Source organism: Elaeis guineensis, chromosome 14 (assembly GCF_000442705.2).
Source record: "Elaeis guineensis isolate ETL-2024a chromosome 14, EG11, whole genome shotgun sequence".
NCBI lineage: Eukaryota > Viridiplantae > Streptophyta > Magnoliopsida > Arecales > Arecaceae > Elaeis > Elaeis guineensis.
The window spans coordinates 14,768,539-14,912,717 of record NC_026006.2 but is presented as its reverse complement, the minus strand read 5'-3'; positions in this window follow the sequence as shown (position 1 = coordinate 14,912,717).

The window sequence follows — 144,179 nt, the reverse complement described above, 5'->3', positions numbered from 1 at the left end:
TGTGAAAGAGAAAAGCAAGAGCATTCAAAGAGAGAATTTTTCAAGCCTATTGTTCAACATTGATCAAGAGATCTTTCAAAGCCTTCAAGAAGTCTTCAATCAAAGATCATCCTCTTCTCAAGCATTCATTCAAGCGTTCATCCACCTTGAGAAAATCCAAAAAGGGTTTCTTCATTTGAGTAAAGTATTTTTATTGTTATATTCGCTCATTTAAGGAGCTGTTATTGTATTAATTTGTGCTCTAAGCTATTTTACTCTTTGTGAGTATTTGTTCTTATTTTTGGAGAATTTTCAAAACAAGGAAAGGTTGATCCGAACCTGAAATCGGAGTGTTTTGGGTTAGCTTGTACCCGAAAAATAAGTAGACTAGCTTGGGATAGCTAGTGTCGGAGTTTCCGACGTTTGTATTCGGGTTGAATACAAGTATAGTGGATTGAAATTCTCAAGTAGGAGCTTGGGGAGTGGATGTAGGTGCAAGGTTGGCACCGAACCACTATAAATCCTTGTGTTTGTGGTGTGCTTTATTGGTTCTTCTTATTTCTTTATTATATCCTTGCATTCTTGCTTTAGGTAATTAATCTTGAATTAAAGTTTTTGTTCTCATTCATCATAAGTAATTAATTAAGCCTAAAATTTTTAGAAACCCAATTCACCCTCCCTCTTGGGTTGCATAGCTGGGCAACATTCAAAATTATGATTTTACAGCAAAAAATATTAATTAATCTAATTAATTAACATGAATTTACCCTACACTAAGATCTAAATATGATATATATAGCATGCATTCATTTAAATTTGAAATTCAAATTCGAACAATAAACACTTTACTGTAATGTGTTCAGAATACAATACCTTTGTGCGGGTAGTAGATTATCGCAATCTGATCACCGTTGGGAGAGTCTGATCATCGTGATACAGCCACACATTGTGTCTGACCTCTGCAGATCATCCACATAAAATTTTCGATCTGATCGACTCCTCACGAGTGCTAGCTCGTTGTAGAGCCCTTTTGATGGTCGATGCTGATCGAACTCCTTCGATCGATATCTGTCGATTCTTTGGATACTTCAGATCATCAACAGACATGCTTGAGAGGATGTTGAAGATCTCTTTAAGATTTTATGGGCTCACGATACTCGTAGCTCACTTTCTTACTTCCCGAACCTCAGGCTAAAACTCTAGGGAACTCACCAGAAACCTTGCACCCACTTTTCTTTCTTTTCTTTCTTTTACTCTTGGAAGGATATGGACTTCCTTCTCATGCACAAGACTTCCTTATGCTCCAAAATTTTTCTCCAAAAATCTTCTTGCATGCCTCACTCTTCTCCTCCTTTTATAACAACGTCAAACGTCTTATCCAAAAGAAAGGATAAGGATGAGTAATTGCATATTTGAATTCAAATCAAATTTTGAATTCAAATGGACACCAACTCATCCCTTATCCACTAAAGGTGTGAGGCATGGCTTAAATTATGCATGGAGTGATTTCATGAGAAACCTTTTCTCATGCAATAAATGGAGCGTAAAAAAAGGGATAAGGTGCAAAGATTGATTGCCCATTCAAATTCAAACTTTATTTTGAATTTGAATGGCCAACCAATCATCTTTATCCATTCAAATGGCACATTAAAGTGGGACGTAGAGAGGGCTTGGCGTGAGAAAAAAATTCATGAGAAGTTTCTTCTCATGAATTCAAATGGGTGCAATGGAAGTGAGGTGGCGCATGGAGATTGGGTCAAGGTGGTTTAATTATTTAAACCAACCTAATTGAACCAAATAAGTTAAGTCTAATTAGAATAATTTAAACCCAACTAAATTAGGCTTAATTAGGCTCAATAAAATCCTAATCAAATCAGGAATTGATTAAGCCCAACCCCTGATCAAATCAGGGACCAAACCATCTCGATGATTAGGTCAACTCTTAACCTAATCGGGTCAAACTCAACTAAATCCAATTCAATTAGACTTGATCAAAAATAATTACTCAATCAAATTGAGTTAATTAATGATCAAATCATTAATTAAACCTCTCATAAATACTGAGTCCAAATCCGATGGGCAATCGGGCATCAGAATTCATCGATATGTAACCTTGATCGAAAAGTCTCAACCAGTGGGACTCTTGACTCCGATACCCATAATGTGTGGAACTCGTGATCTGAGAATCTTGATTCTCGATCACTGAGTCTCAAACATGTAAGATTCTATATCAGCCATCAGATCAGATAGGAACCTCTAATGTGTGTGACCCCGCAGGTTCGAACCTAAGCTGATAGCACAGGAACCAATTCCTGTACTAATCGAAGTGACCATCTAGCAAATGGTACCCGACATTCGGATAGGTCGAAGAGTCACAATCGCAACACTCAGAACCTTCATGAATATGGTTACTGTATAATTCATCCTTTTGACCCCTGTGTTTAGGATGACTCAGGATTAAACTGTCAACCCTGATCAGTTCATCTGAATCATGCTCAACTCAAACAGTCCTGTGACTCTTCACAAGGACTACCCTGGTCAAGGTTTTGCTAAATTGAAATATGACTGTACACAGCTTCTAAACTGGAGTGGTCAATCCCATCTTGACACACGCACCGACAAGTCAAGTACTTGACTACCCCCAGCAGCCTTCCATCACTGAATTAAAAATTCAGGTAGTCCAGTGCCTAAGTGCAGTGAGTTGTTTGCAAGTCACCATAGCGGTCTCAGGTCGGAGGGATATTTATACCCATATTCCATCGGAGCAAATCTTGACAGCAGAAATAGCTCCGGAGTCTGTCACGTTCAGTGCAAATGTACCCTTACATCTCACCTGTATGCCATACCAGTGTCTCCACACTCATTGGTTAAGAGGACAACCAACCTATATGGCACACAACAACCTGTGCTTGATAAATATTATCATCCTTGGTAACAACGTATCATTTGGTTGCGAACAGATTTAAGGACTAAACGATAAATCCTCCTTTGTCGAGTCTAAATAGTTCTAAGGACTTCACCACAACATAGGAGTTCATTAGAAGATGAAATATTTTATGATAAAAAATATCAAAATAATTTTTATTAATTCATAATTCATGTACATATACAAAAATGAGTACAACCATCAACAGACTAATGATTGGCTTTGGGACACTATTCCCAACAATCTCCCACTTGACGTAAAGCCAATCGGTGCAGTATCTAATACCCATCTTCGACTTGTAGTTGTCGAACTCCTTCATCGTAATGGCTTTAGTGAATGGGTCAGCCAGGTTCTCCTTTCCGTCGATCTTCTGAAGATCGACGTCACCTCGATCCATAATTTTTCGGATGAGATGGTAGCGGTGCAGAATATGCTTCGTCCACTGGTGTGCCTTTGGTTCCTTTGCCTGAGCAATGGCTCCAGAGCTGTCACAGTAGAGCAGAACTGGACCAACAAGGGAGGGTGCTACTCCGAGCTCGGTGATGAATTTTCTCAGCCACACCACTTCTTTGACAGTATCTGATACAGCGACATACTCTGCCTCGTAAACTAAATCAGTCACTGTGTGTTGCTTGGAACTTTTCCAACAAATAGCCCTACCATTAAGGATAAAAATAAATCCCGACACACTTTTGCTGTCATCGTGATCAGACTGGAAACTAGAGTCTGTAAACCTAATAAGTCTCAAGTCTGATTCTTCATAAACAAGCCGCTGGTCCTTAGTATTTCTTAAATACTTCAAGATGGTTTTAACAACCTTCCAGTGATTCTCTCCTGAATCAGATTGGTATCTACTCACTACCCCTAGTGAGTATACCACATCTGGTCGTGTACATGTCATGGCGTACATGATAGATCCCACTACTGAAGCATATGGAATCCTACCCATACGCTCTCTCCCTTGAGGTATTGTCGGACAATCCCTCTTCGAGAGAGAAATTCCATGGCCTATCAGAAGATAGCCTTTCTTGAAATTCTCCATACTAAACCTCTTCAGTATAGTATCAATGTACGTGGACTGAGATAAACCAAGCAACCTTTTAGATCTATCCCTATAGATCCTCATCCCTAGGATGTAGGAAGCTTCTCCCAGATCTTTCATGGAGAACTGTGACGATAGCCAAATTTTTATTCCCTGTAATGCAGGGATATCATTCCCGATTAAGAGAATGTCATCCACATATAATACAAGAAATACTACTATTGGACCATTAGCCCACTTATAAATGCAGAGCTCATCTTCATTCTTAACGAAGCCATACGTCTTGATCATCTTATCAAAATGTATGTTCCAACTTCGTGATGCCTGCTTAAGTCCATAAATGGACCTTTGTAGTTTGCACACCTTAGACTCATCTGTGGATGTGAATCCTTCAGGTTGTATCATATACACCTCTTCATCCAGCTCTCCATTTAGGAAAGCTGTCTTCACATCCATCTGCCAGATTTCATAGTTCAGATGGGCAGCTATCGCAAGCATAATCCGAATGGATTTGAGTATTGCCACAGAAGAAAATATCTCGTCATAGTCTATACCATAACGTTGACGATATCCCTTGGCAACCAGACGGGCTTTATAGGTTTCCACCTTACTGTCTGCACCTCTCTTCCTCTTGAAGACCCATTTACACCCTATGGGTTTTACTCCTTCGGGTGGGTCAACCAATGTCCACACATCGTTGACCTTCATGGACTCCATTTCGGATTTCATGGCCTCCAGCCATTTCTCAGAGTCGGATCTCTGCATTGCATCCATGTAGGTGATCGGATCCTCATCATTTTTATCAAGTTCGATAGGATCACCATCCCGGATCAAGAAACCATAGTATCTATCCGGTTGACATGGTACTCTACCAGATCACCTTAAGGGTGCTTGAATAATGGGCTCCGGATCTGATCTAACCAAATCCAATTTAGATTCAGCAATTTGTGTTGATTTTTCCACCTGCCGAACTTTGTCAAGTTTGACCTTAGAGGCAACAGTCCCTTCACCAAGGAACTCCCTTTCCAAAAAGATTGCCTTAAGACTGACAAACACTTTTTGATCATCAGCTAGGTAGAAGTAATACCCTTTGGTCTCTTTTGGGTACCCTATAAAATTACACTTGTCAGACCTAGGTCCAAGCTTGTCCGTAATTAAACGTTTAACATAAGCCGAATACCCCCAAACCTTAAGCTGCGAGAGTGCTGGCTTACGTCCTATCCATATCTCATATGGCGTTTTGGTTACAGACTTACTTGGAACTCTATTTAAAAGGTAACAAATCGATTCGAGCGCATATCCCCAGAGAGAGATCGACAGACCAGCAAACCCCATCATGGATCGAACCATGTCCAACAAGGTCTGATTCCTCCTTTCAGATACACCATTATGTTGTGGTGTTCCTGAAGGAGTCCACTGAGAGAGAATCCCATTCTCCCCAAGATATGTCAGAAAATCATTGGAAAGATATTCACCTCCTCAATTAGATCGAAGAGTTTTAATACACTTTCCAGTTTGTTTTTCTACCTTATTTTGAAATAGTTTGAACATTTCAAACGACTCCGATTTATGCTTCATTAAATAGACATACTCATACCTCGATAGGTCATCTGTGAAGGTTATGAAGTAAAAATATCCACCTCTTATACTTGAGCTCATGGGTCCACATACATCAGAATGTACCAAACCCAAGAGTTCACTGGCTCGCTCACCTTTTCCAGTAAAAGGTGATTTGGTCATTTTATCAAGAAGATAGGACTCACAGGTTGGAAGTGATTCACAATCACCTACTTCAAGAATTTCTTCTTGAGCCAACCTGTTTATCCTGTTCTTATTGATATGACCTAGCTTACAGTGCCAAAGGTAGACTTCTGACACATTATCTATTCTAGGATGTTTACCAGAGGTTTGAACCACATTAACAGGTTGTGATAGAAAGTAAATTCCATTATTAAGTTGTCCAACAAACATTGTAACACCATTCAAAATGATATTGCAAACATTTTCTTTTATTAAAAATTGATAACCGTTCATGGTCAAAAGGCCTACAGAAATAATATTTAATAAAAAGCTTGGACAATAGTGACATTCACTCAGAATTATATTTTGAGAATTGATTACAAGGTTCATGATTCCTAATGCTAGAACTGGAACTTTGCTTCCATCTCCAATGTTCAGGAATCTATCGCCTTCATCAAATCTCCTACTGACCTGCAGACCCTGCATCGAATTGCAAATATGATAAGGGCTTTTGGTATCCAATACCCAGGCAGTAGTATCACAAATGAAAAAGTTACAAGGTGTTATCATATAAGTACCTTGCTTCTTCTTCGGCCTGTTCGGGTCCAGGGAGGCAATGTATAGAGGACAGTTCCTCTTCCAGTGCCCCTGCTTCTTGCAAAAGAAGCACTCTGCCTGGCTCTGGTCGGGCTTGCATTTTTTGGTCTGACCCTGTGCAGACGTCCCAGCATGCAGCTGCATCTTCTTATTCTTCTTCTTCCCTTTCTTAAAGGGTCGACGACCAGAAGAAGACCCTCCCACAATATTCACTGACTCCTTATGGAGCTGGTGATCCTTCTCAAAGTTCTGCAACAACCCCAACAAGCCGTGGTAGTTCATTGCAGGCTTTGTCATTCGAAAATGAGTAAGGAAGGGGAGGAAGGACTTGGGCAATGAATTAAGGATCGCATCCTTACCGAGCTGCTCGTGCAGGGGAAAGCCCAGTTTACTTAGGCACTCAATCATTTCGATCATGTACAGTACATGATCAGTGACTGAGGCTCCATCCCTCATCCGAGCATTGAAAATGGCACAACTAGTTTTGTGCCTTTCAACATCGTTAGGCGTGCCAAAGGAGTCATTCAACATTTGAAGCATCTCCTATGGCTGGGCGTTCTCGAACCTGCGGCTGACATCATCATTCATTGCCGCCAGTATAATGTGCCGAACGATAGTGCGGTCGTTGAGCCACTTCTGGTAAGTGTCTCGGACCATCCCTCTAGCATTCGGGACTGGCTCCTCAGGTGTTGGATCCGTTACTACATAAAGGATCCATTCATGCTCAAGGATGATTTTTAATTTTCGATACCAGCTATCGAAATTAGGTCCCATGAGCTTGTCATTATCTAATAATGACCGGAGCGACAGGGTAGTGGCCATAGCTGCATAAAGGAAAACCAGACCTCTATTAGTACATAAATTATAAATACTAAAGACTTGGACTTTAGTCTAAAGTTTCTCCCAGTATTTTTACGAACTGGTAGCCTCAACCTCTAATTCGAGAAATTACTTTAATTCCTTAGTGGGTACTAGAATCCACACAGACTACACATGAGCCCAACTTTGGTTGGTCAACCCATGTGCATCTATGGGTAGGTTCATAACCAGTTGTTTCTCTAAACAACTTCTAGTAATTGATTTTGCCCCAAAACCTAATAAGTAGGCTTTGACCTCCACTGAAAAGATCTGGTTAGGTCCAACCATTAACATGATTTGATTTGGTGAATCGGACCAATAAATGATCAGGCCCGACTTTGGCCGGCCAACCTGACCACCATCAGAAAGACTCAAACCAAATTATCATATTATGAATGATAATTCCATTAGTCAATAAGCACCAGGTCTTTGGGCCTCCAATGATTATTAAACTAATGGACTCATTATCACTCACTTAATAGGAGGCTATGACTTAGTTATTAATATAACTTAATCATTTTTAGGGACCTAATAATTTTTGAAGATTTTATTAAAGGATAGATAAGAAAAAAATATCCAGCCAATTTCAATCCTTCCACTGACTTCACCAAGTCAGATTAAAAAAGGATTTAATTAAAGCTGGCATTAGGAGTACCTAAATCAGTCAAACTGATTTACCTAATGACATGGGTGAGCCCTAATCACCAAGTGATCTAATCAAAATCTAATGCACCAGGTTGGCTAGGTAAGTGAGATCAGTGGTGGGGATAAGTCATTAACTCGTCAAAGATCGAATCACTGCGAGTAGCTCCCGCTTAAAAACCACTGATCAAATTGCCAAACTTACCTTAGACACCAACCGATTCATTAGTTTTAATTTGATCAACTTAGTAAATAGGGTTCCACCATGTAGCCATGAATTAAGTCCATCTTGGTCTAGTTAAAGACATGGACCCATTCAACTACAACTATTGAAGTTGAGTCTAGAGTATCCTTGACCTAATCTAATTCAACTTTTGATTAGATTTGACCAATTACTCTAATTTAGTCCATTTCTTTAAGCTGACCTTAGATCTAACCCAATTATGGACCTAATCCATCGAATCCATTGACCCACAAGTTTATGCAATTGTCTTAGGTCTTAATTCATAATTCTAGACCTACTAGACAATACTTAATTATTTTAATTAAGTATTTGGGCTGATGGATCAGGGTTTGGCATTTCGAAAATAATTTTCAAACTTGAAAGATTTTATTTTCTATTCACCAAATATGTTGACTCATTTCACAAATAGATCAGCACATTTCATAAATAGCAATCCTATTGCTAATTACATAACAGAAAATAACTCAATCAAAATAAATCATGAATATTCTTTTAGATCTAATCTAACACATTCATGATAAATTTTATAATTGAACCTTTACAATTAATTTCTTTGTAGCGGCACCCCTACCGCCATAGGAGACCCCATCGAATGGGAGGAGAGGGCCTTTAAACCCTATTTTTCTCCTATGATCGGACGGCCATGGCAACCAACCCAATTCGATTACTTACTACTTGGATCAAGTATATCTAAATATATCAATTTCAAAATTTTAAATTTTAAATTTCAAATTTTTGAATTTTGAATTTCAAATTTTAAATTTCAAAATTCAAAATTCAAATTTTTTGAATTTTGAATTTTGAACAACTTTCAAAATTTAAATTTCAAATTTTGAATTTCAAATTTTAAATTTAAACTTTTAGATTACAACTTAATCTATGCATGCAAATATATATATCATATCTAAAAACCTGCTCTGATACCATTTGTAGGGAAAAATAGTGTAGGGGTAAAATGATAATTTTAAAATTTTTTTAAAATTATGATTTTACAGTGAAAAATATTAATTAATCTAATTAATTAACATAAATTTATCCTACACTAGGATCTAAATATGATATATATAGCATGCATTCATTTAAATTTGAAATTTAAATTCGAACAGTAAACACTTTACTATAATGTGTTCAGAATACAATATCTTTGTGCGGGTAGTAGATCGCTGCAATCTAATCACCGTTAGGAGAGTCTGATCATCGCGATGCAGCCACACAGTGTGTCTGACCTCTGTGGATCATCCACATAAAATTTTTGATCTGATCGATTCCTCACAAGTGCTAGCTCATTGTAGAGCCCTTTTGACAGTCGATGTTGATCGAACTCCTTCGATCGATGTTTGTCGATTTTTCGGATGCTTCGGATTATCAACAGACATGTTTGAGAGGATGTTGAAGATCTCTCTAAGATTTTGTGGGCTCACGACACTCGTAGCTCACTTTCTCACTTTCTGAACCCCAGGCTAAAACTCTAGGAAACTCACCAGAAACCTTGCACCCACTTTTCTTTCTTTTCTTTCTTTTACTCTTGAAAGGATATGGACTTCTTTCTCACACACAAGACTTCCTCATGCCTCAAAATTTTTCTCCAAAAATCTTCTTGCACGCCCCACTCTTCTCCTCCTTTTATAACAACATCAAACGTCTTATCCAAAAGAAAGGATAAGGATGAGTAATTGCATATTTGAATTCAAATCAAATTTTGAATTCAAATGGACACCAACTCATCCCTTATCCACTAAAGGTGTGAGGCATGGCTTAAATTATGCATGGAGTGATTTCATGAGAAACCTTTTCTCATGTAACAAATGGGGCATAAAAAAAGGGATAAGGTGTAAAGATTGATTGCCCATTCAAATTCAAACTTTATTTTAAATTTGAATGGCCAATCAATCATCCTTATCCATTCAAATGACACATTAAAGTGGGGTGTGGAGAGGGCTTGGCATGAGAAAAAAATTCATGAGAAGTTCCTTCTCATGAATTCAAATGGGTGCAATGGAAGTGAGGTGGCGCATGGAGATTGGGTCAAGGTGGTTTAATTATTTAAACCAACCTAATTGAACCAAATAAGTTAAATCCAATTAGACTAATTTAAACCCAACTAAATTAGGCTTAATTAGGCTCAATAAAATCTTAATCAAATTCAGAATTGACTAAGTCCAATCCCTGATCAAATCAGGGACCAAACCATCTCGACGATTAGGTCAACTCTTAACCTAATCGGGTCAAACCCAACTGAATCCAATTCAATTGGACTTGATCAAAAATAATTACTCAATCAAATTGAGTTAATTAGTGATCAAATCACTAATTAAACCTCTCATAAATACTGAGTCCAAATTCGATGGGCAATCGGGCATCAGAATTCATCGATATGTAATCCTGATCGAAAAGTCTCAACCAGTGGGACTCTTGACCCCGGTACCCATAATGTGTGGAACTCATGATCAGAGAATCTTGATTCTCGATCACTGAGTCTCAAATATTTAGGATTCTACATCAGCCATCAGATCAGATAGGAACCTCTAATGTGTGTGACCCCACAGGTTCGAACCTAAGCTGGTAGTACAGGAATCAATTTCTGTACTAATCGAAGTGACCATCTAGCAATGGTATCAGACATTCGGATAGGTCGAAGAGTCGCAATCGCAACACTCAGAACCTACATGAATATGGTTACTGTATAATTCATCCTTTTGACCCCTATGTTTAGGATGACTTAGGGTTAAACTGTCAACCCTGATCAGTTCATCCGAATCGTGCTCAACTCAAACAGTCCTGTAACTCCTCACAAGGACTACCCTGGCCAAGGTTTTGCTAAATTGAAATACGACTGTATACAGCTCCTAAACTGGAGTGGTCAATCTCATTTTGACACACGCACCGACAAGTCAAGTACTTGACTATATCCAGCAGCCTTCCGTCACTGAATTAAAAATTCAGGTAGTCCAGTGTCTAAGTGCAGTGAGTTGCTTGCAAGTCACCGTGGCGGTCTCAGATCGGAGGGATATTTATACCCATATTCCATCGAAGCAAATCTTGACAGCAGAAATAGCTCCAGAGTTGGTCACGTTCAGTGCAGATGTACCCTTATATCTCACCTGTATGCCATACCAGTGTCTCCACACTTATTGGTTAAGAGGACAACCAACCTATGTGGCACACAATGACCTATGCTTGATAAACATTGTCGTCCTTGGTAACAACGTATCATTTGGTCGTGAACAGATTTAAGGACTAAACGACAAATCCTCCTTTGTCGAGTCTAAATAGTCCTAAGGACTTCACCACAATATAGGAGTTCATTAGAAGATGAAATATTTTGTGATGAAAAATATCAAAATAATTTTTATTAATTCATAATTCATGTACATATACAAAAATGAGCACAACTGTCAACAGGCTGATGATTGGCTTTGGGATACTATTTCTAATATCTACCAGTATCCACTCAGGTAGGATCTGGAACGTCTTCTCCTCATGATTCTATACTCTAAAAGTCAGATCAATATTTGATTTGAAAGTACTTCAGAACTCTTTCTGAAGTTGGAGCAGCAGCCTGTCGAAGATGTCCTGCAGCCTTCTGTTCCAGGCATCACCACGCCTTGTACCTTTGCCAGATGAACGTCCAACTTCTTGGATGTGAAGAGGAGAGAAAGGAGAGCAGGGAGGATGTGGAGAAGAGGGGAGGGGGTGGCAACTAATGGGTTTTTTTGCATAAAATAAGTTCTATCATGAAACCCTAGGTGCAGCAAGATTTATATAGATCCTGTATGCTGCGCAATGCCACATCATTCGACCAATCAAAAAATTCTAATAAATTTTAAAAAAATTTTGATTGATGGAGTGATGTCATCTGATCACATCAGATAAGAATCTCCATGCTCTCTCCTATGTTGGCACCAATATTGGATAAGCACAAATAAGGTGGCACCAAAGAGTCCAAGTTTATCAGGACTCTTTGGTTCTTATCCATTTGGGGCGCCCACTTAAATCTAATTGAGCTCACGCCATTAATCTGATTATGGCACCTAATTTGAAGTGGTTTAGACATGTGGACACTTCACAAAAATCCTTCAATGAATCCTCTTCAGTTTAAGACCCATATGTCAACTTTTGACAGATATCCTAAAATAAAATTGGTAGGTGCTAGAAATTAGCAGGTGTTGTCTTAAATTTATCTCATAAATTAAGACAAACCTTTTTTGAGCTAGACAAACTTTAATTAGATTGAAAGAAATCTTTTCAAGATTCTCTGGATGAGCCAGATCATATTTGGCTCAGTAGAGACAGAAAAGATTACACGAGGAGAAAGTTAGGCTCAATCGAGTACTAGCATGATTTCCTTGAACCTAATTGGATCTTATCCAAATCAATTGGGATAGCCCAATTGATGACATCCAGACCCTAATCCTTGTTTGTGTGATCCAGTTAGGTTCAATTCTGTATGGTAATGAGACATGTCGTGATCTCATCATCGACATCATCGAAACTCCTTTCGATGGACCAGAACTCTTCTGATTCAGACAATTAGAATGATCGATCATCAAAATTATTCTAATTGCTCTCAAAATCCATCAGTGACACCTAGCAGTATATGGTGGCAACCCATTAGAACTGAAGATAAATCTCTTAGTGCAGCTACCTATGTGATTGAGTTCCTCTATCATGAGTTTCGACTGAATTAGGGTTAAGGTGAACTCGTCAAACTCAACATCAGTCATATGAATCAATCGATCGATCTGAGTCCGATGTGAAATCCAATGGAAAACTCTTTTCCATTATTTTACTCTGCCATGGCCATGGGCTTAAGGGCTCGATCTTTCGATCATCATAGGACTACTCTTCTCATCTATCGAGGTTGATAGATCCCATCTTGGTGCGATCTGGTTCCTATATTGGATATGCTACAGCCAACATACACCTCAGAGTTTCAAATGGCTAGGAGACCGAGTTATGGTGTAGTCAAACTATAACATACTCAAGGTGAACCGTCGATGCACCTCAGGTCAAAGAACTAGACACACAACTGCAGCATCGAGCTAGTCATCGATGAGAAGGTAGACTTCCTTATGACTGCTCGAGGTGGTCATGCTCAGTACTCTCGTTCTCAACAAATACCTGTACTCTTACTCCGGTGTCTCCACACCATAGACTCAAGACTCATCTACCCTAAGAAAGCGATCGTACACTAACCTTTCGGATCGATCACCATCCTCGTGATGATCCTATGGTCAGGAGTAGTTTATGAGTTAGTTATGTAAATTCATGCCTTAAATTTTCAACTCTTGAAAATATGAATTTACATTCCCACTAACTCAAAAAATGTATCACAGACACAATGTACACAATGTGATAGAAGAATAACCCTTTTATTCATTTATAGTTAAAATTATAAATTTGCCCTTAGTTTTGTACAGGAATGTGTCAGCCGATCTGGCATCTAGGGCACACATTTAACAAACTCCCACTTGACCTAATGTCGATTGGCTACATATCTAAGTCCCATCTTCTCAAGGTGAGATTCGATCTTCTGTTGGCCCAATAGCTTAGTCAGCGGGTCTGCCACATTGTCTGTGGAGTCGACTCTCTTGACCTCGACATAATCTTTTTTGAGGTAATCACAGATCAGATGGAATCGCCGCTCGATGTGCTTGAATTTCTGATGAGACCTTGGCTCCTTAGCTAGGGCTATGACACCATTATTATCATTGTTGTGATCTAGGTGGTGTGCCCAAGGCCCAGGGGACCAAGGCTAAGGCCAAGGTCCATCATTTATGAGGGCTTCATGGAGGCTCTAGGGCTAGTTGGGCCCTAGGTTGAAAGGCTGTGGGCCTTTCGGGTTCTTGAGGTCTAGGTTATGTGGGCCTCAAGGGACCAACTCTTTATAGGCCAAGTCTGGATCCAGGATAGGTAAGATTAGATTGAGTCATGGGTGTACATGGGCTTGGATTAACCTAATCTCCCATAGAGTTGGTCAAGGGAGTTTTGGGTTTGGGTCACTTGACCCTGTGTTTATATATACATACATTGTATAGGTTTGATTAAGCCAAGAAATACAAAACTCTTTCTCCCAAGTTTCTCTCTCTCTACTCCTCTCTCTCCATCTATTCTCCATGCCCCAGGAGCAAGAAACCCTAGGGTTTCTTGCCGCCAGGTCCATAGAAGGAAAGAAAAGCAGGGGAGGCGCCCCTTTGTGCCGCCAACCATCTCTCCTCTCCCTCTCTTGCAGCTGCCCAAACATCAGGTTCAGGACCTAAAATCTCTTGAGAAGAGGTTAGTATAAGTTTCTCTCAGATCTGGAGTTGATCTGAGGTCGTTTGAGGCACGGGTGAGATCTCCATCAACAGATCTACAAGAAAGGCTGCAGCAGGACAGATCTGCAAGGTCTGTTTCTATCTATCTTCTTCCCTAACTAGAATATCTTAATTTAAGATCTATGAATTGGAAGACCTTGGTCCAGGTCTGATCTAGTTGGGTACCAGATCTTGAATTTTTTAGAGGTGATCTTAGAGATGTTCTTCATCTGGAACGAAAGGCTGACGAAGAAGACAGCAACCAGGCTGATTTCGTCAAGGGCCTTCAATCGAGTCTAGAAGTCTCCAGATTTATTCGTTGCTGGTTCCACTACACCCAAGGTCCATGGGAGGAGCTGGGATCATGATCCAATAGTTGATATCAGAGCCACAGTGGTGAGGAAGTGGTTCCAAGCATGAGAAGTTGAAGATCCCAGGTGCTGAAAATTTTTAATAAGGTACCATCAAGGTATATTTTATACTTCTTGATTTTATATTGCTTGTTTGGCTTGGATCTAGTCATGGGCAGCAATATGAAGGTTGATTTCGAGAAGTTTGATGGCAAGGAGAATTTTTTCAAGTAAAAAATTCGGGTGGAGGATCTTCTGGTGCAAGCAGATCTGGATCAAGCTTTGGATGAGAAGCCTGAGAGAATGACAGATAGACAGTGGGCATCGTTGGAGAAGAAAGCATGCTCGGTGATCAGAGGATGTTTGGCGGATGCGGCATTGTATTCGATGCTGGAAGAAAAGACCCCGAAGGACCTTTGGTCGAAGTTGCACACCATATATATGGGGAAGAATATGTGCAACAAGCTAATGCTGAAGAAGAGGTTGTACAGTTTTCGGATGCAAGAGGGATTTGATGTGATTGGCCACATTCAGAGGTTCGACCAGTTGTGCACGGAGTTGATGAATATCGGGGTGAAGCTGGATGAGGAGGATAACTCCCTGTTGCTTTTGTGTTCGCTGCCAGGATCATATGACTCTTTGGTGACTACACTGCTCTATGGCAAGGAGACTCTGGAATATGAGGACATGGTCTCGGTGCTGAGGTCTAATGAGCAAAGAAAAAAGTTGACCAGAGATCGGGCTCCCCAGGAGGGTTTGGCAGTAGGGGAGAGGACAGGCAGAGGTAGAAGCAAGTCCAGGGGGCGGTCCAAGTCCAGGAAGGGAAAGAAAGAGATGAAATGCTTTAAGTGCAACGAGTTCGGACACTTCAAGCGAGAATGTCCACTATGGAAGAGCAAGAAGGGAGAAAGAAGTGGCTCAGAATTAGTGAGTGCAGTTGCTAGGCAGCAGGTGGAGGATGATCTACTTGTGGTATCAGATGGTCACAGGCATTACATAGAGGAGTGGACACTAGACTCTGTGTGCTCATATCACTACACACCACACAGGTCTTGGTTTGCGACATATACCAAGACAGATGAGGGATCAGTGACTCTAGGCGACAATCATCCTTGCAAGGTGGCTGGGATAGGGACAGTCAAGGTGAGGATGTTTGATGGGATTGTGAGGACATTGATAAATGTAAAGCACATCCCGGAGCTGGAAAAGAATCTGATGTCACTAGGCTACTTGGAGCGTAGTGGATACAGCTTCAGCAGTAGGGCTAGAAGCGGAGTACTGAACATCTCCAATGGAGCTATGGCAGTGATGAGAGGCAGGAGGTTGGACAATAATCTCTATCACATGGAGGGATCTGTGGTGACCGAAGAGTCTGATGCAGCAGTTACAGCACAGGACCAGCAGGGGGCTTACAAGATGTGGCACTACCGCCTAGGCCACATGGGTGACAAGGGGCTGAGGGAGTTGAGCAGGAGAGGACTCATCTTTGATCTGGAGGATGGTGCTATAGGGGAGATCTATGAGCCTTGCCAGATGGGAAAGTAGAGGAGAGTTCAGTTCAACATCAGTACAACCCGCAGTGCAGCCCCTCTGGAGTTAGTACACATGGATGTGTGGGGACCAACCCCAATTTTAGCTAGGAATGGGGCCAGATACTTCATGACCCTGATTGATGATTTCTCAAGGAAACTCTGGATTTACTTCATGAGAGAGAAGTCAGAGGTATTCATCAAGTTCAAGATCTGGAGAGCTGAGGTGGAGAAGGAGCAGGGGAGGAGCGTGAAGTGTCTGAGGTCAGACAATGGTGGGGAGTACACCAGCAGAGAGTTCCAGGACTACTGTGAGGAGTGTGGGATCAGGAGACACTTCTCAGTTAAGGAGACTCCACAGCAGAATGGGGTGGCCGAGAGGATGAACAGAACACTTCTGGAAAAGGCACGATGCATGAGGCTGCAGGCAGGGCTTCCAAAGGCGTTCTGGGTGGACACAGTTGATGCAGCGGGTTACTTGGTAAATCGGTCACCTCACACCAGGTTGGATGGTAGGCTTCCAGAGGAGGTGTGGTCTGGGAGGACAGTTGGGCTGGGCCATCTACGGGTATTTGGGTGCACGGCCTATGTGCACATTGGAGCTGGTGAGCGGAGCAAGCTAGATGCCAGATCACGCAAGATGGTGTTTCTAGGCTATCCGTGAGGAGTTAAGGGATACAGGATGTGGGATCCCTTGGAAAAGAAGATCATCATTACTTGGGATGTGACTTTTGATGAGGAGTCAGTCCTACGGAGGCGAGCAGGCATGGAGGAGTAGCAGGAGCAGGAGGAGGTCTAGCAGGGCACTGCTGGATAGCTTACCTCTTTGATTTTGCCTCTTGTAGGTACTACTGGAGGACATGACATTCAGGTGGAGCACCTACCTAAGGTGTCTCCACAGATGGAGAGGACTCGGACAGATGATCGAGGCAGAGAGGTCCAGCAGGAGCAAGCTGGACCGAGGACTGATATTGGTGTTGCCCTACATAAGCCCAAGAGAACCATCAGGCAACCAGACCGATATGGCTTCGAGGAGATGCTGTCATATGCCCTGGTGACAGTGAATGGAGATCCATATACATATCAGGAGGCTATTAAGAGCCAGGACAGAGAGCGGTGGGTCCAGACGATGTCCGAAGAGATACAGTCTCTCCACCAGAACCAGACGTGGTGATTGGTGCAGTGACCACAAGGGAAGAGGCCCATTGGCTGCAAATGGGTCTACAGTCGCAAGGAAGGGCCTTCAGAGCAGGGAGGTATCAGATTCAAGGTGAGGTTAGTGGCCAAGGGATACTCCCAGAAGGAAGGCATCGACTTCAGTGAGGTCTTCTCTCCCGTCGTCAGACATACTTCCATCAGAGTGTTGCTGAGCATTGTAGTAGCTCAGGATTTAGAGCTGGAGAAGATGGATGTCAAGATGGCGTTCCTCCATGGGTATTTGGAGGAGAGGATTTACATGGAGCAGCCATCCAGTTTTAGGGATCCAGGATCAGAGGGAAAGGTTTGTTTGTTGCAGAAGTCACTGTACGGGCTGAAGCAGTCACTGAGGCAATGGTACAAGCGGTTCGACTCCTATGTGCGCAGCATTGGACTTTTCAGGTGCGAGTTTGATCCCTGTGTTTATGTTCAATCTCTTGAAGATGGTTCTAGGGTGTTCCTACTCTTGTATGTGGATGACATGCTTATAGCATGCAAGAGTAGGAAGGTTGTGCAGGATCTGAAGGCATCCTTATCTCGGGAGTTAAAGATGAAGGATTTGAGCCCTGCAAGGAAGATCCTAGGCATGGAGATTTTCAGAGACCGAGCCCAGAGGGTGCTGCATCTATCTCAGGGGGGCTACATACAGAAGGTCTTAGAGAGGTTCGGGATGAAGGGAGCAAAGTTGGCGGAGCTGCCACTTGCCGGTCACTTCAGACTCTCGAAGATCATGGCGCCACAGACTGAGGTGGAGGCTCAGGAGATGGAGTCGGTTCCTTATGCTTCAGGAGTTGGGAGCTTGATGTATGCGATGGTCTGTTGTAGGCCAGACATCACTCATGCAGTGAGTCAGGTTAGCAGGTTCATGGCGCAGCCTGGCAGGGAGCACTGGAGAGCTCTGAAGTGGATATTCAGATACCTGGCAGGTTCAGTTGGAGTTGGCATCTACTACGGACAGCGAGGAGGTGCAGTGGGATACTCTGACATGTCTAGGGAGGCTTAGGGGCTGATTGGCAGTTATATAGATGCAGACTTCGATGGAGATGTGGATACCCAGAGGTCTACGACAGGCTTCATCTTTAGCCTGTATGGAGGTCCTATTTCTTGGAGATCGAGTCTGCAGCCTATCACGGCCCTATCCACTATAGAGATGGAGTACATCGGGCTGATAGAAGTAGCTAAGGAGGCAATTTGGCTGAAGAGTTTGTTGACGGAGATGGACCTTACTCAGGAGGCCATTAGAGTGCACTGTGACAGCCAGAGTGCACTTCTATTAGCACAGAACTCAATCTATCATGCAAGGATAAAGCACATTGACATTCGGTATCATCGGATCAGGGAGCTTGTGGAGGATGGCGAGGTGGAGCTGTTAAAGGTACACACCAAGGAGAACCCAGCTGATGCACTTACGAAGATACTTCCATGGGACAGCTTTCAGAGATGTGTTGAGCTGATTCGACTGATGGACAGAGTGGAGCTGGTTGAGGCCTTGGGACACCAAGGTGGATATTGTTGTGATCTAGGTGGTGTGCCCAAGGCCCAGGGGACCAAGGCTAAGGCCAAGGTCCATTATTCATGAGGGCTTCATGGAGGCTCTAGGGCTAGTTGGGCCCTAGGTTGAAAGGCTGTGGGCCTTTCAGGTTCTTGAGGTCTAGGTTATGTGGGCCTCAAGGGACCAACTCTTTATGGGTCAGGTTTGGGCCCAGGATAGGTGAGATTAGATCGAGTCATGGGTGTACATGGGCTTGGATTAACCTAATCTCCCATAAAGTTGGTCAAGGGAGTTTTGGGTTTGGGTCACTTGACCCTGTGTTATATATACATACACTGTATAAATTTGATTAAGCCAAAGAATACAAAACTCTTTCTCCCAAATCTCTCTCTCTCGTCTCCCTCTCTCTCCAGCTATTCTCCATGCCCCAGGAGTGAGAAACCCTAGGGTTTCTTGCCGCCAGGTCCATAGAAGGAAAGAAAAGCAGGGGAGGCGCTAGCCCCTCCCCCTTTGTGCCGCCAACCATCTCTCCTCTCCCTCTCTTGCAGCCACCCAAACATCAGGTCCAAGACCTTGAATCTCTTGAGAAGAGGTTGGTACAAGTTCCTCTTAGATCTGGAGTTGATCTGAGGTCGTTTGAGGTGCGGGTGAGATCTCCATCAACAGATCTACAGGAAAGGCTGCAGCAGGACAGATCTGCAAGGTCTGTTTTTATCTACCTTTTTCCCTATCTAGAATGTCCTGATTTGAGATCTATGAATTGAAAGACCTCGATCCAGGTCTGGTCTAGTTGGGTACCAGATCTTGGATTTTTTAAAGGTGATCTTAGAGGTATTCTTCATCTGTAACGAAAGGCTGACGAAGAAGACAGCAACCAGGCTGATTTCGTCAAGGGCCTTCAATCGAGTCTAGAAGTCTCCAGATTTGTTCGTTGCTGGTTCCGCTGCACCCAAGATCCATGAGAGGAGCCGGGATCATGCTCCAATAGTCACAGTAAAGAGGGATGGCATCCGATGACATCACTCCAAGCTCTGCGGCAAACTTCTTGTACCAGAGTGCCTCCTTCGCAGCTTCTGATTCGGCAATATACTCTACCTCCATGGTGGAATCTGCAATTACCGTTTGCTTGGAACTCTTCCAGCTAACTGCACCACCATTGTAAATAAACAGACTCCCAGATGTCGACTTTCGATCATCTATATCAGATATAAAGTCTGAGCCTGTAAATCCCTGAATCTGGAGTTCTCCATTCCCAAAGACTAGAAACATATCCTTAGTGCTTCTCAAGTACTTAAGGATATATTTCACAGAAGTCCAATGCTCTTCGCCTGGATTCGACTGATATCTGCTTGTGACACTCACAGCATGGGCTATATCAGGTCATGTACATGGCATGGCATACATGCGGCTCCCTATTGCCGAAGCATAAGGGATCTTGCTCATGCATTCAATCTCCTCAAGTGTGCTAGGGCACATCTTCTTGGAGAGATGAATGCCATGTCTAAAAGGCAATAAACCTCTTTTAGAGTTATCCATGCTAAACCTTTTTAGCACTTCCTCTATGTACATCTTCTGTGAAAGTCCCAGCATCCTATTTGGTCTATCTCTATAGACCTTAATACCCAGTATAAAGGATGCCTCTCCTAAATCTTTCACAGAGAACTCCTTAGACAACCATACTTTGACTGAGGTCAACATGGGAATGTCATTCCTAATTAGGAGGATGTCATCCACATACAATACGAGGAAGACAACTGTGCTCCCACTGACCTTTTTGAACACACATGGTTCCTCCTCGTTCTTGATGAAACCAAATATTTTGATCACATCATTGAAACGAGTATTCCAACTCCGAGATGCTTGCTTAAGTCTATAAATGGACCTTTGCAGTTTACAGACCTTGTGATCATCATCACTGGATGTGAAATCAAGCGGCTGTTCCATATAGATATTTTCCTCAAGATATCCATTTAAGAATGCCGTTTTCATGTCCATCTGTCATATTTCATAATCGAAATAGGCTGCAATAGCAAGCAATGTGCGGATGGATTTTAGCATGACTACAGGCGAGAAGGTATTCTGATAGTCAATGCCTTCGTGCTGACTATTATCTTTCACTACGAGCCTATCTTTGAATATCTCCACATTCCCATCTGCACCTATCTTTCTCTTGAAGATCCATTTACACCTAATAGGTACAATACCTTCAGGTGGATCTACCAAGGTTCAGACTTGGGTTGAGTGTATCGAGTCAATTTCTGATCTCATTGCCTCTAACCATTTCTTAGAGTCGATATCTGATATCGCCTTGTCATAGGTCTTGGGATCATCACCATGAACCCCATTTCCCATGAGGAATATTTCCTCTACATCCTCTTGTATGGTACCTAAGTACCTTTCAGGAGGATGAGAAACCCTAATCGATCTATGAGGTGGAAGAGGTTGTGTTAGGACTGGTTCTAATTGATTAGGTTCCTCAGGTTCTTTAGCTCATTGCTCTTGGGAGATATTCTCCTCGAGCTTAATTATTCTTTCGATGCCACCATCTTGAATAAACTATTTTTCAAGAAAAATAGCATTTCGATTTACAATCATATTATGGTCTTCTAGAATATAAAAATAATATCCTAATAACTCTTTAGGATATCCTATGAACCGAGCTCTAAAAGATCTGAACTCTAATTTGTCCGTCTGCTATCTCTTGACATGAGCCGGACAATCCTAAATTCTGAGATAATTCAGACTTGGCTTCTTACCATGCCATATTTCATACGGTGTGGTAGGAACAGTTTTAGAGGGAACCCTATTCAATACATAAATTGCTGTCATGAGACAATGTCTCCAAAAAAATTCTAGGAGGTCTGTGAAGCTCATCATGGAACGAACCATATCTAATAGGGTCCGATTTCTCCGTTCTGAAACCCTGTTGAGTTGAGGCATTCCAGGTGGAGTCCATTGAGAGACTATACCATTATCCTTAAGATAGTCTAGGAATTTTCGACTAAGATATTCACCTCCTCGATTTGATCGAAGAACCTTAATGGGCTTTCCTATTTATTTTTCCACCTCATGTCTGAATTCTTTGAATCTTTCAAAGGCTTCAAACTTGTGTTTCATTAGAAACACATATCCGTACCTAGACATATCATCGGTAAAGGTAATGAAGTAGACAAAGTTGCCTCTAGCCGGCACATCAATGGGCCGCACACATCCGTATGTACTAGGGCAAGTAGGTCTGTGGCCCTTTCCCCATGTCCCACAAAAGGGAGCTTGGTCATTTTGCCTTGAAAGCATGATTCACAAATTGGATATGACTCGAAAGTCAATGGACTCAGTAGCCCGAATTTCTTCAATTTGTTAACCCTGTCTTCCGCTATATGACCTAGCCTTAGGTGCCACAGATACTTATCATTTAGACTATCTCTACACCTTTTAATTTCTATGGCATTCATATTTTGGTCAATATTAAAAACAGATACATCAACATGAAACTGATAGAGACCATTAATAACAAAATTATTTGCAACTTTATTACTTTCATAAAATATGTTACAATGGTCCTTATGAAAGCTAATCACATAGCCTTCTTGTGCTAAACATGAAATAGAAATCAAATTTCTGCTTGCTGCAGGCACATAATAACAGTCTCTTAAAACTAAATCTAATCCTAACGGTAATCGTAGAGGGTAGGTTCCTACAGCTACAGCAGCAACTCTTGCTCCATTCCCGACATGTAGGATCATCTCTCCATCCCTCAGCCTCCTACTCTCCTCAAGACCCTGCATAGAAGTGCACAAATGAGTACTAGAACCAGAGTCAAGCATCCAACTGGATGCAGAAGAAACCGTAAGATTAGATTCGATAATGAGCATATCTCCAGAAGGACCATCCTTCTTCTTCTTCAGGGTGGCCAGGTACTGAGGATAGTTCCACTTTCAATGGCCTTCTGACTGACAGTGGAAACACTTTCCCTTTTCAGAAGCCTTCTTCTTCGATCCTGTCTTCTTGTTCTTGCCATCTACTTTCTGCTTCTTCACGGACTTCTTTTTCTTTTCAAAAGACTTTCTCTTGGAAGAAGTCCGCTCCATAGTAAGAACTGAGCCTTTTGAACCTTTCATTGAAAGCTCAGCCATAACCAGTATATTCATTAACTCGGCTAAGGTACATTGCATCTTATGCATATGGAAGTTCATTATGAACTGACCATATGCATCGGACAAGGACTGAAGGATCACATCAATCTGAAAATCTTTGTCTAAGATGATACCGAGCTTCTCAAGCTCCTCAAGATCCTTGATCATTGTCAAACAATGATCTTGGACTGACTGTCCATCATGCATCTTGGCCTTAAAAAGTTTTTGACAGACTTGATACTTGGCCGCGCGACTCTATTCACCAAACAACTCTTGTAGGTGAGCCAACATTTGGTGGGTAGTCAAAATATTTTCATGTTGGCACTGCAAATCATCAGACATTGCACCCAACATGTAGTACCTGGCTTTGTTATCATCATTCGTCCACTTTTTCAGAGACGCTCTCTGTTCAGCAGTCAGACATACTGGCATGGCAGGTGGGTCCTGGTCCAAGACATGAGTCAATTTTTTGAAATCCAGAATAATTTTGTAGTTCCTCAACCAGTCCTTAAAATTTGGTTCAGTCAGTCTATGAGTGTCTAGAATTTTGGTCAGGGGGTTTGAGCAGACATATTTTCTGTAGAGAGTCAAAAGTTTCTAGTTAGTTTTGTAATCAGACTCAACCAATTTATTTAAGATTTTTATTTTTAAACAAATTAGGCTCTCACTATTTTCTCAGATCCCTACACTCCCTTAGTAGAGATGTAAAAATCTTCGTGATTAGTGATTTCTAGTGGGTGGTGCTGTCTCACCGACTGGCTCATCACCTCACCTAACAGTTATTGGTGATGAATCAACCGATGAGTGGACAACTCTTGTCCAATGATTCTTTAATCATGGTGCACCCAAAACTTGGTCTCTAATTCATGAAGCTCACCGTATCCGAGATATTGCTTCAATCCTTAGTTAAGCCAAACCCACTATTTGCACGAACTAGATTCCTGATTGGGTCCCTCACCATATTCGAAATATTGAGCCCAACCCATCCTCTAATCCATAGCATCCAATGCCTAATGGACATGGTTGCATCTTCCCGATGCAATTGAGCCACTGTAACCAGTCGAGAATAATCAACCCCGGGAAGGGCCCGCACATCCACAATGGTGGAAGATCTAGACTTAATATTTTCTTAGGGAGATTTGATTTAGGTCTCTTTAAACTTGACTTGACATAGTCATAATAATTATGACTAACCTAGTGGCATGGGTCAGCTCGAATTGTTAGCGACCTCAAATCAGAACTGGATCGACACATATGGTCAGGTAAGTGAGATCGGTGGGAGGAATATGCCATTAACTCGACAAGAATGCATTCGAGTCGAGTAGCTCTCAATTAAAAATTAGTCAATCGCATCTGCCCAACTTACCTTAGACACCAAATTGTCGAACTAGAACTAATTGAGTTAGTCTACAATCCAGGCTCTAACCACTGAGCCAAATTAGATCTTAACTTGATCGAGTCACATCTAAATGTGATTCGACCTTGATCCAGACTTAATCCTATTAGGCTGGTCAATTATTAGCTTTCATGATCCCACCTAACCAACTCTTGATTCGGTTTGATCAACCGATAGACCTAATTGAGCTACTCAAGTCTGAACATAATCTTATGAAAATATCTTAGATCTGAAATTCTCAATTTTAGATCTAACTTAATTTCATAAGCTCAATACATTAATTAAGTTTGGGTTCATAAACAAAGCATGTAAAATAAATCCTAAGGTTTCAGGATTTAGGGTTTTGCAGAAAAGTAAGTTTTGATTTCTGATTAAGGATGAATGCGCGGCACCCCTACACGTCATATGAACATCCCATTGAATGAAAAGAGAGGGTCTTAAAAACTTACTTTGTTCTTATGACTGGACAGCCATGAGGAACACCTTAATCAGAAATATAAATTTAACTATAAAACTAGTTAGATCTAAATTAACATATCACATATACAATTTAAGATCTAACTAATACATGCTTTGCATACATCTCATGTATCAAAAATTGATCTAATTAACATACTTTCAGATCTGATACATCATATGTAATATCTAAAAAATAAAATTTAAATTGAACTATTCAAAATAAAAACTATTCTAGACAAGTTACTAGAACAATTCTACAACTAGTCTAGGCATGCAACAGATCAATTTTATGAAATAATTAAAATTTTATTTTCTATTTTTTGATTTGATTATAAAAATTATAACATTAAAAAAATAGAAAATAAATTATATTTAATTCATATTTTAATCTCATTAAAATATAAAACTTAAGACTATTCATGGATTCAATTAATCCTAGTCTAGTTATGCATCTCATGCATGTTAGATCTTCTTAGATTTAATTTTAAATATTTTAATTTTAGATCCTATCATATCTGATGTGATATCTGAAATTATTTAATATTAAATAAATTAAAATTAAAATTAGATCTAAAATAGATCTGAAATAGAGCCAACAACCTGGCTCTGATACCACTTGAAGGAAAAACTGCCTTTTTCCTGTGTAGGATCTTCCAGATTTCACCAAATCTGGGGTAGAATAAATTTTATATTTTTTATCCTACACTATTTCAGATCTAATGTCTATTAGATCTAATTTTATTATCTGATATTTAAAATCTAAAATTAAATCTAAAAGTATGAGAAATATAGACATACCTCAAGGGTAATCTAATTACCCTGTAGATGATCGTAGCACTGCCTGAGGTTCTGATGTAGTCATGCAAGCATCTAATCTATAATAGTATCCACATAGGTAGGATCTAGAATGTCTTCTCCTTGCGATTCAACACTCGAAAAATCAGATCAATATCTGATTTGGAAGTACTTCAGAACTCCTTCTGAAGTTGGAGCAGCAGCCTGTCAAAGATGTCCTGCAGTCTTCTGTTCCAGGCATCACCACGCCTTGTACCTTTGCCAGATGAATGTCCAACTTCTTGGACATGAAGAGGAGAGAAAGGAGAGCAGGGAGGATGTAGAGAAGAGGGGAGGGGGCAGCAGCTAATAGGTTTTTTGCATAAAACAAATTCTATCATGAAACCCTAGGTGCAGCAGGGTTTATATAGATCCTGCATGCTGCGCAGTGCCACATCATTCGACCAATCAAAAAATTCCAATAAATTTTGGAAAAATTCTGATTGGTGGAGTGATATCATATGATTATATCAGATAAGAATCCCCATACTCTCTCCTATGTTGGCACCAACATTGGATAAGCACAAATAGGGTGGCGCCAAAGAGTCCAAGTTTATCAGGACTCTTTGGTTCTTATCCATTTGGGGTGCCCACTTAAATCTAATTGAGCTCATGCCATAATCTGATTATGGTGCCTAATTTGAAGTGGTTTGGACATGTGGACACTCCACAAAAATCCTCCAATGAATCCTCTTCAGTTTAAGACCCATATGTCAACTTTTGATAGATGTCCTAAAATGAAATTGGTAGGTGCTAGAAATTAGCAGGTGTTGTCTTAAATTCATCTCATGAATTAAGACAAGCCTTTTATGAGCTGGACAAGCTTTAATTAGACTGAGAAAAATCTTCTCAAGGTTCTCTGAATGAGCCAGATCACATTTGGCTCAGTAGAGACAGAAAAGATTACACGAGGAGAAAGTTAGGCTCAATCGAGTGCTAGCATGATTTCCTTGAACCTAATTGGATCTTATCCAAATCAATTTGGTAGCCCAATTGATGACATCCAGACCCTAACCCTTGTTTGTGTGACCCAGTTAGGTTCAATTCTGTATGGTAATGAGACATGTCGTGATCTCATTATCGACATCATCGAAACTCCTTTCGATGGACCAGAACTCTTCTGATTCAAACAATTAGAATGATCGATCATCAAAATCATTCTAATTACTCTCAAAATCTATCAGTAACACCTAACAGTATATGATGGCAACCCATCAGAACTGAAGATGAACCTCTTGGTGCAGCTACCTGTGTGATTGAGTTCCTCTATCATGAGTTCCGACTGAATTAGGGTTAAGGTGAACTCGTCAAACCCAACATCAGTCATATGAATCAATCGATCTATCTGAGTCCGATGTGAAACCCAATGAAAAATTCTTTTTCATTATTTCACTCTGCCATGGCCATGGGCTTAAGGGCTCGATCTTTCAATCATCATAGGACTACTCCTCTCATTTACTGAGGTTGATAGATCCCATCTTGGTGCGATCTGGTTCCTACAATGGATATGCTACAGCCAACATACACCTCAGGATTTTGAATGGCTAGGAGATCGAGTTATGGTGTAGTCAAATTATAACATACTCAAGGTGAACCGTCGATGCACCTCAGGTCAAAGAACTAGACACACAACTACAGCATCGAGCTAGTCATCGACGAGAAGGTAGACTTCCTTATGACTACTCAAGATGGTCACGCTCAGTACTCTTATTCTCAATGAATACCTATACTCTTGCTCTGGTGTCTCTACACCATAGACTCAAGACTCATCTACCCTAAGAAAGCGATCGTACACCAACCTTTCGGATCGATCACCATCCTCGTGATGATCCTATGGTCAGGAGCAGTTTATGAGTTAGTTATGTAAATTCATGCCTTAAATTTTCAACTCTTGAAAATATGAATTTACATTCTCACTAACTCAAAGGATGTATCACAGACACAATGTATACAATGTGATAGAAGAATAACCCTTTTATTCATTTATAGTCAAAATTATAAATTTGCTCTTAATTTTGTACAGGAATGTGTCAGCCGATTTGGCATCTAGGGCACACATCTAACAGTTCCACTGCCCAAAAATTTTTTTAAAGAAATAATTTTAGAGGAATCATCCTAAAGAGTTGGTGTCTTGATCAAAATCCTATGCGGATTACTATTGGAGGGCAAATACTTGGGCGCCTGGTGGAGGTTCTACCAAAGTTTTGGAATAAGCGTTGAAGGTATTCTTCTATACCTTAAATTTTGTTATAAAAATATTTTATATGATTGTTAATCATCAAGGAGGTTCTAGTTTAAAGATTTAATATTTAAAATTTTTTAATTTATATTTTTGAAATCTATTATGCTTTCGCTGTGTATATGCTCCTTAAAACCCTACAGTGGTATTAGAGCAGGCCTTGTTTGGTTCAATTATATATAGACAATATTCATGTGATGCATATTATGATTTATGCTATAAAATTAATTATGCTATGAATTATGCTTTTATATGATGATATGAATTGATGTATGTCTGATCTACCACTTCATTATTTTGAAATAAAATTATCCTAGCATAACGGGGTTATGCTACAAGGTTGTCCTAGTATGATGAATGTTCATATATCACATTGGCACATATAGAATGATTAATATTGATATATATATTAGTGTGCATTAGCATTATGAAATTAGAATGTGTATGAGATCAATGAAGCCCTCATTAAATTATATTAAGTGGTAGTGATAACAATTATGGATTCACCAATTCTTGATCAATTGATTAATTGGTGTCTAGAACAGTGCTAAAGGTGGTTCTTTAATTAGTTTCATTGACTGATCTGATCAATTTATTGATGTTTAGGAAAAGCAACAGAGGGACCCCCACCTACTTATTTGGCCAATTTGGTTAAGTGATCTTGAAATTAAAAAAAAAATTCTAATATTAAAATCACTACTAGAGGCCTTCCTTCATGCTAGGCTAATGTTACATCATGAATCATGGTAAGTTTATTGTGTTACCATATGGCTTGTCATAGGGACTGATATAACATAATTCTAGTGTATGAAAGATGCTTATGATAATTTTGAATATACTGCTTTGTTGTGTTACTGTTGAAAAATATGTCCCAAAAGCTAATCGTCAATTTGTTGATGGTTGAGCAATCTTGTATTGTAATTGATTTGTTAATAAATAAAATATATTTTTGATATTTTCATCACAGATTTTCATCTTCTAATGAACTCCGTTATTGTGATGAAGTCCTTAGGACTATTTAGGATTGATAAAGAGAGGATTTATCGATTAGTCCTTAGAACTGTTCATGACCAAATGATGGGCTATTAATAAGGATGACAGCTTCTATCGAGCATAGGTCATTGTAGGCCATATGGGTTGGTTGTTCTCTTAACCAAAGAGTGTGAAGACACTAGTATGGCATACAGGTGAGATGTAAGGGTACATCATCATTGAATGTGACCAACTCCAGAGTATTTTACTATCAAGAATGTCTCTGATGAGATATAGATATAAATATCCCTTAGACCTGAGATTGCCTCAGTGACTTACAAGCAACTCACCGTGCTTTGGTACTGGACTAACTAAATTTCTAATTCAGTGATGGAAGGTTTTTGGGCACAGTCAAGTACTTACGAAGTCGGAGTGTGATCAAGATGGGATTGACCACTCCAAGAGTTGGAGAAGAATGAGTTGCTATATTTCAATTTAGCAAAATCTTGGCCAGAGTAATCCATCAGATGGATTTGATATTTTGAAATATAATGTGGATAACCTGATCAGAGTTGACAGTTGAACTCTGAGGTATCCTATGAGCATTTTGGTCAAGGAGATGAATTATATGGAAACTATATCCGCATGAGTTCTAAGAATGTTGTTCTACATATTCGACCTATCCGACCGTCGGGTACCATTGCTAGATGGTCACTTCGATTGGTATAGAAATTTATTTCTATGCTACCGACTTAAGTTCGAACCTATGAAGTCATACACATTAGAGTTCATGATCCGATCGGATGGTTGATCAATGATTAAGAATCGTTCTAGGGTTAAACAATCAATACGATTGACATTTAACCTAGTGCAAGTATTGCAGGAGGATCGATTAGCAATTCAATTACTAATTGGCTTAATTTGATTAAGCCAAAAGGCTGAGATTAAGCTTAATTAAATATAATTTAATTAGATTTAGTTTGAGCTTGATTGGATCAAGTCCAATTGATTTATTAGATAATCCAATTACAAAGAAAAACTAGTCCTAGTACAAATAGGACTTGGATCAACCTAATTTCTAATTTGATTAAAAATTAAATCAGATTTAAATCTAATTTAATCTAATTAAATTAGATTTTTAATTGGGTTAAGACTTATTTTAATTGGGTTGATTTGGTTTTGTTTTGATTTGGTTTAAAAACCAAATTTGAACAAGTCATAGATTGAATCCTAGTAAGACTAGGATTCCACCTTGTGCCACCTTAGCCCCCACGCCCACTCTCTCTTATCCCATGCCCACTCTCTCTTATTTTGTATGACAAAATCCTCTCTCCTAGGTCTTCACGCATGCCTAAAATATTTCTCTCTTTCTCTCTTATATGGAATGTGGTTGTGGATCAAGTCAAAGTAGGAATTAGTTTGGATTTTAAATTCTATGAGATAGAGTTTTAGGAAATGAAAACTCTTTCCTTATGACACTGATTTTATCTAGATTTTTTTAAAGATTTTTATGACTTTTATGGAATGTAATATGCACCCTTTGCTAGTGGTCCATGGTAGAAAAAGAAGGAGGGGATGCCCAAGAGTTGGGTGCCCCTTGTCTTGCCTTGTTTGGATAATCCTTGACTAGGTATTTGATCTAGACAAGGACTCTTCATATCTCTCTATTTAAAATAATTTTTTTCATAAAATTTTTTTGAATTATAGAGCATTGAGAGATCTTTGGGGTGTCCAAAAATTAAGGAGAAAGAGTTTTGGGGCATGGAGATCTAATAGACACAAAACTAGGTGTCTGGTGGGTTAGAGCAAAAAGAAGAAGAAGAGGGTCTTCTTCTAGAGTTGCTGGGTTCATCCCTTCCCTTCCTCCATCTATAAGTTTTCTGAGAGTGTCTCATCTAAAACTCCTTGTCCTACTTCTCATCTTTGGAAGAGTCCAAATCAAGAAGAAGGAGGTATCTGATCGACCATCGAAGAAGGATCAGCGCAGTACTAGCATACTGTGCTGATTTCTTGGATCAGGATTTCTGATCATGATTCGTGGGCTCGTGAGGATGACTCCTAAAGGTCGGATGCATATGCAGCTTGCAACATCATGCTCAAGCCCGGATCAGCAATGTTAGAATGTCTAACTTGCAAGGTAATAGATCTGATCTATTATATTTTACATACATTAGATGTAGTATAGAAACATATTGATATGATCTGATCAATTGGTGTCTAGAAAAGTACTATAGGTGGTTCTTTAATTGGTTCCGTTGTCTGACTTGGCTAATTTATTGAAGTCTAAGGAAAGCAACAGGGGGACCCCCACCTTACTTACCTGGCCAATTTGATTAAGCGATCTTGATATTGAAAAATCCTAATATTGCAAACACTATTAAGGGCCTTCTTTCATGCTAGGCTAATGCTACATCATGAACTATGGCTAGTTTGTTGTGTTAACATGAGGCTTATCATAAGGATTGATATAACATAATTCTGGTGCATAGAAGATGCTTACGGTAATTTTGAATGTACTATTTTGTTGTGTTAACACAATTTCAGTTATATTAGAATTTGACTATATTGAAATGAAGGATCTAACGTAACTAAAATATTATAGCTTGTTGTGTTAACACAAGGCTAATAATATTTTAGAGGCCAAGATATAATATTGAAAATTACATGAGATACAATTAGAAAGAGTTACCTACCTATGAACTCATAAGAGTTTGTTGTGTTAACACAAGATCATTATGAGAAATTAGGGTCTCAATCCCACTAAGATAAATATTAAATATATCTCGTTCATCATAGTAGAGGGTTATGATGTTCGATAAAATAGTGGGAGGCATAATTAAATCTAAAGACCTTATTTAATTGTATGAGTTAATATGAGTTATTTGCTTATGTAATATTCTTTAATTATTGTAGATTAAATTCTACAAATGACATCTTCACTATCATTACGAGAAATTTAGATTCCAACAAGTTGATCGGTCCAATTATGTGGACTGGTTAAAAAATTTAAAAATCGTACTCACTCAGGAGAAGCTCTCCTATATTCTTGACATCCCTGAACCACAAGAGATTGGGGATGATGCCGCAGAAGAGGAGGTATCCACATATAGGATGTGGAAGAATGATAGTTTGACTGTCAAGTGCATCATACTGACCTCTATGAGCAATGAGTTGTAGAGAGCATGAGAGCATGGATACTCAATCCATACTCCTCAATCTTAAAGAGTTGTATAGAGAACAGAGTAGAACTACTAGATATGAGATATCTAAGTAGTTATTCCATACTAGAATGACTGAGGGATCATCCGTACAAGACCATATCCTGAAGGTCATTGATTTGATCACTAGATTGGGTCAACTTGGTTTTATGATGGAGGGAGAATTAAGTCAGGATTTGATCCTGCAATCTCTCCCCGAGTCATTCGCTCAGTTTGTTATGAACTATCATATGAACAAACTGAATACCTCCTTACCTGAGCTGTTAAATATGTTTAAGATGGCTGAGAGCCATATTAAGAAAGAAAAAGCTTCACTTCTTCTTGTGGGTAAAACCTCTAAGAAGAAGTCAAGTTTTAAGGGTTCAAAGAAAGTACTGAATCCTAAGGATGGCAAGATGAAGAAGAAGGGGAAGAAAATCTCCGGACAGGGTACCTGCTTTCATTGCGGCAAGGCAGGACACTAGAAAAGAAATTGCAAATTATATCTTGCAACTGTAAAGGCAGGTGCAAGCGATGCAACAAAAGGTATGTATGAGATACATACAATTTTGTCATTAAGTTTTTCCAATTTAGACTCTTGGGTATTGGATACCACCTACGGTTCTCATATCTGCAAGTCATTGTAGGGGCTGCAGAACATTAGAGTACTGAAGAAGGGTGACTTTGAGCTCTACGGCGCTGGAGGCTAGTCAATCCAAACAGAGGCTGTAGAGACATATATGTTAAAGTCACTTTTTGGAAAGATCTTAGAGTTAGAAAACTGTTATTATATGTCTAAGATTATTAGAAATATTATTTCTATATCGTTACTATTGCAATGAGATTATGAAATAAATGGAAAGAGTAATAATTGCTCAATTTTTTTTTAATAAAATTATTTGTCATGGCGTTATTAATAATGGTCTTCTAATTCTATCTAATGACAATATTTTTTATATTAATGAAAGTTAAAAGCGAAAGAGAGAAGAATTGAATAATACTTTACTTTGGCATTATCGACTTGGTCATATAAGTGAGATAAGGATTAACAAGTTATACAAATAAGAGTTCTTTGATCCTTATGATTATGAATCATTAGGTACTTGTGAATCTTGTCTTATGAGAAAAATGACTAAGACTCCATTTAGTGAACATAGAGAAAGGACAAGTGAGTTATTAGGACTTGTACATACTGATATATGTGGTCCTGTGACAACAGAAGCTAAAAGAGGATACTCTTATTTTATAATATTCACTGATGATTTATCTAGATTTGGATATGTGTATCTTATAAAACACAAATCTAAAGCCTTTGATAAATTTAAAGAGTATCAAAGTATGGTCGAGAAACAAACTGAAAAAAGTATTAAAATCCTTCGATCTGATCGAGGAGGAAAATACTTATCCAATGAATTTTTTGATCATCTTAAAGAAAATAAAATTTTCTCAAAATGGACCCCTCTCTATACACCACAGCTAAATGGTGTAGTAAAAAGAAGGAATCATACTTTATTAGATATGGTACGGTCCATGATGTGCCTTACAGATTTGTCAATTTTCTTCTAGGGATTTGTCCTAGAAACTACTATCTATATCCTGAATAGAGTACCTTCAAAATCTGTGCCAAGCACTTCATATGAGATATGGAGAGGAAAGAAGCCTAATCTTAAGTATCTTAAGATATAGGGCTGTCCAGCTTATGCTAAAAAAAATTTTGGACATAAGCTGAGTGCTAGGGCAGATAAATGCTTGTTTGTAGGTTATCTTAAAGAGAGTATAGGATACCTCTTTTACCATCCTACTGAACATAAGGTGTTTGTCAGTAAATATGCCACTTTTATAAAAAAAGAGTTTATCCTAGAAAGAGGCAGTGGGAAGAAAATTGAACTTGGAGAAGTTCAAGACCTACAAATACAAGCACAAGATGATCCTCAATCAAAAATATCCATTAATAAAATACAAACATAAAGTACACCTCCTCTTCTAAGGTCGGATAGGGTGTGAAATGCACCTATGAGGTATGGGTTTGTTATTGAAAATAATGAAGCCCACATCATTGAGAATGATGAACCTTTGACCTATACGGAAGCCATCATGAGAAGGAACTCAGACAAATAGCTAGAGGCTATGAAATTCGAAATGGACTCTATGTATTCCAACCAAGTGTGGACTTTGGTTGATACACTAGAGGGTGTGACCCCTATTGGATGCAAATGGATCTATAAGAAAAAGATTAGAGCAGATGGCCAAGTTGAAACCTATAAAGTTAGATTAGTAGCTAAAGGTTTTAGGTAAAAATAGGGTATTAATTATGATAAAATATTTTCACCTGTTGCCATGCTCAAATCTATATGGATTATGCTTGCAATAGCAGCATACCATGATTATGAGAGTTGGCAAATGGATGTGAAGACCGCCTTCCTTAATGGTTATCTTGAGGAAGAGGTTTACATATCTCAGCCAGAAGGGTTTGTCTCAAAAGGGAGAGAAAATTAGGTATGCAAGCTTAAGAAATCTATTTATGGATTAAAACAGGCCTCAAGGAGTTGAACATCCGATTTGATGTTACGGTCAAAGAGTTTGGCTTTATCAAAAATATGGATGAACCTTGTGTATACAAGAAGACTAGTGGGAGTGCCATTGTCTTCTTAGTTTTATATGTGGATGATATACTTCTTATTGAGAATGATATCCCAATGTTACAATCGGTCAAGACATGGCTATCAAGTAAGTTTTTCATGAAAGATTTGGGTGAAGCATCCTATATACTAGGTATAAAGATCTATAGGGATAGATCTAAGAGGATGTTAGGCTTGTCCCAATCTAGGTACATAGACTTAGTGCTAAAGAGGTTTAGCATGGATGGAAGTAAAAGAGGTTATTTACCCATGAGTCAAGGCATACATCTCTTTAAAAGGATGTCTCCTAAAACATCGGAAGAGAGAAATAGAATGAGTTCTATTCCCTATGCTTTGGCAGTAGGGTCAATCATGTATGCTATGCTATGTACTAGGCCTGATGTTGCCTATGCCTTAGGCATAGTTAGTAGATTTCAGACTGATCCAGGAGAGGATCATTGGAAAGCAATAAAAAATATTCTTAAGTACCTAAGAAGGACTAAAAATATTTTTTTGGTATATGGAGGATCTGATTTAAAACTAGAAAGTTATTCTGACTCTAGTTTCCAATCAGACCCTGATGATAGCAAGTCCACTTCAGGGTATGTCTTTACTCTTAATGGTGGAGCTGTTAGTTGAAAAAGTTTCAAGCAGCAGACTGTAGCTGACACAACCACAGAGGCAGAATATATAGCTGCAAGTGAAGCCGTCAAGGAAGCTGTCTGGATGAAGAAGTTCATCACTGAGTTGGGTATCGTTCCTGAGATTAAGAATCCAGTACCACTTTACTGTGATAATACTGGAGCAGTTGCTCAAGCAAAGGAACCAAGGTCTCATTATAAATCCAAGCATATTCTAAGACGCTTTCATCTTGTTCATGAAATAATCGAAAGACAAGATGTTGTCATTGAACGAGTAGAAACAAAGAATAACATAGCAGACCCATTCACTAAGGCTCTACCACAGCAGCAGTTCGATCGCCATCTCGATTGTATGGGGATAAAATATAAAGGCGATTGACTTTAGTGCAAGTGGGAGATTGAAAGGAATATGCCCTACAAGCCAATCAAAATTTGTATTTTGATGGATTTTTCTTGTAATATGCCAGACTTATGAATTGACTCTTTAAATAATAAAATATATTTTTCATCATATGCTGCATCTTACTTTAATAATGATTATGATGAACTCCATAAATCAGGAAAATGGGTTTAGAGTTATGATGAGATCATACCTATGAGACCTAAAGTCTTAAAAATCCTGATTTAGAATATTCCTAGTCATAGGAGCATTGAGTAGGGGATCAATGTTCTAATAGATTAGCACTTTCTATGTATGCTCGATGGAGAGGGTGGCAGATCTCATATGCCACTTGTGTGAGATACTAATATAAGAATGTGGGTGCTCATTAGAGAATGTGTTCATTGAATTGATTCGACTTAAGAAACATCTTATGAAATTTACTTACCTATCAAGAGATGTTTTCTTATAGTGAGAGTTGTGCATGTAATCCTTTGACTTGAGACTACCATAGAACCTTGTATATATGAATTCATATTTTTTGGTTCATACTCATTCATGACTTAGTCATGTACGGAATGTTCTAGATATGGTAGAATGTGTATTGAGATTGTGAGAAGGTCAATATGGAATCAATTACTCCTGGTAAGAGAAAATCGCATCCTACTTGCTTTGATCGATTGATGATTCAGGAAGTCTTTGATCAAAGCAGAATAAAAATTAGAAAGAGTTTTTAATATTTTATTAATTGAATCATCATATAAGATTGAGAGAAATATGAGTATGATATTGGATTTGACATCATTCAATATCCAGAGTCATATTCGGGGTGCAGGGAGATCGCAGGATCAAATTACGTAGTAACTTTCCACTGAAGGATATTTTTGATATTTTCATCAAAAATTTTATATCTTTCAGGTAGACATGATATATTGCTAGACATCAATCTTGTCTTATGGGTTTGATCGTGTTGGTGCAGAATTTCGCTGATGTCGGATGAAGCTGGAGTCGAGAAAATCACGACCGCCGTCGGGACCTACAAGGAAAGTCTAAACTGGAGTTGGGGGTACTCCGACAAGACCCTCTAATGCTCAAGTCAGTACTCTGCTTCAACAGAAATGGAGCACTCGAATGAGATTTTTGCAGAGTTTAGAGATAATGCTTAGAGCTTAGAGGAGAACGTATCTGGGGGGTCTCTTTTATAGACGGGAGAGAGTAACCGATTGACAGTGACGTCCGTAACTGCCTGGTAGTGGGCCATTCAGGGCCACGTGGAGTTTGTTTTGGAGAGTAGTGGTGTCCGTTGTCGCGACTTGCCGAAGAGTTGTGGGGCCATGTGGAGTTTGTTACAGAGAGTAGAGTGGTGTCCATTGTTGCGACTTGCCAGAGAGTTCAGGCCAGATGACTGAAGCTCGGTTGGGACGTCTGGTGGAGCAGAATAGCTCTCTGTCTCAGCAATCTAAGAGAAGCTTGGATGTTTTCGAGATTGATGACAGGTTAACTATTGTTGGGTGCCTTAGACGTTGATGCTGCAGATGAAAGTCATTTGCTGTAGAAGTCTGGATGGAAACTTTCTGTTGGAGAAATCTGGCTGGAGTCCGATTGCTAGAGAAATCTGTCTGAAATTTATCTGATGTAGAAGCTTGTCTGAAGACTATCTGCTGGAGAGGTTCGGTTGCATGAGAAATCCGACAAAAGGTCGATCGATAGCGGAATTCGAAAGGTGCTATAGAAGGTTGACTGGTAGAAGAGTCTGGAAGGTATTGTGGAAGTTCGTCCGCTGGAGGAGTCTGGAGGAAATTTGTCCATTGGAGGGGTCTGGTTGACACTATTAAAGTTCGGTTGGTGCTGTTGAAGGTTGATGGCTGGAGAGGTACAGAAGACACCGGAGATAATCAGTCACTGTAGAAATTTGGCTGCGGGAGCCCGTCCGTTGTAGAAGTTCGTCTGGAATTTAATTCTATTGTAGAAGTTTGAACGAAGTTCGGTTCTTGTAGTAGTCTGGAAGGAGGCCGCTTACTGTAGAAGCTCGGATGGAGATCAGTTGCCGTGGAAGCCTGGATGGAGATCGCTTATTGTAGAAGCTTAGACGAAGTCCACTAACCGTAGAGACTCGGATGAAGTCTCCTTGCAATAGAAGTTCGGACGGAATTCGCTTACTGTAGAAGCTCGGATGAAATTCGGAAGGTGGTCGACCACTATAGAAATTTGGATGGAGTCTGATTACTGTAGAAGTCCTACTGCTGGAGAAGTTCGGATATTGACAAAGTTCGGAAGAAGCTCGGAGTAAAGTCAATCGTGACAAAAGGAAGTCTGAAAGAGATTCGGAGAGTAGTCGATCACTGTAAAGAATCAGCTGATAGTGAAGCCCAAAGAGCATTTGGAGCAGTCCGATAGATGACTGAAGGAGCTCATTATCGAAAAAGTCTGGAGGGTACAATAGGAGTTCATCCGTTGGAGGAATCTGGAGGACACTGTGGAAGGTCGACTGCTGGAGAAGTTCGGATGGTACTGTGGAAGCTCGGACAGCCGAGGGAGTTCAGAAAGACGCTGCACAAGGTCGGAAGCCGAAAGAGTTCTGGGAGGGTTGGCCTCTTACGAACTTTGGCTGAGGTTATTTTATACCCAACACTAGTCCCCCTACTTTCGAGTTCGGATTTCGAATGAAAGAAGTACATAGAAATTTTCACAATCGAAATTGCCCCCCTTGATTTCCATACTCGATTGTTTCCAGATATTTTGGCATTTGGCACGCTGGTGCTGAAGTCTTTTCAAATCGAGGTGATCCGAAAAGATTTTTTCAAAATTTCTACTAGAGTGTTGCCCCAGATATGATGCAATAATAATTCTGTCAGTCGTCAGCCGTCTGCCACGATGAGTGGAACATGCGGCGGTTGTAGGTCGGCGAAAGGAGATTTGTAATCGTTATTGCACCAGACCCTGAGGTCTATTTAAACCCATCCCCCTCCTTCAGGGGTTTTACCTTGTCTGAGATTTTTCTTCGATCTCTTCTTCTTCCCTGAGAGCTTCATCCTTCTCCAGCATCCCTCTCGATCTTAGACATCCTTCAGTCGACCTCCACCGCCTTCGTTGCCCTCCTGCACCTCTCGGACCAGCCTAGGTTAGTTCCGGAACCCTTCTTTTTCTTGCTGTTCTTCTATTTTTCCTCCTCTGCATTCCATCCATTCGGTTTCTCCATGAGCACCTTGTTTTCTATTTTTTTTGATTTTTCTAAGATTTTTTAGAATTTTCATTTGATTCAAAATATCCTCCAACACTTCCTCCTCTAGCAGTTCTAGAAGTTCGTCAGCTCCAGCCCCCCAAAATCCTAGTACTGTAGATGAACCCATACTTAAGATCGAACCTCATCCGATCTTTGTACCAGACACCTTTCTCAGCTCTTTGACCTCGGATGAACTCTCGTTGATTAGGATTCAGAACGGGGTTCCTCTGGAGTATGAGCTTGAGCTTTTCGAGCCAACTGATCGGGCTAGCGCCCCTCCCCCTGGCTGCTTTTGTTTATACCAGAAAGCCTTCTGCACTGGGCTTCGACTTCCACTCCCACCTTTTGTTGTTGCTCTTTTTCACTTTTTAAATATTTCTCTAGTTTCTGTAGCACCGAACTCCTTTAGGTTTCTGATAGGATTTCTTTTCCTCTGTCATTTAGCTGAAGTCCGGCCAACTCTTCCCTTGTTTAGAAACTTTTATACCTTTAAGCGTCACCCTTCGGCAAAGGACTGGTGGTACTTCTTCCCTCAGTTTGGTAGAAAGGGGTTGCTGAAAGGTACCCCCTCTTCTACCCACAACTGGAAGGAGAGGTACTTCTATGTCCGATGCCTGACCATGATGCTGGGGTTGCCCCCCTAGGGCTCTTTGAGGGACTCCATCCGTCGGGCTTCTAGCCTAGGAAAGGATGACCTTGAAGCTTCTAATAAACTTAAAACTTATCCAGCTCCTCTCCTCTCCGACCTTCTAAAGGAGCAACTTTTATTCAATGTCAGTCTGAGCCCTCTCAACCCTGTCGGTATTTTTTTTTCTCAAGTCATTCGCTGCTTCCTCTTTCTCTTATTCTGTTTCTAAGCTGTGTCGATCTTTTTCATTGCAGACATGGATGCAGACGCAGCTCAGATACTAGCCAAGGGTCTCAAGGCCCACAAGAGGAAAGGCACCGCAACTTCTGGGTCGGCGAAGAAGGTGAGGGTAGAGAAGACAAGCTCGGCCGTGCTTGCCCAGGCGGCCATTGTCGTTGATTCCCCCTCCGACGTCGAGCCCGCAGTCCCTCGAGCTTCTTCAAGAAGCCCTCCAGCCGAGGTTTCCGCTCTAGAGTCTCATCCCGAGGAGGCGTCGGGGGCCGAAAGGAAGAGAAGGAAGAAGACGGTGGTCCACAAGATTAGCAGCAGCAGGGCTGCCATCGAAAGGTCCAACGGCTCTGAAGAGGATCCGGGAGAGAATCCCTTCAACAACAGAAATTTAATAAAAAGGTTGGTCGACAGGTGCGTTTTGCCCGAGATCATCTATAGGATCGTCCATGTCAATCCTGAATAGTGGGTTTGAGATCTCTGGGGTCCTTTCTTGAGGTAGGCCGATTTACTTTTTTCTTCCTTTCACTTCTTCACTTAGTTCATTCCTTAGCTTTCATATTGACTTCCTGGCCACTCTTGCAGATTGGACACCAGCTCATCGCCAACATCGAGGCGATAAAAAATATGAAGAAGGAAGCAGCCCAGGCAGAGGAAGGTCGCCAGGCTGAGGTTGCCCGTCTTAAGGAGAAGGTCACCGAAGTCACGAGTCTCCAAGAGGTGCTCTAGAAGGAGGAACAAACTTCGACAAATCTGAAGGCTGCTTTGGAGGAGGAAAGAAGGAAGGTAGAGGCCGAGGTCTCCAAACTGAAGGAGCAGATCCCGACCCTAGTCTCAGAGGCAAGGGCCCAAGCAGTGGAGGAGTTTAAGACCTCCTCCGAGATGAGGGATCTGAATATCAAGTTCGGCCAGGCCGCCTTTATCAAAGGCTTCGAGCTTTGCCAGAGGAAGGTGGTCGGAAAGTTTCTCAAACTCGACCTCAGCTTCCTGGATAAAGCATCCGACGATGAAGCCGGACCTTTCGAAGCTATTGTCGGTCTCCCTCCAGTCGGGACCTCTTCAACTGCCACAGCTGCCGTGACCGACCTTCCAGGGGTGTCGAGCTCCACCCTTCTGCTCCAGAGGTCTGAAACCTCTAATTTTGTACTTTTTTTTGTTACAACTTTTTTCTCTTTCTCTTGCACTTAAGAATTATTCAATCAATGAAATCGGATTCCTCTTTACAGAGAGCTCCTTTTTCTTCTTCTACTTTTTTTTTCTTTTTTTTTTTTTGCCTTTAAAGGCTTTTGTAATGCTCTCTTTACTAATGAAATGAAAAAAAAATTTCTCATTACCTTGTCTATTCTTGCTCTGAGTTGTCGTTTACCGAGCTTCTCTTGTCTTTTGTCTTATTCGATGTCGACGTTGTTTGAAGGTTCCTGGTCATCGCCGCATTGATTCGTCCTTTTTGTTCATAACCTTTGACCGAAGGTCTTTTCGAGGCCATTCAAATTTGATGCTTTCTCCCGATGTTCGAGCTTGGGGTCCGAACTTTTCGTTACTCTGAGGAAGTCTATTTTCTTTTGCTAGTATTGGGTTCCCCCTTAGAGACTGAGGATTTTTGACAAGAGTTTTCTTCCTCATTGAGATGAGGTCCCTTGTATTTTAGATGTAGTTCATTTTTTTCTTATCTCTGGCATAGCTCATCGCTTTCCCTTTTTCTCTCTTTTTTTTTTTTATGTTTGGGCAAGGGTTTTTCCTCTGCTCCTAACGGGGTTGTAGGGGTGTAGAGGAGCCATTGAGGAGGCTGTTTCCCTCATCCGATCTTAAATGACCAGGTCTTCATTTATGTCAGGATGAGGTTCTCTTCCTGTTCCCGACACAGTCAATTTCAGCTCATGTTAGGATGAGATTTTTCTCCTATTTCTAACAGGACTGTGGGGGCACATAAGGGCCGTTGCGAGGGCCTTTCCCTCCATCCGATCTTTTAATAATCGGGTCTTCAATTTTACTCATGTTAGGATGAGGTTCTCCTCCTATTTCTAACATGGCTGTGGAGGCGTATAAGGGCCATTGCGAGGGCCTCTCCCCCCATCCGATCTCTTAATAATCGGGTCTTCAACTTTGCTCATGTTAGGATGAGGTTCTCCTCCTGTTCCTAACATGGCTGTGGGGGCGCATAAGGGCCGTTGCGAGGGCCTCTCCCCCCATCCAGTCTCTTAATAACTGGGTCTTCGACTTTGCTCATGTTAGGATGAGGTTCTCCTCCTATTCCTAACATGGCTGTGGGGGCGCATAAAGGGCCGTTGCGAGGGCCTCTCTCCCCATCCAATCTCTAAATAATCGGACCTTCATTTGTGTCGGGGTGAGGTTCTCCTCTTGTTCCTGACACACTTGTTTCGATTATCTGAAGGAGCTACTCCCTGTCGTTATAAGCTCATGCCAAAAGAAAAGATATGCGAATATAAAACTTTTATTTAAGGCAAAGTTATCGATAATACATTTATAAATTTTTCAAATTCCATGGTCGCGGAAGGTTCGCTCCTCCGAGCTCTTTTAGATAGTATGTTCCAGGCCGAACTACCTCCCTGACCTCATACGGGCCTTCCTAGTTTGGGGCAAGTTTCTTTTGGTTCTGAGATTGTGAAACAGTGGCTCGCCAAAGTACTAAGTCCCCATCTCTAAAGGCTTTGCTCTTGACTCGGGAGTTGTAGTAGCGGGCTGCTTTCTACTTGTAGGCTGCTATCTGAACTTGAGCTGTCTCTCACTTTTCTTCTAACAAGTCGAGGTTGACCTTGAGATCCTGTGAGTTGCGCTGCTCGTCGAATGCCATGACTCGCACCGACGGAAGCTTGAGTTCAATCGGGATAACGGCTTCTGTTCTGAAGGCTAAGGCAAAGGGGGTCTCCCTTGTGGGCAATCTTTGGGTAGTTCGAAATGCCCATAACACATGATAAAGCTCATCTACCCAAGTTTCCTTTATTTTTTCAAATCTTGCTTTGATTTCTTACAACAGAGTCCTGTTAGTCACCTTGGCTTCACCGTTCGCCTGCGGATGGGCTATCGACATAAAGTTATGGGAGATGTTTAAGTCCTCACAAAATTTAGCAAATCTTGCTCCTCCGAACTCTAGGGTCCGGGCTTCTCTGTCTACAAGCTCGGGGGGGAGTTCGGACATGCTTGTGTCTGGGGAGAGTTTGAGAACATGGCCGAGCTTCACTCGACCCTTTTTCAACTGCGGGCTTGCTGGAGTCACCCGCTTGCCGCTCCTTCACGGCTTCCTCATCCTTCAGCTTGAAGGCTTCCTCTGCTCGGGCATATCCTTCGGCCCGAGCCAGCAAATCAATGATGTCCCTGGGATACTTCTTTTCTAGAAAAAATAGAAGGTCATTCTTTTGAAGACCGCTCTTTAGGGCGGCCATTGTAACTGATTGGTCCAAGTTTCGGACCTCTAATACGGCGGCATTAAAATGGTTGACATAAGTTCGGATGGATTCTTCCTCCTTTTGCTTGATGTTGATGACGGACTTCGAACTTCTTCGAAGACGTCGGCTGCTGACGAAATGAGCCACAAACTGATGGCTCATTTGATCAAAGGAGAAGATAGTACCCGACTTCAATGTCGAGTATCAATTTTTTGCAGTTCCCTTCAAGGTAGATGGAAAAGCTCGACACAGGATGACGTCTGGCGCGCCATGGAGCAGTTTCATTATCCGAAAGGCCTCTAGGTGGTCAACCGGATCTAAGGTCCCATCGTAGCTCTCAAATTGGGAGAGCTTGAAGTTTGACGGGGTTGGTTCCTGCATAATTCTTTGAGAAAAAGGAGGGTCAGTACAGATATCCTCATCGTAAGTAGGGGGAGCATGGTGGAGATCTTCGATCTGTCGGTTCATCTCTTGGAATCTTTGATCCAGGGGATCCTCTCGATCATGAATCTCGAGGGTCTTCTGATAGAACGGAGGTAGGGACCCTCCGGGGGTGGAATCATGATCAGACAGAGGGCTCTCCACTCTCTGCTTTCCCTTTTTGGGGGATACAGGGTGACTGGCCCAAGTGGGCCACCTGATCGTCGGATTCTGGAACTCCGACGATGCTCTTTCCAGCTGCACAGATGTCTGCGGCTGCTGCTGCTGCTGCTACATGGCCTGCACTGCTTCGATGAGACCCCTGACCTACTGAACCAGCAGGTCGAACTGCTCCATATCGACTGCTGTTGTCGGAGAAGGAGGAGCTTGAAAAATTGAAGATGAGGCCAGAGCTGGCGGATCTTGTTGAGATCTGGCTATGGAGGCCGTAGATCGCCTGGTGGATGCCTTTCGGAGAGGTATCAGGTTAGGATCTAGCCGGAGAAGAAGAAGAAGATGTCGAAGAAGATGATCGGAGACAGTCCCATTGAGTACTCCTTTAAGAACAAGGGTCCTGCGAAGACACAGGCCCTTCCTCTAGCACCAATTCTATTGGTGCAGAATTCTACTGATGCCGGATGAAGCTGGAGTCGAGAGAATCACGGCCGCCGTTGGGACCTACAAGGGAAGTCTAAACCGGAGTTGGGGGTGCTCCGACAAGACCCTCCGATGCTCAAGTCAGTACTTTGCTTCAACAGAAATGGTGCACTCGAATGAAATTTTTGTAAAGTTTAGAGATAATGCTTAGAGCTTAGAGGAGAACGTATCTGGGGGGTCTCTTTTATAGATAGGAGAGCGTAATCGATTGACAGCGACATCTGTAACTGTTTGGTAGTGGGCCATTCAGGGGCACGTGGAGTTCGTTAAGGAGAGTAGTAGTGTTCGTTGTCGCAACTTGCCGGAGAGTGGTGGGGCCACGTGGAGTTTGTTACAGAGAGTGGAGTGGTGTCCGTTGTCGCGACTTGTCGGAGAGTTTGGGCCGGACGGCTGAAGCTCAGTTGGGATGTCTGGTGGAGCAGAATAGCTATCTGTCTCAGCAATCTAAGAGAAGCTCGGATGTTTTCGAGGTTGCTGACGGGTTAACTGTTGTTGGATGCCTCAGGCATTGATGCTGTAGATGAAAGTCATCTACTGTAGAAGCCCGAACGAAAATTTTTTGTTGGAGAAATCCAGCTGGAGTTCGATTGCTAGAGAAGTCTATCTGAAATTTGTCTGATGTAGAAGTTTGTCTGAAGACTATCCGTTGAAGAGGTCTGGTTGCATGAGGAATCTGACAGAAGGTCGATCGATAGCAAAATTTGGAAGGCGCTATAGAAGGTTGACCGATAGAGGAGTCCAGAAGGCATTGTGGAAGTTCATCCGCTAGAGGAGTCTGGAGGAAATTTGTCTATTGGAGGGGTCTGGTTGACACTGTTGAAGTCCGATTGGCACTGTTGAAGGTTGATGGCTGGAGAGGTACAGAAGACACCGAAGACAATCGATCACTGTAGAAATTCGACTGTTGGAGCCCGTCTGTTGTAGAAGTTTGTCTGGAATCCAATTCTATTGTAGAAGTTTGAACAGAGTTCGATTCTTGTAGGAGTCCAGAAGGAGGCCGCTTACTGTAGAAACTCGGATGGAGATCGGTTGCCGTGGAAGCTCAGATGGAGATCGCTTATTGTAGAAGCTCGGACGAAGTCCACTTACCGTAGAGACTCGGATGAAGTCCGCTTGCAAAAGAAGTTCGGATGAAATTCGCTTATTGTAGAAGCTCGAATGAAATTTGGAAGGCGATCGACCACTGTAGAAACTTAGATGGAGTCTGGTTACTGTAGAAGTCCTGCTGCTAGAGAAGTTCGGATATTGACGAAGTTCGGAAGAAGCTCGGAGTAAAGTCGATCGTGACAAGAGGAAGTCTGGAAGAGATTCAGAGAGTAGTCGATCACTGTATAGAATCGGCTGATAGTGAAGCCCAGAGAGTATTTGGAGCAGTCCGATAGACGACTGAAGGAGCTCATTATCGGAGAAGTCCGAAGGGTACGATAGGAGTTCATCCGTTAGAGGAATCTGGAGGACACTGTGGAAGGTCGACTGTTGGAGGAGTCTGGATGGTACTGTGGAAGCTCGGACGGTCAGGGGAGTTCAGAAAGACACTGCACAAGGTCGGAAGCCGGAAGAGTCCTGGGAGGGTTGGCCTCTTACGAACTTCGACTGAGGTTATTTTATACCCAACAGATCGAATTAAAGAGTTTAATTCAATCCCCAATTAGAAAGAGTTCTAATTGCTGAAATCGGGTTAGCTCGATTGGATCTAGATCGGTTAGATTAAATTTTAATCAAATCAAATTGACTTGAACTCAGACCTATTGCTGACTAAATATGGAACCCAATGGGTCACACACAAAGGGTATTGATCAGGGGTCTAATTGGATTAGATCATGTTTGCAAAATTGACATGCTAGCACATGTTGCAAAAAACTAGCTCCTTGTTTCGAATCTGGTTTGAAATTGATTCCAGATTGGGCTAATTAAAGCTAAATTAGTTTTTAATTAATTTTGTATTTGAGTTGGTTTAGTCCTTGGCTGCATATATCAAAAATTTGGAGCTAGGAAACTAAGTCTTCACAAATCAAGAATTTTTCTTGTGCGTGGGTGCAGTTTTTGTGTGCAGAAACAGCTTTTGCGTCCCATGAGATGGGATGCCTCATCCTTGAGCTTATCCTATGTTCTATGATAAAATAAATTTTTGAATGATTCTTAACTTTATTTTGAGTATAAATTTTTTTTTTAAAGTTAAAATTTCTTCTGATTTAATCGTGGAAATTCGTTGAAGTTGGAAATCCTGTCCGCCTGATCCATGCACCTGACCAAGAGTCCAACTTGTGAAGGACTCTAACCCATTTGTCATGCCACTTCTTAATCTAAATTTTTTTCATGACATTCTCATGTTAGTTCCTTAATTTTTGGCCATTGGATGGACAAAATTACATTGACGGGTGATGAAAAAAAATTATGCCATGGGAAGCTGCGCGATGCATTGGAGAATCATCGAGAAAAATATTTCGAAGAGTCCTTCTGCATGAAGCATCTCTTGGATTTTTTTTGATGATTGTCATGTGTCAAAAGCTTTTAAATGAGCATGAGAATTCATCAGGAGGTGTGAGATTTTCTGATGGATGCGAGATGGCGCGTGGAAGGGGCACGAAAAATTCCCGAAGGTAACCCATCGCTATGTATTTAAAGGGGGTACGCTGGGGGATTGGATTCATTCAGATTTTTAATTTTTTCTTTCTTTCTAACATCCTCTCCCTATTGTCCAATTAGTCTCTTCCTTCTCTTTTTATGACAAGTCCAAAAATAGAAAGGATAAGTCCGATTTTAGGATAAGAGTCTAGGAAGAGAATTAAGGAAGATAAGGAGAGAAGAAAGGTAGGGATAGGAAGGCTAGGAGAAGAGGAAGACGGTCTTGAGGTCTTGGTGTTCAAGAAAATTCTCAGAGTGAGAATTTTAGGAGAAGAATCATCTCAAAGAGTTGGTGTCCTGATCATAGCCCTGTGTGGATCATCGTTGGAGGGCGAACACTTGGGCGGCTGGTGGAGGTTCTGTCGAAATTTGGATTAAGCGCTGTAAGTATTCTTCTATAAATTAAATTTAATCTTGAATTTATGTTATATATGATTGTTAATCATCAAAGAGATGCTAGTTTAAGGATTTGATATTTAAAATTTTTTTATTAAAATTTTGAAATCCATTATGTTTTCACTGTGCATGCCCACCCTAAAACCCTACAATGCTGGTATGGCATGCAGGTAAAATATAAGAGTATATTTCACTAAATGTAACCAACTCTGAAGTACTTTGCTGTCAAGAGTCATTCCAAAGGGATAAAAGTATAAGTGTCCCTCCGATCTGAGATCACCACGGTGACTTGCAAGCAACTTACTAAGCTTTGATGTCGGACTACCTAAATTTTTAATTCAGTGATGAAAGATTTTTAGACATAGTCAAGTACTTATGAAGTTAGTATGTGAGTCAAAATGAAATTAACCCTTCTGAATAAGTAGGAGTTAATGTATCAGTGTGTTTCAATTCAGTAGAATCTTGGTCGAGATAATCCATGTGATGGATTTTGAAAATTGAAATATAATATGAATTACCATATCAGGATTGGTAGTTAAACTTTAGGTCACCTTGAGCATTTAAGTCAAAAAGATGAATTATACGGTAACTATATTCAAATAGGTTCATGAGTATTGCTTAGCATACATTCGGCCTATCCGGACGTTGGGTACCATTACTAGATGGTTACTCCGATTGGTACAAAAATCAATTTCTGTGCTATCAACTTAGTTTCAAACCTATGGGGTTACACACATTAGAAGTTTCTCTTCAAGCACTTGGCTAATTTGAAGAGTCTCAGTCACTAGAGTCCCACTTGATGGAGACTCTGCTGAAGAGTCCCACTGGACGGGGACTCTAGAGAAGAGTCCCACTAGACTTGGACTCTATCATTAATGGAGGATTAATTAATGATTAGATTATTAATTAACTTAATTTGATTGAGCATTAAAGTCTGGATCAAGTCTGATTAAATTTGATTCAATCAGGTCAAGTCTGATTAGGTTATGAGTGACCTATTCGGTAAGGGAGAAATGATCCTAATTTGATCGGATCTATGACTCAATTAATTTATTAATTTGATCAAATTTCATTGAGATTATAAGAGTCTAATTAGATTAGATTTATCATATTTTATTTGGGTCTAATTGGATTGGGTTTGAAAAAAATTCAATTGGTTAAATCCTAGTCTCAAATGAGTAGGACTCTATCCCTTGCACCACCTAAATTGTCTCATATCTTTTCTCACCACATAAAATCAGTTTATATATGATAAAATCAAAAAATAATCTTTCTTTTGTCACCCATCAAGGATAGGAATTGGTTGGTTTTGATTTGAATTCAAATTAGTTTGAATTTCAACTTGAAACCTTATCCATATCCTTCCATACGTTGGCTGCTTTTGAAGGGGTCTATTGTGTACAAGAAAAGGAGGTCTTTCCAACTGATTTTTAGGCCTAATTTTCTCTGATAAGTTTTTTTTTAAGTTAGATAAGGGTAAAAAAAAGTTAGAGTTGAATTGAAATTCAAAAGAGTTTAAATTACAACAAACTCCAGCCCTTATCCTGTTTTATCTGATTTGTGCGATAACCATTAAAAGGCTATAATTTTGTATGCCAAAAGAAGAGAGCTCTTCACCACAAGATATCAGAGAGAAAGAGGGTCAAAAATACTTCTTTGGGATATGAGGATTGGGTGGGTTTCCTTCCTTCTTGGCATAAACAATAGAGGAGACCGTTCTCCTTTTGGGTGAGAGATCTAGAACTATTCTAGGTTTTTGAGTGAGGAAAAAATCAAAGAGAAGAGAATCTTCATCTAAATTTTCTCTACCATCCAGCATCCTTCTCTGATCTATCTTCGACATCAGAAAGGTTTTAAGTTATTGAAGAGGGAGATCAAGTCAGATCTGCCATCAGAAGCAGACTGCATGAGCTAGCACTTTTGCGGAGGGCTGATCGGTTCGAGGGGCTTCGTGTGGACCATCCGTAAAGGTCGGATACTTATGTGACTGCTCGACATCAGTGAGAGCTTCATACCATGCTTACCAATAGTGGAAATCATCAACCCATAAAAAGATGATGAGTTTTGAACTCTACCGATATAATCTAAAGGTTAGATCAAATTCAGGACATCGATACGATCGATGCAGTTTTCTATTTTATTTCAAATTTTATATATAAATTTTTTATATCATAGATTCTTAATAGTAGTTTAAATCTAATGTAAGGTATATTTAGAAGATTAAAATATTTAATTTTTTATTATTTTGCTATAAAATTTTAAAAATACATACTTTGAACTATCTATTTTCTTTCAATAGGATGCTTCACCTGAGTCTTTCATGAAAAATTTTTATGATAGCCATGTCTTGACTGATTACAACATCAGGATATCATTTTTAATGAGCAGTATGTCATCCACATACAAGATCAAAAAGATAATAGCATTCTCACTAGTCTTCTTGTACACATAAGATTTATCCATATTTTTTATAAAGCCAAACGATTTGATTGTTTCATCAAAATGGATGTTCTAGCTCTTTAATGCTTGTTTTAATCCATAAATGGATTTATTTAGCTTGCATACCTGATTTGCTCTCTTACTAGAGATAAATCCCTCTGGTTGAGTCATATAGATTTCTTTCTCAAGGTTTTCATTGAGGAAGGTAGTCTTGACATCCATCTACCAGACCTCATAGTCATGATATGTAGTAATAGCAAGCATAATCCGAATAGACTTGAGCATGGCTACCAGCAAAAAAGTTTCTTCATAATCAATATCTTATTTTTGTCAGAAACTTTTTGCCACCAGTCTGACCTTATAGGTCTCTACCTGGCCATCTACTCCAATCTTCCTCTAGAAGACCTATTTGTAGCCTATTGGGGTCATCCCCTTATGCGTATTAACCAAAGTCCAAACTTGGTTGGTATACATAGAGTCCATTTCAGATTTCATGGTATTGAGCCATTTGTTAGAGTCACTACTCATGACAGCTTTCGAATAGGTTATGGAATCATCATTCTCAATAATGTGAGATGTGTTGTTATTCTCAATGACAAATCCATACCTGAGTGGTACATTACGTACTCTACTTGACCTTCGAAGAGAAGATGTATGTGGCTGTGCCTCAATAATAGGCACATTTGGTTGAGAATCAGCTTGTGAATTCTGGATAGGTTATAGATTTTGAACTTCCTCAAGTTCAACAGACCTCCTACTGCCTCCTTCTTCGATGAATTCTTTCTCCATAAAAATGACATGCCTACCAACAAACACCTTTTGTTGAGTAGGATGGTAGAAGTATTATTCTATACTCTCTTTGAGATAACCTACAAACCTACATTTGTCTGATCTAATATTAAGCTTATGTTGTTGAAAAATATATCCCAAAGTCAATCATCAGCCTGTTGATAGTTATACTAATTGATATAATTATATATGAATTAATTAATAAAATATTTATTTGATAATTTTTCATCATAAGCTTGTACATCTTCTATATTAAATTTTTGTGTTATGATGAAAGTCCTTAAGACTATTTTAAATTGATAAAGGAGAATTTATCAGTCTTTAAATGAGTTCGTGACCAAATGATATGCTATTACTAGAATGATAGATATATCAAGTATAGGTTGTTGTGTGCTATATAAGTTGGTTATCCTCTTAACCAAGAAGCATGGAGATGCTGATATGACATACAGAAGAAATGTAAGAGTACATTTCACTGAATGTGACCAACTTCGGAGTACTCTGCTGTCAAGAGTCATTCTGAAGGGATATGAGTATAAGTGTCTCTCTGACCTGAGATCATCACGGTGACTTGCAAGCAACTCACTGTGCTTTGGTGCCGGACTATCTAAATTTTTAATCAGGATCAAAAAATTTCTAGACGCAGTCATGTGAAGTTGGTGCTTGAGTCAAGATGGAATTGACCACTCCAAAAGATTGGAGAGAATATTTTCTATTTCATTTTAGTAAGACTTTGACCAGGATAATTCTTGTGAGGAGTCATAGGATTTATTAGGTTGAGACACATAATGGATGTACTATTAAGAGTTGTTAGTTTAAACTCTAAGTCATCCTAGCATCAAGGGTCAAAGGGATGAATTATACGATAACTACATCCAAGTAGGTTCTTGAGTGTTGCTTTACATACATTCGGCCTATCCGGACTGTTGGAAAATATATCCCAAAAGCCAATCATAAATCTGTTGACAGTTGAGCAACCTTGTATTGTAATTGATTTGTTAATAAATAAAATATATTTTTGATATTTTCATCACAAGTTTTCATCTTCTTTCATCTTCTAATGAACTCCGTTGTTGTGATGAAGTCCTTAGGACTATTTAGGTTCGATAAAGAGAGGATTTATCGATTAGTCCTTAAAACTGTTCATGACCAAATGATAGGTTGCTAATAAGGATGACTGCTTCTATCAAGCATAGGTCATTGTAGGCCATATGGATTGATTGTTCTCTTAACCAAGGAGTGTAGAGATACTGGTATGGCATACAGGTGAGATGTAAGGATACATCATCATTAAATGTGACCAACTCCAGAGTATTCTGCTGTCGAGAATGTCTCTGATGGGATATAGGTATAAGTGTCCCTTAGATTTGAGATCACCTCAGTGACTTGCAAGCAACTCACTGTGCTTTGGTACTAGACTAACTAAAGTTCTAATTCAATGATGGAAGGCTTTTGGGCATAGTTAAGTACTTGCAAAGTCAGAGTGTGATCGAGATGGGATTGACCACTCCAAGAGTTGGAGAAGTCGCTGTATTTCAATTTAGCAAAATCTTGGCCAGGGTAATCCATCAGATGGATTTGATATTTTGAAATACAATGTGGACAACCTGATCAGAGTTAACAGTTGAACTCTGAGGTGTCCTATGAATATTTTGGTCAAGGAGATGAATTATGTGGAAACTATATCCGCATGGGTTCTAAGAATGTTGTTCTACACATTCGACCTATCCGATCGTCGGATACCATTGCTAGATGATCACTTCGATTGGTATAAGAATTTATTTCTACACTATCGATTTAGGTTCGAACCTATGAGATCACACATATTAGAGTTCATGATCTGATCAGATAATTGATCAACGATTAAGAATCATTCTAGGGTTAAACGATCAATACGATTGACATTAACCTAGTACAAGTGTTGCAGGAGGATTGATTAGCAATTTGATTGCTAATTTGCTTAATTTGATTAAGTCAATAGGCTGAGATTAAGTTTAATTGAATATGATTTAATTAGATTTTATTTGGACTTGATTGGATCAAGTCTAATTGGTTTATTGGATAAGCCAAGTGCAAGGAAAAATTAGTCCTAGTTCAAATAGGACTTGGGCCAACCTAATTTCTAATTTGATTAAAAAATTAAATTAGATTTACATCTAATTTAATCTGATTAAATTAGACTCTTAATTAGGTTAAGACCTATTTTAATTAGGTTGATTTGATTTTAATTTGATTTTAATTTGATTTTATTTGAGAAACCAAATTTGAACAAGTCATAGATTGAATCCTAATAAGACTATGATTCCGCCTTGCGCCACCTTAGCCCCCCACGCCCACTCTCTCTTATCCCACGTCCACTTTCTCTTATTTTGTGGGACAAAACCCTCTCTCTCAGGTCTTCACACATGCCCAAAACTTTTCTCTCTTTCTCTCTTACATGAAATATGATTGTGGATCAAGTCAAAGTAGGAATTAGTTTGGATTTCAAATTCTATGAGATAGAGTTTTAGGAAACCAAAACTCTTTCTTTATGGCATTGATTTTACCCAAATTTTTTTTAAAATTTTTATGGTTTTTATGGTACATAATATGCGCCCTTTGCTGGTGGTCCACGGAAGAAAAAGGAGGAAATGCCCAAGAGTTGGGCGCCCCTTGTCTTGCCTTGTTTGGATAATCCTTGACTAGGTATTTGACCTAGATAAGAACTCTTCATATCTCTCTATTTAAAATAAATTTCTTCATAAAATTTTCATGGATTGCAGAGCATTGAAAGACCTTTGGGGCGTGGAGATCTAATAGACACAAAACTAGGTGCTGGGTTGGTGCAAAGAGAAGAAGAAGAGGGTCTTCTTCTAGAGTTGCTGGGTTCATCTCTTCCCTTCCTCCATCTGTAAATTTTTTAAAAGTGTCTCATCTAAAACTTCTTCTCCTACTTTTCATCTTTGGAAGAGTCCAAATCAAGAAGAAGGAGGTATCTGATCGACCATCGAAGAAGGATCAGCACAGTACTAGCATACTGTGCTGATTTTCTGGACCAGGACTTCTGATCGTGATTCGTGGGCTCGTGTGGATGATTCCTAGAGGCTGGATACATGTGCGGCTCGCAACATCATCCTCAAGCTCGGATCAACAAAGTTAAAATGTCTAACTTGCAAGATAATAGATCTAATCTATTATATTTTACATATATTAGATGTAGTATAAAAATATGTTGATATGATCAACATGTAGTTCTTGCTCCTTATATTTTAATTTCTGATTTAATACCATATAATAATCATGTAATAAAATTTTAGATCTAGAGATTCTCTAATTTTATAAGATAAATTTTGATTTATTCTAGTCTTCTGCTGTCTGATCTTGAAAATGTTTCAAGATCTAACCCTGAAACCCTAGATCTGGTTCCTTCAATTAGTATCAGAGCCTAGGTTGTTTATTACATGATTATTTATACATACTTAGATTATTTCTTAGATTAGATCTAATTTATAATCTAATTATTAAATCTAAAATTAAAATTTTTAGATCAATCATGAACTGTAGGTTGTCCTGTTGTAAGGTTTATCCCTTACAGTGCAAAGATTATCCTAGTTCGTGTAGATCTATCTTTAATTATAAATTTGTTAGATATGATCTAGATTAAATTTATGATTTACTAGATTTAAAAGATATTTAAATCTAAAATAAAACTTTTTTGTTAATAATTCCCATGCAAAGAACCATCATATATTTGTTTGAAAAATTTACGCAGTTTAAAGTTGAAATTGTTTCAATTACATGAACCTATTTAGAATAGATCTAAAGTAGTTTCATACTTTTTACTTGCATTTTGATTATGAATCAAACATGCAACTTGGTTGGTAGAACCATGTTGTAAAAATATTTTACAAACATAAAAATTATTTTCAAAAAGCCGAACCCCAACCCTCAACCCAAAACTTAATTGAGAATAAAGAAGTTGTTTGATTAGGTTCTAGGATTGTGAATTGAAGAACCTAAGACACAAACCATAACACATTGGGTTAATGGGTTAGTGAAAATTAGGTCCATTAATTGGGTTAGACCTAAGGTTAGGTTAAAGATGGACTTAATTAGAGAATTGACTAAATCTAATCAATTGTTGTCTTAGATTAGGTTAAAGATTCTCTAGATCAATTATAATAGTTGCAGTTGGTCAAGTCCATGTCTTTAACGAGAAGCAAATGGACTTGATTCTTGGCTAAGCGGTCTAGCACGAACTGTTAGGTTGATCTAATCAAAACTAATTAAATCAGTTGGTGTCTAAGGTAAACCAGATCGATGATTTTTAATTGGCAGTCCACTTATCTGACCATTTTTGATGGTGTCTAAGGCAAGCTTTGGCAGATCCTCTCACCGATTGAACTTATCTAGCCTCTTGGTGAAATTATATTTTGATTGGATCACTTGACTATTTGAGCTGACCCATGTCAGTTAGGTAAATCAGTGTGACTGATTTAGGTGCTCCTAGACCAGCCCTTTTAATGGTCTCCTTTAAGCTGACTTGGTGAAGTCAGTGGGAGGATCATGATAAGCTGGTTCATCAGACCTCATCTTTTAAATCAATTAAATCCTCTAAAATTATTAGGTTCTTAAAATAAAATAGTTATGATGATAACTAGATCACAGCCGCCCATTAAGTGGATGATAATGGGTCCATCAATTGGATAATCATTGGAGGCCCAAAGGTTTGGTGCTTATTAGCTGATGGAATTGTCATTCATAATATGATTTCTTAACTGTATCTTTCTAAATGGTGGTTAGATTAGCCAACCAAAGTTGGGCCTAATCATTCATTGGTTAGATGGGCCAAATATGGTCATGTTAATGGTTGGACCTAACCAGACCTTTTCAGTGGAGGCCAAAGCCTACTAATTAGGGATTGGGGCAAAAATAAAATTATTAAAAATTATTTAGAGAAATAATTAGTTATGAACCTATCCATAGATGTACATGGGTTGGCTAACCAAAGTTGGGCTTGTGTGTAGTCTAAGTGGATTCTAGTACCCACTAAGGAATTAGGGTAGTTCCTCGAATTGGAGGTAGAAGTTACCAATTCGAATAAAATAATGGGAGAAATTTTTTGATTAAAGTATAAATCTTTAGGTTTAATGAATCAATTACTAATTAGGTTATGATTTTTCTTTGTATATATATGGCCACTTCCCTATCGCTCTGATCATTATTGGACAATAAAAATTTGGTGGGACCCAACTTCGGTAGCTGGTACCGAAAGTTGAAGATAGTCCTGAAGCATGAACGGATCCTATATGTGATAACGGATCCTGCACCTGAGGAGCCAGCTACCAATGCACGTGGAACAGTCAGAGATACTTACCAGAAGTGGCTCAGTGATCGGACCACGGTGTGCTGCATCATGCTGGCTGCCATGAGCAACGAGTTCAGTCGTAGATTTGAGATAGCTCAGCCAAAGGACATGCTTCAAGTGTTGGAGGATGCCTTTGGCACACCAGATGACATGGAGAGGTACGAGACTAGTTGTGCCATCTTCAACGTCAAAATATAGGATGGTGCCTCTGTCACTGATCATGTATTGTATATGATCGAGCTGATGGAGTGTTTGAACAAGCTCGACTTTTTCTTACATGAGCAGCTTGAAAAAGATGCAATACTGAACTTGCTACCCAAGTCTTATCTCCCATTCCTCACTCATTATAGAATGACAAAGCCTGAAGTAAACTACCACAGGTTACTGGGGTTGCTTCAGAACTTTGAGAAGGATCACCAACTCCACAAGGAGTCAGTGAACTTAGTGGGAGGTTCATCTTCTGGTTCTCGACCCTTTGAGAAAGGAAAGAAGAACAAGAAGAAGAAAGTGAAGAAGGTGCAAGTTCAAGCTGGGACATCAGTGCAGGGCCAGACCAGAAAGATCAAGCTCGATAAGAGTCAAGCTGAATGCTTCTTTTGCAAGAAGCAGGGGCATTGGAAGAGGAATGGTCCTCAGTATATTGCCTTCCTAGACCCGAACAGGCAGAGAAAGAAGCAAGCTGTTGCTGGACAAGGTATTTATATGATAACTCCTTGTAATTTCTCTATTTGTGATATAACTGACTGGATATTGGATACCGGTAGCCTTTACCATATTTGCAATTCGTTGCAGAGGTTGCAGGTCAGTAGGAGATTCGAGCAAGGCGAGAGGTTTCTGAACGTTGGAGATCGAAGATCAGTTCTAGTTCTAGCATTAAGAATCTTGAAACTTATATTTGATTCTCATACCGTTGTTCTTAATGATTGTAATTTCTATCCTAGTTTCTTTTTAGATGTCATTTCTGTAGGCCTTTTGGCCAAAAATGATTATGAAATTTCAATAAAGAAACAAGTTTGTAATATCATTATGAATGGTGTTACTATTTTTTGTGGACATTTGAACAATGGTGTGTATATGTTATCACAATCTGTTAACGTGGTCTATTCTACTGGCAAGCATCCTAGATTAGATAGTGTATCAGATATCTACTTATGTCACTGTAGGCTAGGTCATATAAATAAGAACAGGATCAACAGGTTGACTCAAGAGGGAATCCTCAAAGTCAGTGATTGTGAATCACTTCCAACCTGTGAGTCCTGTCTTCTTGATAAAATGACCAAGTCACCTTTTACTAGAAAAGGTGAGAGAGCTACTGAGCTCTTGGGCCTAGTACATACTGATGTATGCGGGCCCATGAGCATAAGTGCTAGAGGTGGATATTTCTACTTCATCACTTTCACAGATGATCTATCCAGATATAGATATGTCTATCTGATGAAACATAAGTCGGATTCATTTGAAATATTTAAACGATTTCGAGGTGAAGTAGAAAAACAAACTGAGAAGAGTATTAAAACTCTTCGATCTGACCAAGGAGGGGATTACCTTTCTGGTGAGTTTCTCACATATCTAGGAGAGAATAAGATTCTCTTTCAATGGACTCCTTCAGGAACACCACAGCATAATGGTGTGTCTGAAAGGAGAAATCGGACTCTGTTAGACATGATCCGATCCATGATGGGTTTTGCCAGCTTGCCGATATCCTTCTGGAGATATGCACTCGAATCGGCCTGTTATCTGTTAAATAGGGTTCCAAGTAAGTCTGTAATTAAGACTCCATATGAGATATAGACAGGGTGTAAGCCAACACTTTCATACCTTAGGGTCTGGAGGTGCCCGGCCTATGTCAAACGGTTAGTTACAGATAAACATGGACCTAGATCTGACAAATGCACATTCATAGGGTATCCCAAAGAGATCAAAGGATATTTTTTCTACCATACTGATGAACAAAAGGTGTTCGTCAGCCTTAAGGCAACTTTTTTAGAAAAGGAGTTCCTTGGTGAAAGAACCGTTGCCTCTAAGGTTGAACTTGATGAAGTTCAACAGGTAGAAGGACCGACACCAATAGCCGAACCTGAGTCGGATTTGATTAGATTAGATCTGGAGTCCAATGTACCTGCACCATTAAGGCGATTCGGTAGAGTACCGCATCAGTCGGATAGATCTATGGTTTCTAGATCCGAGATGGTGATCCCATCGAACTCGATGAGAACGCTAAGGATCCGATCACCTATATGGATGTAATGCAGAGACCTGATTTTGAAAAATAGCTTCAAGCCATGCAATCTGAAATGGAGTCTATGAAGGTCAACGATGTATGGACATTGATTGACCCACCTAAAGGGGTTAAACTCATTGGGTGTAAATGGGTCTTCAAAAGGAAGAGGGGCGTAGATGGAAAGGTGGAGACCTATAAAGCCCGTCTGATTGTCAAAGGATATCGTCAACATTATGGTAGTGACCATAATGAGACATTCTCCCCTGTGGCAATGCTCAAATCCATTTAGATAATGCTTGCAATAGCTGTCCATCTGGATTATGAGATCTGGCAGATGGATGTAAAGACAGCTTTCCTGAATGGAGAGCTGACCGAAGAGGTATATATGATACAACCTAAGGGGTTTACATCCACAGATGAGTTCAAGGTATGCAAGCTTCAGAGATCCATTTATGGATTGAAGCAAGCTTCTCAGAGTTGGAACATGCATTTTGATAAGGTGATCAAAACGTATGGCTTCGTTAAGAATGGAGAAGAGCCCTGCATCTATAAATGGATAAATGGTCCAGTTGTGGTATTCTTTATCTTGTACGTGGATGACATTCTCTTAATCGAGAATGACATGCCCGCACTATAGGGAATAAAAGTTTGGTTGTCATCGTAGTTCTCCATGAAGGACTTGGGTGAAGCATCCTACATCCTGGGGATGAAGATCTATAGGGATAGATCTAAAAAGATACTTGGGTTATCCCAATCCACGTATATAGACACTATGCTGAAGAGGTTTAGCATGAAAAATTTCAAGAAGGGCTATCTACCAATAGACCATGGAATTTTTCTCTCTAAGAAGGATTGTCCGATAACTCCTGAAGAGAGAGAGCATATGAGTAGAGTCCCATATGCTTCGATCGTGAGATCTATCATATACGCCATGACATGTATAAGGTCAGATATGACATACTCACTAGGAGTAGTGAATAGATACCAATTTGATCCTGGAGAAAACCACTGAAAAGTGGTTAAAGCCATCCTTAAGTATTTGAGAAATACTAAGGACCAATGGTTGGTTTATGGCGAGTCAGATCTGAAACTTATAGGGTTCACAGACTCCAGCTTTCAATCAGACCATGATGACAGCAGAAGCGTATCGGGTTATATCTTTATTCTGAATGGTGGAGCCATCTGCTGGAAGAGTTTCAAGCAGCATACTGTAGCAGACTCTATTTGTGAGGTGGAGTACATCGCAGCATCGGATGCTACGAAGGAAGCTGTGTGGCTGAGAAAATTCATCATCGAGCTCGGAGTAGCATCCTCTCTCGATGGTCTGGTCCTGCTCTACTGCGACAGCGCTGGTACCATAGCTCAGGCGAAGGAATCTAAAGCACACCAGCGGATGAAGCACATTTTGTGCCGCTTCCACCTGGTCCGAGAGATCGTGGATTGTGGTAACGTCGACCTTCAGAAGATCGATGAAAAAGAGAACCTGGCCAACCTTTTCACTAAAGCCCTGGCGATAAAAGAGTTCGACAACCATAAGTCGAAGATGGGTATTAGATACTGTGCTGAGTGGCTTTAGGACAAGTGAGAGTTGTTGAGAAATATATCCCAAAAGCCAATCGTCAATCTGTTGACGGTTGAGCAACCTTGTATTGTAATTGATTTGTTAATAAATAAAATATATTTTTGATATTTTCATCATAAGTTTCCATCTTCTAATGAACTCCGTTGTTGTGATGAAGTCCTTAGAACTATTTAGGTTCAATAAAGAAAGAATTTATCGATTAGTCCTTAAAACTATTCACAATCAAATGATAGACTGTTTATAAGGACGACAGCTTCTATTGAGCATAGATCGCTGTAGGCCATATGGGTTGGTTGTCCTCTTAACCAAAGAGTTGAAGATACTGGTATGGTATACAGGTGAGATGTAAGGGTACATCGTCATTGAACGTGACCAACTCTAGAGCATTCTGCTGTCGAGAATGTCTCTGATGGGATATAGGTATAAGTGTCTCTTAGACCTGAGATTGCTTTAGTGACTTGCAAGCAACTCACTGTGCTTTGGTACTGGACTAACTGAATTTCTAATTCAGTGACGGAAGGCTTCTGGACACAGTCAAGTATTTGTAAAGTCAGAGTATGATCAAGATGGGATTGACCACTCCAAGAGTTGGAGAAGAATGAGTCACTGTATTTCAATTTAGCAAAACTTTGGTCCGGATAATCCATCAGATGGATCTGATATTTTGAAATACAATGTGGACAACCTGATTAGAGTTGACAGTGGAACTTTGAGGTGTCCTATGAATATTTTGATCAAGTAGATGAATTATATGAAAACTATATCCGCATGGGTTCTAAGGATGTTGTTCTACACATTCGACCTATCCGGCCGTCGGATACCATTGCTAGATGGTCACTTTGATTGGTACAAAAATTTATTTCTATGCTACCAACTTAGATTCAGGCCTATGAGGTCACACACATTAGAGTTTATGATCCGATCGGATGGTTGATCAATGATTAAGAATCGTTCTAGGGTTAAACGATCAATACGATTGACATTTAACCTAATGCAACTGTTGCAGGAAGATCGATTAGCAATTTGATTACTAATTGGCTTAATTTGATTAAGCCAATGGATTGAGATTAAGTTTAATTGAATATGATTTAATTAGATTTAGTTTGAACTTGATTGGATCAAGTTCAATTGGTTTATTGGATAAACCAAGTGCAAGAAAAAACTAGTCCTAGTTCAAATAGGACTTGGGTCAACCTAATTTCTAATTTGATTAAAAAATTAGATTAAATTTAAATATAATTTAATCTGATTAAATTAAGGTCTTAATTGAGTTAAGACCTATTTTAATTAGGTTGATTTGGTTTTGGTTTGATTTGGTTTGAGAAACCAAATTTGAGAAAGTCATAGATTGAATCCTAGTAAGACTAGGATTCCACCTTGCGTCACCTTAGCCCCCCACGCTCACTCTCTCTTATCCCATGCCCACTCTCTCTTATTTTGTGTGACAAAATCTTCTCTCTCAGATCTTCATGCACACCCAAAACTTTTCACTCTTTCTCTCTTACATGGAATGTGGTTGTGGATCAAGTCAAAGTAGGAATTAGTTTGGATTTCAAGTTCTATAAGATAAAGTTTTAGGAAACCAAAACTCTTTTCTTATGGTATTGATTTTATCAAAATTTTTTTTAGAATTTTTGTGACTTTTATGGCACATAATATGTGCCCTTTGCTGGTGGTCCACGGTAGAAAAAGAAGGAGGGGATGCCCAAGAGTTGGGTGCCCCTTGTCTTGCCTTGTTTGGATAATCCTTGACTAGGTATTTGACCTAGACAAGGACTCTTCATATCTCTCTATTTAAAATAAATTTTTTCATGAATTTTTATGAATTGCAGAGCATTGAGAGACCTTTGGGGTATGGAGATCTAACAGACACAAAACTAGGTGTCTGGGTTAGAGCAAAGAGAAGAAGAAGAGGGTCTTCTTCTAGAGTTGCTGGATTCATCTCTTCCCTTCCTCCATCTGTAATTTTTTTGAGAGTGTCTCATCTAAAACTCCTTCTCCTACTTTTCATCTTTAGAAGAGTCCAAATCAAGAAGAAGGAGGTATCTGATCAACCATCGAAGAAGGATCAGCGCAGTACTAGCATATTGTGCTGATTTTCTGGATCAGGACTTCTGATCATGATTCGTGGGCTCGTGTGGACGACTCCTAGAGACCGGGCATGTGTGCGGCTCGCAACATTATCCTCAAGCCTAGATCAGTAAAATTAAAATGTCTAACTTATAAGGTAATAGATCTGATCTATTATATTTTACGTACATTAGATATAGTATAGAAACATGTTGATATGATCAACATGTAGTTCTTGCTCTTTATATTTTAATTTTTGATTTAATGCCATGTAATAATCATGTAATAGGATCTTAGATTTAGGGATTCTTTGATTTTATAACATAAATTTTAATTTATTCTAGTCTTTCGCTGTCTGATCTTGAAAAAATTTCAAGATCTAACCCTGAAACCCTAGATCTGGTTCCTTCACAGATGTCTGGTACCATTACTAGATGGTTGCTCCGATTGGTACAAAAATCTATTCCTATGCTACCGACTTAGATTCAAACCTATGAGGTCACACATATTAAAAGTTTTTCTCTGATCAAATGGTGAATCTGAAGAGTTCCACTGGATTGGGACTCTCATGAAGAGTCCCACTAGATTGGGACTCTCGTGAAGAGTCCCACTGGATGGGGATTTTGGTGAAGAGTCCCACTAGACTGAAACTCTATCATTAATAAAAGATTAATTAATGATTAGATCACTAATTAACTTAATTTTATTGAGCATTAAAGTTAGGATCAAGTCTGATTGAATTGGATTCAATCAGGTCAGGTCTGATTAGGTTATAAGATGACCTAATCGGTAAGGAAGAAATGATCCTGATTTGATCGGATCTATGGCTCAATTAATTTACTGATTTGATCAGATTTAATTGAGATTATTGGAGCCTAATTAGATTAGATTCATCATATTTTATTTAGATCTAATTGAATTAGGTTTGAAAGAAATCCAATTGATTAAACCCTAGAGTCCCAAATGAATGGGACTCTCTCCCTTGCGCCACCCAGAAAGACTCACTCTTTTTCTCATCACACAAAATTAGTTTGTGAATGAGAAAACCTGAAGCTAAATTTCTTTTTGTCACCCTCTTTAGAGTGGATTAGGTTTATTTTAAATTGAATTCAAAAGGTTTGAATTTAAACTCAAAAACCTATCCCTATCATCCCACTCATCGGTGCCTTGTGAAGGAGCCTGTTTTGTGTGACAAAAAGGAGGAGCTCCCATATGTTTTCCATACCCAAAATCCTTTGGTAGGTCCCACTTTAAGTTAGATAAAAGTGAGAAAAAATTTGGAGTTAAATTAAAATTTAAAATGGTTTGAATTGCAACAAAATCCAGTCCTTATCCTATCTAATCCCATATGTGCGACAACAATAAAAAGCCTTCTTTTTTGTCCACCAAAAAATCTGAGGTTTTCACGGTGAGATTGCTGAGGGAAAGAGAGGCTGAATACCTTTCTTGGGGTATGAGGTTTGGGTGGGCTTCTATCTTCTTTGGCATGAACAAAGGAGTAGACCGATCTCCTCTAGGGTGAGAGACCTACAACTGTTCTAGGATTTTTGAGTGAGGAAAAACCAAAGAGAAAAGTATCTTCATCTATATTTTCTCTACCATCTAGCATTCTCCTCTAATCCATCTTCGATATCAAAAAGGTTTGAGGTGATCAAAGAAAGAGATCAAATTAGATCTGCCATCAGAAGTCGACTGCACGAGCTAGCACTCTCTCAGAGGGCTGATCGGTCTGAAGGCTTCGTGTGGACCATCCGTAGAGGTCGGATGCTTGTGCAGCTGTTAGCAACTAGAGAAGACTTTCAAATTTATATTCTCAATCATGGAGTTTGACTACCCATGCTCAGGTATTGGGTTCGAAATCCTGATAGTAGTAGATTAGATCTATTGCTAAATGCTGATTTTTGGTTCACATGCTCGTTGTTTTAGAGTCAGATTTTTATGCATATAAATTCATATCATAGATTCATTTGTGAGAGTCTTAAGATTAGATCTTATGCATGTATTTATAGATTAAATAGTTTAATCTAATATTTTTTACTGTAAAATTTTGGAAATGCATACATGAAATCCCTACGCATCTCAATATATGTCCATCAATATTTTTCACATAAGCAGGGCAATCCCAAATCTTAAGATGTTTAAGACTGGATCTTTTTTCTTTTTATATCTCATATGGAGTGCTAAAGATAGATTTGGATAGCACTTTGTTCAAAACATATGCTGCAGTCATGAGAGAATATCCCCAAAAGGAGATCGAAAGATCCATGAAACATATCATGAACCGTACCATATATAATAAGGTACAATTTCTCTTTTTCATAATATTATTTAATTATAGAGTATAAGGAGTGTTGGGTTTCGATGGCACAATGGAAGAGTTAGGTGTTTAAAATTTTCATTCAAAATACCCAATGCACCGGAAGCCCTAATGCCCAGAAACTCTTGACTATAATAATCAAATCATAATAAATATAAATTAAGATAAGAAGAATATCTGTAGTACTAATCTTAATTTTCATAAGGCATCCAAGTGTCCCCCTCCAATGGTGATCTATATGAAAATTGAACCAAAGACAACGCTCCTTCTTCACCTTGCTTCATGAGTTCTAGCCCCTAGAACTCGACTAGCCTCGTACCGATCAAGTTTCTTCAAGAACCTGACCTCACCCTCTTAGAACCTCTTTTGAACTTTTAATTCTCCATCTTTAGGACCCTTACAACCCTTGTTAGAATCAGATAAGGCTTTGTCTTAAATTCCAAAGCCTTGTCTTAAATCCCAAAGCCTTGTCCTAAAACTAAGATAGGTTGTAAGAAAGAAAAGAGAGCAATAGGAGAGAAATTGGAAACCCCTCTTTGATTCATCGGATACCCAGCACCCCTACCTATTTATAGCTACCAGAGGGATGCCAAAAGAGAGGGACATGCCTTATTCAAAAGGCATATCTGATCTGATTATCAGAGATAAGAGTTCCTTCAAGCAGAAGGACTCTTATCTAGGATACGTCGATCAGCACCCTGGTCTGCGCGCATGCAACCAAAGAAGGAATATTTTCATATCCCTTCTCAAATCAAAAAAATCCTAAAAAATCCATATGAATTGAGAATTCAATCTAGATTTCAGAAAATTAAAAATTGTGATAAAATTCTCACGAAAAGATGCTATCCTTGCACCTCTTCATGCAAGTGCTGATCACCATGCGTGCAAGCATCAGAACCGACTTATGGCATCCGTTTGGCATCTAGATAAGTCTGAAAAAATTCCAAAAAAATTATCAAACATAGATTATCAAATGTATAATGTTATCACTAAAAATTATTCTAATCTAAAAGTATTTGATAGGGAGAAGGACTCTCCAAATCACAGAGAGATGCGATGCTTCTGTGCGCACAAGACATCCTTCTTTTTCCAATTTTTTTTCTCCTCCAAAAATTCTAGAAAAAATATATCTCATACTTTGAGATATGTACCAGAGGATGAAGGGTGATGTAGGCTACTACATATATTTTAATCTCATAAAAAATAATATTTTTTCTTCTATCCACGCCAATACTTGTATGCAGAACCTGTTTTGCACCAAGAGTCCACCACAACTTGGACTCTTCATAATTGGTGTTAACATGGGATGTGATGCCCCAATTTGGATTGATTCCAGGTAATATAACTTGACCCAAATGTCTACCAAATTGGGCTAGCTAATTAGCAAGGGATGGGACCAAATTGGTCTCCAAAGGAGCAAAGGTTTCCACACGTGCTAGCATGCTTACCGAAACCTTGATTGAATCCAAAATTCCAATCAACCTTTTTCAAAAGGATCCTTGGCCAATTTTCATATGTGTGTGACCCATTGGGTTCCATATCTAGCTGCTAGTAGGTTCAGGTATAAGTTGATCAAATTTGATTAGATTTCAATCTAATTAATTTTGGTCCAATCGAGCTAACCCGAGTTCAATAATTAGAATCATTTCTAATTGACAATCGAATTAAACTCTTTAATTCGGTCAAAAATCTACAAGTCAAGATTGACATCTAGCAATGTATCATGACTATCCAGAAGATGTAAAATTTGATAAAAATATCAAATCTATCATTCAGTGGTAAATTATCGTGCAATTTAATCCTTCGATCATCCTTGCACCCTGAATATGTTCATGAGTATGGAATCATGTCAAACTCAAACACATATTCATATCGATTCTCAATTAACCAATAATGACTCTAATAAAGAAGCATTAGAAACTCTTTCTAATCTCCTTCCTGCTTTTGGCCAAAAGACTTTTCTGAGTCATCTAGGATTGAGAATACACAGGATGTGATCTCCTCTTACTAGGAGTGATCGATTCTATATTGACCTACTCACAACTTTTATACATACTCTATCATATCCAGAACACCCCGTACATATCTTAATGCCATGCCTGGGTATGAACCAAAATATGGGTTCATGTGCACAAGATTTCATGGTGGTTTCAGGTCTAAGGATCACTTGCACAACTCTCACTTAGAGAACCATCTTTGACATGCAAATAAGGCTTTCATTAGATGTTCTCTTTCATCGAGTCCATTCAGTGGACTCATTTCTCAAATGAGCACCCACATCCTTGTATTAGTGTCTCACACAAGTAGCTAGTGAGATCTGTCACCCTCTCTATTAAGCATACATAGGATGTGCCAGTCTATCTGGAATATTGATCCTCGACTCAATGCTCCTACGATCAGAAATATTTAAGATTAAAATTTTAGGATTTTAGGTCTCACTAGCATGACCTATTCATATCTTCTAAAACCATTATCCTAATCTTTGGGATTCATCATAATCTTAGATATATTAAGATGCAGCTAATATGATGAATCAATGCCTCAAATAATAAATATCATTTCATGAGTTGAAAAATTTTAAAGAAAGTTCTATCGCAACACACTTACGATTGACTTATAGGGCACTCTTCTTTCAAGAAGGTGTCCACTAAGAGAATATTCTATTTTATTTTAAATATTTAAGAAACTTGCTGGTTCAGTATTCTCCTCCTCAACCAGATCGAAGAGCTTTAATACTTTTATCAGTTTATTTCTCAACCATTCTTTGATACTCTTCAAACTTGTCAAAAGTTTTAGATTTATATTTCATCAAATACACATATCCAAATCTTGATATATCATCAATAAATATGATGAAGTAAAAGTATCCACCTTTGACTTGAGTCGATATTGGACCATAAACATCAGTGTGTACAAGGTCTAAGATGTCACTCACTCTTTCTCCATGTCCAATAAATGGAGTCTTAGTCATTTTACCCATGAAATAAGATTCACAAGTTTTATATAATTCAAAATCATAAGGATCAAAAAATTTATCTTTGTATAACTTGTTAATTCTTGACTTATTTATAAAACAAAGTCGGCAGTGCCAGAGGTATGTGACATTTATACATTCTCTCTCTTTTTTTTCTTCATATTTTCAACATAAAGTATATTATCATTAAGTGATAGAAATAGAAGACCATTATCAATATAAGAATTTTCATAAAATTTGTTAGAAAAATAAATAGAACCACCATTGTTCTTTACTTTTATTTCAAAATTTTATTCTAATAACAAAGGTATAAAAATAATATTTCTAACAATATTAGAAATATAATAACAGGTCTTCAGTTCAAAAAATTTATCTGAAAGCAACTTCAAAATCCTGGTGCCCATGACTTCGGTCTGAATGGACTCTCTACTAGTGTCGAACAGCTCAAAATCATCTTTATTCAGACTATTTATTTCTTGTAGATCCTGCAATGATTTGCAAAGGTATGAACTATAGACGGTATCCAATACCCAAGAATCTAAAATTGAAGTACTTAATGATAAGTTAGTTTATATCATATACAAACTTTTAGCAATATTTATTTGTTTCATAGTTGCAAGGTATTCCTTGCAATTCCTCTTTCAGTGCCCTTCCTTGTCACAGTGATAGCAAGTATTTTTGGTGGAGACCTTCTTTGACTTCTTCTTGGAGATGCCAGCCTTAGGGTTCAACTTTTTCTTGGAATCCTTCTTATCTTTCTTCTTATTAATCTTATCGACAAGAAGAATTGGAGCCATTTCTCTTTTGAAATAGCTCTCTACTGTTTCAGCATGTTCAGCAGCTCAAACAGACTAATATTCAGTTTGTTCATATGGTAGTTTATGACAAACTGAGAGGAGTCAGGAAGAGACTGCAGGATCAAATCCTAACTGAGTTCACCATCCATAGCGAAACCCAATTATCCCGACGAGTGATCAAATCAATCATCTTCTAGATATGAGTTTGCATAGATGTGCCTTCAGTCATGCGGGTATGAAACAACTGCTTAGATATCTTATATCAAGTGGTTCAATTTTATTTTTCATATAACTTCTTAAGATAAAGAGTATAGAAGGAACATCCATATCCTCATGCTGCCTCTGAAGCTCATTGCTCATCGAGGCAAGCATGATGCATTTGACAGTCATACTGTCATCCTTCCCCATCTTGTATGTGGCTTTTTTCTCTTCAGATGCATCTTTTCTGATCATATCGGGTGCAAGTGTATCCAGTATATAGGAGGCTTTCTCCTAAGTGAGAATAATTTTCAAATTTCTTGACCAGTCCACAGTTAGATCCGATCAATTTGTTAGCATCTAGAATGCCTCTTAGTAATAGTGAGGATGCCATATGTGTAGTTAATCTACAATAACAAGAATACAATATAAGTGGATAACTCATGATGATATGCATAACTAGATTAGATTTGATTAGTGATGTAGAATTGGCAATTATGTCCTAAAGCCAATTGGCTTATTATAAATAATTAATTTTGTATATGAATTATTGATCAATGAATAAAAATTATTTTGGCCTTTTCATCACAAGGTGAATATCTTCATTATTAGAACTCTTGTATTGTGATGAAGTCCTTAGAACTATATTATGATCGATAAAAGAAGATTTATCGAATAGTTCTTAAATATGTTTGCGACCAAATAATACATCATTAATAGGATGATGATGTTTATCAAGTGTAGGTCATTGTGTGACATATAGGTTGGTTGTCTTCATAATCAAGGAGTGTGGAGACACTAGTATAGCATACAGATGATATGTATAAGTACATCATCACTGAATAAGTGACTCATTTGTAGAGTGCTCTACTATCAAGAGCAGCTCACGAAACATATGGGCATAAGTATCACTCAGATCTAAGATTACTATAATGACTTACAAGCAACTTGTTGTGCTTAGGTACCGGACTATCTGTATTTTTAATGCAGTGACGGAAGGCTACTGGATACAGTTAAGTACTTGTGAAGTCTATGTGTGGATCAAGATTAGATTGATCCCTCCAAATTATAGGAGTTAATGCATCACTACATTTTAGTTTAGTAAAATCTTGATCAGGATAATCCATATGATGGATTTGAAAGATTGAAATACGATATGGATGACTATTTCAGGATTGATAGTTAAACCCAAGGTCACCTTGAGCATTAGGGTCAAAGGGATAAATTATACGATAACCATATGTTGAGGTTCTTGAATATTGTTTTGCATATATTCAAATTATCTGGGTATCGAGTACATTGCTAGATGGTCATTTCGATTAGTATAGAAAGAAGTTTCTATACTACGGACTTAGTATTCGAACCTATGGAGTCACACACAGAAGTCAAATAATATAGGAAAGACTTGACCAGATATTTATATATTTGATTTGAAAGTATGAGACTTGATTGAACATATAAATTAACTTGATTAAGAATTAAGTTATAGGTCATATCAAATTAAATACTGATTTTGTTCAGCTAGCACTGTGTATGAGGTGCGGGTTCGATTTTGGGGATGAATTAAATCAAATCAATGATCCAAACGATTATGCGAGAATAGATTGAGTCTTAATTACTTTAGATTAGATCTAATCTAATTGAGATTAATTTTATTAAGACTTGATTGGATTAATTTATTAAGTTGGACTTGGACAAGAATCCTAATTGGATTAGGATCAGCAGTTTTTTTAAAATTGGTTCGAATCGGATTCGAATTAGATTCGAATTGATCTAAATCTGAATCAAATTTGATTTGGTGTATTTTGTCACTTTTCTCAAGTATTCTCTCTCCTTATGGGCTGGCTAAGATGGTTGAAAAGAGGCTGAAAACAGCCCCCTCTCCTTGGGCGTGTGCCATAGTGAAAGGAGACAGCTCTCCTACTTGGATTAGGATTTCTTATGTTTTAGGGAGTTTGAATTTGATTCAAACATGGAGAATTTTTTTTTAAGTACTAAAAGGAGTTTGATTTAATCTAAGACCCCTTGCCTATATGTGGAGGGGTGTGGAGAAGAGAAAAGAGGGAATTAACCAAAGGGTTGGCATGGAGAATCCTCTTGGAGTGGGCGTCCCTTTCTTTTGGGCATGTTCTCTCCCTAGGCTTCTCTCTCTTCTTAGGCATCCTCCCTCCTCTTGGCATGGTGGTATGTGGGCTGCTCTAAAGCCTTGAGATTAGATCTCAAGGATACTTTTTCTTCCTCTTCGAAAGAAAGTTCATCCCTCTCTCCTACAGCGTTTGGCATGCACGCGAAGTAGAGGATCTGCACATCTGAATCTTGCAAAGCATATTGATCAAGGAGCTTCTTTGATCTTGATTATTTTTCATTGTGAATCAACAAAAAAATTCATAAGTATTATAAAAATTTTAATTGGTTATCTATTCTATCTTTCTGGCATCCGATGCGATCAGACGAATTTTTTCTTCCACTAGTATTAGAGCCAGGCTTGTATGTTATGATCGGATAGTCAAATTTTAAGATTTTTTTGATTTTTTTTGATATAATTTTGAATTAAAATTTTTGATGTAATTAAATCTTGGTCTCTTATAATTTTTTCAATATATTTTTTATTTGGTTTTGATTAGAGTATCGAATCAAAATCGATCCTTGAATTCGGACTGTTGAAAATCTGTTTTATCAAAAATTTTTGTGTAGATTTTTATACTGATTTTATACCTGATTATGCATGGATTTAAATCTATTTTGATAAATTTTTTATGATATAATTTAATTAGAGAATTAAAATTTGAATCAGGCTCAGATCTTAATTTGTTTGATAAAGTTTCAAATCTGATTTCAACATAATATCGATACATGTTTGATCACATCTCTAATCAAAATTTTTCTATGCAACTATATATATATTTGGAATAAATTTTTATATTATTTTAGATCTAAATCAATTATTCTACATACTATATAAATTTATTTCAGATCTAAAATAATGTATCCGATGTAATGATCTAATAGGATTAGATGTATAACATGTATGATATGATCATATTCATGCGCATGCCTAGTTTATTGATAATTTATATGGTGATATAATTAATTTTTAAAATTAGATTTTAGATCTTAGTAGCTCAATACTCAAATTGAGAAGATCTCCAAGCTATTCGGTCATAAAAGCAAGTAGGATTTAAAGACCCTCTCTTTCTATTTGATGGGTTTCTCTTATGATATATAGGGATACCATTGTGATCAAGTCTCATGATGAAGAACAGCAAAAAGAATTCTGAAATTATTTTGATCATGCATCTGTTTAGATTAAATCAAAAATAATTTATGATTAATTTAAGTTTAGTAAAATAAATTTAGATATGAAAATTAGATTTTATGATCTAAATTGTATAATTGCATATGATGTAGAAATCTGAATTTCTATGATACATAGGATGTATACATAAAATTGATACATGTTTAATTGTTAAACATAGTATTTAAAAAATTATTTTTGATTTGAAACATATGGAATGCTTCACATGAAATTCTAGTAGAATAGTTTTACAAATTGAAATGCACATTTTATATACTTAATTTAAAATTAATTTTTTTTAAAAAGTTTTAGATTTGAGAATTAAAGATCTAAAGACATCTCATAAATCGATGGACAATGGGTTAGCATGAATTAGGTCATCTAACTGGTTAGATCTAGGGTTAGAAATAAATATGGATCAATTAGAAAAATTGATTATATCTAATCAAATATTGAATTAGATTAGATTAGAATTTTTTTAAATTATCCTTAATAGTTGTAGCTTGATCAAGTCCATATTTTTAACCATACCAATTGGACTATGATCATGGCTCAAAGGTTTAGCTAGAGTCCTTTGGTTGACTGAATTGAAACTAATCCATAAATTAATGTCAAAGGTAAGTTTGGAAATATTGTAAGGCAATTTGATTGGTAGTTTTTAATTGGTAGTCCACTTATCTAGCTATTTCGATAGTGTTTAAGACAAGCTGAGGCAGACCCTCCCACCGATCTCACTTATCTGATCAATTTAGTAGATCATATTTTGATTAGATCACTAATTGATTCGAGTTGACCCATGTCATTAAGATAAATTAGTATGACTGATTTAGATGTCTCTAGACCAACTTGTATAAAATTCTCTTTATGATTTAGTGAAGTCAATGGGAAGATTTATGACTCACAGATCAATTATTAGAAAACCACTACGGTTTCGTACGTGAAGTTCAAAAATTTTTTAAGCATCTAAGCAGTAGAAGTAAATCAATTAAAATATTTTTAATTAAACTACATACCAGATCTAATCTGAAAACTATAGTTAGGATCTTGATATGAACATTCAAACATGATCTAAAATCTGAAAAAAAAAAATAGTTAGAAAAATAAATTAGAGATCAGATCTCCATACCTCAGATCATGCGGATGTCTTGAATTTTGATCGTAGCCATGCACGCATCCAGCCTCTACTGGTATCCACATAGAGATGTCTGATTAGAGCATCGAGATCATCGGTGTACTAGCATCTTATAGATCTCGCTCTTCATCTTTAGATCTAGATCTTTTCTTCCAGATCTTGAAGAAGAAGATTGCTGTGCAAACTCTTTCGCATAGATCCGATGAGATTTGAACCATATCATCAGGAAGGGAAGAAGAATCCTTCTTCTTCTCTTCTTCTTTATTTTTTTCTCTCTTAGATCTGATCACCATCAGATCTGGGCATTGGATGAAGGGGAGAAGGAAGGAGGAGGCATTGGGAAAGGAAGTTGTGATGTAAGAAAGAAGACTCTACACCATCTCACGCACACCACTTCCCTCCTCTTATTTTTTTCACACGAACCACACATATCTCATGCCCAAACCCTTTTTAATACCTTAATAGATCAAATCCCATTTGATCTTGGGTGTTCAAATCAAAGCAAAGGGTAGAAAGGGCTTTGAGATAAAGTTTATGCGGCAAGAAAGAAATCTCCAATCCCTTTTAGCGCATGTCCAAACTTTCTCTAAGTTTTTTATTGAACAAAAAATTTCTTACATACCTAATCTGATATGATTTAATATTATTTTGAATCATATGCAAATAAAAAAAAATTGGATGAGAAAGAATACCAGATAAGGTGGGGTGCCAACTATTGGCGCCACCTCCCCTTTCACGCGTTCAAGAAGAGAGTAGCGAGGAAACCATCACTCCACCTCCCATCTTGGCATGATTTCTAGAGGAAGAGTCTCAGAGGACTTGAACTCTCCAGGTCATGGTTCATCTAGTTAAAGTTGGATTTTAATCGGGTTCAAATCAAATCCGAAACGAGCCGAATTTGAAAAGGCTGTCAAGCTTAATCTCATCAAGCTTGAAATCCAAATCTGATTTGAATAATTAAATCTAATTAATATTAAATTAAATTAAATCTAATAAAATTAAATTTGATTTAAATTAATTAAAACTTAAATTATAATTTAATCATCTTCAATAAAATTATAACTTTATAATTAAGTCCCTACGCTAACAATTAGCAATGGCCAAAACTGTAATGCTTATAAATTAGCAATTTCTAAAATTCAAACTATCAATCTGATTGATAATTCAAATATGATCTAAGTCATTGATCAGGTCATGCTTCTTTTATATATGACCCCTTAGGTTCTATTCTATCTGATAGTAAGACATACCGTGATTTCCATCACAGTATCATCGAAACTCTTTTCGATAGGCTGAAATGATTCCAACTCACCTCAACAAAAATCAATGATCTGAAAATGATCTTAGTGAGTTCTCATGATCCATCAGTGATGTCTAGCAACATATAATGGCAACCCAGCAGAACATAAAAGATAAACTCTGTTACTCTAAGAATTGATTTTGATGATCACAAACTATTTGAGGGGACTACTAATGTATTTCCTATCTTTGGAGATTATTTTTGTGATGTTTCAGGTAGTCCAAGAGATTAAGTTTGAAAAGCTTTATCAAGTATGTCAAAAGTTGAAGTTTCAGCAAGTTGGAGAAGTTTTTGAAGGCTTTTGAGAGTGTCCAAATTGATTTGAATCCATTTGAGAACATTTGAAAGTGTTCTGATAAATTCCGAACCTTCAATGCATGAAAAATTAGATTAGAACAAAATGGGATGACCCATCTGGATCATTTCCTTTTGTTGGGCAGCTGGCATGCTTCATTTGGCTCATGGCATGCAGTGAGACGACCCACCTGGGATGACCCATGTAATTAGGATGACCTATCTGGGATGACCCCTGAGACCCTGAGACCAAAATAGAAAGTTGAACTTTCTGTCTGGCTTATTGGGACGTCCCAATGCCAGTGGAACGCCCACTTGGGATGACCTACCTGCGATGACCCTTGAGACCTTGAGACCAAAATAAAAAGCTGAACTTTTTATTTGGCCTATTGGGATGCCCCATGGGACATTCCAATGCCAGTGGGATGCCCCATAGGACGTCCCATTCAGGACGAGCTGTGTAACGGCTAGTTTTTAGTCTATTTTTGGTGTATTTAATATGCATTAAATACTCTCCAACAGTTTTAAACCAACTCTAAAATATTCTCAATGGTAGATAGTGAATATAAAAAACTCTCTTGAAGAAGAAAATCACAAGTTTTGCTAGCATTCAAAGCTCACATCCGTGAAAAGCTCATTCAGTCCTAAAAGAGAGAAAAGAAGCATTCAATCACTTCACCAACCACTCTCCAGTAGCAATCAAATATGAAATTCATTGAGGGTGTTTAGCAAAAGCTTCTTTTCCTTGAGTATTGTATTTATTTTGCATTCATTGTATCTATTTAAGGGGATTATGTGCTGAATTTTCTGTACTCTATTTTTCTGAAATTGTATTTAGATTTTTGAGTTTTGAGAGGTTCTAAAACTTGTTTGGGTTGATTCGAACCCTAAATCAGATTGTTGAAGATTGGCTTGTACTTGAGAAATAAGTGTTCTTGCTTGGATAGTAGGGGTCGGAGTGTCCAACGTGTTGTAACTTTGAATCTATTTAGTGGATTAAATTCTCAAGTAGGGACTTGAGGAGTGGATGTAGGTACAAGGTTGGCACCGAACCACTATAAATTCTTATGTTTACTGTACTTACTTCTCTTTATTTATTCTTTATGCCATTTACTTGTATTTCTTCTTTTGTGTTTGAATTTATTTTTATTGAATATCAGCCCACTTCACTCGATCTCTTTTGCATATTATTTTAGTGCACTAATCTTTTAAAATTTCAAAAAGATCCAATTCACCCCTCCTCTTGGGCTCCATTTCTAGGCAACAAGTGATATTAGAGCCCGGTACTCTAGTCCTTGCTTGATTTAACTATCAAGAGCTAAAGGTCTATGGCAGCCTAATTTGGCACATCTCTAACTGAGGGGTAATCCACAAACCGACCTCTATTTTTTAATGGGTCAAACTATACCTATTGAAAAGCTCAGATGAGAATTTTTATACAAGCACTTGACTATGACATGTGGAGTGTCATAGTAAATGGACCACGCACACCCACTAAATTAATTGATGGTGTGTCTCTTCCTAAGTCGGAAGGTGAATGGGATGAAATTGATAAGAAAATGACTCAGCTCAATACTAAAGCCACGAATATTTTATATTGTGCTTTGGATGCTCATGAATTTAATCATATTTTCACATACAATTCAACTAAAAAAATTTAGTATAGGTTAGAAGTCATACACGAAGGCACAAATCAAGTAAAAGAATCTAAGATCAATATGCTTGTACACAACTACGAACTATTTAAAATAGAATCTGAAGAATCAATAACTCAAATATTCACTCATTTGACTGACATCATAAATGGTTTAAAAAATCTTGACAAATATTATTCTAATAGTGATCTTGTGAGAAAAGTACTCAGATCCTTACCAAGATCATTGGAGGCAAAAGTCACTACAATCCAAGAGACCAAAAATTTAAATACTCTACTATTAGAGGAGCTGTTTGGATCTCTCATAACTCATGAACTGACCATGAAGCAACACACTGAAGAGAAAATCAAAAGAAAGAGGACCATAGCCCTTAAGTTGACAGCTTAGGAAGAAGAAGATACAAAAAAATCAGACAATAGCGAAAAAGATGAGAACTTGGCCCTGATCACCAGAAAGTATAGATGCTTCATGAGAAGAAAAAGATAAGGGACAAGGAGAAGACCACTAGTCAAGGGGGAGTCGAGCAAAGAAAAGGAAAAGAAACAGTCCATCATCTGTTATGAATGTAAGAAGCTGGGCCATTTCAGATCAGAATGCCCCCAGCTTAAGAAAGGCCAAAAGAAGTTCAAGAAGAAGGCCATGATGGCTACATGGAGTGACAGTGATGACTTCACTACGGATGAAGAATCTCATGAAGAAGCCAACCTGTGCCTTATGGCATATGAAACTGAGGTATCATCCAAAACTCAACCTGAATTTACTTATGATGAACTGTTAGAAGCTTTTCATAAACTTTTAAATGACCTAAAAGAATTAGATACTAAAAATAAAAATCTAAAATCAAAAAATCATATATTAACTAAGAAAAATAAAAAAGTTGATAAGAAAAATAAAGAATTAGAACTAAAGAATCAGTCTTTAATAAAAGAAAATGATGAACTTTCTAGTCAAAATAAAACTCTTGTAAAAAAAAATCAAGATCTAAAGGAAGAGGTAACCAAGTTGAAACCTATAGTTGATAGATTTACACTAAGTTCAAATAAACTTTAAATAATTATTGATAGTCAAAAAGCTATATATGATAAAGCCGGACTTGACTATAACACTCTAAGAAAATAAAAGTTTTTGAAACATATTTTTGTCAATGCATCAAAATTGCCAAATATCGCTTGTTTTAAATGTGGTAAGGTAGGGCACAAAGCTTATATATATTTATCAAATAAATTTAATGATAGAAATATTAAAAAAATATGGGTTCTAAAAGGAACCATTGTGATTAATCCTAAAGGACCCAAGTTAGCTTAGGTACCTAAGGTTAAAACTTGATTTCATGTGTGCAGGTGTGTCTTGCATCCCAAACAACAAAATGAAAGTGGTATCTTAATAGTGGATGCTTAAGACACATGACTGATGATGAATCTCAATTCATCATATTGAAAGTCAAAAATGAAGGGATGGTCACCTTTGAAGATAATGACAAAGAAAAGATCATCGGTATTGGTAACATTGGTATCACTCCCTCCACTTGCATTGAAAATATTTTACTTGTAGATAGTCTTAAGCATAACCTTTTAAGTATTAGTCAGTTATGTGATAAAGGTTACAAAGTAATTTTTGAATCATCTATGTGCATTATAACTAGTCCTTTTGATGATAGCACTAGATTCATTGGGCATAAGCATGGCAATATTTACATGATTGATTTGGATAATCTTTTCATGCAAAATATGCAATGTCTTATGGCCATCAATGCTAAAATCAATGAGACTAGTAGGCTTTAGCACCGTAGGCTTACACATATTAGTATGCACATACTTTCTAAAATCATTAAAAAGGATTTAGTTGTTGGTTTGCCAAAAATTAATTTGGATAAAGATAAAATTCATGATGCATATCAATTAGGTAAACAAACAAGAGTTTCTTTTAAATTTAAAAATATTGTTTCAACTTCTAAACTGTTAGAACTCTTACATATGGATTTATTTGATCCTACAAGGGAAACTAGTCTAGGAAGAAAAAGATATGATTTTGTAATCATTGATGATTTTTTATGTTTTACTTGAGTTTTATTTTTAGCTTCTAAAGATGAAATATTTTAAGTATTTTTTAAGTTTAGTCGAAAAGTTTTAAATGAAAAAAGTTTGTCAATTATTTTTATTCGAAGTAACCATGGCATTGAATTTGAAAATAAAAATTTTAAAAAATTTTATGATAAAAAAGGTATAGATCATAACTTTTCAGCACCTAGAACGCTTCAACAAAATAGAGTTATTAAAAGAAAAAATAAAATCTTAGAAGAGATGGCCCGTACCATACTATGTTAAAGTAATTTCCCAAAGTATCTTTGGGTAGAAGCAATTAATATAGTATATTATATTCTAAACCATGCTTTAATAAGACCAATTTTAAAGAAAGTACCTTATGAATTATGGAAGGATAGAAAATCTAATATAGATTACTTTCATATTTTTAATTATCGATATTTTATTTTGAATAATGGCAAAGATAGCCTAGGTAAATTTGATGCTAAATCTAATGAAGCTATCTTTCTTGGCTACTCCACTTCTAGCAAAGCCTTTAGAGTAATTAATAAAAGAACACTAGTAGTGGAAGGTCAATTCATGTTGTCTTTGATGAAACTAATAATTTTTCATCAAGAAAGAGAGAGAGTGCTGATGATGCAGGTATCATAGAAGATAGAATGAAAGAGTTCACTCTCAATGATTCAAATGAACAAAATAAAGATCAGATGGATGAAAAGCAAGAGGATGAAAGAATCAATGATCAGAATAGTCAAAAACAACCTCCAGACATGTAATTTCTCAAGAAAATGGAGGTATGTCCATAATCACCCTAGAGAATGAATAATTGATGATCTGGCACAAGGAGTAAGAACTAGATCTTCACTTAGAGATGTTTGCAACTATGTAGCTTTTGTTTCACATGTAGAACCTAAAAGATATAATCAATAAGAAAAAATTGATTTTGATGAAATATTTGCTTCTGTTATTAGATTAGAAGGCATAAGAATGCTACTTACTTTTGCTTGCTTTGTGAATTTTAAATTATTTCAAATGGATGTCAAGAGTACTTTTCTAAATAGATATATTACTGAAGAAGTATATATAGAACAACCTCCTGATTTTGAAAAATCATAAACTTTTAGATCATGTATTTAGGTTAAACTAAGCTTTATATAGGTTAAAACAAGCTCCTAGAGCTTGGTATAAAAGATAAAGTTTTTATTAGAAAATAGATTTTCAAGAGGAAAGATTGATACTACTCTTTTTATAAAAAGAAAGAACAAAAAAATTATTGTTATATAAATATATATTGATGATATTATATTTGGGTCTACTAATGAAGATCTGTATTAAGAGTTTGCCAAGCTCATGCAGAGGGAGTTCAAGATGAGCATGATGGGAGAACTCAATTTCTTCCTCAGACTTCAGATTAAACAAATGAAGAAAGAGATCTCCATCATCCAAAGTAACTACATAAGAGAATTATTAAAAAAAATTGAAATTGAGAGCTCAAAAATTGTAAGTACACCTATGACCCCTTCCTATAAATTAAAAAAAGATGAGCATGATAAAAATATTGATTCAAAGCTCTATAGAGGCATGATAGGCTCTTTATTATATCTAACTGCTAGTAGACCTGATATAATGTTCAGTGTATGTATGTGTGCTTGATATCAATCAAATCCTAAGAAATCTCACTTAAATACTGTTAAAAAGATCTTTAGATACTTAAAAGGAATACAAAACCTAGATCTTTGATTTTCAAAGTAATCTTCTATGGACTTAATGTTGGGAAATGTGTCCCAAAAAGTCAATCATCAAGCTGTTGACGGTTGAGCAACCAAGTATTATAATTGATTTGTTAATAAATAAAATATATTTGGCATCTTCATCATAAGCTTTCATCTTCTAATGAACTCCGTTGTTATGATGAAGTCCTTAGGACTATTTAAGTTCAATAAAGAGAGGATTTATCGATTAGTCCTTAAAACTATTCACGACCAAATGATAAGCTGTTAATAAGGACGACAGCTTCTATCGAGCATAGGTCGCTGTAGGCCATATGGGTTGGTTGTCTTCTTAACCAAGGAGTATGGAGATACTGGTATGGCATACAGGTAAGATGTAAGGGTACATCATCATTGAACGTGACCAACTCCAGAGTATTCTACTGTCGAGAATGTCTCTGATGGGATATAGGTATAAGTGTCCCTTAGACTTGAGATCACCTCAGTGACTTGCAAGCAACTCACTGTGCTTTGGTACTGGACTAACTGAATTTCTAATTCAGGGATGGAAGGTTTCTGGGCACAGTCAAGTACTTGCGAAGTCAGAGTGTGATCGAGATGGGATTGACCACTCCAAGAGTTGGAGAAGAATGAGTCGCTGTATTTCAATTTAGCAAAACCTTGGCCAGGATAATCCATTAGATGGATTTGATATTTTGAAATACAATATGGACAACCTGATCAGAGTTGACAGTTGAACTCTGGGGTGTCCTATGATCATTTTGGTCAAGGAGATGAATTATATAAAAACTATATCCGCATGGGTTCTAAGGATGTTGTTCTATACATTCGACCTATCCGGTCATCGGGTACCATTGCTAGATGGTCACATCGATTGGTATAAAAATTTATTTTTGTACTACTGGCTTAGGTTCGGATCTATAAGGTCACACACATTAGAGTTCATGATCCGATCGGATGGTTGATCAATGATTAAGAATCGTTCTAGGGTTAAATGATCAATACGATTGACATTTAACCCAGTGCAAGTATTGCAGGAGGATCGATTAGTAATTCGATTGCTAATTGGCTTAATTTGATTAAGCCAATGGGCTGAGATTAAGTCTAATTAAATATGATTTAATTAGATTTATTTTGGGCTTGATTGGATCAAGTCCAATTGGTTTATTGGATAAGCCAAGTACAAGGAAAAACTAGTCCTAGTTCAACTAGGACTTGGATCAATCTAATTTCTAATTTGATTAGAAAATTAAATCAGATTTAAATCTAATTTAATCTGATTAAATTAAGCTTTTAATTGGGTTAAGACTTATTTTAATTAGGTTGATCTAATTTTGGTTTGATTTGGTTTGGGAAACCAAATTAAAACAAGACATAAGATAGAATCCTCGTAAGACTAGGATTCCACCTTGTGCCACATAAGCCTTCCCCACGCCCTCTCTCTTATTCAACGCCAATCTCCACTTATTTTGTGGGACAAAAGCCCTCTCCCAGGTCTCTCCCACGTTCATAAAAGGTTTCCTCTCTTCTTTCTTACATGGAAGGTGATTTGGATCAAATCAAAAAGGAATAAGTTTGGATTTCGAATTCTATGAGATAGAGTTTTAGAAATCCAAAACTCTTTCAATTTTGCACCAAATTTATTCAATTTTTTTTTAGAATTTTTGTGACTTTTAGGGTACACATTGTGTACCCTTTTCTGGTGATCCATGAATGAAAATATGGAGGAGGTGCTCAAGAGTTGGGCGCCCCTTAACTTGCCATGTTTGGATAAGCCTTGACTAGGTATTTGACCTAGACAAGGATTCTATTATATCTCTCTGTATAAAATGAGTTTCTTTGTAAAGTTTTAGAAAAAGATAGATATTTGAGAGACCTTTGTGCCATCTAAAAATCAGAGAGAAATACCTTTGGGTTGTAGAGATATAAAAGATGCAAGTTAGGGTGTCTAGAGAGAAAAACGTGAAGAAGAAGAGGGTCTTCTTCTAGGGTTTTTTTGTTTTCATATCTTTCCTCCCTCCATCTTGAGTTTTCTGAGAGCATCTCAGATTTGAAACTCCTCCTTTTACTTTCCATCTTTAGAAGAGTCCAAATCAAGAAGAAGGAGGCACCTGATCAACCATCAAAGAAGGATCAGCGCAGTACTAGCATACTGTGCTGATTTCCTGAAGCAGGACTTCTGATCGAGATTCGTGGGCTCGTGTGGACGACTCCTAGAGACCGGATGCATGTACAGCTTGCAACATCATCCTTAAGCCCAGATCAGTGAGGTTAGAGTGTCTAACTTGCAAGGTAATAGATCTGATCTATTGTTTAATACATACATTAGATGTGGTATAGAAACATGTTGATATGATCAACATGTAGTTCATGCTATATTTATATATTTTAATTTATGATTTAATACTATATAATAATCATGTAATAGGATCTTAGATCTAGAGATTCTATAGTTTTAAAAAATAAATTTTGATTTATTTTAGTCTTCCGCTGTATGATCTTGAAAAAGTTTCAAGATCTAACCCTGAAACCCTAGATCTGGTTCCTTCAATTGGTATCAGAGCTAGGTTCTTTATTATATGATTATTTATACATACTTAGATTATTTCTTAGATTAGATCTAATTTATAATCTGATTATTAAATCTAAAATTAAAATTTTAGATCAATCACAAACTGCAAGGTTGTCCTGCTGTAAGGTTTACCCCTTACAGTGCAAAGGTTGTCCTAGTTTGTGTAGATCTAGCTTTAATCATAAATTTGTTAGATATGATCTAGATTAAATTTATGATTTATTAGATTTAAAAGATATTTAAATCTGAAATAAAATTTCTTTGTTAATAATTTTTGTGCAAAGAAATTGTTTAAAGTTGAAATTGTTTCAATTACATGAACCTATTTAGATTAGATCTAAAGTAGTTTCATGTTTATTTTACTTGTATCTTGATTATGAATCAAACATGCAATATGGTTGGTAGAATCATATTGTAAAATTATTTTACATATATGAAAATTATTTTTTGAAAAGCCAAACCCAACTCTCAGCCCAAAACTTAATTAAGAATTAAGAAGTTGTTTGATTAGGTTCTAGGATTGTGAATTGAAGAACCTAAGACACAAATCATAACACATTGGGTTAATGGGTTAGTGGGAATTAGGTCCATTAATTGGGTTAGACCTATGGTTAGATTAAAGATGGACTTAATTAGAAAATTGACTAAATCTAATCAATTATTGTCTTAGATTAGGTCAAGGATTCTCTAGATCAATTACAATAGTTGTAGTTGGTCAAGTCCATGTCTTTAACGAGAACCAAATGGACTTGATTCTTGGCTAAGCGGTCTAGCATGAACTGTTAGGTTGATCTAATCGAAACTAATTAAACCAGTTGGTGTCTAAGGTAAACCAGATCGGTGGTTTTTAATTGGGAGCCTGCTTACCTGACCATTTTTGATGGTGTCTACGGCAAGCTTTGGCAGACCCTCCCACTGATCGAACTTACCTGGTCTCTTGGTGAAATTATGTTTTGATCGGATCACTTGACTATTCGAGCTGACCCATGTCAGCTAGGTAAATCAGTGTGACTGATTTAGGTGCTCTTAGACTAGCCCTTTTAATGGTCTCCCTTAAGCTGACTTGGTGAAGCCAGTGGGAGGATCATGATAAGCTGGTTCATCTGACCTCATCCTCTATATTATTTAAATCCTCTAAAATTATTAGGTCCTTAAAATGATAAAGTTATGGAGATAACTGAGTCATTGCCTCCCATTAAGGTGTTTGATAATGAGTCCATTAACTCAATAATCATTGCAGACCCAAAGGCCTGGTGCTTGTTTACTAATGAAATTATCACTCATCATATGACGACTTGAAAGTGTCTCTCTAATGGTGGTTAGGTGAGCCAACCAAAGTTGGGCTTAATCATTCGTTGGTTAGATACACCAAGTATGATCATGTTAATGGTTGGACCTAACTGGATCCTTACAGTGGAGGCCAAAGCCTACTGATTAGGTTTCTGGGGCAAAATTAAAATTACTAGAAATTATTTAGAGAAACAATTGGTTATGAACCTACCCTTAGATGTACATGGGTTGACCAACCAAAGTTGGGCTTGTGTGCAGTCTAAGTGGATTCTAGTATCCGCTAAGGAATTAGGGTAATTCCTCGAATTGGAGGTAGAGGCTACCAATTCGAATAAAATAGTGGGAGAAATCTTTTGATTAAAGTCCAAATCTTTAGGTTTAATGAATCAATTACTAATTAGGTTATGATTCTTCTTTGTGCAAATATGGCCACTTCCCTATCGCTCCGATCATTGTTGGACAATGATAAGTTGGTGGGACCCAACTTTGGTAGCGGGTACCGAAAGTTGAAGATAGTCATGCAGCATGAACGGATCCTATATGTGATAATGGATCCTGCACCTGAGGAGCCAATTGTCAATGCACGTGGAACAGTCAGAGACACTTACTAGAAGTGGCTCAATGACCAGACCACGGTGCACTGTATCATGCTGGCTGCCATGAGCGACGAGTTCAGTCGCAGATTCGAGATGGCTCAGCCAAAGGACATGCTTCAAGTGTTGGATGATGCCTTTGGCATACCCGATGATGTGGAGAGGCACAAGACTAGTTGTGCCATCTTCAACGCCAAAATATGGGATGGTGCCTCTGTCACTGATCATGTATTGTACATGATCGAGCTGATGGAACGATTGAGCAAGCTCAACTTTTCCTTGCATGAGCAGCTTGAGAAAGATGCAATACTGAACTCGCTGCCCAAGTTTTATCTCCCATTCCTCACTCATTATAGAATGACAAAGCCTGAAGTAAACTACCATGGGTTACTGAGGTTGCTTCAGAACTTTGAGAAGGATCACCAACTCCTCAAGGAGTCGGTGAACTTAGTGGGAGGATCGTCTTCTGGTTCTCGACCCTTTAAGAAAGGGAAGAAGAACAAGAAGAAGAAAGTCAAGAAGGTGCAAGTTCAGGCTGGGACATCTGTGGAGAGCCAGACCAAAACGATCAAGCCTGATAAGAGTCTATTCTACTGGCAAGCACCCTAGATTAGATAGTATGTCAGATATCTACTTATGGCATTGGAGGCTAGGTCATATAAACAAGAACAGAATAAACAGGTTGACTCAAGAGGGAATCCTCGAAGTCAGTGATTGTGAATCACTTTCAACCTGTGAGTCTTGTCTTCTTGGTAAAATGACCAAGTCACCTTTTACTGGAAAAGGTGAGAGAGCTACTGAGCTCTTGGGCCTAATACATACTGATGTATGCAGGCCTATGAGCACCAGTGCTAGAGGTGGATATTTCTACTTCATAACTTTCACGGATGACCTATCCCGATTTGGATATGTCTATCTGATGAAACATAAGTCGGATTCATTTGAAATGTTCAAACGATTTCGAAGTGAAGTAGAAAAATAAACTGGAAAGAGTATTAAAACTCTTCGATCTGATCGAGGAGGAGAATACCTTTCTAGTGAATTTCTCACATATCTAGGAGAGAATAGGATTCTCTCCCAATGGACTCCTCCAGAAACACCACAGCATAATGGTGTGTCTGAAAGGAGGAATCGGACTCTGTTAGACATGGTCTGATCCATGATGGGTTTTGCTAGCTTGCCGATATCCTTCTGGGGATATGCACTCGAATCAGTCTGTTATCTGTTAAATAGGGTTCCAAGTAAATCTGTAATTAAGACTCCATATGAGATATGGACAGGGCGTAAGCCAGTACTTTCACACCTTAGGGTCTGAGAGTGCCCGGCCTATGTCAAACGATTAGTCACAGACAAACTTGGACCTAGGTCTGACAAATGCTCATTCATAGGGTACCCCAAAGAGACAAAAGGATATTTTTTTCTACCATACTGATGAACAAAAGGAGTTCGTCAGCCTTAAGGCAATCTTTTTAGAGAAGGAGTTCTTTGGTGAAGGAACCGTTGCCTCTAAGGTTGAACTTGATGAAGTTCAACAGGTAGAAGGACCGACACCAATAGCTGAACCTGAGTCAGATATGATTAGATCAGATCCGGAGCCCAATATACCTGCACCATTAAGGCGATCCGGTAGAGTACCGCATCAGCCGAACAGATACTATGGTTTCTTGGTCCGAGACGGTGATCCCATCGAACTTGATGAGAATAATGAGGATCTGATCACCTATATGGATGCAATGCAGAGATCTGATTCTGAGAAATGGCTTGAAGCTATGAAATCTGAAATGGAGTCCATGAAGGTCAATGATGTATGGACATTGGTTGACCCACCTGAAGGGGTTAAATCCATTGGGTGTAAATGGGTCTTCAAAAGGAAGAGGGGCACAGACGGAAAGGTAGAGACCTATAAAGCCCGTCTGGTCACCAAGGGGTATCATCAACGTTATGATATTGACTATGACGAGATATTTTTCCCCTGTGGCAATGCTCAAATCCATTCAGATAATGCTTGCAATAGCTGCCCATTTGGATTATGAGATCTGGCAGATGGATGTAAAGACAGCTTTCTTGAATGGAGAGCTGACTGAAGAGGTGTATATGATACAACCTGAGGGGTTTACATCCACAGATGAGTCCAAGGTGTGCAAGCTTCAGAGATCCATTTATGGACTGAAGCAAGCTTCTCGGAGTTGAAACATGTGTTTTGATAAGGTGATCAAAACGTATGGCTTCATTAAGAATGGAGAAGAGCCCTGCATCTATAAATGGGCAAATGATCCAGTTGTGGTATTCCTTGTCTTGTACGTGGATGATATTCTCTTAATCAGGAATGACATCCCCGCACTACAGGGAATAAAAGTTTGGTTGTCATCACAGTTCTCCATGAAGGACTTGGGTGAAGCATCCTACATCCTAGGGATGAAGATCTATAGGGATAGATCTAAAAGGATGCTTGGATTATCCCAGTCCATGTACATAGACACTGTGCTGAAGAGGTTCAGCATGGAGAATTCCAAGAAGGGCTATCTACCGATAGGCCATGGAATTTCTCTCTCTAAGAAGGATTGTCCGACAACTCCTGAAGAGAGAGAGCGTATGAGTAGAGTCCCATATGCTTCAGCCGTGGGATCTATCATGTACGCCATGACATGTACAAGACCAGATGTGGCATACTCACTAGGAGCAGTGAGTAGATACCAATCTGATCCTGGAGAAAATCACTAGAAAGTGGTTAAAACCATCCTTAAGTATTTGAAAAATACTAAGGACCAATGGTTGGTTTATGGCAAGTCAGATCTGAAACTTGTGGGGTTCACAGACTCTAGCTTCCAATCTGACCATGATGACAGTAGGAGCGTGTCAGGTTATATCTTTACTCTGAATGGTGGAGCCATCTGCTGGAAGAGTTCCAAGCAGCATACTGTGGCAGACTCTGTTTGTGAAGTGGAGTACATCGCAGCATCGGATGCCATGAAGGAAGCTGTGTGGCTAAGAAAATTCATCACCGAGCTTGGAGTAGCACCCTCCCTCGATGGTCCAGTCCTGCTCTACTGCGACAGCACTGGTGCCATAGCTCAGGTGAAGGAACCCAAAGCACATCAGCGGACGAAGCACATCTTGCGCCGCTTCCACCTGGTCTGAGAGATCATGGATCGAGGTGATGTCGACCTTCAGAAGATCGACAGAAAGGAGAACCTAGCCGACCCCTTCACTAAAGCCCTGACGATAAAGGAGTTCGACAACCACAAGTCAAAGTTGGGTATTAGATACTGTGCCGAGTGGCTTTAGGACAAGTGGGAGTTGTTGAGAAATGTGTCCCAAAAAGCCAATCGTCAAGCTGTTGACGGTTGAGCAACCAAGTATTGTAATTGATTTGTTAATAAATAAAATATATTTGGCATCTTCATCATAAGCTTTCATCTTCTAATGAACTCCATTGTTATGATGAAGTCCTTAGGACTATTTAAGTTCGATAAAGAGAGGATTTATCGATTAGTCCTTAAAACTATTCACGACTAAATGATAAGCTGTTAATAAGGATGACAGCTTCTATCGAGCATAGGTCGCTGTAGGCCATATGGGTTGGTTGTCCTCTTAACCAAGGAGTGTGGAGACACTGGTATGGCATACAGGTGAGATGTAAGGGTACATCATCATTGAACGTGACCAACTTCAGAGTATTCTGCTGTCGAAAATATCTCTGATAGGATATAGGTATAAGTATCCCTTAGACTTGAGATCGCCTCAGTGACTTGCAAGCAACTCACTGTGCTTTGGTACTGGACTAACTGAATTTTTAATTCAGAGATGGAAGGTTTCTGGGCACAGTCAAGTACTTACGAAGTCAGAGTGTGATCGAGATGGGATTGACCACTCCAAGAGTTGGAGAAGAATGAGTTGCTGTATTTCAATTTAGCAAAACCTTGGCCAGGGTAATCCATTAGATGGATTTGATATTTTGAAATACAATGTGGACAACCTGATCAGAGTTGACAGTTGAACTCTGGGGTGTCCTATGATCATTTTGGTCAAGGAGATGAATTATATGAAAACTATATCCGCATGGGTTCTAAGGATGTTGTTCTATACATTCGACATATCCGGTCGTCGGGTACCATTGCTAGATGGTCACTTCGATTGGTATAGAAATTTGTTTCTGTGCTACCAGCTTAGGTTCGGACCTATGAGGTCACACACATTAGATTTCATGATCCGATCGGATGGTTGATCAACGATTAAGAATCATTCTAGGGTTAAATGATCAATACGATTGACATTTAACCCAGTGCAAGTATTGCAGGAGGATCGATTAGCAATTCGATTGCTAATTGGCTTAATTTGATTAAGCCAATGGGCTGAGATTAAGTCTAATTAAATATGATTTAATTAGATTTATTTTGGGCTTGATTGGATCAAGTCCAATTAGTTTATTGGATAAGCCAAGTGCAAGGAAAAACTAGTCCTAGTTCAACTAGGACTTGGGTCAATCTAATTTCTAATTTGATTAGAAAATTAAATCAGATTTAAATCTAATTTAATCTGATTAAATTAGATTTTTAATTGGGTTAAGACCTATTTTAATTAGGTTGCTCTAATTTTGGTTTGATTTGGTTTGAGAAACTAAATTAAAACAAGACATAAGATAGAATCCTAGTAAGACTAGGATTCCACCTTGCGCCACATAAGCCTTCCCCACGCCCTCTCTCTTATTCAACGCCAATCTCCACTTATTTTGTGCGACAAAAGCCCTCTCCCAGGTCTCTCCCACGTTCACAAAAGGTTTCCTCTCTTCTTTCTTACATGGAAGGTGATTTGGATCAAATAAAAAAGGAATAAGTTTGGATTTCGAATTCTATGAGATAGAGTTTTAGAAATCCAAAACTCTTTCAATTTTGCACCGAATATATCCAAATTTTTTTTGAAATTTTCATATCTTTTAGGGTATATATTGTGCATCCTTTGCTGATGATCCATGTACGAAAATATGGAGGAGGTGCTCAAGAGTTGGGCGCCCCTTAACTTGCCATGTTTGGATAAGCCTTGACTAGGTATTTGACCTAGACAAGGACTCTATCATATCTCTCTGTATAAATTGATTTTCTTGATGAAATTTTAGAAAAAGATAGAGATTTGAGAGTCCTTTGTTCCATCCAAAACTAAGAGAGAAATACCTTTGGGTTGTGGAGATATAAAAGATGCAAGTTAGGGTGTCTAGAGAGAAAAACGTAAAGAAGAAGAGGGTCTTCTTCTAGGGTTTTTTTGTTTTCATATCTTTCCTCCCTCTATCTTGAGTTTTCTGAGAGTGTCTTAGATCTGAAACTCCTCCTTTTACTTTTCATCTTTGGAAGAGTCCAAATCAAGAAGAAGGAGGCACCTGATCAACCATCAAAGAAGAATCAGCGCAGTACTAGCATACTGTGCTGATTTCCTAAAGCAGGACTTCTGATCAAGATTCGTGGGCTCATGTGGACGACTCCTAGAGGTCGGACGCATGTGCGGCTTGTAACATCATTCTTAAGCCCGGATCAGCAAGGTTAGAGCATCTAACTTGCAAGGTAATAGATCTGATCTATTGTTTAATACATACATTAGATGTGGTATAGAAACATGTTGATATGATCAACATGTAGTTCATACTATATTTATATATTTTAATTTTTGATTTAATGCTATGTAATAATCATGTAATAGGATCTTAGATCTAGAGATTTTCTAGTTTTAGAAAATAAATTTTGATTTATTTTAGTGTTCCACTGTATGATCTTGAAAAAGTTTCAAAATCTAACCCTGAAACCCTAGATCTGGTTCCTTCACTTAATAGGTTACTCGATGCAGACTTTGCTAGATACAAACTTGATAGAAAAAGTACTAGTAAAATTTGTCAATTTCTAAGAGTAAACTTAATCTTTTGATTTAGCAAGAAGCAAAATTCAGTGGCTTTGTTTACGGTCGAGATCAAATACATTGCAGTTGAAAGTTGCTGTGCTCAAATTCTGTGGATTAAGCAACAGCTCATAGACTTTGGTATTGAACTTAAAAATATTCTCATAAAATATGATAATACTAGTACCATCAATTTGACCAAAAATTTAATTCAATACTCTAGATCAAAATATATTAAAATTAGATATCATTTTATAAGAGAACATAGTCAAAATAATGATATAACACTTGAATACATAAACACTAAAAATCAATTAGCTGATATTTTCATTAAAGTGCTTAATGAAAGTAAATTTTGTAAAATTAGAAGAGAATTAGGCATCTTAGATCCTTCTACTTAAATTTTAATCATAATTTTACTTTCAAAATTTATTTAAATTTTTTTGACTTCATTATCTTAATATGGGAGTTATCTATCATTTTTTAAGAATTTTTTAAGATAATTAAAAATTATTAATGCTATTTAGATACCTTCTCTGATTTTTTTTCATTGAAATATTTAATCAAAAATCATATCAAAATTTATCTAGACTTCCAATGACCCTCTCAACTCGATATGACCAATTTTAAATTTTTTAGTTTGAATTTTCTATCTTTTTTAAATAATTTCTCCATTGCCTGATGCAACCCTGGATGGGGCGTCCCATTCATGCGGGTAGGCTCTCTTTAAGTGAGCCGATTTGAACCATGTTCCATTAAAAAGGAGTTTCAGGATGTCTCAAATCCAAAGACTCTTCTTGTCCCTCTCATCCCAACCTAGGAACCTTATCCTAGATCTTTCAAAAACTCCAAAATCTCTCAAAATCAAGATCTACTCTCTCCAAATTTACTGTTCTCATGGCTTATTTTTCTGATTTCTCCAAATTCCAAACCCTAACCCTCAAATTCATTAGAAACTTTCCAAAAATTATCTTCTCCACTTAGTTTGACTTCAATCCACATCCTTCTCCACCCTCTTGATTATTATCTACCCTCTTCTTGAGACATGACCCCCAAAATGAGAATGCCATAAAGAAGGAAGTCGATGAGATCCGTGGAAGCAGAAAAAAGGAGGAAGAAGACAGCACATGAGCTGACCCAAGCATCCCCTCCAGTAACTCCAAGTAAGATTCCATTATCTGCAAGGAAGGTTGCTTTGGATAGAAATGTAGACTTCAAATTTTTGAGACATGATAATTTTTTAATTGGAGATAAACTAGTAAAGCAAGGGTGGAAATCCTTTTTAAGTTTGTCTGAACTAGTTTATATTGATTTGGTGAAAGAGTTCTACTCAAATTTGATTTTCACTGAGGATGTTTTGAGGTCTACTGTAAAGAGAGTCCAAATTGTCTTAAATGCACCTAAACTAAGTAGACTGCTTCAGATGCATTGTGAGGGTAGTTGTTTAGATAAATTTCCTAAGAAGGAGATTGGACTTAGGACCATACTAGGGAGAGATGATGTGGAAGGGCTCTTGAAAACTGAGGCCAAAGATCTTAGTGTGGAGATGAGGCTACTCCACCATATGGTGTCTAAGATTTTCTTTTCCAGAGGGGGAAGATATGATCTGATGATGGGGAGAGACATTTGTCTGATGCACCATGTAGTTTCAGAGACTCCGTTGAACCTTTCCTTCCTGATGATAGATGCCATGAAGGAAGCCTTGAACAGATCCAAGGCTCCCTTGCCCTATGGTATGGCCCTTACTGTTATTTTCAAAGAGTCTGAAGTCAGTTTTGAGGGAGAGGTTATTTGTAGACTGTCATATACTGATACCTATAACAACCACTCTCTTAGGCGCATGGGTTTTGTGAGAGTTGATGGCTGATGGGCCAAGGGTTAAGCTGCAGCTGTTGAGGAGGAGAGTGATGAGGAGGAGGAGCATGCTGAGGGGGAGGGTCCATCTTCTCCCTTGCTCAGGCTGAGTTCAGCTGATCACCATGTTTTAGAGCCTGAGATAGGACTCTCAGTCAGAGTTCTCCCATCTAATCGTACCATACCTACTTTCAGCTTAGGAGATGTTGACATGGAACAACTTGCTGAGAGGGTAGCAGGGATCTTATCAGTCCAGTAGCAGCAGTTCCAAGATCAGATTCTGTAGTAGCTCCATCAGTTTCAGTTCTACTAAGAGCGGATCCTATAGTAGGTACAGTAGCAGCCACAGTAGCCATAGCAGCCACAGCAGTTTCACCTTGCCTCTTTGAGTGCCTTCTCGCTCCATCATTGGATTCATCCATTATGCCACATATTTCCTCAATGATGGAGCTTCTATCAGACTTGAGTATCAGATTGGAGGGTATGGAGAGCTCCCTTCTGAGATTCAATGATAGGATCTTTGATTTGGAGAGAGAGATCAGACAGATTATAGATTCTCTCTCTACTGGCATGGGCACATCGACTTCTTCTGCCCCACAGATGGATGATCTGGCTCGAGAGATAGACATACTTCACTCACAGCTTCACTCTTCTCTCGAGGTGATGACAGATATCAGAGACTCCAGAGATTTTGTGACAGCTGATCTGGATGGACTCAAACTTACTGTGAGGGGTATCCTATACCAGTTAGATGGTATTAAGACTCAGCTTCATCCTAGGTCCTCTACATCTACTGAGCCTGCGTTCGTACAGCCCATTGCTTTTCGTCCTTCTGCTTCTTTATCTCGGACCAGACCCTTCGATCGAGGATGAGGCTGATCCTGTGTTATCTATCTTGATTTCATGCCCGATGTCCAGTCTCTCTAACTTTATTATTTTGTATTAGATTACTTAGTTATATTTTGTAGATTGGATGTATGAGAGCTTTATGCTCATTATGACTCTTGTAACCTCTCTTTTGGTGTAAATGAATGAGGTTGTTTCCATTTGACTCATTTCTCTTTGGATAAATGAATGTTTATTATCATGTCTCTTTGGATGAATGAATGTTTATTATCATATTTTTTTGGAAGAATCAATGTCTATTATCATTTCTTTTTTGGATCGATGAATGGATGCTCTATTTCCTTGATACTTGACCTAGCACCATGAAAATCTTATTCTCTTAGTTTTTTTTTTTGATGATGTCAAAAAGAGAGAGAAATAATGGCAAATGATGAAAGTGGTGTATTTGTTATAAAAAAGGGGAGAAATAATGGTAAATAAAAAATAATAATGATAAAAGGGGAGAAATAATGGTAAATGATGAAAATGGTGTAGTTGTTAAAATCTTTTGCTCTTTTTAAGTTTTTTTTTAAAAAAAAAAATTTTGCTCTAATGCAGTACTCTATACTGATTTGTCCATTTTTTTTTAACTCTGATACATCATTTTTTTTTACTTTTATTTTGATAATATTTAAAAAATTGCTCTGATCAACCTATTTTTTTCTTAAATGCTCTACTAATCTTATTTTTGTACTAATCCAAATTGATTCGATACATCTATTTTTGATTCTTGCTCAATTTGTCTCATTCTTGCCTTAATATCAAAATAAAAAAAAGAGAAAAAATATTTTCTTTCATATCTCTTGCTTCGATACTAGAATCAAGAAAGAAAAGAATAATTTTTTTTTATGAACCATCTTTGCTTCAATAAATTTTTTTTTAAATAGAACACTCTTTATAAAAGAAAGGAGGAGATTTATTTTCAAATGATCAAAATAATCTAATTCATACAAGAAAGAAGAAGATTTTGATCGAATAAGAATAATTCTTAGAAATTCTCTAATTCCTTCACAAATGGTTTTAGCTAAATGAATTAAATCATTAAAATTTGCTGAAAATATGTATATCATGATTCTTTATGTTAAATCTTTGGCATAACTCTTCTAGTCTTCATAAATCAAAATTCTTTGAGCTTTAAAGATATTTTTTATGTATACTCAAATATTTTGTCATCACCAAAAAGAGGAAGATTATTGCTCTAAGGATTGATTTTGATGATCACAAACTATTTGAGGGGACTACTAATGTGTTTTCTATCTTTGGAGATTATTTTTTTGATGTTTCAGATAGTCTAAGAGATTGAGTTTGAAAAGCTTTATCAAGTGTGCCAAAAGTTAAAGTTTCAGCAAGTTGGAGAAGTTTTTGAAGGCTTTTGAGAGTGTCCAAATTGATTTGAATCCACTTGAGAATGTTTGGAAGTATTCTGATAAGTTTTGGACCTTAAATACATGAAAAATTAGGTTTGAACAAAATGAGATGACCCATCTGAGTCATCCCCTTTCGTTGGGCAGCCGACACACTTCATTTTGGCTCATGGCACACAGTGGAATAACCCATCTGGGATGACCCATGTAATTGGGACGACTAACCTAGGATGACTTCTGAGATCCTGAGATCAAAATAGAAAGCTAAACTTTCTGTTTGGCTTATTGGGATGCCCCATGGGATGTCCCAATGCCAGTGGCATGCCCCATGGGACGTTCTATTCTGGGCGAGCTGCGTAACGACTTATTTTTAGTCTATTTTTGATGCATTTAATATGCATTAAATACTCTCCAATGGCTCTAAAGTAACTCTAAGATATTCTTAAGGGTAGATAGTGAATATAAAAAGCTCTCTTGAAGAAGAAAATCACAAGTTTTGCTAGCATTCAAAGCTCGCATCCGTCAAAAGCTCATTTAGCCCTAAAAGAGAGAAAAGAAGCATTCAATCACTTTACCAATCACTCTCCAGCAGCAATCAAGTGTAAAATTCATTGAGGATGTTTAGCAAAAGCTTCTTCTCCTTGAGTATTGTATTTATTTTGCATTCATTGTATCTATTTAAGAAAATTATGTGCTGAATTTTTTGTATTCTATTTTTCTGAAATTATATTTGGATTTTTGAGTTTTGGAAAGTTTCAAAATTCATTTGGATTGATCCGAACCCTGAATCGAATTGTTGAGGGTTGACTTATATCCAAAAAATAAGTGTTTTTGCTTGGATAGCAAGGGTCGGAGTATCCAACGTGTTGTAACTTTGAATCCATTTAGTGGATTGAATTTTCAAGTAGGAACTTGGGGAGTGGATGTAGGTGCAAGGTTGGCACCGAACCACTATAAATTCTTATATTTGCTGTGCTTACTTCTCTTTACTTATTCTTTATGCCATTTACTTGCATTTCTTCTTTTGTGTTTGAATTTATTTTTATTAAATATCAACCCACTTCACTCAATCTCTATTGCACATTGTTTTAGTGCACTAATCTTTTAAAATTTCAAAAAGTTTCAATTCACCCCCCCCTCTTGGGCTCCATTTCTAGGCAACAATCTCCTAAGTGCAGTTATCGTGTGATACAATTCTTCTATCGTGAGTTCTGACTTGATGGAGGTTATGGAGAACTCGTCAAACCCCATCATCAGTCATATACTAGATTGGCTCAATTCGAGTTCATTTGTAAATTTCATAGAAATATTTTTTCGGTATTCACACTTACTCTGGCCACAGATTTTCTAGTCTTATGAATCACATAGGACTTCTCCTTCTCTACCAAAGTCGATAGATTCCATCTAGGTAAATCCTACTTCAAACAGCGAACCTGAATCTATAATAGTCAACATATACAGTAAGGATCCGAATGGCTAGGGATCGAGGGAACGTGCAGTCAAACTAAGTAGCTTCACTGCGAATAGCTAACACACCATAGATTAAAGGATCAGTCACACCACTGCAGTATCAAAAAAATCACTGACGAGTGAGTGGACATCCAAGTGGCTTCTTTGACCAGTCACACTCTCACCCTAGTGTCTCTACACCGCAGACTCGAGACTCATCTGTCCTAAAGGGAGATGATCCATGCACCGATCTTGAATGGATTGATCACTATCCTCTGTGATGATCCTTCGATCGAGAGCATTTAAAAATTAACCACTAATGATGTATGTCTCAAATTCTCAACATCTTGAGAATATACAAAATCATCTTTATTAATTTTTAGGACAAATCATGAACACATAAGATATGATTGATTATAAAAATTACCCATCAAGTACAAAATATATCCTAGAGAAAGGTATGTGTCAGTCAAGATTGACTTCTAGGACATATATCTAACAAACTTTCTCTTGCACTAAAGCCAATCTGTCATATACCTGAGCCCTATCTTCTGAAGACAGGCTTCAGTGTTTAGCTGGCTAAGTGACTCGGGCCTAGCACTATTATGTGGAGTCTATTCACTATGCCTCCATATATTTCTACTGGAGATAATTGCATATATTCCTATTCTTTGTGCATGAACTTCTAGTGAGATCTTGGCTTCTTAGCAAGGGCTATGGACCATTATCTTTGCAGTACAATATCATAGCATCTAATGGTATGACATCAAGTTCTGCAACTATCATAAGAACTAGAATACATCCTACACATCTCTAGCATATTCAGCTTCCATTGATCGATTGCTTGGAACTCTTCCAATATATCGAACCAACATAACTCAAGAATACATGTTGATATAGATATTCTACCTTCAGCATCAGTGTATCCTCTCACTCTTAGCTCTAATCTTTCTTCAAAGATGAGGAATAATCTCCTAGTGCTTCTCAAATACTTAGAGATATTTTCATAGCAATCCAATATTCTCAGCTTGGATTCGACTAATATCTGCTCGTGACTTTCACAGTAAGATATACCAAGTTGAGTACATAGCTTGGTATATACCTATGCCTAAGAAGATAACGGATCTCTCTTGGAGGTTTCAATACTGAATCTTTTCAGCACCTCTTCTGTATACTCATCTGTGAAAAAAAATATCCTTTAGGATCTATCTCTATAGACCTTTTATATCCAAAATATTTGATCTAGGTCTTTGAAAAGAAAATTCTATATGTAACCACATCATAATCGATGTCAGTATGAGACCCTCCCACTGACCTTCATGTATCTACATGATTCCTCATATCACGTCGTTGTAAGTTTTAGCATCATCCCTATGTTCCCAATCTCCCTCGAGAAATACTTTCTCTGAATCCTTTATAAGAATACCAAGTATCTTTCTAAAAGATGGAAGATCCAACTAGATCTATGAGGTGGAGGATTTACTACATATACTGGCTCATCTTATATAGATTGTACAGGTCTTGTGACTCATTGTTCTTTAGAATTTTCTCTTTGAGTTCATTCTTTCACTGTCTATAAAAAAATAGTATGATTGCTCACAATCATATTGTGAACCATTGGAAAGAAAAATGACATCCCAAATCCTTTTGGGATACCCTATAAATGAGCTCTCATAGATCTATCCTCTAACTTGTCCACTATATCATATCTTATATGGTGTGGTAAAACCAACTTTAGAGGAAATCTAACTTAAATTTTAAAAATTAAATTTTTATTCTTAAAGAAATAATAGTTAAATTAGTGATATTCATGATGGACTGGATCATATCTCATATAGCACTATTGCTCCCCACATATACACCATTGAGTTGACGTGTACAAGAAGAATTCTATCTTGAAACTGTCATTCATTTTAGATAATCGATAAATTTTTTATTTGATATTGCATCCTCGATCTGATCGAAGTATCTTTAAAAATTTTTTGATTTATCTTTTCTACTTTTCATTTGAATTCTTTAAACCTTTCAAAGTCTTTCAGATTTGTATCTCCTATACCATGACAGTTCATCGATAAAGATGATGAAGCAATGATAACCTCCTAGTCTGGCTCATCAAATGGGCCATGTACATCGTATGTGTACTAGGATAAGTATCTCAGTGGTCTTATTCTTTTAACCCATAAAAAATAGTTTGGTCATTAATCCTCAAAGAGATGATTCACAGACTAGATATGACTAGATATTCAATAAGTCCAAAGGCCCATTTTCTCCAATCGATAGATTATTTCTTCTCATACATGACCTAGCCAAAGAACCATCTATATACTTCAGGTTATTTGGTTTTGGATCTCTTAGACCCAATGGTATTCACTATTTACTCAAATAAGTTCATAAATGCATCATAATGTAAATGATCAAGAACTAAATCCAAACGATAATCATCGGGATTAGATGCTCATGGCCTCAGTGCAACATTTGCACTATTACTGACTCAAAAGAGTCACTTCACCTTCTCTCAGTCCTCTTCCTTCTTTAGACCCTATATTAAAGTGCGTAATATGCACTAGAGTCTAATGAAAATGAAAAAATTATAAGATCAATTTTGAGTAATTCGACATACCTTCCAAAGGTGTGTCAATATTTTTTTAGATTCTCTAGGTATGTACCTCTGAACTTTTCAAGATCCTTTAGTTACAAGTATTTTGATCAATTCAATTAAGGTGCTATAAAATTTACTCATGTAATAGTTTCATAAAATATCTGTATGAATCAGAGATTGCAGGATCAAATCCATTAGCAATTTCTTATACATGGTCATGTTGAGCTTCTCAAGCTCTTCAATATCTTTGATCATCGATCATAGACAAACTGCCCATCACACATCTCATCACTGTGCGACTCTGATCATCTCATAATTATTACAGATGAATCATATCATTGGCAGTCTGCATGTCTTTATGCATATATTGAATTTTATCAACTATAGAATCTAATTTATAGCACCTGTTGAGTATAAAGTGCTCCCCCGACTGAAGTCTGCAGAGGACTGATCCTTCGAAGCTCCTCCGGTTCCCGACCTCGTACGTGACGCCTCTCCGGACTCCCTCGGCCGTCCAAACTTCTTCGACGATGGGTCTCAGTGTTCACCCATCGGGCCGCCCCAAAGGCCCTCTGAGCCTCGCTGTTAGCCATCCTTCTACAATAATCGACTACCCCCGAACTTCTTTCGGGCTTCGTCAACATCTGAGCTTCCCCGACAATGAGATTTCTACAGTAACCGGGCTCCTTCCACATTTTTATGGCGGTCGACCGCCTTTAGGATTCCAGCCGAGCTCCTGTGATAGCCGAACTTCTACCGCGAGTGGCCTACTCCGAACTTTCACTACGAGTGGTCTGCCTCGAATTCCTGCTGCGAGTGGTCTACTCCGAACCCTTACAGTGGACGGCCTACCTCGGATCCCTACTGTAAGTAAATCCCATCCGAGCCTCTTCTGTAAGCATATTCCTTCCGAACTTCCATTACAGGTAGACTTCAGCCGAGCTTCTTCGTAGTTGGATCCCGCGACAACTGATCTTCGATCGAGCTTCTACAATGGGACAGGACTCATCGGCCAGGTCGCTACTCTGAACTCCCATGACAACTGACCTTCGATCGAGCTTCTACAATAAGCGATCTCCTTTCAGCCTTCTACAAGAACCAAACATCGATCGAACCTCCATAACGGTTGGATATTGGATGAGCTTCTATGACGATCAGGCTCCATCAGCTGGATTCCTACAACAACCGATCACCTTCGATGTCTGTCGAACCTCCCCAACGCCATCCGAAGTCCATCACCGACCGACCCTCCACCAGATCCTTTATAAAATCAAACTTCCCCAACGGATCATCTTCAGGCGAGTTTTCACATTGGGCGAATCCTAGACGGACTTCTCCAACAATCAGATTCCTACCGGGCTTCGTCAACGAAAAGTCTCTATCCGAGCTTCTGCAGCAGGTGACTCCCACCTGTAGTATCAGCGCCTAAGCCACCTGACAACAGTTGACTCATCAGTAGCTTCAAGGACATCCGAGCTTCTCCCAGACCAACAATAGAGAGCCATTCTGCTCCATCAGATGTCCCAACCGAGCTCCAACTGACGGATCAGAGCTCTCTGACAAGTCGCAACAAGAGCTGCCCTCCTGCTTCACTCCCTGCAATAGATTTCATGCAGCTCCACCACTCTCTGGCAAGTCCCAACAACGGACACCACTCCACTCTCCGCAACAAGCTCCACGTGGCTCTGAACGACCCCTTACGCCACTACTCTCCATAACAAACTCCATGTGACTCTGAGTGGTCCACTACCAGACAGTTACAGACGTCACTGTCAGTCAGTTACACCCTCCATCTATAAATAAGGAACCCCCAGACACGTTCTTCTCTAAGCTGGTAACTCTATCTCGAAACTCTGCCAAAATTTTCGCTCGAGCACTCCATTTCTGTTGAAGCAGAGTACTGACTTGAGCATCGGAGGGTCTTGCCGGAGCACCCCCAACTTCGGTTTAGACTTTCTTTGTAGGTCCCGATGGTGGCCGCGGTCATCCCAGCTCCGACTTCTCCGACTTCGATGGAATTCTGCACCAACAGAATTGACGCTAGAGGAAGGGGGCTGTGTCTTTGCAGTACCCTTGTTCTTAAAGGAGTGCTCAACGGGACCGATTCCGGTCATCTTCTCTGACATTCTCTTCTCCTTCTTCTACTAGATCCTCACCTGATGCCTCCCTGCAGAGCATCCAGCAGGCGATCCACGATCTCTGCGACCAGATCTCAAGCTCCGACCTCACCCTCAATTTTCCAGGCCCCTCCCCCTCCTCTGGCAATAGTGGTCGACAGATCCATCTGATGCCGGCCTAAAGGTAGGGAGAATCGACAGAGGACCCTACCACGACCGACACCGTCAAAGAGGGAAGAACAACCTGAAAATCGACTTCCAATCGGGATCATCCGCACCATCTCTGGAGAGCCTCGAAAGGGAGCGACCAGCGGATCGACCGGACCACCCAAGCGGCAAAGGATTGAAGGACCCATAACCTTTACTGAAGAAGACGCCCGAGAGGTCGATATCCAAGACAATCAGGGCTCTAGTGGATTTCCTGGTGGTGAAGGCACCGTCAACCTACAACGCAATCCTCGGCCGACATGGCCTCAACGCCCTCCGGACTGTGGTGTCAACCTACCATCTAAAATTGAAATTCTCTACTAACTAGGGGGTCAGAGAAGTCAAGGGAGATCAAGCCCTGGCAAGGCACTGCTACAATATAGCTCTGCAAAGAAGTGGTCAGCCTGACCCCTGTCCGGTTGATGGATTGGACACCCACGATGACCTGACAGAAGAACGGGGCGGGCCAATGGAAGATCTTGTCTCAATTCCTTTGAATGATGGGATGAGGAATACATGGTGAAGATCGGCTCCAACTTGGGGAAAGAGGTGCGGATGCAGCTTATCAATTTTTTGCAAAAGAATGCGGACGTTTTTTCTTGGATTCCGACGGACATGCTAGGGATCGACACTGAAGTTATGCAGCACCGTCTAGCCGTCGATCCCAAACACCGACTGACAAAGAAAAAAATTCAAAGTCATGCACCAGAGAGACAGCTGGCCATAGCCGAGGAGGTTGATAAACTCCTAAAGGCCGGGTTTATCAGAGAGGTCAACTATCTGAGCTGGGTTTCCAATGTGGTCTTAGTTAAGAAGGCGAACGATAAATGGATGATGTGTATAGACTTCAAAAAACTGAATAAAGCCTACCCGAAGGATAGTTACCCTCTGTCCAGAATTGACCAACTAGTAGATGCAACCTCGGGCCATGAGCTTCTCACCTTCATGGATGCATTCTCCGACTACAATCAGACAGGATGGCACCAGAGGATGAAGAAAAAATTACTTTTATAACTAACCATGGTCTTTATTGTTACAGGGTCATGCCTTTTGGCCTAAAAAATGCAGGGGCGACATATCAACAGCTAGTGAATAAGATCTTCATAGAGCAGATCGGCCGCAACATGGAGGTCTACGTGGATGACATGCTCGTAAAGAGCAGATCCTCGGTGAACCACGTCACCGACCTTGAGGAGACCTTCAACATCCTTCGAAAATACAAGATGAAGCTGAACCCAGCCAAATGCACTTTTGGAGTAATCTCAGAAAAATTACTGGGCTTCATGGTATCGGGGCACGGGATCGAGGCAAATCCAGAAAAGATTCGCACCATCCAGGAGATGACCGCCCCAAGGTCGATAAAGGAAGTTCAGCATCTCACTGAAAAAGTGGCGGCTCTAAATTGCTTCATCTCGAGATCGGTCGAGCGATGCTTACCTTTCTTTCAGACCCTCAAGCAGCCCAAGAACTTCTGTTGGACCGTTGGATGTCAGTAGGCATTCGAGGAGCTGAAGACCTACCTCGGCTCATCACCATTATTGGCAAAGCCTGAGCCTGGAGAGGAATTGTTCCTATACCTGACGGTTTCCCCTGTGGCCCTCGCTGCAGTTCTGATTAAGGAAGAAGCAAAAATTCAACGGTCGATCTACTACATAAGCTGAGTATTGAGAGACGCCGCAACCTGATACACTAAGTTAGAGAAACTAACTTATGCCTTGTTGATTGTAGCTCGAAGGCTCCGACCTTACTTTCAAGGATACACCATAACGCTGCTCACCGACCAGCCGATCAAGGCGGTCTTGTATCGGGTGGATGCCTCTGGAAGAATCATGAAATGGACGATCGAGCTCACGGAGTTCGACATCAACTATCGACCTCGACCAGTGATCAAAGCCCAAATATTAGCTGACTTCATGGTGGAATGCACTATCCCAGAGGAGGTCGAACTTGGACAAGATGAAGCCGATAATCCAGGGCTCCGACCAAACTTCCCTGAGGAAAGAGCCGATCTCCCTGATGGTTCTTGGGCCCTCTACGTGGATGGTTCCTCCAACATGTCAGGTGTAGGCACGGGTCTGATCCTGGTCAATCCAGACGGTATTGTCGTGGAGTATGCACTGCGCTTCGAGTTTTTCGCAACAAATAACGGAGCAGAATATGAAGCTCTGATTGTAGGACTAAAGGTTGCCAAAGAACTAGAAGTAGATCGGCTTCAAGCCTATAATGATTCTCAATTAGTAGTGGGACAGATCAGTGGAAATTATGAAGCTTGGGAGGACAGTATGGCTAGATATCTTGAAAGGGTAAGGGAGATCATCCCTACCTTCAGCAGCTTCGACATCAGGCGGATCCCGAGATCGAAAAATGCCAGGGCCGACCTTCTCTCCAAGTTGGCTACACTGGCTTCGGCCGAACTGCCTAAGGAAGTCTTCTTCGAGGTTCTGAAGCATCCAAGCATGAAAGAATAACAGTCTGTGATGGAGGTCAGCTACAAACCCAGTTGGGTCAACCCACTAGTCACATACCTCAAGGACGGGGTTCTTCTTCCTGATGCAAAAGAGGCTCGAAAGCTTAAGAACCAGGCCTCCCGATATATCCTCTATGAAGACAAGCTATACAAAAGGTCATACTCTTTGCCCCTCTTGAAATGTCTCCGGCCTTCTGAAGCCGATTTCGCCTTGAGGGAGGTACATGAGGGAGTCTGTGGAAGTCACATGGGGGTCAGATCTTTATCCTATAAGCTGCTCCGACAAGGTTACTATTGGCCTACCATGTACCATGACTCCATCGAATATGTCCGAAGATGTGACTGATGTCAGAGATATGCCAATATACAAAGGCAACCTGCCTCTGAACTGGCACCGTTGAGTGCCCCGTGGCCATTCATGCAGTGGGGGATGGATATCCTTGGACCCTTTCCCATGGCATCAGGGCAGCGGAAGTTCCTCCTGGTGGCAATAGACTATTTCACCAAGTGGGTCAAAGCTGAACCCTTGCCAAAAATCATGGAAGCCAAAGTGCGGGACTTCATCTGGAAGTCGATTGTCTACAGGTTCGGCTTACCCAGAACCCTCATCACTGATAATGGGCGGCAATTCGCTGGAGCAAAGTTTGCTGAATTTTGTGAGGACCTAAACATCTCCCACAACTTCACTTCGGTGGCCCATCCTCAGGCAAATGGCGAGGCCGAGGTAACCAATCGAACTCTGTTGCAGGGCACCAAAGCGAGACTTGAAAAAGCAAAGGGAGCTTGGGCTGACGAGCTCTATCGTGTATTGTGGACATACCGGACTACTCAGAGATTGCCCACGGGGGAGACCCCCTTTGCCTTAGCTTTCGGGATAGAGGCCGTGATCCCAATAGAACTCAAGCTTCCGTCAGCACGAGTCATGGCGTTCGACGAACAGCGCAACCCACAAGATCTCATGGCCAACCTCGACTTGTTAGAAGAAAAGCGGGAGATGGCTCGAGTTCGGATGGCGGCCTACAAACAGAAAGTAGCCCACTACTACAACTTCCGGGTCAAAAGCAAAGTCTTCAGAGCAGGGGACCTGGTGTTATGGCGAGCCGCTGTCTCACAACCTCAGAATCAGGAGAAACTTGCCCCAAATTGGGAAGGCCCGTATGAAGTCAAGGAGGTAGTCCGGCCCGAAACATACTATTTAAAAGAGCTTGGAGGAGCAGAGCTCCCGCGACCGTGGAACTCGAAAAATCTATGAATGTATTACCAATAGCTTTGCCTTAAATAAAAATTTCATATTCGCATATTTTTCTTTTAGCATGAGTTTATAACGACGGGAAAAAACTCTACCATGCAATCGGAGTTAAGCCTGTTAGGAACAGGAGGAGAACCTCATCCTAACATGAGCAAAATCGAAGGCCCGATTTTCTAAAGACCGGATGGGGGGAGAGGCCCTCACAACGATCCTTATGTGCCCCCACAGCCTTGTTAGGAACAGGAGGAGAACCTCATCCTAACATGAGCAAAGTCGAAGGCCCGGTTTCCTAAAGATCGGATGGGGGGAGAGGCCCTCACAATGGCCCTTATGTGCCCCCACAGTCTTATTAGGAACAGGAGGAGAACCTCATCCTAACATGAGAAAAGTCGAAGACCCGATTTCTTAAAGATCGATGGGGGGAGAGGCCCTCACAATGGCCCTTATGTGCCCCCATAGCCTTGTTAGGAACAGGAGGAGAACCTCGTCCTAACATGAGTAAAGTCGAAGACCCGATTTTTTAAAGACCGGATGGGGGGAGAGGCCCTCACAACAGCCCTTATGTGCCCCCACAGCCTTGTTAGGAACAGGAGGAGAACCTCGTCCTAACATGAGCAAAGTCGAAGGCCCAGTTTTTTAAAGACCGGATGGGGGGAGAGGCCCTCACAACGGCCCTTATGTGCCCCCACAGTCTTGTTAGGAATAGGAGGAGAACCTCATCCTAACATGAGCAAAGTCGAAGGCCCGATTTTCTAAACACCGGATGGGGGAAGGGGCCCTCATAACGGCCCTTATGTGCCCCCACAGCCATGCTAGGAACAGGAGGAGAACCTCATCCTAACATGAGCAAAGTTGAAGGCCCGATTTTTTAAAGACCGGATGGGGGGAGAGGCCCTCACAACGGCCCTTATATGCCCCCACAGCCATGTTAGGAATAGGAGGAGAACCTCGTCCTAACATGAGCAAAGTCGAAGGTCTGATTTTCTAAAAGACCGGATGGGGGTAGAGGCCATCATAATGGCCTTGATGTGCCCCCACAGCCTTGCTAGGAACAGGAGGAGAACCTCATCCTAACATGAGCTAAATCCGACTGTCGAAAGCACGGGGAAGACCTCATCCCGATGCAAACAAAGGCTTGGTTGATCGGTAGGGAGGAGACCTTCCTCAACGATACCTCTACGCTTTCACGACCCCATCAAGAGCAGGGGGAAAAACCCTCACCCAAACACAAAAAGGAAAGGGGAAGATAAAAGAGAAAGGCCGACGAACTACTTCTGCGACAGATAAGAACAAACTGCATCAAAGACATAAGAAATTTCGTCCCAGCCGCTAAGAGGGAACCTGACATGGGCCAAGGATAAGTTGACCTCTTCAAGGTAACAAGAAGTTTGGACCCCCGAGCTCGTGCACCAGGAGAAAATATCAAACTCAAATGGCCTCGAAAGAACCTACGGTCATAAATCAAAGGGCAAATCGACACTGCAACAGTCGAGAACCCCCAAATGGCATCGACATCGAACACGACGAAGGCCAAAAGGAGTCCGATAAATAATCGATCAATACCAAAATGGGTGAGGTAATAAGCAATTTTATTCTCATTTCATTGGTGAAGTGTACATTGCAAAGCCTCGAAGGCCCAAAAAAGAAAGGGGGGGGATGAGGTAATGGAAGATTCTCTTCTCATTCCATTGGCAAAGTGCATGCTACAAAGCCTTAAAAAAAAAAAAAAAACAAACAACAAAAATACATATACAAAATAAACAGCTTTAAGGAAGCTCGGCTCCATCAGACTTCGAGCTCCTGGTTCCAGCCATCGTCGAGAATTACTTCAAGTACTTGGCTTCTTCTTCTAGTCCCCCTCTCGGATCGGTGATTACTCCAGCACTATCTTCGAAGTACACGTAGATGCCATGATGACGGCGGGTAGGATCGGCGATTACTCCAGCATTATCTTCAAAGTACACGTAGATGCCATGATGGCGGCGGGCATGATCGGCGATTACTCCAGCATTATCTTCGAAGTACATGTAGACGCCGTCTTTGCCGTGCCATGGCTTCTGCTGCCTCATGATGATGGCGGGCATGACCTTCTTTCTAAGGTCAGGTTCTCCCTCACAGTGACGGCGGGCATGACCTTCTTCCTGAGGTCAGGTTTCTCCTCACGGTGACGCGCACTAGGAAGCCCTCGCGATCGAAGATGTGGCATAAGCGCGGGCTCTAGGCCGCCAAGGCGAAATGCAGCCAGATCTGTCTCTTCTACCCTAACCTTCTTCGCCAATCCAGAAGTTGCAACGTCTTCCCACTCCTGGACTTTCAGGCTTTGGGATAACATCAGAGCCACATCCGTGCCCATATCGGCAACAAAGGAAGGCCAGTGCTGTCTACAAACGGGGCTGCAGAAGCAGAGAAAGCTTTGAGGCTAACCCAAGCTGGTTTGAGGAATGCGAGGGTACAGAGATGAGGATGACTCGACGGACACCTAAGGCAAGGAAGGGAAGACTGAAGAAGCTCCCGTATACAGCGAGATCCCAAAAGGGGGGGGGGCAGGTTTAAATAAGCAATGAGAGTCGGTGCAATAATGACTGCAAAACTCCTCAGACCAGTCCGCGACTGCCGCATGGCCCACTCATCATGGCAAGCAGCTAGAGGTGGCCGACAATTAGTAAAACCATTATGGCACCGTACCTGGGACTGCATTCTGGCTGGAATTCCAAAAAGGAGAAGCCTTTTTCGAAAAGGCTCCAGTACCAGCGTACCGGGTGTCAAAATATCTGGTGACCGCTGAGTACAAAAATCGAGGAGGGCAGCTTCGGCCGTAAGAAACTCTCTGTACTTTCTTCGTTCGGAACCCAAACTCGGAAGTAGGGGGACCGGTGTTGGGTATAAAGTGCCCCCCCAGCCGAAGTCTGCAGAGGACTGATCCTTCGAAGCTCCTCCGGCTCCCGACCTCGTATGTGATGCCTCTCCGGATTCCCTCGGTCGTCCGGACTTCTTCGACGATGGGCCTCAGTGTTCACCCATCGGGCCACCCCAAAGGCCCTCTGAGCCTCGCTGTTAGCCATCCTTCTACAGCAATTGACTACCCCCGAACTTCTTTCGGGCTTCGTCAGCATCCAAGCTTCCCCGACAATGAGATTTCTACAGTAACCGGGCTCCTTCCATGTTTCTACGACGGTCGACCGTCTTCAGGATTCCAGTCGAGCTCCTGCGATAGCCGAACTTCTACCGTGAGCGACCTACTCCAAACTTCCACTATGAGTGGTCTGCCCTGAACTCCTACTGTGAGTGGTCTACTCTGAACCCTTACAGCGGACGGCCTACCTCGGATCCCTACTGTAAGCAAATCCCATCCGACCCTCTGCTGTAAGCATATTTTTGTCGAACTTCCATTATAGGTAGACTTCAGCCGAGCTTCTTCGTAGTTGGGTCCCGCGACAACCGATCTTCGATCGAGCTTCTACAATGGGACAGGACTCATCGGCCAGGTCGCTACTCCGAGCTCCCACGACAACTGACCTTCGATCGAGCTTCTACAATAAGCGATCTCCTTTCAGCCTTCTACAAGAACCAGACTTCGATCGAACCTTCATAGCAGTTGGATATTGGATGAGCTTCTACGATGATCGGGCTCCATCAGCTGGATTCCTACAACGACTGATCGCCTTCGATGTCTGCCGAACCTCCCCAACGCCATCCGAAGTCCATCACCGGTCGACCCTCCACTAGATCCTTTATAAAATCGAACTTCCCCAACGGATCATCTTCAGGTGAGTTTCCACATTGGGTGAATCCCAGACGGACTTCTCCAACAATCAGATTCCTATCGGGCTTCGCCAACGAAAAGTCTCTATTTGAGCTTCTGCAGCAGGTGACTCCCATCTGTAGTATCAGCGCCTAAGCCACCCGACAACAGTAGACTCATCAGCAGCTTCGGGGACATCCGAGCTTCTCCCAGACCAACAATAGAGAGCCATTCCACTCCATCAGATGTCCCAGCCGAGCTCCAGCTGACGGATCAGAGCTCTCTGACAAGTCGCGACAAGAGCCACCCTCCTGCTCCACTCCCTGCAATAGATTTCATGCAGCTCCACCACTCTCTGGCAAGTCCCGACAACGGACACCACTCCACTCTCCGCAACAAGCTCCACGTGGCCCTGAACGACCCCTGACGCCACTACTCTCCATAACAAACTCCACGCGGCTCTGAGCGGTCCACTACCAGACGGTTACTGACATCACTGTCAGTTAGTTACACCCTCCATCTATAAATAAGGAACCCCCAGACATGCTCTTCTCTAAGCTGGTAACTCTATCTCGAAACTCTGCCAAAATTTTGCTCGAGCACTCCATTTCTGTTGAAGCAGAGTACTGACTTGAGCGTCGGAGGGTCTTGTCGGAGCACCCCCAACTCCGGTTTAGACTTTCTTTGCAGGTCCCGGTGGCGGCCGCGGTCATCCCAGCTCCAGCTTCTCCGACTTCGATGGAATTCTGCACCAACAGCACCTAACCTAATTGTCAATATCCAATTATTTATCAAGTATAGCTCATTGACTATGAATTGGACAAGCTGATGACATTGGGTTAACCTGATCAAGATCATGGTTTAATTTTTAAAAGCTAAGAACTATTCTTAGATTTTGAGCTAGAATATATAATTTAATTTTGGTTAATATCTAAGATTCGAGCTAGAGTGTTGGAAGCTGAAAAATTGATCATAAAGAGTAAAGATTTAATTAGATGATTGTACTTATAATAGTTTGTTCTAGAAACTTTAAAAATAAATAAAAGATTCTCACTAATATTTTGAGTCTCTCACACTCCTCGGATAGAGAAACAAAAATCCTAATGCAATAAGTATTTCTAGTGAGTGCTACGGTCCCATTGATGTATGGCACCTCATCTAACAGTTATTGATGACACGTATACCAATACGTGGATACTCTTTATCCAAATACTTCTCTAAACATGTTGCAACGACTTGATCTTTAAGTTCTGTGGGCTCACTTAACAGTTATTAGTATATTTCTTAGTTAAGTTCGATCCACCATTCACAAGCGAGTGCAACACCGTTATTTGATCCCTCACCTAACAGTTATTGGACCCAACCCATCTTTACCCCAAGGCATCTAATGCCAATAGAGTGGTTGTGCCTTTCCAATGCAATCGAACCACTATAACCAATCGAGAATGATCAACATCGAAAAAGGCACCTGCATCTCTACGATAGTGGAAGACCAGTAGATTTAATATTTAATTAGAAGATTTGGATTCAGGTCTCTTCTAATTAGTCACATATATATGATATAATGACTAATTTGGTTTGGGTCAGCATATTTCATATCTGACCAATCTAGTCAGTATGGGTGAACTTGAGTTAATAAGTAACCTAATATAAAACTTAATCTTCCAAAATGGTCAGATAAGTAAAGATGAGTGGGGGTCCCCTCATTGCTTTTCTTAGATACCAACGAATTGGCCAGATCAGACAACGGAACTAATTAAATAACCATCATCTAATACTTATCTTAAACACTGAATTGGTTGATTAGAATCAATTAGGATAACCTATAGACCCGGACTCGAACCGCTGAGCCAAATTCAGTTTTGACTTAATCAATTTACATCAAATGTGAATCAATTTGACCAACTACAACTAAATTCAATTTTGAGCCTCTTTGGCCTAATCTCAACCAACTCTTGATTTAGTTCGATCAACTGCTCAAAATCAGAAAGGGGTCTAACCTGATCTAATCAATGACCCTAGTTGTAGTTTAGTCTCTAAACCTAATTTGTTCAACCCATACCTGAAGTCCATATTTGATGCATTGAAATTTGGATTTTAAATTTATAATTTTAGATCTTATAATTTTAATTCTTAATTAAGTGTATTATGTACATGGATTTGAGTTTAGATCTCGAAATAATTTCTAATCTAAATTATTTATATTGTATCTCATACAATATCGCTGTTTGCAAAATCAAGTCGACTTCATCCTGGTACATAAATCGACTTGTCACAGTGAGTTGGCATACATTGAGATAAATAGAAACCTATAGACCTAGCCTGCACTATTAAGTTAGCTCATCAGCAAATGAGCTGACCTACCAAGGTCTCGAGTTGACTCCAACAAAAATGAGTCAACTCACCAATTACTCGAGTTGATCCAATTGAAAATCTAGTTGACTCCATAGGCATATCAGTCACAGTTTCATATTTTCATGGAAACAAAACTTAAAGTTTTTAGATCTAGGATTTTGCAAAAATTAAGTTTTAGATCGTATGCCAAATAATATATCAAATATAATATTTTAGTGATCTAAAATATCTAAAATATATAAAAATATATGCATAATCTGATTTAAATCTAAAATATATATCATATACAAATTTTTCGTTCGCTGTTCATCTTTATGGGAAACATCACAGTTGGCATCCCTACACGTCATAAGAGAGAATCCATCGAATGGACAAGAGAGAGACTTTAATCCCTTAATCATCTTATGATCGGATGGCTATGGTGACTATCCCAATTCAATTACTAAGCTACTAAGAATTTATCACATATGTAATCAATTAAAAATCAGATCTAATTATCTTTCACATGTCAAACATATGAACAATAACATTGAATCTATGCATGTAAGAAAAATTTCAGCAATCATACTAGATCCAAATTAAACCATAATTAATATTTTTAGATCTAAAACAAATTTTAGATCTGAAAAGTTCATGATTTATTTTAGATCTAAAATAATTTTAGATCCAAAAAAATTCTATAATCATATTACAGTATGTAGAAAATTCAGATTTAATCTTAATCGATGTTCTACATCATTCTAGGACAACTGTTCAGCATAATAGGATTATGCCAGGACAACCTTATTTCAAAATGAGTAGATCATCAAATTAACTTTTAAATCTAATTTTTATAAATTAGATTTTAGATCTAAGGAGTTTTCATATTTGTATCAGAACCTATGCTCTGATACTACTGTTAGAAAATCGCTACAATTTCGTACATGAAGTTCAAAAATTTTCTAAGCATCTAAGCAGCAAAAAAAAATCAATTAGAATATTTTTAATTAAATCACATACTAGATCTAATCTGAAAACTATAGTTTGGATCTTGATACAAACATTCAAACACAATCAAAAATTTGAAAAAGAAAACAAACAGTTAGAAAAATAAATTGGAGATCGGATCTCTATACCTCGGATCATGCAGATGTCTCAGATTCTGATCGTAGCCATACATGTGCCTGACCTCTGTTGGTATCTACACGAAGATACTTAATTAGAGCATTGAGATCATCGATGTGCCAGCACCTTGCAGATCTCGCTTCTCATCCATAGATTTAGATCTCTTCTTCTAGATCTTGAAGAAGAAGATCGTTGTGCGAACTCCATTGTGCAGATCTGATAGAATCTGAATGAGATCACCATGAAAGAAAGAAGAACCCTTCTTCTTCTCTTCTTCTTTTTTTTTTCTCTCTTAGATCTGATCACCATCAGATCTGGGCATTGGATGAAGGGGAGAAGGAAGAAGGAGGCATTGGGAGAGGAAGTTGTGATGTAAGAAAGAAGACTTTACACCATCTCATGCACGCCACACCCTTTTATTTTTGTTGCACCAACCACACATATCTCATGCCCAAACTGTTGGGAATAGTGTCCCAAAGCCAATCGTGAGCCTGTTGACGGTTGTGCTCATTTTTATATTTGTACATGAATTATGAATTAATAAAAATTATTTTGATATTTTTTATCATAAAATATTTCATCTTCTAATGAACTCCTATGTTGTGGTAAAATCCTTAGGACTATTTAGACTCGACAAAGGAGGATTTGTCGTTTAGTCCTTAAATCTGTTCGCGACCAAATGATACATTGTTACCAAGGATGACAACGTTTATTAAGCATGGGTCGTTGTGTGCCATATAGGTTGGTTGTCCTCTTAACCAATGAGTGTGGAGACACTGGTATGGCATACAGATAAGATGTAATGGTACATCTGCACTGAATGTGACCAACTCTGGAGCTATTTCTGCTGTCAAGATTTGCTCTGATGAAATATGGGTATAAATATCCTTCCGACCTGAGATCGTCACGGTGACTTGCAAGCAACTCACTACACTTAGGTACTGGACTACCTGAATTTTTAATTCAGTGACGGAAGGTTGCTGGGTGTAGTCAAGTACTTGACTTGTCGGTGCGTGTGTCAAGATGAGATTGACCACTCTAGTTTAGGAACTGTGTACAGTCATGTTTTAATTTAGCAAAACCTTGGCCAAGATAGTCCTTGTGAGGAGTCACAGGACTGTTTGAGTTGAGCACGATTTGGATGATCTGATCAGGGTTGACAGTTTAACCCTGAGTCATCCTAAACACAGGGGTCAAAAGGATGAATTATATAGTAACCATATTTATGTAGGTTTTGAGTGTTGCGATTGTGACTCTTCGATCTATCCAGATGTCGGGTACCATTGCTAGATGGTCACTTCGATTAGTACAGAAATTAGTTCTTGTGCTACCGGGTTAGGTTCGAACCTGCAGGGTCACACACATTAGAGGTTCCTATCTGATCTGATGGCTGGTGTAGAATCCTACATGTTTGGGACTCAATGATCGAGAATCAGGATTCTCTGATCATGAGTTCCACACATTATGGGCACCGGGGTCAAGAGACCCACTGGTTGGGATTCTTCGATCAGAGTTACATATCGATGAATTCTGATGCCCGATTACCCATCAGATTTGGACACAATATTTATGAGAGATTTTGTTAGTGATTTAATTGCTAATTAACTCAAGTTGATTGAATAATTATTTTTGGATCAAGTCCAATTAAATTGGATTCAGTTGGGTTTGACCCGATTAGGTTAAGAGTTGACCTAATCGTCGAGATGGTTTGGTCCTTGATATGATCAGGGGTTGGGCTTAGTCAATTTCTGATTTGATTAGGGTTTTATTTAGCCTAATTAAACCTAATTAAGTTGAGTTTAAATTAGTCTAATTGGACTTAACTTATTTGGTTCAATTAGGTTGGTTTAAATATTGAAACCACCTTGACCCAATCTCCATGCGCCACCTCACTTCCATTGCACCCATTTGAATTCATGAGAAGGAACTTCTCATGAATTTTTTTCTCATGCCAAGCCCTCTCCATGCCCCACATTAATGTGCCAAATGAATGGATAAGGATGATTGGTTGGCCATTCAAATTCAAAATAAAGTTTGAATTTAAATGGGCAATCAATCTTTGCGCCTTATCCCTTTTTTAACGTCCCATTTATTACATGAGAAAAATATTTCTCATGAAATCACTCTATACACAATTTAAGCCAGCCCTCACACCTTTAGTGGATAAGGGATGAGTTGGTATCTATTTGAATTCAAAATTTGATTTGAATTCAAATGTGTACTTACTCATCTTTATCCTTTCTTTTGGATAAGACGTTTGAGGTTGTTATAAAAGGAGGAGATGAGTGGGGCATGGTGTAAGAAGAATATTTTTTTGGAGAAAAATTTTGGGGCGTGAGGAAGTCTTGTGCGTGAGAAGGAAGTCCATATCCTTCCAAGAGAAATAGAAAGAAAAGAAAGAAAAGTGGGTGTAAGGTTTCCAGTGAGTTCCTTAGAGTTTTAGCCTGGGGTTCGAGAAGTGAGAAAGTGAGCTACGAGTGTCGTGAGCCAACAAAATTTTAGAGAGATCTTTAACATCCTCTCAAGCACATCTGTTGACGATCCGAAGCATTCGAAGAATCGACAGACATCGATCGAAGGAGTTCGATTAGCATCGATCGTCAAAAAAGCTCTACAAAGAGCTAGCACTCGTGAGGAGTCGATCAGATCGGGAGCTTCGTATGGATAATTCGTAGAGGCCAGACACACTGTGTGGCTGCATCGTGATGATCAGATTCTTCCAATGATGATTAGATTGCGGCGATCTACAACCCGCACAAAGGTATTATGTTCTGAACATATTACAGTAAAGTATTTACTGTTCGAATTTGAAATTCAAATTTAAATGAATGTATGCTATATATCATATTTAGATCCTAGTGTAGGATAAATTTATGTTAATTAATTAGATTAATTAATATTTTTTCACTGTAAAATCATAATTTTGAAAAAGTTTTAAAATTACCATTTTACCCCTGCACTAATTTTCTCCATAAATGGTATCAGAGTGGGTTTTCAGATATGATATATATATTTGCATGCATAGATTAAGTTGTAATCTAAAAGTTTAAATTTAAAATTTAAAATTCAAAATTTAAAATTTGAATTTTGAAAGTTGTTCGAAATTCAAAATTCAAAAATTTGAAATTCAAAATTTAAAATTTTAATTTTGAAATTTGAAATTCAAAATTCAAAATTTAAAAATTTGAAATTCAAAATTTGAAATTCAAAATTTGAAATTCAAAAATTTAAAATTTAAAATTTGAAATTTGTTTGAAATTTAAAATTTAAAATTTAAAATTTGAAATTTGAAATTTGAAATTTGAAATTTGAAATTGATATATTTAGATATACTTGATCCAAGTAGCAAGTAATCGAATTGGGTTGGTTGCCATGGCCATCCGATCATAGGAGAAAAGTAGGGTTTAAAGGCCCTCTCCTCCCATTCGATGGGGTCTCCTATGGCGGTAGGGGTGCCACTGTAATTATATCCCATGCAGATGAAGCAGCGAAAGAAATTAATTGTAAAGGTTCAATTGTGAAATTTATCATGAATGTATTAGATTAGATCTAAATGAATATTCATGATTTATTTTGATTGAGTTATTTTCTATTATGTAATTAGCAATAGGATTGCTATTCATGAAATGTGCTGATCTATTTGTGAAATGAGTCAACATATTTTGTGAACAGAAAATAAAACCTTTCAAATTTGAAAATTATTTTCGAAATGCCAAACCCTGACCCATCAGTCCAAATACTTAATTAAAAGAATTAAGTGTTGTCTAGTAGGTCTAGAATTGTGAATTAAGACCTAAGACAATTGCATAAACTTGTGGGTCAATGGGTTAGATGGATTAGGTCCATAATTGGGTTAGACTTAAGGTTAGCTTAAAGAAATGGACTAAATTAGAGTAATTGGTCAAATCTAATCAAAAGTTGAATTAGATTAGGTCAAGGATACTCTAGACTCAACTCCAATAGTTGTAGTTGAATGGGTCCATGTCTTTAACTAGACCAAAATGGACTTAATTCATGGCTACACAGTGGAACCCTATTTACTAAGTTGATCAAATTAAAACTAATAAACCGGTTGGTGTCTAAGGTAAGTTTTGCAGTTTGACCAGTAGTTTTTAAGTGGGAGCTACTCGCAGTGATTCGATCTCTAACGAGTTAATGGCTTATCCCCACCACTGATCTCACTTACCTGGCCAACCTGGTGAATTAGATTTTGATTAGATCACTTGGTGATTAAGGCTCACCCATGTCATTAAGTAAATCAGTTTGACTGATCTAGATGCTCCTAATGCCAGCTTTAATTAAATCCTTTTTAATCTGACTTGGTGAAGTCAGTGGGAGGATTGAAATTGGCTGGATATTTTCTTCTCATCTATCCTTTAATAAAATCCTCAAAAATTATTAGGTCCCTAAAAATGATTAAGTTGTATTGATAACTAAGTCATGGCCTTGTTGGGAAATGTGTCCCAAAAAGCCAATCGTCAAGCTGTTGACGGTTGAGCAACCAAGTATTGTAATTGATTTGTTAATAAATAAAATATATTTAGCATCTTCATCATAAGCTTTCATCTTCTAATAAACTCCGTTGTTATGATGAAGTCCTTAGGACTATTTAAGTTCGATAAAGAGAGGATTTATCGATTAGTCCTTAAAACTGTTCACGACCAAATGATAGGCTGTTAATAAGGACGACAGCTTCTATCGAGCATAGGTCGCTGTAGGCCATATGGGTTGGTTGTCCTCTTAACCAAGGAGTGTGGAGACACTGGTATGGCATACAGGTGAGATGTAAGGGTACATCATCATTGAACGTGACCAACTCCAGAGCATTCTGCTGTCGAAAATGTCTCTGATGGGATATAGGTATAAGTGTCCCTTAGACTTGAGATCGCCTCAGTGACTTGCAAGCAACTCACTGTGCTTTGGTACTGGACTAACTGAATTTTTAATTCAGGGACGGAAGGCTTCTGGGCATAGTCAAGTACTTGCGAAGTCAGAGTGTGATCGAGATGGGATTGACCACTCCAAGAGTTGGAGAAGAATGAGTCGCTGTATTTCAATTTAGCAAAACCTTGGCCAGGGTAATCCATCAGATGGATTTGATATTTTGAAATACAATGTGGACAACCTGATCAGAGTTGACAGTTAAACTCTGGGGTGTCCTACGATCATTTTGGTCAAGGGGATGAATTATATGAAAACTATATCCGCATGGGTTCTAAGGATGTTGTTCTACACATTCGACCTATCCGGTCGTCGGGTACCATTGCTAGATGGTCACTTCGATTGGTATAAAAATTTGTTCCTATACTATCGATTTAGGTTCGAACCTATGAGATCACACACATTAGAGTTCATGATCTGATTGGATGGTTGATCAACGATTAAGAATCGTTCTAGGGTTAAATGATCAATACGATTGACATTTAACCCAGTGCAAGTGTTGCAGGAGGATCTATTAGCAATTCGATTGCTGATTAGCTTAATTTGATTAAGCTAATGGGCTGAGATTAAGTCTAATTAAATATAATTTAATTAGATTTGGTTTGGGCTTGATTGGATCAAGTCCAATTGGTTTATTGGATAAGCCAAGTGCAAGGAAAAACTAGTCCTAGTTCAACTAGGACTTGGGTCAATTTAATTTCTAATTTGATTAGAAAATTAAATCAGATTTAAATCTAATTTAATTTGATTAAATTAGGTTCTTAATTGGGTTAAGACCTATTTTAATTGGGTTGATCTAATTTTGATTTGATTTGATTTGGGAAACCAAATTAAAACAAGTCATAAGACAGAATCCTAGTAAGACTAGGATTCCACCTTGCGCCACATAATCCTTCTCCACGCCCTCTCTCTTATTCAACGCCAATCTCCACTTATTTTGTGTGAAAAAAGCCCTCTCCCAGATCTCTCCCACATTCAGAAAAGGTCTCCTCTCTTCTTTCTTACATGGAAGGTGGTTTGGATCAAATCTAAAAGGAATAAGTTTGGATTTCGAATTTTATGAGATAGAGTTTTAGAAATCCAAAACTCTTTCAATTTTGCACCGAATTTATCCAAATTTTTTTTGGAATTTTTGTAGATTTTAGGGTATATATTGTGCACCCTTTTCTAGTAATCCATGCATGAAAATATGAAGGAGGTGCTCAAGAGTTGGGCGTCCCTTAACTTGCCATGTTTGGATAAGCCTTGACTAGGTGTTTGATCTAGATAAAGACTCTATCATATCTCTCTATATAAGATGAGTTTCTTTGTGAAATTTTAGAGAAAGTTAGAGATTTGAGAGACCTTTGTGCCATACAAAAATTAGAGATAAATACCTTTGGGTCGTGGAGATATAAAAGATGCAAGTTTGGATGTTTAGAGAGAAAAACGTGAAGAAGAAGAGGGTCTTCTTCTAGGGTTTTTGTTTTCATATCTTTCCTCTCTCCATCTTGAGTTTCCTGAGAGAATCTCAGATATGAAACTCCTCCTTCTACTTTCTATCTTTGGAAGAGTCCAAATCAAGAAGAAGGAGGCACCTGATTAACCATCAAAGAAGGATCAGCGCAGTACTAGCATACTGTGCTGATTTCCTGAAGCAGGACTTCTGATCGAGATTTGTGGGCTCGTGTGGATGACTCCTAGAGGCCGGATGCGTGTGCGGCTTGCAACATCATCCTCAAGCCCAGATCAACAAGGTTAGAACGTCTAACTTGCAAGGTAATAGATCTGATCTATTGTTTAATACATACATTAGATGTAGTATAGAAACATGTTGATATGATCAACATGTAGTTCATGCTATATTTATATATTTTAATTTTTGATTTAATGCTATGTAATAATCATGTAATAGGATCTTAGATCTAGGGATTTTTTGATTTTAAAAAATAAATTTTGATTTATTTTAGTCTTCCGCTGTATGATCTTGAAAAAGTTTCAAGATCTAACCCTGAAACCCTAGATAAGGTTCCTACAGGCCTCCCATTAAGTGAGTGATAATGAGTCCATTAGTTTAATAATCATTGGAGGCCCAAAGGCCTGGTGCTTATTGACTAATGGAATTATCATTCATAATATGATAATTTGGTTTGAGTCTTTCTGATGGTGGTCAGGTTGGCCGGCCAAAGTCGGACCTGATCATTTATTGGTCTGATTCACCAAATCAAATCATGTTAATGGTTGGACCTAACCAGATCTTTTCAGTGGAGGCCAAAGCCTACTGATTACATTCTGGGGCAAAATCAATTACTAGAAGTTGTTTAGAGAAACAACAGGTTATGAACCTACCCATAGATGCACATGGGTTGACCAACCAAAGTTGGGCTCGTGTGTAGTCTGTGTGGATTCCAGTACCCACTAAGGAATTAAAGTAATTCCTCGAATTGGAGGTTGAGGCTACCAGTTCATAAAAATTCTGGGAGAAACTTTAGACTAAAGTCCAAGTCTTTAGTATTTATAATTTATGTACTAATAGAGGTCTGATTTTCCTTTATGCAGCTATGGCCACTACCCTGTCGCTTCGATCATTATTAAATAATGACAAGCTCATGGGACCTAATTTCGATAGCTGGTATCGAAAATTAAAAATCGTCCTTGAGCATGAACGGATCCTTTATGTAGTAGCGGATCCAACACCTGAGGAGCCAGCCTCGAACGCTAGAGGGATGGTCTGAGACACTTACCAGAAGTGGCTCAACGATCGCACCACCATTCGGTGCATTATGCTGGCAGCAATGAATGATGAGTTCAGCTGCAGGTTCGAGAACGCCCAGCCACAGGAGATGCTTCAAATGTTGAACGACTCTTTTGGCACGCCTGACGATGTTGAAAGGCACAAAACTAGTTGTGCCATTTTTAATGCTCGGATGAGGGATGGAGCCTCAGTCACTGATCATGTACTGTACATGATCGAAATGATTGAGTGCCTAAGTAAACTGGGCTTTCCCCTGCACGAGCAGCTCGATAAGGATGCGATCCTTAATTCATTGCCCAAGTCCTTCCTCCCCTTCCTTTCTCATTTTCGGATGACAAAGCCTGCAGTGAACTACCACGGCTTGTTGGGGTTGCTGTAGAACTTTGAGAAGGATCACCAGCTCCATAAGAAGTTGGTGAATGTTGTGGGAGGGTCTTCTTCTGGTCGTCGACCCTTTAAGAAAGGGAAGAAGAAGAATAAGAAGGTGCAGCTGCATGCTGGGACGTCTGCACAGGGTCAGACCAAGAAGCGTAAGCCCGACTAGAGCCAGGCAGAGTGCTTCTTTTGCAAGAAGCAGGGGCACTGGAAGAGGAACTGTCCTCTATACATTGCCTCTCTGGACCCGAACAGGCCGAAGAAGAAGCAAGGTACTTATATGATAACACCTTGCAACTTTTCCATTTGTGATACTACTGCCTGGGTATTGGATATCGGAAGCCCTTATCATATTTGCAATTCGATGCAGGATCTGCAGGTCAGTAGGAGATTTGATGAAGGCGAGAGATTCCTGAACGTTGGAAATGGAAGCAAAGTTCCAGTTCTAGCATTAGGAATCATGAACCTTGTAATCAATTCTCGAAACGTAATTCTGAGTGAATGTCACTATTGTCCAAGCTTTTTATTAAATATTATTTCTATAGGCCTTTTGGCCATGAACGGTTATCAATTTTTAATAAAAAAAATATTTACAATATTATTTTCAATGATGTTACAATGTTTGTTGGACAACTTAATAATGGAATTTACTTTCTATCACAACCTGTTAATGTGGTTCAAACCTCCGGTAAACACCCTAGAATAGATAATGTGTCAAAAGTCTACCTTTGGTACTGTAGGCTAGGTCATATCAATAAGAACAGGATAAACAGATTGGTTCAAGAAGGAATTCTTGAAGTAGGTGATTGTGAATCACTTCCAACCTGTGAGTCCTGTCTTCTTGGTAAAATGACCAAATCACCTTTTACTGGAAAAGGTGAGCGAGCCAGTGAACTCTTGGTCTGGTACATTTTGATGTATATGGACCCATGAGCTCAAGTGCAAGAGGTGGATATTTCTACTTCATAACCTTCACAGATGACCTATCGAGGTATGGGTATGTCTATTTAATGAAGCATAAATCGGAGTCCTTTGAAATGTTCAAACTATTTCGAAATGAGGTAGAAAAACAAACTGAAAAGTGTATTAAAATTCTTCGATCTGATCGAGGAGGTGAATATCTTTCCAATGATTTTCTGACATATCTTGGGGAGAATGGGATTCTCTCTCAGTGGACTCCTCCTAGAACACCACAACATAATGGTGTATCTGAAAGGAGAAATCAGACCTTGTTGGACATGGTTCGATCCATGATGGGGTTTGCTGGTCTGCCGATCTCCCTCTGGGGATATGCGCTCGAATCGGCTTGTTACCTTCGAAATAGTATTCTGAGTAAGTCTGTAACCAAAATGCCATATAAGATATGGATAGGACGTAAGCCAGTACTCTCGCACTTTAGGGTTTGGGGGTGTCCGGCTTATGTTAAATGTTTAATTACGGATAAGCTTGGACCTAGGTCTGACAAGTATAATTTTATAGGGTATCCAAAAGAGACCAAAGGGTATTACTTCTACCTAGCTGATGAGCAAAAAGTATTTGTCAGCCTTAAGGCAATCTTTTTGGAAAAGGAGTTCCTTGGTGAAGGGACTGTTGCCTCTAAGGTCGAACTTGACGAAGTTCGACAGGTGGAAAAACCGACACAAGTTGCTGAACCTAAACCGGATTTGATTAGATCAGATCCGGAGCCCATTGTTCAAGCACCCTTAAGGCGATCTGGTAGAGTACCACGTCAACCAGACAGATACTATGGTTTCTTGATCCAGGATGACGATCCTATCGAACTTGATGAAAATGATGAGGATCCGATCACCTACATGGATGCAATGCAGAGACCTGACTCTGAGAAATGGCTAGAAGCCATGAAATCCGAAATGGAGTCCATGAAGGTCAACGATGTGTGGACATTGGTTGACCCACCTGAAGGAGTAAAACCCATAGGGTGTAAGTGGGTCTTCAAGAGGAAGAGAGGCGCAGACGAAAAGGTGGAAACCTATAAAGCCCATCTGGTTGCCAAGGGATATCGTCCATATTATGGTATAGACTATGACGAGATGTTTTCTCCTGTGGCAATGCTCAAATCCATTCGGATTATGCTTGCGATAGCTACCCATCTGGACTATAAAATCTGACAGATGGATGTGAAGACAGCTTTCCTAAATGGAGAGCTGGATGAAGAGGTGTATATGATACAACCTGAAGGATTCACATCCACAGATGAGTCTAAGGTGTGCAGGCTACAGAGGTCCATTTATGGACTTAAGCAGACATTACGGAGTTGGAACATATATTTTGATAAGACGATCAAGACGTATGGCTTCGTTAAGAACAGAGAAGAGCCTTGCTTTTATAAGTGGGCTAATGGTCCAGTAGTAGTATTTCTTGTATGGTATATGGATGACATTCTTTTAATCGGGAATGATGTCCCTGCATTATAGGGAATAAAGATTTGACTGTCGTCATAGTTCTCCATGAAGGATTTGGGAAAAGTTTCCTACATCCTAGGGATGAGGATCTATAAGGATAGATCTAAAAGGTTGCTTGGTTTATCTCAGTCCACATACATTGACACTATGTTGAAGAGGTTCAGCATGGAGAATTCCAAGAAAGGCTATCTACCGATAGGCCATGAAATTTTTCTCTTGAAGAGGGATTGTCCGACAACACCTCAAGAGAGAGAGCGTATGGGTAGGATTTCATATGCTTCGACAGTGGGATCTATCATGTACGTCATGACATGTACACTACTAGATGTGGCATACTCACTAGGAGTAGTGAGTAGATACCAATCTGATCTAGGGGAGAATCACTGAAAGGTTGTTAAAACCATCCTAAAGTATTTAAGAAATACTAAGGACCAGTGGCTTGTTTATGGTGAATCGGACTTGAGACTTATAGGGTTTACAGACTCTAGTTTTCAGTCTGATCATGATGACAGCAAAAGTGTGTCGGGATTTATTTTTACCCTTAATGGTGGGGCTATCTGCTGGAAAAGTTTCAAGCAGCACACAGTGGCTGATTCAGTTTGCGAGGCAGAGTATGTCGCTGCATCAGATGCTGCCAAAGAAGCGGTGTGGTTGAGGAAATTCATCACCGAGCTCGGAGTGGCACCCTCCCTTGTTGGTCCAGTTCTGCTCTACTGTGACAGAGGAAATTCATCACCGAGCTCGGAGTGGCACCCTCCCTTGTTGGTCCAGTTCTGCTCTACTGTGACAGCTCTGGAGCCATTCCTCAGGCGAAAGAAGCAAAGGCACACCAGCAGATGAAGCATATTCTGCGTCGCTACCATCTCATCCAAAAAATTATGGATCGAGGTGACATCGATCTTCAGAAGATCAACGGGAAGGAGAACATGGCCGACCCATTCACTAAAGCCATTACGGTGAAGGAGTTCGACAACTACAAGTCAAAGATGGGTATTAGATACTGCATCGATTGGCTTTAGGCCAAGTGGGAGATCGTTGGGAATAGTATCCCAAAGCTAATCGTCAGCCTGTTGACGGTTGTGCTCATTTTTATATTTGTATATAAATTATGAACTAATAAGAATTATTTTGATATTTTTCATCATAAAATATTTCATCTTCTAATGAACTCCTATGTTGTGGTAAAATCCTTGGGACTATTTAGACTCAACAAAGGAAGATTTATAGTTTAGTCCTTAAATCTGTTCACGACCAAATGATACGTTGTTACCAAGGATGACAACGTTTATCAAGCATAGGTCGTTGTGTGCCATATACGTTGGTTGTCCTCTTAATCAATGAGTGTGGAGACACTGGTATGGCATACAGGTGAGATGTAAGGGTACATCTGCACTGAACGTGACCAACTCCGGAGCTATTTTTGCTGTCAAAATTTGTTCCGATGGAATATGGGTATAAATATCCCTCCGACCTGAGATCGCCATGGTGACTTGCAAGCAACTCACTGCACTTATGCACTGGACTACCTGAATTTTTAATTTAGTGACGAAAGGTTGCTGGGTGTAGTCAAGTACTTGATTTGTCGGTGCGTGTGTCAAGATGGGATTGACCACTCCAGTTTAGGAGCTGTGTACAGTCATGTTTCAATTTAGCAAAACCTTGGCCAAGGTAGTCCTTGTGAGGAGTCACAGGACTGTTTGAGTTGAACACGATTCGGATGATCTGATCAGGGTTGACAGTTTAACCCTGAGTCATCCTAAACACAGGGGTCAAAAGGATGGATTATACAGTAACCATATTCATGTAGGTTCTGAGTGTTGTAATTATGACTCTTCGACCTATCCAGACGTCGGGTACCATTGCAAGATGGTCACTTCGATTAGTATAGAAATTGGTTCCTGTGCTACCGGCTTAGGTTCGAACTTGCGGGGTCATACACATTAGAGGTTCCTATCTGATCTGATGGCTGATGTAGAATCCTACATGTTTGAGACTCAGTGATCGAGAATCAGGATTTTCTGATCATGAGTTCCACACATTATGGGTACCGGAGTCAAGAGTCCCACTGGTTGGGATTCTTCGATCAGGGTTACATATCGATGAATTCTGATGCTCGATTACCCATCGGATTTAGACTCAATATTTATGAGAGGTTTTATTAGTAATTTGATCATTAATTAACTCAATTTGATTGAGTAATTATTTTTGGATCAAGTCCAATTGAATTGGATTCAGTTGGGTTTGACTCGATTAGGTTAAGAGTTGACCTAATCGTCGAGATGGTTTGGTCCCTGATTTGATCAGAGGTTGGACTTAGTCAATTTTTGATTTGATTAGGATTTTATTGAGCCTAATTAAGTCTAATTAAGTTGGGTTTAAATTAGTCTAATTGGACTTAACTTATTTGGTTCAATTAGGTTGGATTAAATATTGAAACCACCTTGACCCAATCTCCATGCACCACCTCACTTCCATTGGATCCATTTGAATTCATGAGAAGAAACTTCTCATGAATTTTTTCCTCATGCCAAGCCCTCTCCACACCCCATATTAATGTGCCAAATGAATGGATAAGGATGATTGGTTGGCCATTCAAATTTAAAATAAAGTTTGAATTTGAATGGGCAATCAATCTTTGCGCCTTATCCCTTTTTTAACGCCCCATTTATTACATGAGAAAAATGTTTCTCATGAAATCACTTCATGTACAATTTAGGCCACGCCTCATGCCTTTAGTGGATAAGGGATGAGTTGGTATCCATTTGAATTCAAAATTTGATTTGAATTCAAATGTGTAATTACTCATCTTTATCCTTTCTTTTGGATAAGACGTTTGAGGTTGTTATAAAAGGAGGAGATGAGTGGGGCATGGTGTAAGAAGAATATTTTTTTGAAGAAAAATTTTGGGGTGTGAGGAAGTCTTGTGCGTGAGAAGGAAGTCCATATCCTTCCAAGAGAAAAAGAAAGAAAAGAAAAAAAAGTGGGTGCAAGGTTTTCAGTGAGTTTCCTAGAGTTTTAGCTTGGGGTTCGGGAAGTGAGAAAGTGAGCTACAAGTGTCGTGAGCCCACAAAATTTTAGAGAGATCTTTAACATCCTCTCAAGCATGTCTGTTGATGATCCGAAGCATCCAAAGAATCAACAGACATCGATCGAAGGAGTTCGATTAGCATCGACCGTAAAAAAGGCTCTACAATGAGCTAGCACTCGTGAGGAGTCGATCAGATCGAGAGCTTCATGTGGACGATCTGTAGAGACCAGACACGTTGTGTGGCTACGTCGCAACGATCAGATTCTCTCGATGGCGATCAGATTGTGGCGATCTACAACCCGCACAAAGGTATTGTGTTCTGAACACATTACAGTAAAGTGTTTACTGTTCGAATTTGAAATTCAAATTTAAATGAATGCATTCTATATATCATATTTAGATCCTAGTGTAGGAAAAATTCATGTTAATTAATTAGATTAATTAATATTTTTTCACTGTAAAATCATAATTTTGAAAAAGTTTTAAGATTACCATTTTACCCCTGCACTAATTTTCCCCACACAAACCCTTCTTAACACCTTAACAGATCAAATCCCATTTGATCTTGGATGTTCAAATCCAATCAAAGGGTTGAAAGGGCTTTGAGATAAAGTTTATGCGGTAAGAAAGAAATCTCCAATCCCTTTTAGTGCACGTCCAAACTTTCTCTAATTTTTTTATCACACAAAAAATTCTTTACATGCCCAATCTGATATGATTTAATTTTATTTTAAATTATATTTAAATAAAAAAAATTTGGATGAGAAAGAATACCAGATAAGGTGGGGCACCAACTATTGGTGCCCCCTCTCCTTTCACACGTGCAAGAAGAGAGTAGCGAGAAAACCATCACTCCACCTCCCATCTTGGCATGATATCTGGAGGGAGAGTCTCAGAGAACTTGGACTCTTCAAGTCATGGTTCATTTGGTTCAAGTTGGGTCTTAATCAGATTCAAATCAAATTTGAAACCAGCCGAATTCGAAAAGGCTGTCAAGCTTGAAATCCAAATCTGATTTGGATAATTGAATCCAATTAATATTAAATTAAATTAAGTATAATTAAATTAAATCTAATTTAAATTAATTAATATTTAATTTATAATTTAATCATCTTTAATAAAATTATAATATTTATAATTAAGTCCCTATGATAACAATTAGCAGTTGCCAAAACTGTAACACTTACAAACTAGCAGTTTCTAAAATTCAAACTATCAATCTGATTGATAATTTGAATATGATCTAAATCATTGATCAGATTATGCTCTTGTTGTGAATGATCTCTCAGATTTTATTCTATCTAATAGTGAGATATACCATGATCTTCATCACAGTATCATCGAAACTCTTTTCGATGGGCTGAAATGATTCCAACTCACCTCAACAAAGATCGTTGATCTGAAAATTATGGAAAAAATGGTATAGGGGTAAAACGATAATTTTAAAACTTTTTTAAAATACTATTTTACAGTAGAAATTATTAATTAATCTAATTAATTAACATGTATAAATCCTACATAAGGATCTAAATATGATATATACATAGCATGTATTTAAATTTAAAATTCAAACTTCTACATAAAATATTTTACTGTTATGTGTTCAGAACATATTACCTTTGTATGGGTAGTCGATCATCGTAATATGATCACTGTCGGGAGGGTCTGATCATCGCAATGCAGCCACACAGTGTATCTGGCCTCTGCGGATCATCCACACAAAGCTCTCGATCTGATCGGCTCCTCACGAATGCTAGTTCGTGGCTGAATCTTTTTGATGGTCGATATTGATCGAACTCCTTCGATCTTGATCTATCGACTACTCGGATACTTTAGATCATTAGCAGATGGACTTGAGAGGTTGATGATGCTCTTCCTGAAGTTTGGTGGGCTCACGACACTCGTAGCTCACGTTCTCACTTCCCAAACCCTAAGTCAAAACCCTAGGGTACACTTCGAAGAAACTTGCGCCCACTTGTTTCTTTCTTTTCTCTCCTTTTCTTTTCTTTTCTCATGCAGGAAAGCTCTCTTACGCCACCCTTCTCTCTCAAATATCTTGTGCGCATGCCCTATCTTATCTCCTTTTTAAAATAATGCAAGACTGCATCTTTGCAGTATTTTTACCGCATGAGAGGATAAAGATAAGTGGTTGCTCATTTGAATTCAAATCGAATTTGAATTCAAATGCCAACCAACTCATTCCTATCCACTATACACATGAGAAGAGAGGGGCATGGGCACTCTTGTGTGTGGAGAGTTTACACGAGAAACTCTTTCTCGTGTAAAGCAAATGGCGCACAAAAGAGGATAAGGCAAGTTGGCGCATGGAGTTGGTTGCCCCATTCAAATTCAAACTTCATTTGAATTTGAATGGCCAACCAACCATTTTTATCCAGATAAATGGCACACAAATGGAGGGGCATGGGATGGCTTCTGCGTGGGGGAAAATTCATGAGAAGTTGTTTCTCATGAATTCAAATGGGCGCATGAGAAGTGAGGTGGCGCAGGGAGATTAGTTAAGGTGGTTTGAACCTAATTGAGCCAACCTAATCAAAATAGGTTAGGCACAATTAGACTAAGTTAAACTCAACTTAATTAGGTTTAATTAGACTCAATAAAATTTAATCAAATCAAAAATTGACTAAGCCCAACCCCTGATCAAATCAGTGACCAAAATACCTTAGCGATTAGGTCAACACTTAACCTAATCGGGTCAAACCCAACTGAATCCAATTCAATTAGACTTGATCCAAAAATAATTACTCAATCAAATTGAGTTAATTAGTGATCAAATCACTAATTAAACCTCTCATAAATATTGAATCCAAATTTGATGAGCAATCGGGCATCAGAGCCCATCGATATGAAACCCTGATCAAAATGTCCCAAACCAGTGGGACTCTTTACCCCGATACCCAAAATGTGTGATACTCATGATCAGAGAATCTTGATTCTCGATCACAGAGTCTCAGATATGTAGGACTCATAGTCCATGAGTATTAAGACTCTTCATCAACCATCAGATCAGATAGGAACCTCTAATGTGTGTGACCCCGCAGGTTCGAACCTAAGCCGGTAGCACAAGAACCAATTCCTATACTAATCGAAGTGACCATCTAGCAATGGTACCCGATGTCTGGATAGGTCGAATAGTCACAATCGCAACATTCAGAACCTACGTGAATATGGTTACTATATAATTCATCCCTTTTGACCCCTATGTTTAGGATGACTCAGGGTTACACTGTCAACCCTGATCAGATCATCCGAATCGTGCTCAACTCAAACAGTCCTGTGACTCCTCACTAGGACTACCCTGATCAAGATTTTGCTAAATTGAAACACGACTGTACACAGCTCCTGAACTGGAGTGGTCAATCCCATCTTGACACACGCACTGACAAGTCAAGTACTTGACTACACCTAGCAGCCTTCCATCACTGAATTAGAAATTTAGGTAGTCCAATGCCTAAGTGCAGTGAGTTGCTTGCAAGTCACCGTGGTGGTCTCAGGTTGGAGGGGCAGTTATACCTATATCCCATCGGAGCAAATCTTGACAGCAGAAATAGCTCCGGAGTCGGTCACGTTCAGTGCAGATGTACCCTTACATCTCACCTGTATGCCATACCAGTGTCTCCACACTCCTTGGTTAAGAGGACAACCAACCTATATAGCACACAACGACCTATGCTTGATAAACATTGTTGTCCTTGGTAACAACATATCATTTGGTCGCGAACAGGTTTAAGGACTAAACGACAAATCTTCCTTTGTCGAGTTTAAATAGTCCTAAGGACTTCATCACAACATAGGAGTTCATTAGAAGATGATACAATTTGTGATGAAAAATGTTAAAATAATTTTTGCTTATTTATAATTTTTTATACTAATACAAGAATGAGCACAACCATCAGACGATTGGTTTTGAGACACTATTCCCAACAATCTCCCACTTGGCCTAAAGCCAATCGATGCAGTATCTAATACCCATCTTCGACTTGAAGTCGTCGAACTCCTTCACCGCAATGGTTTTAGTGAATGGGTTGGCCAGGTTCTCCTTTCCGTCGATCTTCTGAAGGTCGACGTCATCTCGATCCATGATTTTTCGGATGAGATGGTAGCGGTGCAAAATATGCTTCGTCCGATGGTGTGCCTTCGGTTCCTTCGCCTAAGCAATGGGTCCAAAGCTATCACAGTAAAGCAGAACTGGACCAACAAGGGAGGGTGCTACTCCAAGCTCGGTGATGAATTTTCTTAGCCACACCGCTTCTTTGGCAGCATCTAATGCAGCGACATACTCTGCCTTACAAACTGAATTAGCCACTGTGTGCTGCTTGGAACTCTTCTAGCAGACAGTCCCACCATTAAGGGTAAAAATAAATCCTGACACACTCTTGCTGTTATCATGATCAGACTGGAAATTGAAATCTGTAAACCCCACAAGTCTCAAGTCTGATTCACCATAAACAAGCCACTGGTCCTTAGTATTTCTTAAATACTTCAGGATGGTTTTAACAACCTTTAAGTGATTCTCTCCTGGATCAGATTGGTATCTACTCACTACCCCTAGTGAGTATGCCACATTTGGTCATGTACATATCATGGCGTACATGATAGATCCCACTATCGAAGCATATGAAATTCTACCCATACGCTCTCTCTCTTGAGGTGTTGTCGGACAATCCCTCTTTGAGAGAGAAATTCCATGGCCTATCGGTAGATAGCCTTTTTTGGAATTCTCCATGCTGAACCTCTTCAGCATAGTATCTATGTACGTAGATTGAGATAAGCCCAGCAACCTTTTAGATCTATCCCTATAGATCCTCATCCCTAGGATGTAGGAAGCTTCTCCCAGATCCTTCATGGAGAACTGTGACGACAGCCAAATTTTTATTCCCTGTAATGCAAGGACATCATTCTCGATTAAGAGAATGTCATCCACTTACAATACAAGAAATACCACTACTGGACCATTAGCCCACTTATAAATGTAGGGCTCTTCTCCACTCTTAACGAATCCATACGTTTTGATCGTCCTATCAAAATGTATGTTCCAACTCCGGGATGCCTGCTTAAGTCCATAAATAGACCTCTGTAGCCTGCACACTTTAGACTCATCTGTGGATGTGAATCCTTCAGGTTGTATCATATACACCTCTTCGTCCAACTCTCCATTTAGGAAAGCTGTCTTCACATCCATCTGCCAGATTTCATAGTCCAGATGGATAGCTATCGCAAGCATAATCTGAATGGATTTGAGCATTGCCACAAGAGAAAATATCTCATCATAGTCTATACCATAACGTTGATGATATCCCTTGGCAACTAGATGGGCTTTATAGGTCTCCACCTTTTCGTCTGCGCCTCTCTTCCTCTTGAAGACCCACTTACACCCTATGGGTTTTACTCCTTCGGATAGGTCAACCAATGTCCACACATCGTTGACCTTCATGGACTCCATTTCGGATTTCATGGCCTCTAGCCATTTCTCAGAGTCAGGTCTCTGCATTGCATCCATGTAGGTAATCGGATCTTCATCATTTTCATCAAGTTCGACAAGATCGCCGTTCCAGACCAAGAAACCATAGTATCTGTCCAGTTGACGTGGTACTTTACCAGACTGCCTTAAGGGTGCATGAATAATGGGCTCCGAATCTGATCTAACCAAATTCGATTCAGGTTCAGCAACTTGTGTCGGTTTTTTCACCTGTCGAACTTCCTCAAATTGGACCTTAGAGACAACAGTCCCTTCACCAAGGAACTTCTTTTTCAAAAAGATTGCCTTAAGGCTGACAAACACCTTATGCTCATCAGCTAGGTAGAAATAATATCCTTTGGTCTCTTTTGGGTACCCTATGAAATAACACTTGTCAGACCTAGGTCCAAGCTTATCCGTAATTAAACGTTTAACATAAGCCAGACACCCCCAAGCCCTAAGGTGCGAGAGTACTGGCTTACGTCCTATCCATATCTCATATGACGTTTTGGTTACAGACTTACTCAGAACCCTATTTAGAAGGTAGCAAGCCGATTCGAGCACATATCCCCAGAGGGAGATCGGCAAACCAGCAAACTCCATCATGGATCAAACCATATCCAACAAGGTTCGATTCCTCCTTTCAGACACACCATTATGCTGTGGTGTTCCAGGAGGAGTCCACTGAGAGAGAATCCAATTCTCCCCAAGATATGTCAGAAATTCATTGAAAAGGTATTCACCTCCTTGATCAGATCGAAGAGTTTTAATACACTTTTTAGTTTATTTTTCTACCTCATTTCAGAATAGTTTGAACATTTCAAATGACTCCGACTTATGCTTCATTAAGTAGACATACCCATACCTCGATAGGTCATCTATGAAGGTTATGAAGTAGAAATATCCACCTCTTGTACTTGAGCTCATGGGTCCACATACATCAAAATGTACCAGACCCAAGAGTTCACTGGCTCGCTCACCTTTTTCAGTAAAAGGTGACTTGGTCATCTTCCCAAGAAGACAGGACTCACAGGTTGGAAGTGATTCACAATTACCAACTTCAAGAATTCCTTCTTGACCCAACCTGTTTATCCTGTTCTTATTGATATGACCTAGCCTACAGTGCCAAAGGTAGACTTTTGACACATTATCCATTCTAGGGCGTTTACCGAAAGTTTGAACCACATTAACAGGCTGTGATAGTAAGTAAATTCCATTATTTAGTTGTCCAACAAATATTGTAACACTATTCAAAATGATATTGCAAATATTTTTTTTTATTAAAAATTCATAACTGTTCATGACCAAAAGGCCTACAGAAATAATATTTAATAAAAAACTTAGACAATAATGACATTCACTCAGAATTACATTACGAGAATTGATTACAAGGTTCATGATTCCTAAAGCTAGAACTGAAACTTTGCTTCCATCTCCAACGTTCAGGAACCTCTCGCCTTCATCAAATCTCCTACTGACCTGCAGACCCTGCATCGAATTACAGATATGATAAGGGCTTCCGGTATCCAATACCCAGGCAGTAGTATCACAAATGAAAAAATTACAAGGTGTTATCATATAATTACCTTGCTTCTTCTTCGGCCTGTTCGGATCTAGGGAGGTAATGTATAGAAGACAGTTCCTCTTCCAGTACCCCTGCTTCTTGCAAAAGAAGCACTCCGCCTGGCTCTGGTCGGGCTTGCGCTTCTTGGTCTGACCCTGTGCAGATGTCCCAGCATGCAGCTGCACCTTCTTATTCTTCTTCTTCTTGTTCTTCTTCCCTTTCTTAAAGGGTCGACGACCAGAAGAAGACACTCCCACAATATTCATCGACTCCTTATGAAGCTAGTGGTTCTTCTCAAAGTTCTACAGCAATCCCAACAAACCGTGGTAGTTCACTACAGGCTTTGTCATCCAAAAATGAGTAAGGAAGGGGAGGAAAGACTTGGGCAAAGAATTAAGGATCGCATCCTTACCGAGCTGCTCGTGCAAGGGAAAGCCCAGTTTACTTAGGTGCTCAATCATTTCGATCATGTACAGCACATGATCAGTGACTGAGGCCTCATCCCTCTTCTGAGCATTGAAAATGGCACAACTAGTTTTGTGCTTTTCAATATCGTCAGGCGTGCCAAAAGAGTCGTTCAACATTTGAAGCATTTCCTACAGCTGGGCATTCTCTAACCTATGGCTAAACTCATCATTCATTACCACCAGCATTATGCACCGAACGATGGTGCGATCGTTGAGCCACTTCTGGTAAGTGTCTCAGACCGTCCCTCTAGCATTCGGAGCTGGCTCCTCAGGTGCCGGATCCATTACTACATAAAAGATCCGTTCATGCTCAAGGATGATTTTTAATTTTCGATACCAGCTATCGAAATTAGGTCCCATGAGCTTGTCATTATCTAATAATGACCGGAGCGACAGGGTAGTGGCCATAGCTGCATAAAGAAAAATCAGACCTTTATTAGTACATAAATTATTAATACTAAAGACTTGGACTTTAGTCTAAAGTTTCTTCCAATATTTTTACGAACTGATAGCCTCAACCTCCAATTCGAGGAATTACTTTAATTCCTTAGTGGATACTAGAATCCACATAGACTACACACAAGCCCAACTTTGGTTGGTCAACCCATGTGCATCTATGGGTAGGTTCATAACCAGTTATTTCTCTAAACAACTTCTAGTAATTAATTTTGCCCCAGAACCTAATCAGTAGGCTTTGGCCTCCACTGAAAAGATCTGGTTAGGTCCAACCATTAACATGACTTGATTTGGTGAATCAGACTAATAAATGATCAGGCCCGACTTTGGCCGGCCAACCTGACCACCATCAGAAAGACTCAACCAAATTATCATACTATGAATGATAATTTCATTAGTCAATAAGCACCAGGCCTTTGGGCCTCCAGTGATTATTAAACTAATGGACTCATTATCACTCACTTAATGGGAGGCTATGACTTAGTTATCACTATAACTTAATCATTTTAAGGACCTAATAATTTTTAAAGATTTTTATGAAAGGATAGAAGAGAAAAAATTAACCAGCTAATTTCAATCCTCCCACTGACTTCACCAAGTCAGATTAAAAAGGATTTAATTAAAGCCGACATTAAGAGCACCTAAATCAGTCACACTGATTTACTTAATGACATGGGTGAGCTCTAATCACCAAGTGATCTAATCAAAACCTAACTCACCAGGTTGGCCAGGTAAGTGAGATCAGTGGTGGGGATATGCCATTAACTCGTCAGAGATTGAATCAATGCGAGAAGCTCCCACTTAAGAACCACTAGTCAAACTGTCAAACTTACCTTAGACACCAATCGGTTCATTAGTTTTAATTTGATCAACTTAGTAAATAGGGTTCCACCGCATAGCCATGAATTAAGTCCATCTTGGTCTAGTTAAAGACATAGACCCATTCAACTACAACTATTGGAGTTGAGTCTAGAGTGTCCTTGACCTAATCTAATTCAACTTTTGATTAGATTTGATCAATTACTCTAATTTAGTCCATTTCTTTAAGCTAACCTTAGGTCTAACCCAATTATGGACCTAATTCATCTAACCCATTGATCCACAAGTTTATGCAATTGTCTTAGGTCTTAATTCACAATTCTAGACCAACTTGACAACACTTAATTCTTTTAATTAAGTATTTGGGCTGAAGGGTCAGGGTTTGGCTTTTCGAAAATAATTTTTCAATTTGAAAGGTTTTATTTTCTGTTCACCAAACATGTTGACTCATTTCATAAATAGATCAGCATATTTCATAAATAGCAATCCTATTGCTAATTACATAACAGAAAATAACTCAATCAAAATAAATCATGAATATTCCTTTAGATCTAATCTAACACATTCATGATAAATTTTATAATTGAACTTTTATAATTAAGTTCTTTCGCTGCTTCATCTGCATGGGATATAATTGCAGCGGCACCCCTATCGCCATAGGAGAACCCCATCGAATGGGAGGAGAGGGCCTTTAAACCCTACTTTTCTCCTATGACCGAACGAATATGGCAACCAACCCAATTAGACTACTTGCTACTTGGATCAAGTATATCTAAATATACCAATTTCAAAATTTAAATTTAAAATTTTAAAATTTTAAATTTTAAATTTTAAATTTTGAATTTTAAATTTCAAATAAATTTCAAATTTTAAATTTTTGAATTTCAAATTTTGAATTTTAAATTTTGAATTTCAAATTTAAATTTTCAACCAAATTTAAAATTTCAAATTTCAATTTTTGAATTTCAAATTTTTGAATTTCAAATTTTTGAATTTTGAATTTTGAATTTCAAATTTGAAAATTCAAATTTCAAATTTTGAATTTCAAATTTCTGAATTTTGAATTTTGAACAAATTTCAAAATTCAAAATTTAAATTTTGAATTTCAAATTTCAAATTTAAACTTTTAGAATACAACTTAATCTATGCATGCAAATATATATATCATATTTTAGAACCCGCTCTGATACCATTTGTGGAAAAAATGGTGCAGGGGTAAAACGATAATTTTAAAACTTTTTTAAAATTATTATTTTACAGCAAAAATTATTAATTAATCTAATTAATTAATATGTATAAATTCTACACAAGGATTTAAATATGATATATATACTTAACATGCATTTAAATTTGAAATTCAAACTTCTACAGTAAATATTTTACTGTTATGTGCTCAGAACACATTACCTTTGTGCGGATAGTCGATCACCGTAATTTGATCATCATCAGGAGGGTTTGATCATCGTAACACAGTCACACAATATATCTGGCCTCTGTGGATCATCCACACGAAGCTCCCGATCTAATCGGCTCCTCACGAATGCTAGTTCATGGCTGAACCCTTTTGATGGCCGATGTTGATTGAACTTCTTTGATCTTGATCTGCTGACTTCTCGGATGCTCTGGATCATTAGCAGATGTACTTGAGAGATTGATAATGCTCTCCCTGAAGTTTGGTGGGCTCACGACACTCGTAGCTCATGTTCTCACTTCTCGAACCCTAAGTCAAAACCCTAGGGTACACTCCGAAGAAACTTGCACCCACTTGTTTCTTTCTTTTCTCTCCTTTTCTTTTCTTTTCTCATGTAGGAAAGCTCTCTTACGCCAACCTTCTCTCTCAAATATCTTGTGCACATGCCCTATCTTATCTCCTTTTTAAAATGATGCAAGACCGCATCTTTGCAGTATTTTTACCGTGTGAGAGGATAAAGATAAGTGGTTGCTCATTTGAATTCAAATCGAATTTGAATTCAAATGCCAACCAACTCATTCCTATCCACTCTACACATGAGAAGAGAGGGGCATGGGCTCTCTTGTGTGTGGAGAGTTTACACGAGAAACTCTTTCTCGTGTAAAGCAAATGGCGCACAAAAGAGGATAAGGCAAGTTGGCGCATGGAGTTGGTTGCCCCATTCAAATTCAAACTTCATTTGAATTTGATTGGCCAACCAACCATTTTTATCTAGATAAATGGTGCACAAATGGAGGGGCGTGGGATGGCTTCTGTGTGGGAGAAAATTCATGAGAAGTTGTTTCTCGTGAATTCAAATAAGCGCATGAGAAGTGAGGTGGTGCAGGGAGATTAGTTAAGGTGGTTTGAACCTAATTGAGCCAACCTAATCAAAATAGGTTAGGTACAATTAGACTAAGTTAAATCTAATTTAATTAGGCTTAATTAAGCTCAATAAAATCTTAATCAAATCAGAAATTGACTAAACCCAACCCCTGATCAAATCAGTGACCAAAACACCTTAGCGATTAGGTCAACCTTAACCTAATCGGGTTAAACCCAACTGATTCTAATTTAATTGGACTTGATCCAAAAATAATTACTCAATCAAATTGAGTTAATTAGTGATCAAATCACTAATTAAATCTCTCATAAATATTGAGTCCAAATTCGATGAGCAATCGGGCATCAGAGTCCATCGATATGAAATCCTGATCAAAAAGTCCCAAACCAGTTGGACTCTTTACCCCGGTACCCAAAATGTGTGGTACTCTTGATCAAAGAATCTTGATTATTGATCACAGAGTCCCAGACATGTAGGACTGATAGTCCATGAGTATTAGGACTCTTCATCAACCATCAGATCAGATAGGAACCTCTATTGTGTGTGACCCCGTAGGTTCGAACCTAAGCCGGTAGCACAGGAACCAATTTCTGTACTAATCGAAATGACCATCTAGCAATGGAACCCGACATCCGAATAGATTGAATAGTCATAATCGCAATATTCAGAACCTACGTGAATATGGTTACTGTATAATTCATCCCTTTTGACCCCTGTGTTTAGGATGACTCAGGGTTAAACTGTCAACCCTGATCAGATCATCCGAATCGTGCTCAACTCAAACAGTCCTGTGACTCCTCACTAGGACTACCCTGACTAAGATTTTGCTAAATTGAAATATGACTGTACACAGCTCCTGAACTGGAGTGGTCAATCCCATCTTGACACATGCACCGATAAGTCAAGTACTTGACTACACCCAGCAGCCTTCCGTCACTGAATTAGAAATTCAGATAGTCTAGTGCCTAAGTGCAATGAGTTGCTTGCAAGTTATCATGGCGGTCTCAGGTCGGAAGGACAGTTATACCTATATCCCATCGGAGTAAATCTTGACAGCAGAAATAGCTCCGGAGTCGGTCACGTTCAGTGCAGATGTACCCTTACATCTCACCTGTATGCCAGTGTCTCCACACTCCTTGGTTAAGAGAAAAACCAATCTATATGGCACACAACGACCTATGCTTGATAAACGTTGTTGTCCTTGGTAACAACGTATCATTTGGTCGCGAATAGGTTTAAGGACTAAACGACAAATCCTTCTTTGTCGAGTCTAAATAGTCCTAAGGACTTCACCACAACACAGGAGTTCATTAGAAGATGATACAATTTGTGATAAAAAATATCAAAATAATTTTTATTTATTTATAATTTATATACTAATACAAGAATGAGCATAACTATCAACAGGCTGACGATTGACTTTGGGATACTATTCCCAATAAAAATGATCTTAGTGAGTTCTTACGATCCACCAGTGATGTCTAGCAATATATAGTGGCAACTCAAAAGAATGAAAAAGATAAACCCTTAGGTGCAGTTATCATGTGATACAATTCCTCTATCATGAGTCCCGACTTGACGGAGGTCATGGAGAACTCTTCAAACCCCATCGTTAGTCATATGCTAAATTGGCTCAACTCGAGTTTATTTGTGAATCTCGTGGAAACTCTTTTTTAGTATTCATACTTACTCTGGCCAGAGATTATTTGAACTTAGTCTTGCGAATCACATAGGACTTCTCCTTTTCTATCAAGGTCGATAGATTTTATCTAGGTGCATCCTACTCCAAATAGTGAATCTGAACCTATAATATCTAACATACATAGTAAGGACCCGAATGGCTAGAGATTAAGAAAATATGTAGTCAAACTAAGTAGCCTCGCTGCGAATAGCCAACATATCGTAGGTCAAAAGATCAGTCACACCACTGCAGCATTAAGAAAACCATTGACGAGTGAGTAGACATCCAAGTGATTTTTCATATTGGTCATGTTCAATGCAAGTTGTTCTCTAACAACCACTTACACTCTCACTCCAGTGTCTTTATATCATAGACTCGAGACTCATCTGTCTCAAAAGGAGGTGATCCATGCACCGATCTTAAATGGATTGATCACTGTCCTCCGTAATGATCCTTCGATTGGGAGTATTTAGAAATTAACCACTAATGATGTATATCTCAAATTCTCAACACCTTGAGAATATACAAAATCATCTTTATTAATTTTTAGGATAATCATGGACACATAAGACATGATTGGTTATAAAGACTATCCATCAAGTACAAAACATGCTCTAGAGAAAGATATGTGTCAACCAAGATTGGCTTCTAAGGCACACATCTAACATCAATCTCTTCTCTTTTTTTTTTTAAATATTAAATTAAATCTTTTAAATTATTAGGATCTTAAAATAATACAGTTATGGATATAACTAGTGTTGAAAAATATATCCTAAAGCCAATCATGTAGGTTGTAGATGATTACGCTCCATGTATACATATGAATTATAAATTGATAAATGTTATATGGTAGATTTATCATAAGGAATACATCTTCCTAAATAAAACTCATGTGTTATGATGAAGTCCTTAGAGCTACTTGCAAAATGATAAAGGAGAATTTATCATATAGTTCTTAAATCCTACTCGTAACTAAATGATATAATTATTATCAAGAGGATAATTATATTAAGTATAGGTCATTGTGTACTGATAAATGATATATTTTTATATTTATTGAAGATATTTTTGATAATTTATGATGCTAACATCTTCTTAAAAATCTAATTTCATAAATAAATTAGATTTTCTTATAAAAATAGATAATTTTAGAAATATATAAAATTAGAACATATTTATGAAAAATAGATATTGATTTGATTGAGTAATTTAAGTACTAAAATAATAAAAAATTATTAAAAAATTTAACATATATTTTTTTTATTTTTTAGACAAAAATTGAAGCAAAAATCAAGCCAAAATATCCTTAAAAATAAAATTTATAGGCTTTGATGTATGGTGGACCGGCCGTTTGGTCCACAGAAGCAATGGCATGGTTTATCGGAATAATTTCACAGTGCACGACGTGGCTCACAGGTGGGCAGAAAGTTTTTTTTGCATGATCCGTAGCTTAAAATAATTCTGAGGGAGATCGGATGGTCCACATTCATTGTCGATTGAAAAAAAAAGATTTTTGGGTGCGATCGGATGGCTGAAACTCAATCCATCGCTCGATCTAACAGCTGTTGTTCATCTTGACTTTGAATAAGAAATCAACTATGCTGATCAATGCTCCAGATTCCATCAAACATGTGATCCAATAGCTGAGAATGTTCCCAACCTTGATAAGGATTTAAATCAGTGTTTTTGGGCTGATTTGGGCGGTCCAATCTAGATCTGACGGCCAAAAAAATTTCTACGGGTATTATATGAGTTCTAAGGGTTTTGGGACTCTTTTTGCTAGAAAAAGGTAAAAACTTTACCTATAAATAGGAGATCCGGGAATAAGAGTAGGGAGAAGAAAAAATCAATGGAAAAGCAAGAAAAAATTAGAGAAAAAAATAAGGGAGATTTAGGGATCCAAGAGAAAGGATGAATATGGAGCTAGAGATCTTGATGCATTCAATCCAGGAATATGATGAAGCCTGTAAATAAATTTTTATTTTTTTTATATATTTAATTTTTATATAATAAAATTATATTTTTATTTCATATCTTTTTATTTTTTTGAGGTATTGATCTAGCCTACACGGCCTATACCCTCTATTGACATACCGTGATCCCTAGATACGATCCATGCTTAGGAGAGATAGATTATGGTATATTAGATTAAATCTTATATCTTGTAATTGAATTTAGATAGTTTATACTCTAATACAATAAGCTGTGATCTACTGATACAGTCTATACCCCTTAGAGATAAGCTATACTAATACTTTAATCACAAGAATTAATATTATAATATTAAAAATAAATAAATCTAATTTGCATGGTGGATTCAAAATTTTTGTATTATTTTTTTGACTAATTTTTTTCATAAATTAATTTATATTTTAATTTAATTCTTGCTATTTTGTTTTTTTTAATCCTTTTACAATCAATTCTCTTTTATTTTTTTTTAAAAAAAAGATAATCGCCCTAAATCCATATGGAAATGATCCCGACTCACCCTATCTATATAGTTTGAGTTGGTTTTTATTCTTGACCACCTAAGACAGCGATCAAATTTTGGCATCGTTGTTGGAGATCTAGGCACAATTATTTTTTTATAAAAAAAACTTTTTTTTAGTCTTATTCTTGTTTTTTCTTATTTATTTTCTAACTTGCTTAGTTCCTTAGTTAAACTTACTTTCTTCTAAAAAAAAAAATCTCTACATTGACACCTCATAATCTACTTAGAGAACTAGATACTTAATCACAAAACCTAAAAAGTAAACCAAATCAATTTACTCTTGACTAACTACCAAATTTGGCCACCTTTTCTTCATGCATTACATAATTCCATTAAACATCTTAAGGGTACAAACCCTAAATAAGATAAGATGAAGATTTCATCACCCTTTCTTGACCCTCAAACCACCATCCTGCATATTGCATTGACCTAAACCTTAACATAAAATCAATTAAATATTGGTCCTTAAGGACTCTCGAGCTCAATAGGATGAGGGATCCTAAGAGTTGGATCAGGTTAGGGTTAGTCAGTTTGACTGGTGTCTAGAAAAGTGGTTCAAAAACTCCATCCTAAAGGAAGATGGTTATTTAATTGATTCCATTTGCTTATTTGACTAACTCAATTAGTGTCTAAGAAAAGCAACGGGGGGACCCCCACCAACCTTACACTTACTTGACCAGTTGAGTGGCTAGTCTTTTACCTGGAGTGCTCAAAGACAACCTTGGCAGTTAGGAGCTATCTAGATCTAGGATTATCTTTAGCTAGGATTGACGGCATAACTTGATTACTAACCTACAACTATTAACACTAATTAAAATACTCTTCTCTATCATCTCTAGATTTAGGACTCCTTAAGTTCTCATCTTTAAAATTTTCTTCTCATCTATCTCTCTTTCCTCTTCTCTTGAAAAAAAATTAAAAATTCTCAAATTTTTTTTTGGGCAAGGATATTCGGTCGATTAGTGAGAATATATCCAAATCTTGCATCAAGTCTAGTAGACCTTAAGCCCATCATGGGTGAACTCGAATATGAACCTCAGATATTGAAAGACCTTTGCTATCCAGTTGGGTCAGCCCAACCCTTATGTATTCGACTGTCACAAACTAATGTCAATTTTGAAATTAAACCCCAGATCATAAACATGCTTTTCAAATTCATCAAAATCGAGAATGCATACATTTTTATGAGAAAAATTGAGGAAGTATGCATCACGATATGGCTTTAACAGCTCATTGAGGATTTTGTAAAACTTAGGTTGATCAACTTTGCCCTCAAGGATAGTGCCAAAAAGTGATTATACAGTCTTCCTAACCAATCCATAGCATCATGGGAGGGTTTTGTTAAAGTATTCTTGAAAAAAAAATTTCCACACCACAAGATTGCCAAATTTAAGAATGAAATTAATGAATTTTATCAATTACCCAGTAAGTCTTTTTGGAAGTACTTTGATCGTTTTAAGATCCTTTTGAGTTAATGCCCACACTATGGAATAGAAACTTGGAGGCAATGCTAAATCATTTATAAAGGACTAGATCCAAACTCTAGAACTATGTTAGAATCAATGTGTCAGGATCAATTTATGAACAAAGAGCCTATAGAAGCCTGGCAATTTCTAAAGGGCCTAACAGAAAAGAGCTTACAATGGGAGATTACTAGAGAACCTGATAGACTCACACTTTCAAGAGGGGGTGTATATCAAGTTCAACCATCCCTAGCTGAAGAGGCTAAATTTACATCTTTGATCCATAGGATAGAGGCCCTAGAACTCAAGGAACATACCCAAATGAACCAAGTTGCAACATCCACTTGCAATGGGTGTAATGCCATAGACCACACAATGGAAGGATTCCCTTTCTTGATGAGTCCAGTTAAAAATAAAGTAGCATAGGTGAATGCAGCCTATCAAAGATCCACAAATGATCCCTACGCACCAACATACAATTCAGGATGGAGGAATCACCTTAATTTTTCTTGATCACAAGGGTCAAACTTAAATAGACCTGCTTTCACTCAGCCCAATCCCAAATCCACTCAATCATCAAATAATCCACCAGGTTTCAGTAATGATCAAAGGCTTAACTCGCTAGAAAAGAGTCTAAAAATCATAGCAAAATCGACTGCTAGCACCAACACTATCTTAAACAACTTCATATAGACCATGAGCTAGCTTTTAACTTCTAACACCCAGGCTATTACCTGTTTAGAGATGCAGTTAGGTCAATTAGCCATGACTGTGAGTGAAAGAGAAAAAGATAAACTACCGAGTCAACCCGAGGCTAATCTTAGAACTCAGAACAATCAAGGACCACAACAAGGAGCCCAGATCAACCAATTAGATGCAATTCATACTTTAAAATCTGAAAAACAAGTAGACAACCATGTTAGTACATCTAAAGATCAAGATGACCCATTGTCTAAACTACCTCATGAGCAAGTGACCGATCAAACCGAGTCTAAGGAGCCAGGTAAGTCTAAGGAGTCAACAGAGATTAACAAACCACCCAAGCCATTGTAGAATCCACCTCAGGGATTAAGCAAGTCAAGACACCACCCACCAATCTTGTTACTCCTTTTCCAAATAGACTTAGGTCTAACAGATATTCAGCCCATATAGATCAAATTTTAGAGATATTTAAATAAGTGAAAGTAAATATCCCTCTACTAAACATAATGCAACAAGCTTCCACATATGCCAAATTCCTCAAAGACCTATGCACAAAGAAGAAGACCTCCAATATTTTCAAAAAAACCTTCTTGGTGGTCAGTGTGAGCTCATATCTGTCGAGCCACATGCCTGTTAAGTACAAAGATCTAAGATCTCCTACAATCTCTTATGTCATTGGAGAAACCATCATTGACAGGACCTTATTAGACTTAGGGGCTAGTGTGAACATCTTACCTTATTCGGTCTATAAAAAATTAGGGATAGAAGAATTAAAGTCTATAGAAATCACATTGCAATTGGTAGATCAATCAGTGAGGGTCCCTAAAGGAGTTATGGAGGATGTGTTAATCAAGGTCGATAATTTTATTTATCCTGTAGATTTTGTGATCCTCAAGACTGAACCAGTGATTAATCCAAAAGGTCACATCCCAGTAATCTTAAGAAGACTATTCTTAGCAACCACCAATGCCCTAATCAATTATCACAATGGACTCATGAAGCTTTCATTTGAAAACATGACCATTGATCTTAATATTTTCAATCTTAAAAATAAAAGGGACCAATTCATTGATGTAAACCTGATCCAGGATGAGATCTATGAGACTATTGACTTAGGAGAAAAAGATTTTGACTGTAATCTTTGGTCAGATCAAGAATCTAAAATAGCTTATAAAATTTTTTCATCTAGTGATCAGAGAGTTCATCCACAATGGCAACCACCTATTGAATCACTTGTAAGGAAGAATTTTCTGAATGAACCAATTTAAGTCCAGGAGGTTAATGCTCTACTTGATTCACCTCACCCACCTTACCCACTTGAATTTGTCAATCCAATATTTGATATAGGATAAGTGAAGTAGAATTAGTATGGTCTGGCTGATGATGGTAAATTTAGCACTTTTTGGAAGGCAATCCAAATCTTTTTTTTACTTTGTTTTAACTGATCTTTATTTTTTTTAGAAATAATGGACCACTCTGTGTGGACGCACTTGTCAATAAATATAATCCAACTGAAGACTTGAAACTTAACACTTTTGGGAGGCAACCCAGTTTCAGTTTTTACTTTTGCTTTTTTTTGTATTTTGTTTAGGTTAATCGAGTCTTGCTTTGTATCTTTTGTAGGGATTTGAGGACAATATTGGCTAAGTTGGGAGAAGAACCAATTTTGAAAAGATATCAGGATCAGGTGATATCTCTCTTTTTTTTTTCTCTTTTTATGCACCCTTCATTTTTTTTACTCTATTGAGGATAATGTCGATTAAGTTGGAGGGAGAATAAGAATAATAAAAAAATTTTAAGTCCTCAAGTAAGTTAGTATTTAGCATTTAAGCACCTAATTACACTTAAAACTCAAGTTAAATCAAGTATTTTTAAAAAAAATTGATGTACAGACTAGAGAGTTTGTGAGATATTGAGGGATCAAGTATTAAGCAAACTCAATAAAGAGTTAAGTTTAGAACTTAAACAATTTTTTTTGAGTATTTCTAAATTTTTCTACCAGTATCAAAGAAGAG